Raw genomic sequence first — 119,482 nt, 5'->3', positions numbered from 1 at the left:
GAAGCGAACACATTTCCATCAAGTGAAAGCAGACAGGGGAAAGTCTAACCACTTGTCATAGATAGACAACAATCCAATATATTCAGGTAATCTCAAAAATAGCTCTATTTGCCAAGTGTGCAAATACAGGAATTTGTTGTGGTTTCAGATCAGTGTTCATCTTTTTTTTCCCTCAGAAACGTGACTCATTACAAACGTAAAAATAGGTTGTGAAAGCCGCATCATACTGATTCTTTGGTAACACTTTACAGTAAGGTTGTATTAGTTAACATGAGTAAATGCATTAGCTAATATAAACTAACAATGATCAATATAGTATATCAGCATTTATGAATCCTTGTTAATGTCAATGCAATTGTTCATGTTAGTTTATTGTGCATTATACCACGGGCTTGTTGAATGCTGTATTCTGATTGGTTGAGAAGTGTTCCACGGGTGTGCATTATTTTTCGATAACCGCACACCTTACTTGTCAAATGTCTTAAAAATAGGCACCAGAGCAATGTTTGTGGTAACCGTGGTATAAGCGGAATAATTGACTCCGCTTCGCGTCGTGCCAAATTACCACCTTGGGTGTGCATTATTTTCTTATAATTCAATGGCCGTCGTCAATTATTCCTTACTTAAGTAATGTTACCATTTACAACTTTTGATTTAAAGAAAAAGAATTAATAAAAGCTCAAATTAACATAAATGCTGTACAAGTATTGTTCATTGTTAGTTCATGTTAGCTAATGCATTAACTCATGTTAACTACAACCTTATTGTTAAGCGTTGCAAATTTTTTAATACTAAGCAAGAATTGATTAACAATAAAAAATAGTTTGTCATTCAGTACTTTGAGTCAGGAGGATTGACATGGTGACTAGTCATTAAAAATTATTTGATTAGCTCTTTCCAAGCCATTGACAAGTTTTTTTGTCAATTAAGAGAAAATGTTTCCCCTCTTCCCAGATGAGTTTTTACGATAATCTATATTCCTGCTATTATCCACTAGGTGGCGCTCTTACTCAACTTATAAAACACTAAACTAAAGCATGCATGGGTTCAAAAACAGTGAAAACTGTGTATGTTTTGATCATCGCTCTAAATCTGATCTCGAAAAAAGTCCTTTACAAAAATGCAATTATCTTAGTTTTTTGGTCAAATTTTGATTTTTAAAGAAACCTACCCATATTTAAGAGGTGATAAAAAGAGAACAAATGAAGATGGGATAAAAAATACTTTTTTGTTGTTGTTTGTTTGAAAGCAGAAGGTCTGTTCTTTCATTTGATAGATTGTATGTTTATATATTTATAGAAGAACATTTTCTGAAAGGCAAGGTAAAAATCATAAAAAATTGTGGCACTGGCTAACAAATTTTATTAAATAACACTGGGAGGGAAAGAGTTAGCAGTTTTGCATTAAAGGGGTTAACTAAAAATCTTCCCCTGGTTTCACAGACAAGGCTTAAGTTTAGTCCTAGACTATGACGCATGTTTGAGCTGTCTCAACTAACTTGCACTGACAGATTCTAAGATAAGCCAGTGCGATAGATTTGTTCTTAAGATGCACACCAGTATTGCAGGCATGTTTATTAAAGATGTGACTAAGGCCTAGTCTTGGCTTTAGCTAATCCTTTTTATCTTAAAATTAATATTTAAGCACGTTGAAAGTGTGCTGTGATTTAGCATGCCAAGAGCTTAAACTTTCTTGCATCTCTATACTATTTTCTGCAGCAATTCTGTTTGTAAACTTGCAGACGGATATCTTTGGATGTTGCATCACATCTACAGTATCCACATCCCAAAAGGTTTTTTTTATAGTAGGGCTGTGCAACATTACCATCATAGTGGTTTCAATATTCCCAGTTGAGTAAAGTGTGGCGTGCGTTTCTGTTGCGTTTCCTCTCTGTAAAAATATAAGCTCTTACTGGCAGTCTGGGTTCAGGAGCTGCAGGTCACGAGGCCGCCAGCGAGAGGCTTTCACTGCACAGCACATTAAGGAAGCGGATTGAACATTTATGTTTTGAGGCATTGAGCTCAAGTGAAGCTCAACAGCTCCCGGGATCACAGCAAGAAAGCGCTCTGTTCAACATGAGCCTGACCGTACAGCAGATCCGAGGCTCTTGACCATAAACAACAACAAATATTAACAATGAGGACCCAATGTTTAATTTAACATAAAGCTCCTTTAATGTAATGCACTTCTGACATTCATTATTGACATTGGATTAAAAAATGTAAACATAGCTATTAGGCTATTGGTTTGCATTAGTAGCCCCAGCAGCTAAGATGTACCTCATAGGTACATAATCGGTACCTCGCAGGTGCATAATCGGTACCTTGCAGATGCATAAGCGGTACCTTACTGGTGCATAGTCGGTGCCTCACTGGTACATAGGCGTAACCTCTCAGGTTCATAATCAGTAACTCACAGGTACACAAACGGTAACTCGGTGTTACATGATACATAATCGGTACCTCACGATTACATGACCGGTACCTCGCAGGTACATAATCGGTAAATCCCGATTACATGGTCGCTATCTCTTGGTTACATAATCGGTACCTCACAGGTACATAGGGCGGTACCTCACGGGTACATAGATGGTGTCCCACTTTAAATACTCACAGGTAAATAAAGTGTGCCTCACAGGTCCATAATCGGTACCTCGCAGGTCCATAATCGGTACCTCGCAGGTGCTTAATCAAAATCTCGCAGGGGCATAATCTGTACCTCATGGATGCATAAACGGTACCTTACTGGTGCATAGTCGGTGCCTCACGAGTACCTTACAAGTACATAATCAGTAACTCACAGGAACATAAACGGTAACTCGCTGTTACATAATTGGTACCTCAGGGGTATATAATCGGTAAATCACGGCTACATAATCTGTATCTCACGGTTGCATAATCGGTGCCTCATAGGTACGTAGATTGTGCCTCACATGTACATAAAGTGTTCCTCACGAGTACACAATCGATACCTCGCGGGGGCATAATCTATACCTCATGGCTGTTTAAACAGTACCTTGCTGGTGCATAGTTGGCGCCGCACGGGTACATAAATAGTAACTTGCAGTTACATAATTGGTACCTCACGGTTACATGATTGGTACCTCGCAGGTACATAATCGGTAAATCCCGATTACATGATCGCTATCTATCGGTTACATAATCGGTACCTCACGGATGCATAAACGGTACCTCACGGGTACATAGATTGTGCATAATCGATACCTCGCGGGTACATAGGCGTAACCTCACAGGTACATAATCAGTAACTCACAGGTACACAAATGGTAACTCGGTGTTACATGATACATAATCGGTACCTCACGATTACATGACCGGTACCTCGCAGGTACATAATCGGTAAATCCCGATTACATGATCGCTGTCTCTCGGTTACATAATCGGTACCTCACAGGTACATAGGGTGGTACCTCACGGGTACATAAATGGTGTACCACTTTATTTACTCACAGGTACATAATCAGTAACTCACAGGTACATAAATGGTACCTCACAGGTACATAGATGGTGGCTCACAGGTAAATAAAGTGTGCCTCACGGGTACATAATCAGTACCTCACAGGTACATTATCGGTACCACACAGACACCTGTGCCTAAATAATACAAATTAAGACTTTTAAAAGGTTACTGTCCCTTTTAAAGGGTACTGTGAGAGCAGTGTATGTAATTGGGTTTGTCACACACATACTTTAACTGTGTAATTGCTCAATCGCAGATACAATGTCAAAGTTCCCATCAGGCAGCTGCTAAAACGCTCCCTAGTGTTGCTGCCACGTGTATAAACTCACAAACTTGAGTTTTATATGCCAGGAATGTGTTTCAGCAAACAAAAAAAGCTGTGGCTTATCGCTACTGCACTCCATCAAAACGTCCGGAAGCGATTACTGTTTATTAAAAAATCTAGTGACGTGCACGAGCGCAGTGTTGTGAGCCGCAGCAGAATGGCCGCTAGCTGACGCCCCAGAGAGGTAAACAAAGACAGGAAGATCAAATAATGCATTCATCACATTCCCCAGGGCCGGGGGCCAAGTTCATGTCAAATCCATAATAAGGAAAGTATCCCAGTTTCCCCATACGCACGTCACACTCTGCTGGAAATCTGCGCAGAGGATGTATTGATATTCCTGGTGCTTCCTTTCTCACAAGCTTAATATGGGCCCTGTCACATCGCAAGTAGCAGCATGCATCCCTCTCCACCCTCCCCACTCCATTAAACACACAATTGTAAACCATTAGGCTGCCAAAACAAGGCTTTTGTTTTGTGTTTGGGTTTTTTTCGGAGGGGAGGCAACGCTGGAGAGCATAAGAGGCCGGTAGTTGGTCTTGCCTGGAAAACAACAAGATTTAAGAGGCAATGAGAGTCAACGATGACAACATAGTACAGCTGCCAAAGGTCTGGTGGAAATCACAATCTTTATGGTTTCTCGAGGCTGCTGATGATATATAAATATATATCTGTTCTTAAACTGTTGTTTCAGAGAAATTAAGGACTGTAGTTTCGCTCATTTTCTCTCGATGATAGAATGTTTTATAAAAATGAATGGATATATAAAATACAATATTACAGAAACACTACGTCACACCAGGGAGCTTCAAATCAGAACTCAATGTAATAAGAAAAAGACTTGAAAAGATATAAAAGACTTTGGAACTATAATACAAATATTTCTATTCGATTGTTTTCAAAATCTGAATTTTACAGCAAACACCAATCTAGAATTATTTTATTGTATATTTGCAAAATATTACTATATAAAATCTCTTTTTTTTTGGCGTATTTTATATGAGCACCAGGACTGAGGGAGTCAATCTACTCTAAATTTATTACTGCACGTAAGAGAGAAGCTTCCAGGAGAACATAATGGTTTTGAAGGCGAGTCATACACGGTTTGACTACTTCCCTTGTGAGTAACTATAGTGAGAGCAGATCTGTCATACGGTGAGAAACAATGCTTTTAGTGGACATGGAAACACTACAGCTGCTCTGTACTTACTGACCTTTAAACAGCAATAATGATGGTGAAGGAAATCATTACAAGATGTGCACATTTGCCTGTTTTATTGTGCACCAGGTGAGAATCAAATCGAATAACAGAATCTCCTCAACAGAATCATTCTTATTAAGAATCAATAAAATGATGTGGGATCGTGTGATAAATGTACATCTAATACATTAAAATGAACTATTTACATAGGAATGAAAGGAATTAAATTGATTAAACTTTGTATTTTTATATTGTTGTCTACATTAGGCATGGGCCGGTTATCAGTTTTAAGGTATACCAAGGTTTTAAAGAGTCAAGGTTTCAAAACCACAAACAATTTCTGTGATACCGTTTCCAAGGTATGAGTTGTAATTAATTAAATCATAAAGTCATGTAACTGATTTGATATACATTATATATATATAAAATATATTTTTTGAAAGAACAATTATCACACTACTGATCTACCGACGTTACTTCAATGTGATGTCCAGCCGATATCTGCCCAGCGACTACCGACCGCTTCCCCTTTAATTTACTTACTTACATTTAATTCCCATAAAATTTAATAATATAGTATCTATTATATAGCATATCCCCCTTCAGCTGTCTGGCTATCTCTCAATGAGTGCGTTTACATGCACAGTCTTACGCCGATTATGCTTAATAAACTGATAACACGTGGTGTCATGTAAATGTGTAAAAAGGGGTTTCCTTTATCAGGGAAAGCCCATAAACGGCGTAAGCAAAAACCGATCGGCACAGGTATTTTTTTGCTCATTACGCCGATTTCGCGTGGCATGTAAACACCGGCTTTCTCACGGTTTTGTCCATGTGCGCATGTCTCCGCGTATGAAAGATAAACGTCACACGCGGAAGTAAGCGCAAAGTAACGCATAAAAGTCTCCGCTCAACTAAAGCAGTTGGCAGAGAAACTGCTGTTATATTTACAGGTTCTGGAGACACTAAAAGAGATAAAACAATATAGCTTAAGACAGATATGCCGTCGGCTTTTTGATCGACTATAATGTACTATAGGCGATGACGTCACTACCTGCGAGAAACCTGACAAATCTCCAAGTCCCATGTAAACGCAGTTTTCTGCATTGCCGGTTTATTGATTTGCATGTAAATGCAAGAAAACAGTTTTTTGTAAAAAGCAGATTTTTGATAGTTATCCGCTTATTCTGTGCATGTAAACGTACTCAATGTTTTTTTCAAAGGACTTGTTTTTTTCTCTTTAAGAGTTTTTTCAAGCCCTAGGAAGTCAGCTGACATTGGCTTGACTTTGAACTCTCTTCTATACGTTACATTATTACTACACACGGTTTAATATTAGATGCTGTACTCAGCTACTTTTGTTTCCCCTGATTTTTCTGCGTATTTTCCTGCTTTTATTAATGTAAAGCTGCTTTGAAACAATTATACAATTGTGAAAAGTCCTATATAAATAAAATTGAATTAAAAGGATATTATAATTTAAAGGCTTTATTTTTACCTGACAAACATGTTGTATGTTGCTTAAAAATAAATAAAATGTATTGTGTCCAGTTGAAAAGCTGTTGGTTGTATACGCAGACAATTAAAAATAATAGTGTTGCAATGGCAATACCGCGTGTTTCTGTTTTGTAAACCTTCATAAAATTGCTGGCCAAATTATTAAATTAATTAAGTAAACATTTTACTTAAAATCCTCATCCTCATTAAATGCATGTAAAGCTGTAGGTAAGTCTACAAGTAAAGAATAATGAGTCATTTTTCCAGAAAGAAAAGGGTCGCATTACTGGAGCAGTGTGGAAATAACTGTGTGTGGTGGCTGAAGGCTTGAGACCGGCCAGAGTTAAAGGGAAAACTCTTTTCCCAAATAAAATCAAAGTTTAGGCATAAAATCATAAAAAAGAGAGATTTAGAGAGTGCAAACAGACAGCGAAAGATCTCAGTGGTCTTACCTGAGCTGAATCACTGATTAATTTAACATCAGAGTGTTTAAATCCTGCAGGTTTAGTAGATTGTCTCCTCACTACAATAAAAAGAAAGAAATTAGACAATATTATTTTGTTTAAAAAAATATATATTAGGGAGATTCTCACGAAATTAGACTTATGAGGTGTCATGAAACATTTTGATAAAAAATGTAAATTTAAAAAGTAAATCAGAATAAGAAAATCATCTCTTTATGTACTATTTTGCACATGATTTCAAATGACATCATACAAACCAATTTTGTTGTTTTTTCCACATTTAAGGGGAAAATCTTCCTTACCGCAACGTGTCCGTGACTGGATTTTGGTTCTTTGACATGGAAATATTTATAATTAAAAAAATCTAAAAAATAAAAAGCTTCAGTGCATGTTACACTATAAACATTTACAGTAAAGAAACATGTGGTATTTGGTGATCATTGTTAAATGTAGAGACAATAATAAGGAATATAAATGTGACCAAGACCAATTTTCTCATCCTCCACAACAATTTTCAATCATTGTTTAAGCCCTCAATGAACTAGCATTTAAAAAAAATAGTTGGATGGGACATAATTGACTGTGACACTCAAGATGGCTACCAGGTAAGCAGTTCTTATTTTTTCTCTCCAGACAAAAGTTGAAATGTTGTTTGTCATAGTACCAAGACAACTTTTTAGTTCTCATTGCCGAAACATGAGTTTGTAAATGCATATATTTAATGTAACATGTTGCGGTAATAATTTTTTATAATGATAATCTAAAAAATGTAAATAATTCTATAGGAAATATGTTTTAAATCCGCTAAAATTAATGGTTATAGCAAGATCAGACCTTAAACTTATATGTGCAAAAAAATTGGCTTCAATGGCTTTTAAAAAAAAATCTGATGCTGGACACCTTCTAAGTCTGAATTTCGTGAGAATCACCCTTTAGCATCATTAATGTTTTTAATAAAATTTAAAGTCGCAAACAAAATTGAAATTAAAAAAGTAATTCGTTTTGGAATATTGTCGTATTTTTAACAAATGACTTATCTGTAAGCTTCATTATTTTAAAGGGGCAATAAGTGGGATTTACCCCATCTAGTGGTGAAATTGTATTTTGCATTTAAACGAATAGTGTTCTCTAGCCCCTCGCTTTTCCAAATGCGTGTTGCAACTACGGTAGCCGTTATGTACTCACTGATCTCCTTGTCCGTTTCATCAAGTTCACGTGTTCTGAATGAAAACGCGATGTGGAAACGCGTTGGTAGGCTAGTTCTTTTTGTCCTTCTCTGCTATTATAGTTTATCAGTATGGCGGAACAACACGGAAGCCTCCTTGTACTTACCCGTTCAATGTAAGTAAAGAGAAGAAATTCTAAGCTTACAAAGAAAAGTCGGATCACTGGCAGAGGTCATTTGACACCAACCAGGACATATTTATGAATAAAGACATTGATTTTGACTAATAAAACACTTAAAATCCTACTTACTGTCCATTTAAAAAATGCATGTACCCTCATAATCTTTAATCAAAAATGCAAATTTCGCAAACGATCTCTCTTTACTTCCGTTCCGGTCATATGATATGGCAGGTGGGCAAGGCCCAGAAAAAAATCACAGCAATCAGCAACATAACCCAAGTTCTCGATGGATGAATTCAAGTCCAGCGCTACCTTTTTTCACTCAGATATACGTCAACACTGAGAAAATAAGACAATCGCAACTTCCGTTTCATGGTGACTTTAAAGTAGTAAAAGATTTATTATATTACTTCTTTCTTGACAATTCAGCACATTCAGTTACATCCTAGCAAGCTCCAGTGTTAAGTAATGTGCTGTGCAACATTACACGACAATCAAAAGATTAAATATATATATCTAATATATGGTTTTCCTTTAGTTTGAAATGAGAGCTGTATATGTTTTTGTCACCCTCTGATAATAACCGTCCTCATATGACTAACACAGCTTGTTAAAGAGCGGAGAATAAACAGCATGTGTGTGAACTCTTCTCTTTACTGATAGTAGTGAGTTATTCACACTCTTAATGAGCTGTAATAAAATGCCTGATGTGCAGAACAGAGAGGGTGTCGAATATCAGCTGCCCTTAGCCAGACGCCCATATTCACCACAATCATGGCCCGATTACTTATTGGGAAATTTCCACAGAATGTACATTTGTCTCATTTGTAATGGTTTATGTAATTACTTCATTCATGCATCATCAGCTTTAGGGTGAACAACATTTAGGACATCTGACAGTCACATTTCCGAACCTAAAAGGGCACATATGCCAGAAACATACACATATATAAATGCTTGGCTATAACGCATTGCAAGGGTGCAGTCACGCTGTGAAACATAAAATCCAGCTTTGCTTTCACTGTACTTGCATACAGTTCGTTTCTGGCTAAGAGTCAGCACATTGAGAATATCCCCGGTTAAATTTCCCACACGTCAACCCTTCAAATATTATGTGTGTGTGTTTGTGATTAATAACTCATGACAATTTAATGGAGAAACATATAGCCTGGCACCCAGCAGTTCCTTTCATAAGTAAATAAGCCCCATTAACACCATATGTTAGTAATGCCACACAAGTCGATCAGCTCAACTTGAACTTAATTACACACACATAACTCAAAGCAAAAAACATCCTCAAGAGTCACATGAACACCATATTTCTTTATAGCTTTAAAAAAAATCCCTGGCTTCCCAAATGTTGGAAGAGATTTTATACTGGGAAAGAAACTTAAACACAGAAATAAATGTTCTTGCATTATAAAAATATGTCAATAGATAATAATATATGGCAGTATTGATACACAGTAAAATAAATATGTGCTGCTTTCTGGAAATTCAGGCTAAAGTCTCATAATCTGATAATGGGATTTGGAGCATAAAAGTTTGATTTCACTCACTGATGTCAATCTTTGACATGATCTTAATATTAAATCTCAATATTCATTCAATATTAAAGATAACAAGGTTATACAAAAAAATGACTTACTATAAGCTGGGTTTTTACAGGCAGGGTCACATATATAGAAAAATAATTAATTAGGAATATGTGTCAGTTATGAAATACTGTAATATCAAAAGATTGGGTACACTACAAAACTGGTCACTTTTTCTTCAAATATGTAAACAAAGAGCCGTCACAAACTGCTACTTTCTCTTTTACAAAAGTTACGGGCAATATCCTGTATTAAAAACACACACCGTCGGACACAAATTTGAAAATTCATTGGAAAACTTACTTCAGTCTGGGACACACAGTGCATGATGTATCTGCTTTAACACACTAGTTCTGATTCGTCACATATGATACATTAATGGTAAAACTGTGCAGAAAGTCCCTGTGCTGCCATCAATGAATCAAAATCCAGCTGCTGTGGAAAAAGTAGAAACTGAATCATATACTTGAGTAAAAAGTAAAAATAACTCATGTAAAATTCATTGCAAGATTTGATATGCAGCAGTAAATTGGCAAAAAAATATTAATTCGAGATGAGGGCCTGCTAAATCTATCATTGTGTTTTTCTAAGCGGCACTAAATAATAAAATAAATGGTCGTGAGGCTGAAAAACTGAGGTCTGATTTGTACTGAAATGGTAACAGCTTACACAAAGACACTTAACAGCAGTTTGCATGTTACATTGAATTATAAGTGGGTAACATCAGATCATACTGTATTTATCAAGATTTGCAGTTTACGTTTTAACTGATTATTTTGCTAGTTTTGTAGAGCCGGTAGAAATTTATGGCAAAACTGTCATCTGTGTCCCTGTGTGACTGCTTCACTCCTTGTAGTTGATCCTAGTCACCTATCTGTAATGCATGTCTTTACCACCAGATGGCTCACTTGATCACTAACTAAGTGCTTATGACAGTAGTTATGGTTATCAAACTTTTTCAGCAAGTGTAGGGTGAGGGTCTATGCCTTATGCACCCCCATAGAAAAATCATGACATAAAACACCTCAAACCTAGAAATTTACTTAAACTAAATAATAAAACTAGGGCCCCCTGTCACCATCTGGCGTCCTAGGACCACTGCTTATTAATTAGTAATTTTTAAGCACTCTAAAGAAAATGTAAGTGGGTTTTATGTGCAAAATTATCTAAAACCTTACTAAATAATTCAGGGTGCTTTTTATTTTTTGCTGAGCATTGTAAAATAACAATTTAACAGAGCATACTACGCCATTAAATAGTGTATCGTAAACAACAATCATTTGAAATAAATAAGAGGATCATTTTCGATACCAAAGATTTCAAGCAATTATTTTCTCTGGTGTTTTAACTTTTCATCTTTATCCCTTCCCGAACCAAATTATTATAACCAAATGCAAGAAAAAGGAAAAATAAATACAATAAAAAAGATTCTTTAATTTTACATAGAAGATATGGTCTATAGGGTGCTTTTTGTCAAGTTCATAATTTTTAAGTAGGAGCAATGGCATTAGTAATGTTTTTCCTTAGCATGTCACACATATCCAACCTCAGTTTTATAGCTAATTTCTAGTATGCATTTTAGATTTGTACAAAATGATTTACAATCGAGTTGTTGCAAAAGTGTGCACGTTTTTCAATATACAACAAACATAAACGCAAATCCCACCAGATCCTTGTCTGCATATGTGCAGAAAAACGAGTGTTATGTGATATGTGACTGTCTGTGAATATCACAGACGGTTTACGTCCTACACAACATCTTGATAGCAATGAGTCTGTTCTCAACAATAACACTCGTTTTTCTGTCAGCTGAGAATGTGACTGTGAGTCAAAGCGTATCCAGACCCAAGCCAAAATTTACACTCCGTCTTCAGCAAACTCAATGACACAGAGCTGTTTATTACGATCATTAAACAGCTTTTCTATAATAGGCAATGGAATATTGTTACTGTGTTTCATTAACAGATGGTGTAAATAATTTAGGTAGTAAAGTGTCCTGCTCACAGATCATCTCCTTTAACACTAGATGGCAGTAGAGTCCCAGACATGAGTTACATTGACTGTAATGAAGAGATACCTGAGATTTACTTTTGTGTGATCAACATTCATTTTGTGTCATGTGAGTTTAAAATACTTGGTGTTTTATTCTTTACGTCTTCTTCTCTAGTCCATAGAGATTAAAACATTATAGTTTCTAGTCATTTCCACAGAAATGGGCAAGGTGTTAGTTAAACTTAGAATTATCTCCATTACACACTTTAATTATACTTAACTTAAATAACGAACAGTGTTGGGCAAGTTATTTAAAAAAAGTAAATAACTACTAGTTACTAATTACATCTTCAATGAAAACGGCTCAAATAAATCATATAATAGTACATCAATTATTCTGGTCACACTTTTTAAGTTTCAATTCTTATTTACTAACTATTAACTACTTTTGCCTCAATATACTCCTTATTACTGCTTATTAAAGGAATATGCCACTTTCATAAAAATAAAATCTTGATGATTTGGTTTATGTCTTTATTTTTTTAGTAGAGAAGAAATTACGTTTTTTGAGGAAAACATTCCAGAATTTTTCTTAATTTAATAGATTTTATTTGACCCAACAGTTTACAGTTTCAATGCAGTTTAAAGTCACCATGAAACGGAAGTAGCGATTGCCTTATTTTCCCCGTGGTGACGTATATCCGAATGAAACGGCTTTTGAGATGAAATAAGGCATGGCTGGATTTAAATTTCTATATCGAGATCTGATTGGATCGTTTGCTTATTTTGTTCAAAAGCATGATCAACGTAACTTAAGTCTACATATAATAATAACAAGGAACGATGCGTGAAGAGCTGTCGTTCCAACGACACAAGTTAGCAATGCAGTTTGCGAATGTTCGTTTGAACGATGGTTTCGGGAAACACCAAATCATTGAACGAAGTTAGTAACGATGGAACTTACGATGTTCGTTGGCTAACGATGCTTTTGGAAAACACACCCCTGATGTTGTTGTATGTTGAATTATACTAATTAATGTCTTTGTGTCACTTTATTGTTTAAAATGGTCCGCAAGTGAGATTTTCACATATGTGACGCGTGACCGTTCGACGTGATTACGCAATATGTAAAGTTGTGCTAACACATCACACAGCTAGTGGAAGACTAGAAGTTGTGTGTTTTCCTCAAAAAACGTAATTTGTTCTCGACTAAACAAATAAAAACAAAAACAACTTGGATGACATGGGGGTGAGTAAATTAGGAAAGTGTTGGTAGGAATTAGGTAGGATTGAGGATGTAGAAAAAGGTTTTGCAGAATCAGGCATTAATAAGTATTAATAAACAACCAATATCTCAGTAATTAATCAGTTAATAGTGAGAATTGTAAATTACACAAGAGTGTTACTATTATTCTTATTAACTCACAAAAGTATTCAAAGTGCAAAAGATACATAAAAGCATGCATTTTAACATTTTAAATTTTGATGTTAAATCCACTATTGTATATCTACCCAATCATTGATCTACAGTCCATACACAGGAAAAATAAGAGTAATCCCATACTTTACTTTTTTAAGGAAAAGGTAATTAACTTACAGTAACTAATTACTTTGTAAATAGTTGCTGTAAGTTCATTACTACAGAAACTAATTACTTAGTAAATAGTTGCTGTAAGTTAATTACTTTAGCAATTAGTTACACCCAACAATGGTAACGAAGTAACCCAGCTAGCACAACTAGATAAAAATGATTTCTCATATGTAATAATAGATAATTATTTAGATAGTTGTTCAGATAATAAGTATACCTCTTTCCTCCAGCGACGTCTGCCAAGCAACCTCCATTTTAGTATGTCCCAAACATAAGAAAGAGAAAGGCATATAGATAAATATGAGTGTACATCGTCATCAACAGTTTGCTCTGCTCTGAGTTCAGTCGTAAACAGATTCAGGTACCATATCTACAGACGAATTGTTTTTAATTGTTTTCATATCCGTATGTAACCTACACCAAATTAGTTTGACATCACTTTTACAAAATTATTAATATAGTTTGTGAGGTAAGTTAACTTGCGTGCTGCTGCTCCAGTCAGTTTAACGGTTTTTCGCGCGCAAGAGAAAATTGCGCCTGCGCCAAAGAAAAATCTCTTCCGGTGTTACAATATTCGTTAAAAATTACTTTGAAAATTATATGTTAATTTTTTTTATAAATAATTTCTCAAACCTTATTCATTCCACCTGCTGTCAATGTGAGTATTGTTGTACAGTCCCAAATGAAAAAAGATTTAGAGGTAAAGTTAGATCATAAAACTCATCATAAGTTATTATGTTTATGTTTTGAAGTACGAGTGTCTGATATTTCTGCCTCTTATGATGTTGATTGACAGTTCACTGCTTTACTGAGTATTGTAATGTTGTCATTTGGAGATAACTCACTACCCACAAAACAGCACAGCTATTATAAATAGCTTTTTTATTGTGATGGTTTCATATTTCAAGCTAAAGTTAGATCTGGTACATGTTTCTGGATCTAAACAGGGAAGTGTATTAGCATTACATCTAAATACAGAGCCATTTATTTCAGCTATGCAAGGACAGATTTTCATTCAGACTCCCATTACAGCGGAGAATCTTAACCTCTTCCCTACTGCCATATCGAGCATTGACATTATTGCTTCTGTTTACCCACTGTTTACTGTGAATATAACAACCAGTACACATATATAGACTAAGATTATGTTGCTTGTGAATATTTAATGGATTTGCAACAGACAGCTGCTCATGTTTACTAAAATCATACTAATAGGGATGCACTGTGCTTTGGGGACTACAACCATAGCAGCAGATATAGCTCAAATTCAGTGAAAGGGAATTTAAACGATGACCTACCACATGTCAATGTACGTTTTTGAGCCACGGTTACACAATTGTATTTCACACACTATTTTTTTGTATGGTGACCTAATAGGATTTTGTGTCTTCATCGTTGCAGCTTTTTAAGGCTGTGACATACGGTCTGCTGATTAAACTGCGCAGCTGTTGTCTCAAGAGACGCCCATCGAGGTTTCATATAGACCCTCATCTGAGTGAAAGTATCTCCAGAGCTCATTCCAAAAAGGACAAACATGGCAGGTCAGTTTAAAGTGGGGACATAAAGACACACAGCAACAGTAACTAGAAAATACAGACTTACTGTAAACATAAGGTTAATAAAGGAATGACATTGTTTAAGACAGCGTGTCTTATAAAACTTACAGCCGCAGAACTAAACATCTGTCCGAGCTGTGTTATGAATATTCAGGAATCAGAAAAAGAGATTATTGGAAGTGAAACAGGGGAGCTAGTTTTACCTTCAACATACTAGCATGAGATCACTGTTACTGCCCATAGAGTGCTCGGTTAAAGGGATAGTTCAACCAAAAATTACATTTCTGCCATCATTTATTCACCCTCATGTTGTTTTAAACCTGTATACATTTCTTTGTTTTGCTAAACATGAAGATATAAAAAAATATTTGAAATCAGATCTGGGGCACCATTGACTTCCATAGTGAAAAAAATACAGCAGACGACTTCGGGGCAGATCTGCAGCGGATCCGCGTCAAAGTCGGCAGGTCCGGTGCGGATCCGGCCCGCAGTCGTCTGCTATCTGAGTGGTGCCCCAGATCTGTTTGATTACAAACATTTTCCAAAATATCTTCATTTGTGTTCAGTGGACCAAAGAAATTTGTAACAATATTCATTTTTGGGAGTCAAAACTTTGTTTCTCATTCTTGAGGAGTACAGTACTGTAACATATTTGTATACAAAACTTTTACTAATCAAAAACACAGACATGCACAAAAACAGAAGCGAGACAAACTGTTATCCCATACGCCATACCCCAGACCAGACACAGCTTGTTGCCGTCAAAACAGTCTCAGGTGACACATAAATCTCTCGTTGACAACTTTTCCATCTCCTAAACCTCTTCCAGCAAGACAAAAAGGCACTCAGACCTTCATTTATAAGCAGTAAAATTTAAGAAACCTTTAAACATAAAATAACTCCCTGAATGAAAGTATTGTTTAGGTTATATAGTCATGGCACACTTTTGATATGTCTCGTGGCTGGGACATCCCCGGACAGCTGACTCTGAATCAGACCTCCTCAAGCGTGTCATTTAAGCCACACGCTTAAATTTCTATGACACATGTAAATACAATTATAAATGAAATCTTAAGCAGATATTTATTCGAATTGTATGTCAACAATTGACTCAAAATTAATGAAATTTTATATGAAAACACCCAAAACCTAGTTGACATTTGAATGAAATATAACTCATGAAGTCTTATGGGGTACCCATTCCAAGCCGCTCCATTTAAATCACTGCTCTCTGTTGTCATGCTTTGCTTTGCCTAATACGTCCATATCTGGGATCTCAGGGCTGTGATCGGGGTTATTCCAATGTGACAGGCCGGCAGTAATGATTGGACTATATTATTGGGGTGCTATTTCCATCTGTCCTAATTAGAAACCACACTAAAACTATTTTTAGACTTCATTCCTTTGGTGAGCAATTTACTAAAGCCCTTGTTGACTCCCCGGCCCTCCCTGATCAGACAATCCCAATATACCACAGCGAGGAAAGTTCAGATCACAAAAATAGACCAAGAGGACCAGCAGAGAAGTTTAAGGTTAAGCGACCAACACTTAAAGAAAACACTAGACTGTTTTGGAGCCGGTTATAGTAAGTGCATGAACTCCGGTGTTCATAGTGTTAAGGGTGTTATATTGTATGCGTTCAGCAGGGTGTTTTAAAGATGTTGAATAGGGTCTTCTGGCAATTCCTTATAGCCTTAAGTCCCCCTGTGGTGAAAATTACATTTTTTATTGTTGTTTATATGCTTAAAGAGTATTTTCTCACCATTGCTGAGAGTTTTCCAAAGATGCAGTTTGTAATCATCTTAGTTTCCTACGTCACAAACATGCAACCAAACGCGTAAATCAGTAGTTTGAGCCATAGATGTGTCTGAAACTGCCGAATGTAGCATCTATGTAAATATATATCTATGATATGAGCTGGTGTGATTGAGCAGAGGCGGGGATTATTTTGCATATTCATGGTCAAGTATACTAAATGCGAAAAGGGTGTAGAGCTACATTCAAGCTGTTTTAAAACATGAAAAAATTACTGTAATAGGAAAAACTGTTATTATAATGCTCAAAGATGAGTTTTAAATGATGAAATTATTTACTACAGGGGGACTTTACGCAGCCCACTATAAACAACACTAAAAACTGTATGTTGCTTATACAAAACAGTACTTCTACTCAACAAGTAACATGATTGATCTGATTTATCATTCATTCATCTAAGCAATCTTAAAGGTGCCATAGAATGTAAAACTGTATTTACCTAAGCATAGATGAATAATAAGAGTTCTGTATATGGTAATGACATATCATGAGCCTCAAACATGATTGTTTCCTTCTTCTTATGTAAACCTTGTGCACGCAAAAGACCGCTGGAAAACCGGCCAATCTCAATATTACACCAACTGTGACTTTACTGTCCAGATGTATGCCACCAACATTAAATTACATATTAAATTAATTACAATGTTGTTACAATGCTAAAAACAAAGTTGTGACTGCTGAGTTAGCACTATATGCTAGTTAGGGCTGTAACAATATGCAATATGAAACCGAAATCACGAAACTCAGATCCACTGTAACGTGGTCTGAGAAGGCAGAATCGCGACACACCCCTTTCAACTCCCAGAGTTATCCTTCCCATCCAGATCCAATGCTACCACATCTTTAAATTGCTATTAGTATTATTTGAAGTTAACAATATAAAATAAATATAGAAAATAGAGATATATGCTAGTAAAACATACAGAAACAAAAATATTTAGCGCACCGAGCAAACCAAAGATAAAACCATTAAAGGTTTTTATTTAAAGTGGTTTTAATGTCGCTAAGCAATCCGTTGTATTATGGCGATTTGTATTTGTGTTGATCATTGGATTAAAGTCATTTTAAACTTTAAACTGTACTTAAAGGCAGACGATGCTAATTCTTTAATCTTAGGCCTAGTCCACACGGACACGGGTATTTTTATAACCGTGAGTTTTTCCACGCGGTTCGGCCGTTCGTCCACACGAAACAGGAGTATCAGGGCACTGAAACCGAGCATATTTGAAAACCCCGGCCAGGGTGAGCTTTTTAAGAAACCCCGGTTACACTGGTGTCATGTAGAGAGTAAAACCGGGGGTGCCGTTATCCACTGTGTTTGATGTCAAGATTGTGCGCCGCTGACTGCTTTGTTGATGATTCTGTGCAATGGCGGACATATCTTGCTAAAAATAACTGTGCTAACAGGGCTTCTAACATGTATACAGATAGATGCTCAGTTATCTCACTATATTGCGGAACACGATTTGGGTTATATCCTCGCCTGCTGGTGTGGCATGCTCTTGACAGCGCTTGATAGCGTGCTTTTGCTTTATTGTGTGGATGGATATTTAATTTAAATTGAGCATGTGTGGCTTTCCACACATTCACATATGATTTAACGAAATTACTTAAAAATAACGAAAAACAAATTACTCTCTTAACTCTTGACAATTTATTTAAAGACATTTAATGTAAAACATCATCTCCACAATGGAGTTCTGTTTGTTTTTCAACAGTATTTTGTTAAAGCAACACTATGTAGTTTTTTTACCTTTAAATAATGTCTCTAAAATTATTTCAGTGATAGAACAACTTTTAACTGGACAAATTGTACTGTTGCTGCAACCTGAGCAGCCTCCTAGCTGCTACAAGCACACTCCGAAAGTGGCGGTGGAGGGTAGAGCACACAGTCCCACCCCTCCCTCTGCCTGCAGAAGAGTGTCTGATACCAGGCACTGTTGCGCTTTTCAACCACATGGGGGAGCTGTAAGTCATTTTTACATGGAAACTACATAGTGTTGCTTTAAAAAGAAAACACAAGTGTTATAGCTTTGGCTATTTATTTATTTTATATATGGCTATTTATATTGTTAATAATTTGCATAGTTAATCTTGTTCTTTGGTGTTCAGTTTATAAAGGTTTTTCAAATGTTATTTAATAAAAAATATGGTTTAAATAAAAATCTTTCTTTTTGTCCTCTACTTCTACGAATCGAATCGTGGGTTTGGTGTATCGTTACAGCCCTAATGCTAGTTAATGCTATATGCTAACGTTTAAGCACAAGTTCTACTATTGATGTTACAGTTACGTTCTTAATTATAATTGATTATTTCTCAAAATCTGTATCTTCGTCTGATACAGGCTCAAACACAAGAACTACTGAACTGAACTGCTTTGTGAAAAAGCCAATCAGAGCAGAGCTCAACATTATTATTCATGACCCTTTTAAATTAGGTAATAATAGACCATTTCATTCTAAGGGCAAATCCTAGAGTTGTAAATGGACATGTAAAAACATTTCTGTATAATTTGTGCACTTAATAAAGAAACAAACCTTCTATGTAGATATTAGAGAACAATTTAACAGATTATTTTAATGCATTCTGTGGCACCTTAAAATATGAGCAACAGTAAAAGTGAGATGCGTCTCTCCAAAAAGAACCAGTAATAAATCAGCTCCTCTGGACTCATTTATGCATACATTTTTGCTTCACAAACACTCAATAAGTAATTCAGAATATATTTTTTGTTTGTTTATTTCCAAACCTCACGTTACAAAATAATCTGTGTTTTGAACTCTGACATTTAAAGAGAGCTCTTGGCTTACAGGAAGACACTTTACCAAAGCAGGTCATGCAAAAACATTGCGGAAGGCCTCCAGCATCATAGCACCTTTGTGGGGAAAAATACTAAATAAAAAAGTCAGTGCAAAATATAAACAATGCATAGAGATTTGTTTGCAAATGTCTACAGCTGCAATAATTTTCATATTTTCATGAGTGCACCCGGAGTATTTTTGCCCTTTAAATCCATGAGGCGGATTCAGATGCTCGGGGTTACGCTCATACAAGCACAGTGTGACACAAAAGTGACAGAAAATCAGCATGTAAAAATAAAAAGGCTGCGAGTTGCAATTCGCATCAGCCGAACGTTAATGTAAGAGAATCTTTGCACATCCAACAAACAGCAGTAAATATACAGATATAGCTAAAAAGCAATTTGAATATTAAAAATGTGCTTTGCATTCAGAAATTGTCGTCCAACATTTTAATTGAATGATGTCTGTTTTAGGTTTGTAGGACCCAGAATGAATTAGAAAAGGAAAATGGTAATTGGTTTTGGTTTTCGACACTGAGGGTTTTTGGTTCACTGTGTTGCTCTGGTTTTAACCCTTATGTCATATCATTTGATTAAAAAAAATTAAATTCATGACAGTAGAGATTAACAGGAATATAACTGCAAAACTGTATACATATTCTTTAAAAACATTATACAGTAATTGTAATAGGGATGCACCAATACAAAATTTCTGTGCCGATACCGATATTCGATTACTAAGAATGATATTTACCAATACCGATAGTTAACTGTTTACTACTTCTTTTAAATTGTATTGTGAAATCCTAGAAGTGAAAATTGTAAAACTGCAATTCTGTTGTCATTGTGACCCAATTCAAAACAATCACACAGCCGATACCGATTACAGGCCGATATATCGGTGCATCACTAATTTGTACAGTTAGCCAGGTTATTACTGCAAAAACAAAGACCCGTTTGTCAGGGTCTGGTTTATTTGTGAATGCTGACTGTACGTTATTGTTAACCTGCCCAATTCACATCCATAAATATAAATGACAAACATAGGGATACAATTTGAAACGTTTTAACTACTAAAGGTTACGTCTAGTAGCATTACTTTTTTAAAAAGTAGTATTATGCCAAAGTGAGAAAATTTGTGAAAAGCTAAATAATAAAACTTTATATAGAAAACATTTTAAATGTTGAGAGATTACACAATGAAAAATAATTTCTTTGTATTTCAATATTTAGACAAACCCAGAGTTTGTTAATTCACAGCATTTCAGTTTTTCATGGGAAATAAGAACTTGCTCTTATTTATTTATAACTTCTTCAGTTTATAACTTAGCCCCATTAGAATGACGTATAACCAGCCCCATAATATTGGTATTAAAGTCCATTGTCCTGCAGAGTTTAGCTCCATCCATGATCAAACACACCTGAAACACTACACAGGTGTGATGGAGCTAAAGTTTAGGACACTGATCTAACACATTAAAAAGAAATTCATATCATTGCCCACTCGAAAAAAAAAACGTCACGAGTAGTCAAGAGGTAAGGCACCAATAGAGGGACAATTACTGACGACAAAGTCTGAAGTGTGTAACAGAGAAAAAGTTCAACACAGTGAAAACATACCAACATGAGCAGAATTCCGATAGCAATAGGCTCTGAGGCGGATCCGCAACGGATCCAGACCGGAGCTGCCGCCTTCGGAGCAGACCTGGTACGGATCCGGCCCGGAGCCTATTGCTATTTAATATGTGAAGAGATAAACAGACTGAATGTGTTATGATGTTAAAAGGGTACCCCAACTATAAACACATGTATGGCTTAATAGATTAACACTGGGATTGGCTATATGAATGTGAAATTAAATGGCATAGTTTTTAAAACTTTAATAAAATCTTTTCATTCGGAGGCCGCCATTTTGTTTACATCACAAATCATGAAGTCAAAAGGTTTCAAACAAAACTCATTCTATTAACGCTACAGCGATGTAAACATGGTAAGCAAGTCTTCAATCAGTAAGATTGTAAAATGATGTGAACCAGAAGATGAGAGTTAAAAATGGACATATATACATACATACTGAGGCTAAAGCCGGCAAATTGCGTCAAATTCGTGTGAGAATTTACGCATTAACTCAAAAATTGCGTCAAATTCGTGTGAGAATTTACGCGTTAACTCAAAATGTTCAAGCGTCCAACTACACGCGAATAAAGCAATTCATTTGCTTCATTCGCATCTGGTATGAACAGTTACACGTCATTGACCCAGAATGCACTATGCGCAAAACTTAATAGCGGCCTCTATAGCTTCAAATGAGTATTACATGTTGAGATTTTTTGAAATAATTAAAATGTGACTTTTTTTATTAATAAATTACAGTAGTATAAGGCAAATAAAGTATAACGTTTTATAGTCGAAGTACCCTTTAAAGGAAACAGTATTTACTAACCCTCATGTCATTTACAAATGTTGTTTCTCAGTAAAACAGAAACTTTTCCATACAAACTCCAAAAATGATAAAAATGCTTAACACAATTATAATCCATATGAAGTTATATGCACACATATATTATATTTGCACACTGTAAGCTTTCCATCTTTCAAATTTTTTGTCATTTTTGGAGATATCTTCATTTACTTATATATCATATGGAAAATATCAGGGTAAACATTCAATTGTTCTTTATATCTTCAAGCAAATGGTTATTATAACTATATAATTTAATATTCAATATATATACTTGTACTGGTCCATATTCTTTTTCTTATCATGCAGTTATTTATTTGTAATGGACTTGTTAAAATAAGTAGTTGTGATTGTCAGAGATAATCATGATTATGGTAAAAACCCTTACACAGACTGGCACTCATACGCTGGTTTTAGGTGTTTTATGCTGTGAAGATGAAAGCCACAAATCGTTCAGCACAGAGACGATCGGGTCCACTTTAAACTCGACTCCAATGAAAATGTATGCAACGAGGTCACGTAAAAGTCTTCCTCACAAATGGTTATATACAGTACACATCGCTCCCCCGGATGCTTTCCGCTCAGAAATTATTGCACAGTGAAGCCACCGTAGGCTTGTCGTGGCCGTGCCAGCGGTCGCTCTCCTGTATAAAAATAAAATTAGAATACTGGCATACCAAAAGCCTTAATCTTTTCTCTCCCCTTGGAGCTAAAGCAAGCACCAGCGGCCAAGTGCACATGACCGCAAAACACAGTGTTTATCTTGACACCCAATCCTCATCTCGAAATTCACGAGAGTGAAGGAAAAAAGGCCTTAAATGGCCACTTAAGGATATCCTGAAGCGGAAATCCTCATTTAGCTCAAATAAAAGATCCCTAATGATGGATATCATCTTGCAGACCGCTCAGAAGGAGATGCTATACGACCGTCTCGACGCCTATGAGTTTGGGCGTGAGTATACGTGGAGTGACGCCGTTGTTAAGATCTTCTTCAAACTCTAAAAGCTGACCCATGAAGTTGAGGTTGGGGGAGATGATAGGCCGTCGAGACTTGACAAACTTGTAGGCATCTGTCATGGTCATCCAGCTGTGCTTCATCAGGTAGGCGATGACGATGGTAGCCGAACGAGACACACCGGCCTGGCAGTGAATGAGGAGGCCCTGACCGGCCTGCTGAGCATCTTCTATTAAGAACAAAACAAATCACGTCAGGCCTCAGAAACCCACAAACAACCACACTGGAAGAGAGGAAGTTATTACAAATATTGTATGTACGTCATCATGAAATCAAACACAGGAAATAAGTCATACCTATGTACTCAAACGCCTCCTCAAAATATTGCCGCAGGTTCTGTTTGTTGCTGTCGGTGGCCGGTAAACGTTTGTAGTTGAAGTGCCCGAGGTCGTAGTGGTAGAGCGGCAGATGCGTGGTCACGTTGAGGATGTACCCGATGTTTAACCGCTGCATTAGTTCCAGGTCTTGAGCGTCTCTTTCATTGCCCAGGAACAGAAAAGGGAGGATCGCAGTCACCTCTGCATTCTCTATATCTGGTGTGGAGGGTATAGAATGAGGTAGCGCCCCCGTCAGGCTCATGGCGGTACTGCCGTCCTGCCCTTCCATCGGTTGAAGAGAGTTTTCGCAGAGATCTTCATGGCTCTGTCGAAAACCAGCGAGACCACCTATGACACACGACCACAAGATGTTAACGCATAAAGCACAGCTAGCAGAATTTAGTTAGAAAACAAAAAAATCAAGTCCAATATAACTACATAAATCTTTCTATAGTTATCATTATTGTTTACGGAAACGGATATATGCATCAAGAGTATACATGGAAATATGGCTGTCAAATTATTAAATAATCATCGCATCGTGACTGTTTGACCTCATCGCAGTGATTTCAGATCACCGCAATTATTGCACATCTCTTTAAAAACACAAGGGGGAGCTGCAGCGCCTGTATAAACGAGACCGTATCAGATGGTGCTCCTTAACTGACACTGTAACACGATACATTGCAAAGCCATTAAATACAGTGGAAAAAAACTGCATCTAAAGAAATGCTGCAAAACTTTGATAAGCAGTATGATCTGAAAGGCCTGTTCTGGTATAGTCAGTTTATTTTGATTGCATTTTTATTTTCAGTTATTTTTCAGAGAATATATTGTGTTTATTTCTTATGAAGAATTTTCAGTTTTTGAAAGATATACTCCTTAAATAATTACTTTTAAATATGTGTTATGTGTGTTAATATTTACTGCCAGGTAAACCTTGCAAAAGATTTTATTTAAATAATCACAAAAATGTATAAAAATTATTTCATGAACAAACAAAAAAAATCTATGAGAATTAAACGTCAAAGCCCTAAAACAGGCAATTAATCGTCATAGTCGGCACAATTTATTAGACAATTAACCATCAGCCAATTTCATAACTGTGACAGCAACATGATCAGCAACAAAGTCCCGTGGTATAGCCAAGGAATATTTTGCTCATTTATCCATCTCATTGTCACGGATCTCCGCATTGTTCCGTGTCTGTACCTCAGACTTTCTTTTCCGTGTCAGTTTCACGTATTGGTTACTTAATTGTTTTTCCTATTTTTAAACCATTGTCGCTTGTGTTTAGGGTTAGATTTGGGATTTGGGTAGGGATGTCACTTCAACTATTGGTTTATTTAAAAATCAGGATTTTTAAACAATTGTTTTTAACAACATTTAAACCACGATAATTTGTGTGGCAAAAACCCGACAGCTGCTAGTGTTTTCGAAAAGCGCGCCGCTTCCATTGACAACAATTGAAAACGCTTTGGTAAGCACGCTACCTTAGTCAGTATAAAATAAGAGGTATTTTTGATCTGGTATCAAGAGCTGGGTTTCCATCCAAATATGAAGTGAATCTTTTTAAATTCGTAAAAAAAGAAAAACAAACAAATGCAAATTAGAGGCGATTCCATCAAGAAAACGGAGACAGGACTGCATTTAGATAAGATTTGCCAAGTTATACATTTACTAGCAGTGCAGCTTGTAATTGCCAAACTGAATGCTGCGCACAGAAGAAGAAATGTCGAATTTTCGTGCATTAAGATGACGTCGAGCCCCATACACTGCAAAAAATTATTTTCAAGAAATTTTTTTTTAGTATTTTTGTCTTGTTTTCAGTAAAAATATCTAAGATGCTTTTTCTTTATGAGCAAAACACCCCAAGAAAATAAGTCTAGTTTTTAGACCAAAAATATCAAATGTAAGTGATTTTGTGCATAAAACAAGCAAAAAAATGTAAGCAAAAAAAATCTTGAATTTTTTTCTTAAACACTTAATTTGAAGAAAAATTCAAGAAAAATTTGCTTACCTCATTGGCAGATTTCTTTGCTTTTTTATGCACAAAATCACTTAAATTTTATATTTTTGGTCTAAAAACTAGACTTGTTTTCTTGAGTCATGTTGCTCATCAAGAAAAAGCATCTTAAATTAAGAATTTTTAGATATTTTTACTAAGAACAAGACAAAAATACTAAGAAAATTTTTCTTGAAAATCATTTTTTGCAGTTTATATGGGAAAGACATCATAGTGGATACAGCTAGACAACGTGGGTTTAATGTTTGCTGGGTCAGAATTTATTCGGCAAATGCGTTTCATTTCACATTATTCACTTTTACTCTTTTTCGCATAAGTCAAAAACCACCTCAAGAGAAAGTAAAAACGTTGTTGCAAATTAAGGGATTTTTATACTTCAAAATGTGCATAAAATCTGTGTGATGGAAATCCAGCTAATGAAACATTTAAGCTATAATACATGAGACATAAAAGTAATTTTTCTATAAATTATATTATAATAGTCAAGTTGGCGGCTTTAAGCAAACATCTGTTGTACTCGGCAAACAAGCAAAATAATGAGTGTTTAACTTGTGTTAGACATCTGTGCTTCCTCAAATAAAATTTATCTGATGAACTAAGGGTGGGAAGTTACTGTCTGCTAAATTTCAGTTAACCAAATGTGAAACCTGCAGCAGTTAATCAAACACTTCAGCTCGCACCCTCACAAAGACTAAAATACCTGAAGCGACCATCTGCCCGGCTATGACAACAGTTCACAAAACGCACAATAACACCATAAACTCTGTGAGGGTTTGCTTCCTACTTATTAATCTTTGTTTTCAGTATCTTGATATGGGTTCTTCTGGGTGGTTGTTGACTGGGTTTGTTTAAATCTCTAACCCCAAGTATAAGCAAGACAAACCGTTAGTTAGCATTGATGCCAAGTTAGCATGAATATAGTACGCATGACAACAAAAGCAACATTTGGCTGCTCAGATGTTCGCAAAGTCTGCCACTCAAAAACTGGCAAACGTCGAGCGAGCAGATGTATGAAATGATTAGAAACAGCCATGCGTTTCCAAAAAGACAAGATAAACTCACATTAGAGATCATTCGCTTCTAAAAACCTCTTAAAAGATCGAGGCCATATGCAAATCTCAAACCTCTGCCCAGGTTCACTTGATTGATGGAGAAATTAATAAATACTTGGCCTTTCCATAAAGCCACATGAGATTTAGGACAATAATGACTCAGACCAATCGAAGGATTTAGACGCATGATGCGTTCCAACTCAATCACATGTGGTTCGGTTGAGGTTCCAGCTGTTTATGTAGACAGCAAAACAGCTCATTTGGGTTTAGAAAAGCATCTTAATGGGTGCATATGGTGACATACTGTTTATATACCAACATACTTTACTGCCACATAAAGAATCGAAACCGAATTTATTCTGGTAGAGCTTGACGTTACAGCTACAATCCATAACTTTTTTGGTTAAAAAACAAAAACCACTGTCGAGTTGGATTTTGCAAGAAATATCAGTTGTTGTGCAATACATATATGTACGTAAAGTAAGCTGCAATTTTATGTTTCAGACAGAGATGGCGATAGAGAGACCAGGGTTCCCACACCTTAGTTACCTTCAAATTCAAGGACCTTTTAAGGACTTTCCAGGACCAATACCCTCAAATTCAAGGACTAAATGTGGGGACACATTTGAAGTGAGAGCAAGGTTACATCATGTTACCTTTTAAGATACATTGTTACAGTTCCCTTTCGAGGGAACTCGCGCTGCGTCACTGCGGTGACACTTTGGGGACACCTCCAGGGGTAAGTGCGTCTGAATGTGTATATCAAATTCAATAGTAAGGCTTTACGACAAAGACGTGGTGACGCAGGAGCCAGCAAGTATATCGCTATCTGAAATATTGCCAAAGACGGATTTACAGGGACGCAGCAAGTATGGCAAGGGAGACATAGCGTCTCGTTCCCTTCTCAGGGAACAACAGTTACATACGTAACCCGAGACGTTTTCATGTGTCAAACACAACTATGCAGAAAAGCATTTTGGTATGAATCAACATTTGCATACAGAAGATATAAGCATTTAAAGTGAACAGTTTAGTATGTGTGCTTAAAAAGTCTAGAATTATTATGATATTATCCTACACTACACAAGGAATTATATGGATTTTTTCCAGAAAACTTTTTGCATAAAATAGATTCAAGCACTTTCAATGACCTGCATCTATGTATGTATATTTTTGAAAACTTCCCAGGGCCTTGAATTTTTTCCCCCAGATTCAGAAACTTTCTAGGATTTCAAAGACCCGTGGGAACCCTGAGAGACTTAAGTTACAGATTATATACCGCTTTTTTCTGATTATCTATATTTTAGTATTTTATTTATACCTTTCAGTATCACACAACCCATCACAAAGGCAACTTTCCTAGAATAACAATATTGTCGCCGTCTACATTTTAGATCAGCTGGTAGTGCATCTATGAAGCCTAGAAATGCTGTCCAAGCAGGCAGCTTACTAGGTTTTGGCCCAGAGCCATGGAGCTGTGACACATGGCTGTGTGCTCTCACACAGGATGATGTCGGATGAGACAGGAGCCGGTTGATGAACTCTACCCGCCTCCCCGGACTCTCCACACCAGCCAAACAAGGAAAAGATGGTAACCGACCCGAGCCGCTAGCATACAGCTCGTTCTTCACCCTCAGCTGCTGCCAGAAACCCAGGCATGCGGTGGCACATGGCCCTCACATCGAGGGGTCAGATGAGCAGAGCAATCCCTCTGTGATAGCAGCTGGGTATGCCTGTATGTGCCGGACTGGACGCAAATAGTCAAAAGCTCAGTAAGCACTTGCACCGTGCTCGAATAGAAAGATAACAGATATACTGTCCCACTTATTTGTTTATCTCCAAATGCCACTCCAGTTTGTTTTTGCAAAGCAACTATTTGTTGTACTACAACTACGTTGTAGTTGATCCTATTTGTTTATTATTTTTGTGTTATATACACTTGTTTTAAGAATGAAAGGTGTTTATAACATGTGACGCTCAACTCACATACATATTTACAAAAAAAATTACATTTTAAAGGTGGGGTGCATGATCTCTGAAAGCCAATGTTGACTTTCGAAATCACCTAAACAAACACGCCCCTACCCCAATAGAATCTGGACCTTCTTTTGATAGACCAGCCCCACACATACGCAACCCAGGCCGTGATATTGGTTAATAGACACGCCCCTTACTGCTGATTGGCTACAAGTGTGTTTTGGCACTCGTCCCGACTCCCTTTTCCAAAGCGTTTCTCAAAAAATGTGCACCCCGCCTTTAACGCATATGCTAAATATTGTATAACACCGAAAGCTTGCCAAGTAATAATATTAATAATAACTAGGACTGTCAAAAGATTATTAACGATTAATGGCATACAAAATAAAAGTTTGTGTTTGCATAATATATGTGTGCACTGTCTGAAATTATTTTGTATATTTGAATACACACAAATGCATGTATGTATTTAAGAAATATTTACGTGTGTGTGTGTGTGTGTATATTTTGTTTTATATATTTTGTTTTATATATAATATATAAATGTAAAAAATACACTTAAATAAAAATGTATTGATTACGTTGATACATGTATGTGTGTATTTCTATATAAATAATAACTACACACAATACACACAAATATATTATGCAAACACAAACTTTTATTTTGTATGCGATTAATCGCAATTATACCACGGGTTTGTTGAATGCTGTATTCTGATTGGTTGAGAAATGTTCCGTGGGTATGCATTATTTTTTGATAACCGCACACCTAACTTGTCAAATTAAAAATAGGCACCAGAACAATGTTTGTGGTAACGTGATATAAGAGGAATAATTGACTTCGGTCCTTTGAATAATTAAAGCAATAAACCCCAAGAAGCAGTGCAATCAATTTATTTAAGCTACATTTAAACAAAAAAGATAACGAAGTAACATAAAATAAAATATAAAACTTTTGTTTAAATGTAGCTTAAATAAATTGATAGCAACCACTTACCTTAAAAAAATTGATTACGTTCAATGAATAATTATTTTCAGTGTAGGCGAAAAGTACCCGGATGACCTACTACTTCTGTCAAGATCCTAAAGTGATAATTTAATGGACCCTTTAATATCCCGTGATAGTAGTTATCAAAGATGGAGTTGTAGCTTTCAAAAAATTCCCGGTCTATCTGTAATTATGAGCTCTACGAGAATGTGGACGGTTTTTACACATTAAAATCTTGTAATTAAGATATGGCGTGAATGCGCCTTAAATTCAAAGAAAAGCCCTAAACCGCTGTTATCGTTTTATAGACCATTTAATCGAACGCATGTGCAGTGACGAGATACGTGTCTGGTCCGAACTTTACTTCCGGTTTCTGTTTGTTTAATGGTCTGACTAGTTGCTGAAACTAAACTCTTGAACAAATACCTTGTCAAAAAGAACAAATGTTTTGGTTTCCTAGGTAATCTACGTGTTGTATATTTAACTACTTTAAAAGGACTTTGTTGTTATTTATTCTTAGCGGAGTTTACCGGAGGTTACGTGCGGACCACGAAAGCCGTGTGTTTATATTGTTACTGCTGAAATCGTCTATAAAACATTTAGCGCATCATTTTGATAAAAAAACATGCAAATGTATTAAGTGCATCACTGTGAACAATAGAATGTAGCGCGCAGACAGCTAGTCATAACTAAATTAAATATTTATGTGCTTTGTACAGTCACAAAAACTTACAGATTTGCATTTGCAGCAACTAACGTTACAGGAATTTTTGAAAATAATATCTCAGACCCTGATCTCATCTCGCCCAGACTAAACTACTAATGTAAGGCTATCAAAGGCGTCAAATACAGAACAAGATAACAGTTATGAAAGTATCATGTGAAAGTGAGACTTATTATTCAAAATCATAGGTTAAAAAAATTCCATACCAAGTAATGGATTGAGTAAAATGAATTTGGCATTGTCTTTGAAAGTACAGATTCATGTTTCATATGTTCATGTGCCAGTGAAACTAAAAGTAGGTGTTGGGTAACACATTTCTAAAAATGAATAATTCAGCCGCTTCTATTTCTGAAAGCTGTAGTGGGACTCAATGTTTGTGAAATTTAAAGGGCAGCACACAAGATAAGAGAAGATAACTAAATGTTTAAACTGAAGAAGGACTCCATCTTACAAACGTTAACGCTTTCGGCTCATTACCTCGTGCCAAGATCTTTTAAGGCATGGGTAAACTTGCTAGATACATATAAAAGTCAAAAAATTTTATTCTGAAAGTACCTTTAAGGACGATGGGGTCTTTTCCTTCCCTGCGCAGAGACTCCAAGACCACGTGAAGAGGCTGAGACGGTGTTAGCCGTCCAGGGTCGACTGTGGTTTCGTCATACACCACCAGCTCTTTGGAAAAAATCCCCTTGAAGGAGTCCTTACTCTGACGACAAGAAATCAGGTCCAGAACCGTGATCTTGCCCTGCTGGAGTCGCCTGCGGCTGATCTTGTCCGAACAGTTAATGTGCACCGCGCCCCTGATGTGACTCTTGTTGAAATCCATGAAGGGCCGACAGTCGATGATGACAGGCACGGGGCCGACCGGGTGACCCTCGGGGCAGTGCATCAGCCTCCTCGCCAGCTCGCTAGGGTGGATGACCCGCATGCCGCCCCTGGTCACGGCGGAGGTGAGACTGGGAGCGCTGTACGCCTCGCTGCGGCCCGCCGACGGCACGGGGGGCACGGGGTGAACGCCATAGCTGACTCCAGAGTTCAGATCGGGGCTGCTGGCGCTGACCCGGCTCAGGGACCGCGTCTGCCCGTCTTTCTCGTAGGTCGTCACGGTGCAACAGCTGGCACTGGTGCATCCACACGTCAACGAGCGCGTGGAGCCGCTGGACGAGGGCATATACGAAAGCTTGGTCGCCTGGATCTTCACCACTGTGGTGCTTCTGATGACCGTCGTCTCGCTGACGGTATCCACGGAGCCCACGGTGGCTTCCAGGTAGCTGGTGTCCAGGCGGAGTCGGAGGTCCTGAGGTCTTATAGGCCTTGGCAGCCCCACCACAATTCTGTCGTCGAGTGGAGATGGAGGCATGGAGAGACCTCAGAGGACTGGTGCTCCACAGAGAACTCAAGACGTCCAGTCTTGGGAGGAACCGATGATGATGAGTGAACTAAGAAACACAGAAGCTCAGTTTTAATGGACACATGACTTGTCAAACTTTGTGAAACATTTTAATGCAACTGCACCTACAGTATCTCCGAACGTACAACTGCACACCACTGCATCGTCCAAACACAGAGAACTTAGTACAGCATGTACTCACTGCCGTCTATTGATTTTTTTAACCAGGATATATTTTGAATGCTTATCAAACGTGCATCTTATTACCCCGACGGCCTCTCGGTGTACAAAACCGTATTGCTGACCCCATTAAATTCAAAAGAGCACACAGCCCATTCCCAAACACAGCATGTGGACGTGCTGGGAATAAAATATGGAAAGGTTCTGCATCTAAGGCCAGACATCATCATTATTTCATGTGCTGACAATGCATGCAATTTACAAATCTTTTCATTGCACAACACACCTGTCAAATCTATCAGCTACCCATCACATCTTAACTCAAGCTCTGGATGAGACTGATAACAGTAATGGTGGGGAATTAAGTTTAATCGTTTTAAACACAAAATCCTATAAGCACCTAGTATAAATATTATTTATCCTATAATAAAGAATTTAATATTAATTAATCTGCCTGGTTGGATTATGCAGATCTAAAAAAACCTGCAATGACTACAAAACAACTCAAACAGTGCAATTCTATAATAAACATCTGATTATAATAATAAAAGCATCATTTATATACATTGAGAATACATATATTTCAGTGTGAGCCCCTACTGAGCACACTAAATAGTATAATATGATCATCAGACTCACATTTAACGCGATGATCAATCGTGTGTGGCTTCCGGTGTGTGAAGTCGGTTACTGATCAGCCGGTCCCGGAGCTCGTGACCCGCAACATTTTCCTCCCGTCCTGCTTTGCTCTCTCATCGGCACTGAGTTGGAGTTTCTAGCGGCTCAGCTTGACTCTCACGTGAGACTGACGTGTGGCCGAACCAATGATGATGCGCGCTGCCGCCGCTGAGCGGCCGCGCGCGTCCGGGAGCGCAGGGTGATGTCATTGTGCGCCAATCAGAGGAGAATTCGGTGGAATCGCTTTCTGAACGCGTCACGGAAGTGTGAACGCACAGAATTCAATCGAAATCAATTATATTATTTAAGTTTAACAAGAAGAGAATATTAAAGAGTCTGAATAAAATGTTAAAATAATTATATTGTGATATTTCACAGTGAATATAAAATGAAATTATACATAAACACAAGATTTTTTACACTGTTATGAGTCTTTTTTCATAATTTTTCAATCAGATTTTATAAATATGAATACATATGTTAAACAAACAGACGGTTTCAGTAACAACATAAACAAACGGCTTTCGTGAAACAAACATAACTTACGGTAAACTTTCACAAATAATTAATAACAACAGTCCTAGGGTAGTTTATTTCTGGTAACAAGCTAGCTAAATAAATAACAACAAGATTATCTTAGTTCAAATCAAGCGTATCAAAAACTACACTAAGCGTAACTACACTGTGTGTAAATATAATGTAATGTAACTACAGATTATTTTATTTTTACTGTTGATTAGGTATTTGTTCCAGAGTTCATATCCCTGCTGAAAAAAAACATTAAAACCATTACAGAGAATTCTATTGATTTTATTGGGAATTTTATTGATTCTATTGGAATATGGCCCAAAACACACTACAGTATAGTGGTTTTAATGGTAAAAGCTAATTGTTCCTATTGGTATTTTAATGGAAACCATTAGAATTTTCTGTAATGGTTTTATTGTTTTTTTTTCAGCAGGGATTAGCCACTAGCCAGACCATTAAACAAACAGAGACCGGAAGTTAAGTATATATATATATATATACATATATATACATATTATAAATATTATACAATATATATTAAATAGGTTTTGTCTCATTTTTTAAAGGGGCCATGGCACAAGACTTTTTTAAGATGTCAAATAAATATTATGTTTTCCAAGAGCAAATATGCACATAAGTTTTATCTCAAAATAACATATAAATAATTTATTATAACATTTTAAAATTGACACTATGTAGTTGTGTGCAAAAATTTGCTGTTTTGGGTGTGTCCTTTAAAATGCAAATGAGCTGATGAATTTCAAACACTGATCACAATGATGGTGGGTTGTTGCAATTAAAACTCAATTGTGCTTTTCTCTGCACTAAATGGCAGTGCTGTGATTGGATAGTGCAGATTAAGCGGCGGTATTATTATAATAAGAGCTCCTTATGACATCATAAGGAGAGCCAAATTTTAACTACCTATTTTTTCACATGCTTGTAGAGAATGGTTTACCAAAACTAAGTTACTAGGTTGATCTTTTTCACATTTTATAGGTTGATAGAAGTACTGGGGACCCAACCATAGCACTTAAACATGGAGAAAGTCAGATTTTCATGCCATGGCCCCTTTAACATTTGTAAATGCATTAGCTGACATTTTATTATTGGTAATGTTCATTGTTAGTTTTATTATACATAAGCTAATGTTAACAGATGTATTAGTAAATGTTCAAATTAACACAGATTACGATTAATAAATGCTGTGAAAATATTCTTTACTGTTTGTTTATGCTAACTAATGTAGTTAACTAATTGTGATAGTGTAGTTAAACTAATGATGAGATTAGCACCATCAAAGTTTGATTTCAATCCTTGAAATGATCTTACAGTCAATATTAAAGATATCAAGATCATATTATTACAAAATGTTCTTTGTGATTTTATGTAGAAAACAGTAAATCACAAAACAAGACTTTAGGCAGGGTCATAATTTGTAATGTGTTGGATTTTTTTTTTTAAATCTAAATATTTATAATGGTCTGACAACAGTGTAAAATTAAATGAAACAATACATCTGCATAAAATATAATTATTATATTATAAATAAGTACTGTTATTACATATGTTACAAAGATTATATTACATAACGTTTATGGGTTCAAATAGTTGGAAATGTCATAAAACTTTTAACATTTGAATAATTATAACTTAATGATGAGTTAAACAGTATTAAACAAACACTATTAACTTAATGAAAGTACCAGTTCTTCTAACAACGTGGAACTACATAAAATACCAGTAGCCTATCTGGTGTCACACACACACAACACACACGCACAACACACAAACACACACACACAGATCAGAACACCATAATAAACCCATGACTATAAAGTGTATCACTCCAGAAATGATGTGCTTTTGTTTTCTTAGATGGGCATGACAACATTCACTGTCTCTTATCATCTGATCTCATATTATGCGTCATGTCATAATGCTCTAAAAAAAATAAGTAAAACATATAGGGGCGGTTTCCCAGACAGGGATTCGACTAGTCCTAGACTAAAATGTAGGTAAGAGCTGTCCAAACTGAAAACAACTTGCATTGACATATCTTGAAATACATCAGTGCCCTTAATTTTGCCTCAAAATGCACAAAAGTCATGTTTTTAGTAAGGCATGTTTGTTAAAACTAGTTATATTTCATAATTAAACTAAGGGCTAGTCCTGTTTTAAGATAATCCCTGTCTGGGAAACCACCCCATAAAGGGTTAACTGTAAAAAGTCACTTTCACTTAACAGGTTCTTATAACAGCCGTAATTTATTTGTAAAGAGGGAGTGACTTTAAACAAGCCTTAATAAGTAAAGGACACATATTAATCCACGTGTAAATATACACTATCAGCCTTTAATGTTTGTAATAGAAACTTTGTCAAATAGATTAGAGAAACATTTGGCATAAGTAAATGAAAAGGGTTAATGTGAGATATCTCATTTAATTATAGACACTCCTACAAAAACGATCTTATTTTATTGCAAGCATGAGATTATATTTAGATAAGCGGGTGCGCCTGTCAGTGGAAAAACTGACGTTATGCGGTGTGATATTTAGAAGAGGAAGTTAAGCAGCACTTCCTCTTATGCAGAGGTGTTATGTGCTCACTTATCTGCTGCTTATAACCTTTATAAAATCTAGATCATCTGCAAAATATTTAGAGCGATTTCAACTATTTTATTTAAAAAAAAAAAAGAGAGAGATGTAACCATCCAAATAACCTGATTTGTATGACTTTGTCATTTCATAATTTTAATATCATGAGTTATATCTTATTTCAAAAACACCAGATTACCCAACATGGTAAAAGTGACACGGTTGCATATTTAACCTAAATTCATTGTTTTCTAAAGACTGCTTACAGGATAGTTAGTTAGACCAAATGTTGGTATACAACTAAATGTGCATTGTAACTATACAAGTTTACATTTTTAAATGGTGAGATATAATATGAGATTCAGCCATTAAAAGTGTTGAAATGCAGTTTAGTGCGAGACTGAAAGCAAAGCTCTGCTGATGAATGTATGAAGTCAGTATTTCTCATTATCATCACATATGTGATTCAGTTGTGGGGGAGGCAGTTTGTCTGAGCGTCTGTAAACATTTTGCCCAGTATCAGTGTTCAGATGGTCACAAACAACATGCAAAACTGCCATACGTGCCACTTAGATATTACACCCATCTGTCTGAATCTACATGGGCTACAAACTGATGATTTAAACCATTCAGCACAAAAACAAAATGTTACAAAGTGTACTTAACCCTCAAGCCCCTATTTTCCTGTATACGTTATAGTCCCTTGGAGGTAAAAATGACCCCAGAGATTAAAAGAGTGATTACAAAAAATATATACATTTTTAATGATACAAATAATATATTATTTATTTTTGTTTACTTCCCATCTATACATTAATGCTGTGTTTTCGTAGATATGACGTACTTTTGTACCTGTTTACCACTCAATTCCTCAACTTCAACTTCACCATGTAAAATATAATTTTTTTATTACACATAAATTATGATCTAAATTTGATTTAAATTGTTTTTAGATAATAATCTAGATGTTATGTGTTGAATTCGGCCATTTGGTGTTTAGAAAAAAAAAACATAAAAGAATTACAGTTTAGGAAATAAATCATTTCGACCAGCAGATGCCCATAGAGACCCATTCATTTCATTGGATGTGGCCAACTGCTCACATCACTACTTTAGTCATACATTTTGTGAATTTATGTTTATATAAACATTAGAAAGGACATTAAAAATTAATATTATTTCAAATAGTGGAATTTTTTGTCGTTTTTGACAGACACACAAACACACTTACATTCCGTCAAATTTCTGTGGCATTTTGTAAAAACAGACATTTCAAAATGCCACAGAAATTTGACGGAATGTAAGTGTGTGTGTCCGTGTGTGTGTTTGTGACTTTGTCTTTCTGTGTGTCTGTGTCTTTGTGTGTGTGTGTGTGTGTGTGTGTTTGCGCGCATACACACCTGTGTGAGTATTTTACATCTTTGTTTTGCCTCTGTGGCTGTTTTTTACCAAATTCTGTAAAAAATACTCTCTGTGGCAGTCATACCTTTGTGTGTGTGTGTGATTGAGCATGTCTTTTCTATATTGCATTTTTGCTCTAGTACAAGGCCTAGCTTTCTGTGTTAAAAATTTCAGCTTTATTCTGGATGCATTGATATTTTTTGACAAATAAAAGGGGAAAAAAGGGGAACATTTTTTTTTGCATGTCCCATTCATTTCAATTGGGGTCATTTTTACCCCCAAAGGGCCTCTTTTGGTGAATTTTTTACACCTCTTTAGAACGACCGAATCAAGCCCAGTTGTTTTATATGAATCTTGACAAATAATCTGGAAAAGTCACAAAATCTTATTCCACTGTGATGAAGGTAACCATGTTTTTTAACTAAAGAAAAGTGGCTTGGGGTAAGATTGACCCCAAGGGACTTATTGGGGTTAAAGGGACAGTTCACAAAAAATTCTGTCATCATTTACCAACCCTTATGTTGTTACAAACCTGTATACATTTATTTTCTGCACAAAAAAAAATATTTTGAGCAATGTTTGTAACTAAACCGGTTTTTGAGCACCATCGACTTCCATAGTATTTTTCTTTCCTACTATGGAAGTCAATGGTGCTCCTGTGTCCTGTTTGATTACAAATATTTTCCTTTGTGTTCAGCAAAACAAAGAAATGAAAACAGGTTTGGAAATTGATGTTATGTAAATGACGACAGCATTTTATTTTTGGGGGTGAACTATCCCTTTAACACTGACCTACACCTACTCACATGTCTAGATGATAATTAATAAAACCCTACTGAAGAAAGATACACATTTCAACAAAATTTGATCTTTACATCCTAAATGTGCTGAAATGTACATGTGACCTGGTCAAGTTTTAAAGGGGACATATCATGAAAATCTGACTTTTTCCATGTTTAAGTGCTATAATTGGGTCACCAGTGCTTCTATCAACCTAGAAAACATGAAACAGATCAACCCAGTAAATTAGTTTTGGTAAACCATTCTCTGCAAGGATGTAAAAAATAGCTCACTGAAATCTGGCACCCCTTGTGATGTCAGAAGGGGATAATACCACGCCTTAATTTGCACTATCCAACCACAGCACTGCCATTTAGTGTAGTAGAGATCAGCTCATTTGCATTTTAAAGGGACACACCCAAAATGGCACATTTTGCTCACACCTATAAAGTGTCAATTTATTATAAATGATCTGTGGGGTATTTTGAGCTAAAATTTCACATACGTACGCTGGGGAGTTTTACATCTTAATAAAGTCTTGTGAAATGTCCTATTTAAACAACAATCAGTGGAGATCAACACAATAAATCTGAAATACAGATTTAACCAATATAGTCTTTTAAAAAAGTCCAAACAAAGAAACGATAAAATATACATATCATTTAAACTGAAAAACAAAGGATGATTTTATTGTTTAGGTAAACTGTGTGAACATTAGCATATGAGCTTCTTTTTACAACGGGTTGAAGCACAAAAGCTGCTGTCATTAAAGCAAAAGGAGAACAAACCAAAAACTGTAACATTCTCAATTTAATGTCTAATCTAAATTTTCAATCAAATTGTTCGGAATGAAAAATAAATTGAAGCCATTTAATAAAATAATTTGGTCTCACTTATATTTGTTGTTTTTACATAAAAACATAATATACCTTTGTGTACATGTGTTTTGTTAAGTTGTACTTATGTAACTTTATGTTCTTACTAAAACGACCACCTAAACCATCTTAAGATGGTTGCTTGGTTTAAATGGTTAAGCTGGTGTAGTTTTAAAGGGAGTTTGGCCACTTTTTTAGCCAGTCAAGCTGGAAGATAACCTTTAACCAGCTACTTCCACGTTAAACCAGGTAAGACCAGCTTAGCCAAGCTGTCGGCCTGGTTAAGCTGGTATAAGTTGAAGGGTCAGCTGGTCTTCCTGCCTGAAAAGCAATAAAATGTACAAAACCTCTTTTAAACCAGCTCACTACACCAGGATGGGAGACCAGCTAAAACCAGCCAACTATCTTAGGCTGGTTTGAGGTGTATTTTTCAGTAGGGGTAATAACCTTCTTAACCCTTTCTCTAACCTTAAACCCCTCCATTAAACAACACCACATTGTATTAAATGCTTTTGCTTCTGCAGATACACAGTATTTAAAAACACCCAATATAAAACAGGACCAGGATTGTTCACACAATTTTTTAAAGCCTATTGTAAATATCATTTTGTCACAAACAGAAATAATCTTGTATTAAAAAAAGCATTACAGCAGCCTTTATAAATGCAGCGCCTGCGCCACCTCGTGGACACAATCAAAGTTGTCTGTGAATTTACTGCATTTCTTTTATGTGAGAAATCAATATCAAAGAACCTTAGTAACATGGAGAGATGAAGAGTTTTCATATGAAAATCTTATTATGATTTACATATTCAACATAAGGCAATGTGTGAATGTTTTTATAAATCACAACCATCAAGTTTGTCTTCAGTGTTTGTTGTATTGTCTTCTTTCGGTTCCCTTGATAGTCGAGCACTTTTAAAGTAATCTCTATCTGCAATGAGAAAAAGCACAATTACAGGAACACGGTTATGAAAGTATCAAATAAGCACACAGACAAAACAATCTTAATGAAGTAGAGAATACAAAGATGTTGTCTCTGTAGTGTGACAATAAAGTACAGAAATATAGTTCATGCAACTACACGTGCATCACGTTCAGTTTTGGTTGATGTACACAGGTGTGTCACGAATCGTATCATTCTGTGATCGTATCACTTCCGGAGAAGTCACGCGTACACGTGTGCCAATGAAAATAACCACAAACGCCTCTTCTTCAACATCCAAACACAGGAGGCACATGACCACAAGATCTACACCTCACCTCCCATTTTATACATCATCTACATTTATTTATGCAGCAGATGCTTTTATCCGAAGCGACTTAAAAATAAGGCAGCATTCAACAAATATCAGGTGTAAAGATGTTGTTCTTAACCTGTGTGTGCATGATAATCACACATACTTACTTGATTCACCCGTAAGCCTTAAAACTTTTGCCTTGATTTGCAAAAGTTTCACATCCCTCTCTGACTCTGCCTTGCCGATGTACGGTCTGAAGTGCATGGCTAGCCACAATGATTTTCTGATGGCCCATTCCTTTCTAATAAGATACAAGCAATGTCTGCAAAATGCACAATACACAAGAAACTATAATCACATCTGCATCACATAATAAAACAGAAATAATTCACACACACTCTTTAATCCTGATAATAATCTTTACAAGGAAAAAACAATCTGAATTAAGTAAATACATCGCTTTTAGACAAAACAAAATCTAATCGAAGTGAATTTGTGTTTAAAACAATCAAAAAAATAAATCAATGGGGTAAGAAAATTGTTTTTGAATTAAGTGTTTAAGAAAAAAGTAAACTTATTTTAAGATTATGTTCTTAGCTCATTGGCAATTTTGTTTGTTTTAGGCACAAATTCCCTTAAATTTCTTCTTTTTTTTGTTGTTGCAAAAAACGACTTATTTTCTTAGGTCATTTTGCTCATGATATTTGATATTTTGATATTTTTACTGAACACACGACCAAAAAAGTCATTTGTGCCGTGAAGAACTTACATCGTCTTATGTTTCTGCATGATTTCCAGAAGACATTTCCAAGCCTTCCTGTCAGATTTCCAGCTGGAAAACTCAAGAAGGTCCATACAAACAAGAAATGCCTCTTGTAGATTCTTCGGTTCGTCTGAAAAAGCATCACCAGCATTCAGAGTCAAACATCTGCTCTTACGTTACACATTCAGCTCATAAATATCACAAGTATAACATTTAAGTGTGTGATCTCATCTGCAGACATGAAGGATTTAAAGGGCACCTATTATGCAAAATTTACTTTCACAAGGTGTTTGGACATAATAGCCCTTTTACACAGACATTCCGGAAAATACACAGAAATGCATCCTGGACTTTTCTGGGATTGTTTGATTTTTTGTTCATTCACACTGCCATTGAAAGACCTTCTACACACGTCTGAAGTTTGCATATTATTTATTATTTCTCTCTCCAGAAACCACTCGCGATCATTTTTGTTTATGATAAGACTATAAAGGAGCCGTTCTAATGCTGGTGAATGATCTCAGCTTCAGAGTGCATATTTGACGAGCTCCCTGATCTCTGTTTTAATACAGTTTTCAGACATTTCTCATCATGATTGTAAATATGCATTTAAAACCCCCGTTTTGAGGAGCTGAACGATATATCTTGCTGGCATTTTTGTTTATTATAAGCTCAATTGAGCATGTGACGCGATACTCTTTTATGTTGCTGAATGATCTCCGCTTCAGTGCAGTAAGTGACGAGCTAACTTACCTGATATCTGCTTCAGTCCAGTTTGCTGTCACTTTTTTCGTTGTGAATGTTGTAAATCCCTCATTTTAAAGAGTTGAACCAACTTCGTGTTGCCATGACACACGCGTCCTCACTACGACACGTGCCTCATTGTTTATGAGTCTCATTTATCATTTCCTGATAACTGCTTCAATCTAGTTTGCGACATTTCTTGTCATGAATGTTGATCTGCATGTAAATCTCTCGTTTTAAAGAGCTCGACCAGAACTTTGGTTGTACGACACACCCATTACAGCATTGTTTCAGCTTCTCATTCACACAGAGGGTTTCCGTGTATCTTACTAGGTCCTCTTTCCGGCAACGATCCCAGAAGATTTACAGGACGTGTTTGCGTTCACACAGCGTCTGGCAATTTTACGGGTATTTTCTGGAACCAAAGGTCTGTGTGAATGGGGTTAATGTGTGTTGGCACTGTTTATCCGCTCCTTGCTTTTTTAATGCTCATTAAACCAAATCAGTCTCATTAGACATGCCGTTTTGATTCTCTTATCAATGTGAGGTCACATTGATAAAGCCCCACCCACTTACAGTTCTGCATTACCACAGTATTCACCCTGTTGTCCTCTGCCTACTAGATAGTATTATCTCAGACTGTATTAATCATGCCATTAATCTATTTGAACTGAATGTGCTCACTGTCTGTTTGTAAGGCAGTGAGGAGCTGTAGCTCATGCATTTAAAGGCGGGGTGCATGATTTTTGAAAAAAAGCTTTGGAAAAGGGAGACTGGCCAGAACCAAAACATATCTGTTGGGTATTTTGAGCTAAAACTTCACAGACACATATATTAGACTTATATTACATCTTGTAAAAAGGCCATAATAGGTGCCCTTTAACAATTATGGTGGAAATCATTCGCACTTTTCTCCAAGGATGTATAAAAATGATTTATTTACATTTATGCATTTGGCAGACGCTTTTAATCAAAGCGACTTAGTGCTTTACATTTTTAAACAGTGTGTTTCCTGGGTTTGAACCCATGAACTTTGCACTGTTAATTAAATGTGTTAAATAAATCTTTGGTGTCCTCAGACTACGTATGTGAAGTTCTAGCTCAAAATATATTGTATAATTATAATTTATTCTAACATAGGTGCGAGCAAAAATGTGCTAAATAGCAGTGGCATGGTTGGATAGTGCAGATTAAGGGGCAGTATTATCCCCTTCTGACATCACAAGGGGAGCCAAATTTCAATTAGCTATTTTTCCACATGCTTGCAGAGAATGGTTTAGCAAAACTAAGTTAATGGGTTGATCTTTTTTACATTTTCTAGGTTGATAGAAGCACTGGGGACTCAATTATAGCACTTAAACATGGAAAAACTCAGATTTAATGCATTGCTCTACCATTGAGCTACACAGGAGCATGTACGTACTGGTTTGATGTAGCAGAGAGCAGAACTTCAACATCAGCTGGTGACTCGGCAACAAAGAGTGCAGAATCTGAAAAACACATGAATATATTATGAAATGAGACATTTTTCCATGTGTGTTTATTCAGTGTTAATTATTTTATACCCTTAATGAAGCGATGAGTTTGGATTTTGGGGCTTTGTGTCTCTTGAGGAACTCGTACAGGTAGACATGAGCATTGGGGTTTGATGGGAAGTCCTTGTTGTAAGCGTAATTCTGCAGAACCTTCAGCGCTCCTTCCTCATCGTTGTAAAACTCCAGCATCTAAAAGAGACATTTAACACCATTTATTTACAATAAAATCTTTATTTAAATGATCTTATTATTGTATTTCAGAGATTGTTTTGCCCATATCGGCATCTGAACGCAGCTGGTTATTGCATGGGAAAAGTGCATGTTTACATGTTTTACCTAAAAAGAATGATTTGGAAAAAGACTGAATAAAAGATGACCCATTTCCCCCTCCAAGCAAAGAGCATCCTCAAGAAATCAAAGCTAGGTGATAACTCACAGCAACGTAACTCAACACAAAAGGATCCCAGATTCCCGGCTGTCCTATAATCTCCTGTAGAGTCACTGAAGCTTGTCTGAAGCAGCTGTGCATCCCTTGAGGACTGTTGACATCCTCTGAAAGAACAAGAAACATACAGACAGATGATTGTTAAATGAAATATTAAATGAATATTCCTGTAGCTTAATGCTAAAGCATTTTGTTAGCAGCAGTTGTGGGTTCGATCCCAGGAACGCACATACTGATAAAAATATACATACAAAGAAAGGTAAGAGGACATTCAATGGTACTACTGTACTGTATAATATGACCACTATGGTATCAAATACAATCACATGTAGATAAAGACATTAGCTGCGTTTCCATTACCCTTTAAATTGCGCAAATTGACATTGCAAATTAAAAATACGGCCAATGGAAATACAGCAATTTTGCAAAAAACTGCCATATATCGCAGAAAAGTTTTTACACCTGCATGAGGTGGTTTTTCAGGCAATTCAGAAAAGGTGTTTTTCGCAAAAGTGCAAGGGAAACAGTTTTTTTTTTTGCATATTTATGTCACAAGTAAGTCACAAGTATTATTTGAAGATGTCGCAGTATGTACTAAAACCTCCCAAAAACACCTCAATACGTATCTGCTCCCAAGTATAAGATGTTATTCCTGGCCAATAATGTTTGGATAACACTCCTACATCTCTTTTGATTTAAAATAATCTACTATTACCTCCACGTAACACCTCTAAGTTGCCTCGATCTCCAAAGTTTATGGGGCTTTCCTTGGCATTAATGTTTGGATAATACTCTTATGTCTCCTTCGGTTAAAAATAATGCCTAGTGCGGTGGATGTGATATTAGCAAACCTACTAACATCAGTCGACGTGATGTTTGGAATGACTTATCGCAAGAGTAAAGACTACATTTCAGTCTCATTTATCATACATTAATGACGCTGTCATTTCACAATAGTCTTTTGTCAACATTAAGAAAATAAAGCTAAAGTTTTGTGCAAATCTGCAATGGAAACGCAGCTAGTGTCAGGGTGCAATGTCTCCTACCTGTCCCTGATGTGGTGGACTTCTTATCACACCAGATGAAGTAATCTAGAAAGCCACAGTAGGCACGGATGAGTTTCATTTCCAGAGACTGACTGGTCTCCTGCTTGCCGTACCTCCAGCCATCAGCGACGGACAGTTGACGCTTAGCTTCATCCCACTGTCCATTCAGCATGAGATGAAAACCGTGTTCCAAACAAATCTACAACATTCGTGTAAAAAGACTTATTGTGGGCAGTATCATTTCCCAATCAATCACTGCTGGAATTTGGAAGTCTGGTCCTTATAAAGACTTGCTAGGACAACCACAGAAAACTAGTTATCTAGTTTAAATAGAAAAAAATAGGTTTAATTCATACCTTAGCATAGTTTTTGACCCCAGAGTTTTTCATTTGGTTATATACAGCATTGAAATCTTCATTGTTGGCATTAGGGAGATTATGTAGGATTTCTGTGCCTAGCCTCCAAATGACCTGAATGATAGGACCATGTGTGAAACTAAATCATCACATTAAATATTAAAACTACTGAAACTGACATTTATGAAATACAAATTATTTCATATAAAGTGCAGTTTAAACACATGCCAATTAAAGTGGACTTTAAAAACCAGTAGCAGAATGTTTTCCTTTAAATAATCATAGACAATTAAACCTAAACTTTTTGATGAGGCATAAAAGTTAATGAATAAAGTTAGCATCTATCCATAAACAATTATAGATCCATTTTTTTCATTAAGTACATAAAAACATTTAAAATGCATAGAAGTGCATGAATACCTCACGTGGCAGCGATGTCACAGGTCTACCAACAGTGGTGTCCTCCAGTGTTTGGATGTAAGATGTGAAATATTCTGCAGCCTCCTGCCAGTTATGACGCAGCATCGCATCACGGATGATCTTTAGACACTGTCTGCTGGATTTATGAAAACCAGACTCTCTGGGTGGACCTGAACGACAAACATCTGTTTAAACGAGTTCCTCTGAAATATCAAGATATAAGATGTAAGCAAATAAAATCAGTTCACATCAAAAACCATTACCCTCGTATTGTGACCGTTTGTGGCGTTTAACTCTTTTTCTAATTAACTGCTGATTTGTCGTTTCATCCTCTGGCGAGTCCACTGCCGGGATATTCAATTCAGCCTCTATATCATCCATAGCGCGACAGTTCCGCACGCTTCTTCAGCGAGAGTGAAAAACCGCATGGACTGTAAGTTAAAATAGCAAAATATATCTGACTCAATTAAAAGATTTGCTACAATCGTGTGTGTTGCGCGACAAACAAGTTACCACATGGGTGTATAAACAAATCTCTTCTCCGTTCGTCACATCAGCGTCACTGGCGCACGGCGACACCTGCAGGACGGGAGGTCAACTACACGCGCACTTTACCGGTCAATGGCGCCGATATATTAAAGCGAGCAACGTTGCATTTAAAAAGTAAATTGGATAAAAACGTTATTGTGTTTTTGTTTGTTTATAGAACATGTTTGCCATAGTGGTAAAGTTGCCTCACGATTTTGCGGCCAATCCAGGCGGGTCTATGTATGAAGGTGTATGACGCCATCTGCAGGACGGGAGGCACACCGCATGAGATTCTCTGCCCATGTTTTTGTTTATTAATCTGTTGCCTGCAAAATGCTATAATTGATGTTAAAGGGGTCATATTATGAGACTGTGGTTTCCCCAGAGTATTTTTTCCAAAGTTTTATCTCGAAATACCACACAGATAATTTATTATAACATGTTAAAATTGCCAATTGGGTGTGTCATTTTAAATGCCAATGAGCTGATGAAATGCAAACACTGATCGCCATATGGTGGTTTGTTGAAATTGAAACTCAATTGTCAATTATTTCTCTCTCCCTCTCTCTCTGCACTAAATGGCAGATTAGTTGGATAGTGCAGATTAAGGGGCAGTATTATTATAATAAAATCCCCTTCTGACATCACAAGGGGAGACAAATTACCAATTTTTTCACATGCTTGCAGAGAATGGTTTACCAAAACTACTGGTTTGTTCTTTTACACTGGAGACCCAATTACAGCACTTAAACATAGAATATGATATTCCCCCTTTATAACACACTTGAAGGTAAAATAACCCAGAAAATAATGTTAAAATAGTCTGACCTTAATAGTGCGTGTTTTATAGTTGGTCTTTCAATGGGAATGTTATGAAATGTCTGAACCAGACTAGCATGCAGTTTGATCATCACTCAATAAATGTAAACAGTAAAAAACTAAAGACCTTCTGTGTATTTATTTTAACACTCAAAGCATTACAGAAAGCAATTTAAAAAGAATTTACAAATCCTTTATTGTCTCCACTGCATAGGGATGTGAATGTTCACATTTTCTTCATTCTTTACATCATAAAAGTTCAACATATTTCTCATGTCTCTCGTTTTCTTGAAAGATAGAGGTGTTAAAGCAGTGTTGTACAGCGTGTCTACATGTTGTACAAGCCTGTAGCTATCTCTTTAAGTGTCCTGTAACATGACTCCAGTCTTTTTCTCCTCCTCGTTTGAAGCAGCTCAGCTCTCCCAACCAGATCTGCTGACGTGTCGGCTGCGCGCGCCGTGGGACTGCAGCCCTACAATCAAACACCGTCAGCATGGCTTCACTAAATTCATATTTTTATATTTTAACTCTTTTTCTTTATACATGCTTCAGTATATCCAGCGCGGACCGGCGCTTCTCCGACCTGAAACGATGCGCAGATGATGAATGTAGCAGTGAGTATCAACGCGCAACTTTTGTAGCCGGATGCTGCTCTTTAAACTTCTGTGTCTTGCGTCATAGAGGCCGTTAGAGTGCGATCGTGTAACTTTGTAACATTCTGTAACAATAAATGAAGGCATGTTAACACATTAATGAGGTTAAATAAGAGGATTTGTGTCATTGAAGCTCCTCTTTGTTGTTGTTATTAAGCTCACAGTTTAGCCTGGGAAGCTAACAGCATATACGGCACATTAAGTAAATGTTTACTAGCAAACAGACACCATAGCACTTTGTATTATTTAATATATGATGTCAAGATCACATGTTGCGTTAATTAATCTAAAATATAAGGCCTGTATTTCCTTGTTTTTCTTTCGCCAGCTGAGAAACAGACAACCAAGGCTTTGGTTAGTTGGTTTTAGTCGTTGTTTACTAACAACCAGCTGAACATTATTTGGATGAAATCATTTTGAAATAAATGACGAAAGTCTGTTCAAGTTGATGTGTCTTACAATCGTGCCATGGAGGAGGTTTAAGAAAACAGCTTCTCCTGAAATATAAAGGAGGATTCATTGGTGTTTAATACATACTGTTGTTTCTAATGTCATTGACATAAAGGATAAAATGATTGTTTTCACATTATTTTAACACGCGATGATAAACGCCTATAATTTCTCAATATAGTTACAGACACCAAAAACAATGAACAGGATCAAATCTCCCCCCCAAACCAAAAGAGAAAATCATGTTTGTATTTGTTTCAAAAAATAAAGATTCGGAGATTTAAATAATAGATACATTACAGTAGTGAGAATTGGGGAGGGTATTAGATAAACTTAAATGTTTTTAATCTATTCATTGATTATAATTAGGAGGTCATAGAGGTGTGCCATTGTTAAAGGGCTGCTGTTATGTATTCCTAAAGCAATATTGTTTGAGTTTATAATCAAAGTACGTAATGAAACTTACCTTGTACGTGATATGAGATGTATTCATCTTCACATGTTTTTCTGTCTTTAGTGCTTCTCGGCAGAGGAAAGGCCGCGAAGGATTTCACGGGGCCAGACTGTCGTTTTCTCTCTTTTAAGAAAGGAGAGACAATATATATGTATTATAAACTCTCAGGACAGAGGTCGGATTTGTGGGCCGGCAGTGTAAGTACGCAGTTAATGTTTGATTGTTAGTTATTATGGGTGTGGTTGTTGATGATTTGCGGTGTATTGGATCTTGGTCATTTGCTCGGCTGTAATCCAAAACCAGACTGTCTGTAGCTCGTCTAGATTTTATAAGAGACACATCCATGCAGAAAACTTGACATTTATAGTATCTATATAGCAACCTTGATTTTTCTATATTGAGCCCAAAATAAATGTTTGATTGTTTTAATGCAGTGCTTTCTGTGTTTTTTATATAGGTTGGAAACCACTTTGGTTATTTTCCAAAAGACTATCTTAATATAAATCATATTTACACTGATAAAGAGATTGAGGTTCCAGCAGAGGTAAGTTAGTTATGGGCATATGACTGATCTCTAGTCATTTTTTTGTGACATTTATCATATTATGTGAATCTTTCTTTCTGTTCCAGGAAACAGATTTTGTTTGCTTTGATACTGGGCTTGATAAGTTTGAAAGCTACGATGTAGATGTGCTATTAGGAAACTCGTTGTTCATAGAAAATGAGGATTTGAAAGAGGACTCGCCTCATAATAAAGCTGATGCATCTGAAACAGAGACAGAAAGTTCAGAGTCGACAGCACATCTTAAAACATTAGACTCAGAATCACTTGAGACGGTAAGGTCAGAATCTCCAGCGTCTCCTGAAAAAGATGCATTACTCTTAAAAACTATAGATGAGGAATCTGATAGCTTACAAGCGAAGATAGAAGAAATCTTATCAGAACCAGCATTTGAATCTGAAGATGTGGTACAGGAAGAACCAGAAACAGCAGCGGTTCCACTTCTAGATGAGCAAGCTGATATTTCACTAAACAATGACGCAGTTGCCTTGGAGGATCTCAAAACAGAGCCATCAGAATCTGATGTTCAGTATGATTCTTCTAAGCTGAGCAACCAAAGTGTCTCTGAGAAACGATCTGATTCGGAGGACGTCACTGATTTTGAACCTCAGGAGTCACTGGAACCTGAAGCTCAAAAAGAGGAGCCAGAGGTAGAACTTGTCAAAACAGATCAGGAAAAAACACTACAAACAGCAGAGAAAACACTTGAAACGTTTGAGGAGGTCACTGAGGATAAGAATGTGGGGTCAACATTAAAGGATGGTTTTGAAGGAGAGCACAAAGATGAAAAGCAAGACACTGGATCTCCTGAAGAAGTCACCAAAGACCAACACGAGGAGGCATTACCTGAGGAACCCCAAGAATCACATTTCAAAGATCTCACCAGTCCTGAGAAACTGCATAAAGAAAATGACTCTGAAGAACAAGAAATCGCTGATGATAAACTTCCAGAACTTTCTCAGCTGCAACACGACACTAATACTCCAGATGCAACTGGAGACTCCAATGACACTCAGCCAAAGAGTCACAACATCCCATCTGAACAACCTGTAGAAAGCCATGAGTCTGAGAGCACATCCACATCATTAAATGCAGACAGGGTGCTCACAGATGATGACATTGTAAAAGACGATACACCGAAGGTAGAGACAAACAAGACCGAAACAACAAATGAAAACACTGAAGATCTCCAGAAGGTCAGCACGAACACACGAAACCAGGATGATAAAGCAGATGACCACATTAAAGAAGACGATCCAGAGAAAGTAGACATAAACAAGACAACAGAGAATGAAAACACTGAAGATCTTCAGAAGGTCAGCACGAACACAAATGAAAATGCAGAACCTCAGAACTCGGTTACAAACCAGGATGACCACATTAAAGAAGATGATCCAGAGAAAGTAGACGCAAACAAGACAACAGCGAATGAAAACAGTGAAGATCTCCAGAAAGCTAGCACGAACACAAATAAAAAAGAAAACATTAAAGACGACGTACCTCAGAACTTTGTTACAAACCAGGATGATAAACCAGATGACCACATTAAAGAAGATGATCCAGAAAAAGTAGACGCAAACAAGACAACAATAAATGAAAACACTGAAGACCTCCAGAAGGTCAGCACGGACACGAATATAAATGCTAACGAAACCATTAAAGACAGCGAACCTCAGAAATCTTTTACAAACAAGGATGAAACAGCAGATGACCACATTAAAGAAGAGGATCTGGAGAAAGTAGACGTAAACAAGACCAAAACAACAAATGAAAACACTGAAGATCTCCAGAAGGCTAGCACAAGTACAAATGTAAATGCTAACAAAAACATTAAAGACAGCGAACCTCAGATCTCTGTTACAAACCAAGATGAAAAAGCAGATGACCACATTAAAGAAGATGATCCAGAGAAACTAGACGCAAACAAGGCAACAACAAATGAAAACACTGAAGATCTCCAGAAGGTCAGCACGAACACAAATGTAAATGCAGAACCTCAAAACTCAGTTACAAACGAGGATGAAACGGCAGATGACCACATTAAAGAAGATGATCCAGAGATGTCCATCATAAACGAAAATATTAATTTGCACGAGTCAGAAGAAGCAGAAGTGTTGGAAAATCCAGAAACAGTGGACAACACAGATGATCAGATAAATAAAGTAAGGAACGAGCTCACAGATCTGCTAAGAAACACCTTAGAATCAGAGAAACAGAGTCCTGAAGATGAACCTCAAGATCAAGATGAGAAGGAAGACCCTGAAGAGCTTCTGGAGGATGAGAATGCTCTGTTCTCTTTGAAACCTGAAGAAGACACGCATGACGCTGAAGAGAACCAACAACCTGAAATTCAGTATGAATCTGATCAATCTGATAACAACACAGAACCAGAAGAGGTGCCGTCCTCTTCTTTCACAAACGTGACTCAGACCGAAGATGAAGATGGGTCAGAAGATAATCAGAAGGTTTCTAGTGAGGAGCCTGAATACAGTGACAGCATATTAAGACTCACAATTTTAAGAGATCACGTAAATGATGAAGACATGGAGCGAATTCAAAAGTTTCTCGGCTTGAAAAACCTTTTCAAACTGGAGGCCATGTTTTCTGACCTGGATCAGGAGTTGATGTCCGTCAAGATGTCGGAGACGAGAACTGAAAATATTGAGAACACGCTGGACCAGATCATGGAGGCTTCAGAGAACTCAATTCTCGATGTGACGGAGGAAATGCTAAACGAAAGAGAGCGAATAGCTCAGGAACACGGACTGGAAAAAGAAACGGACGTGTTTGATCTAGATGCTACAATCCTCGATGCGTTTCAGGAGATTGTGTTCTCTTTACGGCAGAAATATTCAACAGCCAGCGAGAGCGTCCCACTGCTCGAGGAAGAGCAGTTTGTGTCTCAAACAGGTGAGTAAAATTTTCTTCAGCCTTAAAGGTGAAAGTGTTTCTGATCATATGATCATACAGCACATGAATGCATGTTACTTTATAGATCTTTGTGCATTTTTTTTTTTACAGAGGAACAATATGATGCTGAAGAAGAAAAGGATGCGGTCAGTGATGCTGAATCTATTAAACCACTTGAAAGTCTTGAGATCCAAGAGGAGCAGAATGAATCTGAGATCATTCTGAATTCTGAATTAAATGTAAACACACAAGATGTGTCTCCTGCTCAAGACCTGGATCTTGAGGAGGACGGCGGTCATTTCAACAAAAATAAAGATGCTCAGATAGGTTTCGAAGAAGCTGAGGAGATCCAAATAGGGCCTCATGCTATTTTAGAGAAACCAGGATTTCACTTTGAAGTGGAACCATCTTCAGGTTTGTAAATGTCCACTGAAATGAGAAATGAGAATTCCAGTTATATCTAAGTTTTTTTTTTTTTGTGGTCACAATGGTTGACCATCATGTTGAGAACATTGATTGATCACAAAAATTGGCTGTATTTCCTGCAGATTCACTGGAGACTCCGAGCGTATCTGACTTCCATGACGCTGAAACCAACACTGACATCTCCAGCTCAACCACTTCAGATGAACTTTGGAGCCTCCTGCTTCCTGTCAAAGAATATCTTGGGGTGTATGCAGAAATTGTGAGTAAAACACAATATTTCATGACAAAAGTGCTGAAGATTTTTTTTCATTGAATTGTGTAGCAATGCTAATAACTCTTGTGGTCACACAATTCCAGCTTTCTTATTGCATGTCTTTTTAGATGACAATCTTCTATATTTGTATAGGCATTCATATTCACAGCCTTTAATACAAATATTGATATTATAAACTGCAGGCACAATAGACCCCTTCACGGTTCACGTCACAGGCTGTTCCCACTGCGCATGTCGGGGTCAGAAAAGTCATTACAGCAGATTGAGTTGCGTATTATTCGGTATCGTCAAAAATGCCTACTTACGTCGTGGGCTGTGAAAATCGCACCAGGTCTCATGATAAACATGAAGGAAGCTATTTTGAGGAATGTTTGTTAGCAAAGCGTTCATAAAAACCCCATTCACTTCCACAGTATTCTTTTTCCTACTATGGAAGTGAATGGGCCTCATGATCGGTTTGGTTACAAACATTCCTCAAAATAGCTTCCTTCATGTTTATCATAACAAAGACATTTAGATTTAGGTTTGTTACAACATAAGAGTATGAAAATTTGACATTTTTTGCTGAACTGATGCATGCATGAAAATTAGTATGCATCAAATAAAACTTTACAAAAGAAAGTGTTGAGTTACTTAAGAAATGTTTCTGTGCTTTTTGTGTTGTGTAGGGTTTTATTTCTGTTGGTTGTGTGTTTTGTGTTGTTTGGGTTTCTTGTGCATATAACTTTTATTTATAACGTCTGGTTTGATCTTGTGTACGTTGTCTTAAAGAAGTTGTAATGTTAAAGGGACAGTTCACCTAAAAATGAAAATTCTGTCATAATTTTTTCATCCTCATGTTGTTCTATACTTGTATGAACAAAAAAGAAGAGATTTTAATAAATGATGGTAAACACACAGCTAATTGTATCCATTGACTTCCATAGTAGGATAAACAAATAATACGATGGAATTCAATGGGTTTTATCAACTTTGTGATTACCATCATTTATCAAAATATCTTCATCATCATTAATCACAATACTTCCATAATATTTGTTTTCCTACTATGGAAGTCAATGGTTACCATCAGCTGTGTACTTATCATCATTTATCAAAATATCTTCTTTTTTGTTCATCAGAAAAGAAAAATTCATACAGGTTTACAACAACAACATAAGGATGAGAAAATGATATAATTTTCAGTTTTGGGTGAACTATCCCTTTAATTTTATTAGCTACACTAAATCAGAAACGGCGGATGGGGGCGACAGACCCTACTCAATACGTCTACATCATGAAATGCAGCAGGACTCGGCGGTGCATCACGAATAAATAAATCATATTTGACACCCATATATGCATGAAAACATAACGTTATTGTTTTACGAATGAAATATGTGTGCATATTAATTGTATTATTTTCTTAATCGCCGTCTAATCGTTTTCACAATACCGCTAGCATCACAGCTAAATCTCCCAGCGCTTACCCAACGTGACCCGAGTAGCCAATCAGAAGCCGCCATCAGCATCACATGACCGCTCAGAGTGGCAGCGCTTCTCCTCAGTAGAGATTCTTAGCTCAGCGCTTTCAAATGTTGACGTGTTGTAAGAGATCACCGCTGATCTTACCAACGACATCTTAAACCGCTATCTAGGAACTACTAACACCACACTTGTATTATTAATTCGCTTACAAACCCATTTGGCTGCTTAAAAAGAAAAGCCTGTCAGAGTGTTTTTATCTCTCACGGGCTTCTCGACATGAAGCAACGGTCCGCCATTTAGTGCGCGTTTATCGGTTTAGCCTCGGTATTTACCCCGGTAAACAGAGTAAAAGCCATAAAGAGAATGGATTCAGAATCGAGTCTTACCTCTCCACCTTCTGAGATTGTTTCGGCTTGTGTCGTCTTCATGCTATCTAGACTTCAGGAAGTAAGTGCTTCCACTTTATAGGTTTCATATTTTCAGCAGTAGTTTCGTTGTCAAACAGTTCGTTTAGATAGTCATAGAGGTTTCCATTCTCTGAGAATTAGTTGTGTACAGGTTTGTATTTTGACCATTCACTTGCTGCTCTTTGGATGCGTAGAGTAATCCCAGTGACTTCAGTTCAAATCCATGGCAAGTGAATCATTTTAACTCCGTTTGTAGTGATCATGATGTGACTGGGTTTGTCCAGTGAAAGGTTAAAGTCCAGTAAACCCTTTGAGTTTGGTTTGGCTGATAGTTGTAGAGTAAGGGTCACTGCTTGCATTACTCACTTGGTTACTTGAGTTTAAGAGTGCTCACTTTAGTTCAATATGAACTGAAAGATGCCATGGTGAGATTTAAACCTCATAGTAACCAAACTGGAATCTCCATCTGTCAGTCAAAGTTAATGAATTCAAGACTAAAGTGCACATATTATTTCTTCATCTGTTTCATCCAGCTGATCGCTGCTCTTCCGGAGGAATGGAGACCGGGTCCCACTTTTCACGGCGTTCCCTGGGAGCCGGTGATGGTCACGGCTGCCGTCGGTTTCCTTACGGTCCTGATGTTTTTCTGGAGGACGCTGCTCGCTGTAAGACACTTGATGGTTTATATGATGAATATTATTGTTTTTGTTGAATTGTTCTGATTTTTACTATTTACTTCCTGCAGATCAAAGGCAGAACTTATCAATGTAAGTTATCTTTCAGTTTTTCTGTGATGATGACTGCTAAATCTTATTGATTTTGTCCACTATGTATGCGTTTACATGCAACCAAATGATCCGTTTGTAATTGGATTGAGAAGCCTTCATGTAAACACCATAATCAATACTTGAGGTCGATCGGATGCAAATTTCGATCGTATTGATCTGTGATCTGATCTTCAGGAGAAATGCTTGTAAACACATCGGATGCAAAAATACCTTGTGCACATGCGCTGAACATTTGTGCTTAGGTTCACGTCTTATATTTACTTTTTATTTACGTCTCACGTGATGCTCGTCACAGAAACATGCAATAACAAGGCAATGGCATCACGCATTATTAAGGTAATGGGGTCACACGCTGTACATTGTCTTTCATAACATTACATAAAGCAATAAAATAGCATCGTCATCGTGCCTTTCGAAGAAAAAAAAATTGTCTAGATCTGAAAACTTTTTAACAACTTTCTCTAACTCATCTTTGACTTTTTGTACATTTATCCAGAAATAAAGTGTGAACTCAATAAGGGATGTTGTGCGCTGCGTTGCCAAGTCCTCTGCTTTTTGTGGACTTCAGATTTGCGTTACTTTAAAACTGTTTCAGCGAGTTGAAATTATTCTGTGGGTTAAAGATTAAAGGGTTTCATTCATTATTTATTGGTATTTGGCTGTGAAGTCATTGGGATTCTTTTGGGCTAGTTTTGATATGCAAATCTGGCAACCCTGACTGTGCGCTTGTGCAGACGTTTGGATCAAATTATATAGAATGAATACATGTAAACCAACATTTAGGGATGGGACGGTATGAAAATTTCATATCATGATTATAGTGACCAAAGTTATCATGGTTATCAATATTAACATGGTTTTGTTCAAATGAGATGGAAATGTTAAAAGAAAAACTGATACACACACTGATTTTTTTTTTTTTTTAGTTTTCTTTTTGAAAATCACAATTTAATATTTCATGTCCCTGAAATTATTTCTGTGGTAAAAAAATAAATAAATCTGTCTTGCATGTGCGCACCTGCATCAAACTGATTCTGGCTGGACAGGATTTACGGCGAGTTTTCAAAATCATGGTAATCAAACACGGTTGTAATAATAATTAATTTTTAAATGATAATACTAACCGTCAGGACATTTTATCGTGGTTAATCGTAAAACCGGTAATCGTCCCATCCCTACCAACTTTTTAATCAAATTGCAAGGTTTAGGGTGCATGTAAACTGTATTGTCATAACCTGCAATCGGATTTAATTCAGTGAAATGTTTGTGCATGTAAACATAGTCTATGTTATGTCGTTCTTTTATTTATTTTGCTTTTTCGCTATCAGTAACTGAAAAGCAGCTTAAAGAGAAGATCCAGCAACTTCTCAGTGAGAAATCTGATGCTGCTGAAAAGATATCAAAACTAAATGAAGTGGTAAGTTTGGTTTATCCTCTCATTAACATTTGTTATTTGTTAAGTCTTTTCGCTAATTATTTATTTGTGTCCTTGCAGATTAAAGAACGTGAAGAACAATTCAAAAACTCAGAGAAGAACCTTGGTTCAAGCCAGCAAGAAATGAAACAGCTAAAGGTGAATGACAATTACAAAATTTGGATGTAATGCATCTTTACATTATAATTTATTAAATAATCGCCATTTTGTTTTTAACAATTAGACGCACCACCAGAAACTCCAAAGCCAGTGTGAGGAAATGTCTAAAAGTGTTTCTCAACTTAACCAGAAAATCATTGACACACAGGAAGAGAATTCAAATCTGAACGAGAAGGTGAATTTATGTGATGTTATTGTTGAAGATGAATCTCTGTTCTCTCAGATTCTTCAAAATACTCAAATTTTGTTTTGTTTTTCTACCATCAAAGATTTTAAAGATGCACCAAAGGATTGAGCAATACCAGAAAACTCTGAAGAACTTCGATGAGGAGCGTGCAAAGGTAACACACATACTCTGTCTTGTTTTAGGGGCTGGTGATGATGTGTCAGGTGACTGTAAAGTTTTGTTTTTGCAGTGGTTATGCAAAACTCACCCATATGGGAATGAGGGCTATGAACGGTTTAGTTTTAACCACCCCCTTACTTGATGTCGAGTTTCACTATTTAGTAGATGTATTTAGAAGAATGCTTGTAACAAAGCAGATTTGGGACACCATTTACTTCCATAGAAGAAGAAAAATCATACTATGGAACTGAATGGTGCCCCAATCTCTTCCTTTGAGATTAGCAGCACAAAATGAGGATGAGTAAATGATGACATGATTTTCTTCTTTGGGAAAACTATCCCTTTAACTTCATTTCTTGGGCTGATTTGGTAACAGGTTCATGTCCTGGTGGATGAAGCTAAATTGAGAGAAGATGCCCTGAAGGCTCAGATGAACTGCTTTGAGAAAGAAAATGGTGCTTTGAAAGAACAGAAGAAGTCTGTAAGTTTCTGAGCAGATGTTGGATATGATTTATTTGTCTGTGTGATGTCAGTATGAATCTCACAATGTATGACGTTCCTCCAGCTGCTGCGTGATGTTAAAGACTGGCAGGAAAAACACGAGAAGCTCGGCGAGAAGATCAGAGTTTTCCACAAATCCCAGAAGGAGCTGGAGGACTCACTGATGCACAAGGAAAATGAGATTGAAGTTAGTAAATTTGCTAAGTTAGTGTTGCTAACGCTGTTTTCTGTTCATAATATGATGATGTGATAAGATCTGTGACGGCTGCTACAGTGTTAGATATGTTGTATTTATATTTCTCATGTAGGTTCTGTCCAGCTGTATTGCGGAGCTCAATCGTTTAGGAGCCTGTGATGCAGCAGAACTTCAGAAAGATGATGCTAAAATGTCTCATGGAGAGGACGGTGGTAAGTACTCAAACACTTTTTTACAAAAGCAATAACCAACGAGAGTGGCAATAAAAATGTTCTTCTGTGCTGAACGCCAAGCATCTGTTTTCTTTCAGAAAAGAAGATCGACACCATGAGAATGCGTATTAAACAGATGATGGACGTCTCAAGGGTTTGTATATGATGTGCTTTAGCTGGAGTAGTAATATTATGATTTTGCATTAGATTTATTCCTCACGCTATTATTTCTCATGTAACAGATTAAAGCCACTCTGAGCGTTATTGAAGACGAGAGAAACCGCTACATGGAAAGTCTTCTCAATGAACAGAGGAGCAGACAAGAGCTTGAGGGTATGTAGATGTAGCTTCAGTAGATGGTCAAACATCTCTCCGGTTACTCATCTGCCTTTGTCCTGTTCTTCTTCTAGAGCAATATCAGAAGGTCATGCACGACCAGATGCATCTGAATAATGAGAAGACTCATCTAGAGAACCAGTTCAAGATCCTGCAGCAGAGGCTGGAGATCACAACTGAGCTTTATCAGCAGAAAGAGAACGCCTTACAGCAGTAAGATCTCAAATACATTATAAAACTGAAGTTGTGAGGATTTTCTGGAACATTCTTCAAAAATTACATTTCATACTGGCAACATATCCGAAATATTTGAAATATGGTGATTTACCTTCCCCTACAGAAAGTTGACTAAAGAGGAGCTGGAGAGGCATGAGAAGGAGACGAAGCTGTCGGAGGTGGACGGTAAAGCTGTGAGATCAGAGGAGGAGCTGAGAGTCCTCAAACAGAAGATCAGAGAAATTGAGGAGGAGATGCAGCAGAATGAACAAACATTGAAGAATGAGGTGAGACCCTTTGTCATGGTATTAAGATGTGTTTTGGTCAATCGGATCACAAGTAGACGAGAGCAACACATTCACATATACTCTTTTGTCTACTTTCAACCGCTTCTGTCCAGATTACTGAGGGTTGTGAGTTCCTCTAGTTTCTTTTAAACGTGAGCGGGAGAAATGACGGGTTTAAATTTACGCAAACTAATATTAGGTCACAGTCCGCTGCTTGTGTTATAAGTAAACATGCTGCACAGAGTTTTGTATATGTAACCATTTTCTCTGATATTTCGGGGCAATTGATGAAATAAGCCTGCACAACTTTCTCAAGCTTGCAAAATTAAACAATGAAAAAGGTGGAGAGCAGACGCTTTAGTTTTTTTTTTTTTACTTAAAGATCACGCTCAACACGGTGGGTTTGCACCAGGGATGCACCGATACCACTTCTCCGATTCCGATAACAGAATTCTGAGTATCGGCCAATCCGATACTCTTGTATTTTTCTTGAACAATTTTAAATTACACACACAAAATGTTAAATGTGTATAATGCTTTCTGCAACATCTAGTATAATTTTTAGATGTAATTTTTTTTTTTATTATTTACATGTTACAAGAACATTAGTAATTATTAATCATGGCAGTGTTTAGGAGAACATATAATAGGTACGTTTGATCAAATAAGTATGCTAAATATATTTTCCTTAATTGCGTAAAACTGTCACAGTATAACAGCTTTAGTGTGCAGATGGTAATTTCGGGAATTATGCGCTTGACCGGACAATTTAGGCAGAATTGATGCGCCTAAATCATCCTTTATGCTATGCTTATGGGCTTTCTGAGTGCAGAATTGATGCACTTGAATCATCCTCTCATGGGAATCCTCCCTTCACAATGGAAAGTTCATAACTGTTAAAACGGAGAGAATAGATGCGTCAGGTGCTCAGCACATAGCGAATTGCATCCATCCAATGGCTTACTGAAACTATAAAATCAGATCTTTAAAATAGCCTACAGTTATCGCATGTGCGTGTGTGAATGACACATTTTATTCGTCTGCTTCACCAGTGCATTAACCCAGTTTGGGAGTACAAAGGTTTTCATGAACTTGGTTTTCTTTAAATGTGCGTTTGTTCCTTCACATGAAACTATCGAGTGTATTAAGAACACTTTTATTATAGTGCATAAAATCATTTATGGTGCTTTTATAATACTTCGTCCTTTTAATCGCTAGTCAGTAACAATCACAGCTAACGCACAGTATCGGAATTGGATTTGTCCTGTTAGTCCAATATCCGATCCAGCAAAAAAGGCCCGGATCGTCCCAGATACCGATCCAGATATCGGATCGGTGCATCCCTAGTTTGCGCCAGAAGTCAGGACCAATGTAAAAACATCACATTAGATCAATAGGTGGATTCGACATGAGTGTCTACACCACAAAAACAAATCCGTTTTCAACTACCTCTGAATGTGGTCGAAAATTGATTGAGCTCAAAACTATTTACCCCTCGTTTACACCTGTATTTAGTGTTGTCCACTTGTGATCTGATCAACCAACACGCATCTTAAAGGGGACTTTTCACAAGACTTTTTTAAGATGTACATAAAACTTTGGTGTCCTCAGAGTACATATGTTAAGTTTTAGCTCAAAATACCATATAGATAGTTTATTATATCATGTTAAAATTGGCACTTTGTAGGTGCGAGCAAATATGTGCCATTTTGGGTGTGTCCCTTTAAATGCAAATGAGTTGATTTCTGCACTAAATGTCAGTGTTGTGGTTGGATAGTGCAGATTAAGGGGTGATACTATTATTATAATAATTAAAAATAATATTCATAATAAGATGATCCCCTTTCTGACATCACAAGGGGAGCCAAATTTCAATTAGCTATTTTTCACTTGCTTGCAGAGAATGGTACCAAAACTAAGTTACTGGGTTGATCTTTTTCACATTTTCTATGTTGATAGAAGTACTGGGGACACAATTATAGCACTTAAACATGGAAAAGTCTGATTTTCGTGATATGTCCCCTTTAATGCCAGGTTTAAACAGGGTTTGCATCACTATGATAATGTCATTTTGATTATTTGTTGTAATCTTTTGTAACAGGTCGCAGTCCAGGAAAAGAAAGCTCATGAGAACTGGGTAAGTTATTGACGTGTTTCTGTGGCGTGTAATGTTGTGGTAGATATCAGTAGCCAGAATGCATTTTTATTACATGACCAACATTATATATTTGTATTGATTTACCTATTTGTGTTATTCCATAAAGATTCAATCTAATGCATTGAGTGCACAAGTATTGCTACAAAAATATCTAAAAGATGGATCAGTGCTTGGATAATATAATTCTTTTTATAACCTGACATACTCTCAATACATCATTTCTCTGAAGGCACATTATAAGCGGACAGTCCTGTTTGTCACACTTCGTATCTGCTATAAACATTTCAGCTTTCTAATAATCTTTAACTTGCTCTGCAAGATTCTTTTTAAATCATGGCTTTGCCGTGCCAGTTGGCAATCAGATGATGCTTTACGTCAACATCCGCTGTAGCACGCTTGTGTGTCATGATGAAGCATTTCAGATTATTGACGTATGAAATCAAACTTGTGATGTCAGAATCATTTGTGATCGTGTACTTGAATAGTGTGTTGCTTTTATTGGCATGGTCACAGTTAAATCACACATGCTTTTGTGTTTTTAATAGCTGAAAGCTCGCGCCTCAGAACGAGCGCTGGTGGAGGAGAGGCGAGAGGCCGCCACGCTCCGGCAAAAGTGAGTCTCCGTCACTCATCATTTCGTTTCAATTACGGCTCTTATTCGTCAGGTATTGTTTTTAATCTGATCTTTCTGCATCGATTCTTTAGGCTGGTGGAGTGCAGCGATAAAATATCAGATTTGGAGCAAACTCTCTTTAAACTCAACTCTGCACCTCCGGATCGCCACGCACGTCCCATGCGGAGAGGTGAGAGTTCTTGTTCTTCGTCTTTACTAAGCTGCATCTTAACATATCAGACCTACAGAACATCTGCTGTATTGTCTTGTTTTGATGCAAGTTTGTATTTGTTTGTGAGAATTGGGTAGCACAAGAGTTTCTTTAAAGGATTAGTCAATTTTCTTAAAAAAAAAAAGACCATGTCATCCAAAATGTTGATGTCTTTTTTTGTTCAGTAGAGAAAAATATTCATTTTTTTGAGGAAAACATTCCAGGATTTTTCTAACTTTAATGGACCCCAACACTTTGCAGTTTTAAGGCAGTTTAAAATTGCAGTTTCAAAGGGCTCTAAACGATCCCTAATGAGGTATGGGGGTCTTATCTAGCGAAACGATTGTCATTTTTGGCAAGAAATAAAAAAATATGCAGTTTTAAACCACAACTTCTCTTCTTCTTCCGTTCGTGTGACCCACCAGCGTGACCTCGCGTAATTGTGTAATGACGTGGAAAGGTTACATGCATGAAACCATTTTAAACAATAAACTGATACAATGACATTATTTAGTATCATTCGACATACAACAACGTTGGAATGGTCCTCTTTCTCCACACTTGTAAACACTGAAGCGTGGTTTTGCATACGTCATCTGTGACCTCTTGACGTGATGACGTATTATATGAGGTCGCGCTGACGTGTCACACGAACGGAGGAAGACAAGAAGTTGTGGTTTAAAAGTGCATATTTTTTAATTGTTTCGCTAGATAAGACCCCTATATTAGAACCTGCAATTTTAAACTGCATTTAACCTGTTACGTGTTGGGGTCCATTAAAATGAGAAAAATCCTGGAATGTTTTCCTCGTAAAACATAATTTCTTCTCGACTGACTAAAGAAAGACATCAACATTTTGGATGACATGGTGGTGAGTGGATTGTCTGGATTTTTTTGAGGAAGATTTACTAATCCTTTAACAACTTTTTATAAGCACATTTTATCAAAAATCTCAAATTTTGTCCTGACGGACTTTCTGTAAGCCTAGCAACGGTTACAAAGGATGCAGAGCTTATAAAAATAGCTAATTCCAATTTTGAAAGTTGATGTCGGGTCGTGACTTTGGACGTCTTGATTTTCATTGTCCTGGTTTGGTCTGAACAGGTGATTCATACGGGCCATCCCCCGTCAGTGGGGGCGCTCCGTCTCCTCCTCTAATGATAGAGGGTCCCGGTCGACCCCCTTCTGCTCCTGTAGGCCGGCGAAATGACTCGTTTGGTGAGTTTCGTCATCTTCCCTTCAATCCTTCCCGTCTCCGACCTCCTCCTCGACCCGTATCAGTCTTCCTCATTCCTCCTTTTGTTTTTCCAGCTTTTCGGTTACATCCTTAAATTTTTTTCCCTTCTGAAAGCATCTACTGGTTTCATTCTTGCCAGATTTGACCGTGTTCCTGATTTTCCCCTCCACCTGTTGTTTCACAGATATGAGGTGTTATTTCTAATCTGTTTTGATCTGTTTCAGGTCCACGTCCTCCCTCGGACCCTCACGGACGCTTCTCTGACCTCGGACACCCATTGCCTTCTCGACCAGGTACATAACACATAAATGATGCTATGTTGGCTATAACGGAGACTTCAGTTCAATGTAATGGTAACCATTATGTACAATTAGTAATCAACATTCTTCCTCTTATTCTCCATTTCAGAAATTTTCCCTCCCATGACATCATCTCCATGTGCACATGATGGACCAATGGTAAAGCTCATGAGATTTTCCTCTAATGTAATGTAGTTTTAATAAATGTGAACGGGGGGATTTAGTGTTTGTGAGCAGCAGTACATGTAAAGATTTCCTTTCCTCTGAACGATGTCGGATTTGTTTGCTTTAAAGCAGACAGCACCGGTCCCTGAGGCGACCGAGGTCTCAGAGCAGATCACATCTGAGCCGGTTGAGTCTGTGAGTACTGTGAGATTTGGTGCTGGGATGGTTTGTTCACTATGGCAGGTTGCTGATCACACACTTCTGACACGCTCGTGGCTTTAAATCGCAGATACTTTGATGTTTAAAACGATAATATGTGTAACAGAAACAGTGTTTTTCACTTTCTCATCACTGTGTGGTTGGTTCTTAAGGTTGTGGTATGTTTAACAAAACTCAGGCCTGTGAACGGTTTAGGTGTTTTATTTTTAAGTGTGCATGGGTTATGATTTTGTATGAGGTGTTTTAAACATGCGAAGTGTCTCTACAGTGGTGTACTGACTTCTGCTTGGCTTGGTTAACAGGATTCTTGAGTGAAACCGCATTTAGGATTAGGGTTGCAAAATTCCAGGAAAACTTTCCATGGAAATTAACGGGAATATATGGGAATAACTAGGAATTTGAAAAATTGCAGCATCATTTTGTTTAAAACAAGATGATTTAATGCAATTTCTATCTTGCACATTTTTCAGTCACAGCACACTGCTTACTGAAGGGTCGTTTAGGCCACACCCCCTACATGTACTTTCATTCATCCATAACATGAACAGATCATTTCTTAAGGAACATGCACACATTTTGGGAGTTGCGCTTGTTCGCCGTGTCCCCCAGAGTTGGATAGGTCCATACATACCTTTCTCGTCTCCGTGCGTGCTGTGGCTCTGTCTGGCGCGGCCCCCGCTGGCTTGGCTTGGCACGGGGACTGGAGGTGAATGGCTTCTGCTAGCATACTGGTCCCAATAAGTGACAAAATAACGTGAACATTTTCCTATTTATATGTTTTGATTTGTGCAGTCACACCGTGTACAAATAACAAGGTGATATGAGACACAGCCATCTTTTAACAGTATACATACTGGAAACTATATTCTCAGAAGACGAAGCACTGCTACTTGGACAGAGTGATTTGCTCGCAGCACCTGAGAAGCCCCTGATGAGGAGCAGAGAGTTCGGTCAAAGTTGTGCAAATCACTCCGCCCAAGTTTGGGCAGTTTGCTAGCTGGAGCCATTCACTTCTAGTCTTTGTGCTGGGCTGGGCTGGCGGGGGCTGCGTCGGACAGAGTTGCAGCGCGCACGGAGATGGGAGAGGTATGTGTGGACTTGTCTGGCTCTGGGGGATACGGTGAATAAGCTAAATTCCCAAAATGTGGGCATGTTCCTTTAAATCCTGCACACAAAATAATCAAAATCTTTGCATGTATTCACGCAAATTACATAAATTCGTTTACAACTTGCTGCGTGTAAGCTAGTCTGCAACAACATTACATTATTGTACAGACAAATACACTGACAGAGAAAACATTTAGGCAAGATAACAAAAAAGTACCCAAAACCACCCAAAAGTTTCAACACATTACTATATTTAATGTTTTTGAAAGACGCCTCTTTAGCTCTTGAAGTCTGCATTAATAATAAATAAATTCAGGCTTGATTTGCATAAGTATCAGGATTCTTCATAATTTTATGCATGTCTGCTTATGATCAAACAAAATATTTTTTTTTGTTGTTGTTTGTATGTTTGTATATGATATAGTTTATGTAAATCTCCAAATAATTCCCATAAATTCCCATTAAGTTTCCAATTTGGAATATTTCCAAAATTCCCCAGATTAAGTTCCCATTGAAATTTACCTGAAACTTCCCCACCCCTACTTTCCACCCCTTTGCAACCCTATTCAGGACTGCAATCTGGATTCGTTGTGACTTGTTGTTTTGTCTTCTGTTGCAGCTCTCAAAGTCTCAGGGTCAGGGATCTTTCCTACCTTCTCCCATTCGGGATTCTCCCGTGCCACCACTGAATGCCCCACTAAAGTCTTATGGACCCCCAATCATGGGTGGACCGGTTCCACCCAATGGACCTCCTCATTTAATGATCAGACCACCCAATGGCCATCCACCCATGATGCCCCCTGGACCCTCACTTGGTCCTGATCCACGCTTCAGACCACCACCGCTAGATTCTTATGGGCCTCCACCTCCGATCGGCCCATTTGGTCCAGTACCACCACCTTTTGGTAAGACCCTGTCATCATTGCACAAGACAGATGTTATTGCATTATTCCTGGTGATTGTGAGGTTTATGGGAATGATATGGGACATGTAAGGGGTCTAGTTTCTTATTCTCACATCAGTGACGCTTTGTGTTCTGTTTCTCCAGCACGAGGCCCAATGATGCGAGACCTCCCGCCCATGGGACCGCTTCCCCCTCCACGTGACATCCCCCCTGAATTTTTCGGACCCCGCGGGCTTCCTCCACGGGGCTTCTCCTCCGGACCTCTTCCACCTTTTGGAGCAATGGTTCCTCCCCCGTACGCCAGCCGGGGCTTCCCCGGACCCGTTCCCCGGACGAGCTCTAGAGACAATGAGGAGAACGTCACATCAGCCAACAATCCCCCCACAGACGGCTCCTCGCAGCGGGACACGGGTGACTCCTCACTGGCAGAGCCATAAACAAACTTGAAGTTTCATCGGCTTTGATTTACTTCACGTTTCATTCTGTCCCAGTTCTTTTCAATATTTAAACACCAGCCGCATTTGGTCTGGTTGGGAAAAAACCAAATGGTTTGATTTATTTGCCATTTTTGCTGAAGCATATTTCAATGACACAATGTGAGAGAAATTTTGAGGGTTTTAATTTGCAAACCTTTCCTATGGAAATAGTTTGATTTAAAAATACATTCGATTTTTTTTGTAAGGCTGCTTAACAGTTTAATTGAAATCTCTACCACTCATCCAGTGCTAATGCACCGTGTGATCATCTAACCAGTCTAACATTCATATTTAGGCACGTGAGTTAAACCATCACAAAGCCTTTAATATAAGAGAGAATTTCAATATTTTTATGCCTTTTTCAACAAATATTTCCTGCTGCTTTTAGTCTGATAATTGCTCGCTTACGTTTGTTTCTTTTAATATTTGATTTTCTTTCCGTCTGTGCTTATGATTTCTTTTCCTAGCGGAAAGGCACATATGATGTCATATTGACAGAGTATTTGTACATTTCTCTCGGCTGCGTATACAATAAATACATTTTCATAAATCTGTCCCTAACATCACTAGATTTAATCTCACTTATACAGGTTTCATATTTACAAAGTCAGCAGGGGATTTCTAGCACATAATAATGTTTTATTGTAATAATGGAGGATGTGAGAACTTTTTGGCATGAATTGTTGAATTGAATGCATCCAAAGGACTCAGACATTACGTATAACTCACAAAATTGTGTTGAGTTTCCATGCAAATGGTTTTATGAATGATTAACACACATTGAGTTGAATTTTAATGCGGTAATTTACATAAGAATGCTAATTGAATGATTTTTTTGATGCAATGCTCGGAAACAAATGTCCTTTAAGTCTGTAGACCCTTTTTATTTCTTTGCCCAAATGTTTTGTTTGATATTAGAGTAAATTATTTCAGAAGTGTGTTGAGAGGATGTGTGAATATCAAATCTGTTTTAACAAACAGTGATGTTGATGTTATAAGAATGAATGAGTTGAATAAAGCAGTTGTTTTTCCTGTAGAGAATGGTTTGTGTTTTAAGCAGGTTACGGTGAATAATGTGTTTATTAAAGGTCACCTAATGTGATAAATTCACTTTGTTCTTTTACTATTTTACTGTGTACACAACCAGCCTGTGATGACAAAAAGCTTGTCCAACCCTTTTTTTATGCATGGAAAACCTCACCATCTCATGGGACACGCCATTGGCATTTTCTGAGCAAGCTGATGTCACTTTGCGTAAGCCCCACCCACAACCATTATGGTTATGTGAAAATTTCCATTTTAAAGAGGGCGTCCCATGAAAATCAACAAAGAATGATACATTTATAAATGTTACATACATGATAGAAATGTTGTTTTGTAGATTAACTAGGCTTTTAAGTTTTGGTTAAAAAATTGTTTTTGTTAAGTTTTATTACATTTTTGTTTCTGTAATGCACTCGTTCCATACGGGCAAAAAATATATTTCAAAATATACAAAAATGGCCAAAAAATATTTGCTGAAAGGAATATGTTTACAAAAATATAAATTTCATCATTGAATTTTTTGGCACACATAAAAAAAAATATTTAACCCTTCGTATATTTCAATCCAAGGAAATATATTCATGTCGCATTGAAAGAAAAACTTTGTTACAAACCTGTAAACATAAGTTTTAAAAAGCTTAAAATTAAGTATAGTTTCTACTTTATAAAATTAACTTGTATTAACATGTATTTAAAATATATTTAGGCAAAATAATTATTTTTTGCCATATGGGATAAAATTTGAAATGTATTTGCTTGCCCATGAAATGCATTTTATTTTGATATATAAAGTTTAAAACTAAATATATTTACAAATTAAAATATATATTCTATTAAGCATTACTTTTTACAAAATGTATTTAGCATATATTTTAAATATATTTTTGGCCAGAGAAATGTATTTTTTTGCTGTATGGGTTCTGCTGGGATCAGAATAATTCTACTTTTTGGGATCCAATCCAGATTCAGAATCCTTTTTTGTTTTGAACAACCCATTTAGAAATTTTGATCTAATCCAATAGCTGAAATACAAATAGATTACTTTTAAACAACTGACCCCTGAGAGAAATATTATGTGAGTATCTTCATAAATTGCCATATTGACAGTGTATGCCACATTTGGCAGTAGATCAAAGTCTGTTTTTGCATTTAGTAATTATTCCTTACAGTATTTACATTTTTATGGTTTTACATCAAGTCAGATTTTTTATCTTCCTCTGAAGACCTTTCAGTGTCAGCACGACTGTAAATGATGTTAAACACGGTAAGAATCATTAAAGATGACTGATATTACAAACACACATACTCATGATTCAAGCAGCATTGTCATTTATTAGAAATGAGACATGAAAAAGCTGTGTAACAATCCACTCGTGACAGACATCTTATATTTGACAACACATACAAAATCATCATAGAAATGCAACACTTTGGACAGGGCATCCCGGACAGGGCTTGTTATCCTAGTCCCGGACTAAAATGCATGTTTGAGCTTCTTTAATTTCAAAACACCTTATACTGACATATTTTAATATATATCAGTGACGTTGTTTTGTCTCAAGATGCACACCAGTATAGTTTATTGTAAGGTTTGTTTGTAAAAACTTCTCAAATGTCCTAAAATAACTAAGTCCTAGTCCTGGATTAATCTAAACCCTGTCTGGGAAACCACCCCTTTGAATTTGATGTTTACAAACATGAGACACATTAAAACAGTCTGGGTGAACATATTATCATTAGTTGTTTCAATATTAATAACTTGCATCTTGATTTTAAAGATAATGTGACAAGAAACACGAGTTTGGACTAGAGTCCCGAGCTGAAAAGTTTGTATTATTGGTGGTTTGTAAGCACTTGCCAACATTGAGGAAATTTTTGAGGAAAAGCTTTTGCTGGTTTTAACTGGTCTCTCACGGCATCATTGGCTGGTTTAACTTTAATGTAGTGTTAGCAAGCTGCAGTAAACAGATATTCAGTATAATGTGATTCAGTCAGCTCATCTTTCATATAATGTTTAAGTATAAATACCCAAAACAATTTTCATCATACAGAGCATTTGTGCAAAACTTGACCAATGAGCATGTCAATAGCCACCTCTCTCTCTTTAAAGTAAAGCATGTTGGTGATATGTCGATCGTCCCAAACCCTAACACTGAAGATGTGAGAGGATAAAGACAACTCTGATATTGCAGGGAACGCGTGATGACGCACCAAAATGAATTTGATCAGTCGAGAAACACTTTGTTTTTGGTCCATTTGTGCCAGGCCTTTTTCTGTTTAGTCTTTATGTAGCGTCTGATGAAGATGCAGGTACAGCGGTTTCTTAGTCAGGAGGTTGAGTTTTTTTCTCTTGAAATCAGTTGGTTTCTTGTACCTACAAACAAACAATTACATTCATATACTGATGTAACAAATGTGGAAAAACATCTAATGTTACTCACAGCTCTATGACAATGGGACCTGGTTTGATTTCATCCATTTCCATAAAAGCAAAACACTTTGTGCTGGTGAATCTTTTCTTGGGTTTGTAGTGTTTGAATTCAAAGAAAATAGCTGCTCCTACAGAAAAGAGAAACACAATATTGACATAACGTACTGTGATATTTGCATGAATCTGTTATGTGTATAATTTGCAAGACTGTAAGACGTTGCATTAATGATATTGATTAATGTCACATGACCTCACAACGTTTATCAACATGCAAGGTTTATATATATCTGTCAGGTCACATTGGTTTGCTCTGGCCTAGGTTGCATCAGGTGTATTTTTAACAGACATGAGCAACAAGAGACCTTTGGGTAGTTTTTCTATATGCTTCTGGATTTCCACATCCACACTAAAATGAATGTATGTGTCTTCTTTCTGTGTGGCCACTGGGGTGTCCTGAACAGGGTTCAAATCAATACCATTGACATCTGCGGAGGGAAAGATGTTACATGACATTAAATTATGATTAAATGTTATTTACATGATACAGCATTAGCAGACGCTGAGGATTTTTACCTTTAACACTGACAGTGATGTAAGGGTCGATACATTGTCCTGCATCCTTCAGACCAATCTTCTCTATTGTTAGCGTAAGCAACGTCATCCCAGGCTCCGATGGTAACCTTGGTAACAAGGTACCTGTCAAAAATAAAAAGCCTCACATATAAAGATTATATAACAGCAGACAATCTCTGTGTGAGTCCTAATGACATTAACATAGCAGCTATACAAGACTGATGAATGTCATTGGTGTTCATGCTCTGTCTGTAGGGTTTGTAAAAGAGTTAAGCACCTGGAACCCTAGAGGTGAATGATGGTATTGAACCGGCTCCAGTACCAGCATCCAACTCCTCCTCAACCTCCAGGTTTTCCTCTTCTCCGGGTGCAAGGATTTTCCTCAAGGTAACAAGAACACAGAATTAACAGTGTCTGCATTTTTAAACCAAATTTCTGGTTCAATCAAATGTTGTTAAATGAATTGGACATAGTTCAGAAAAATCGGGGGGGAAAACAACAACGTATCAACAAGATGAATGAAATATGACATTCAGCAATGAACACAGATTTTCCTCAAAGGCACTGGTTGAACATCAAATGGAAAATCTTTGTTGTACGTCAGAATATTCTTAATGACTGTTGGAAAACAGACGAATAACAACAGAGCCATGTAATCGTTTCTTTAGATGTACATATTAGTATAATGGATATTAAAAATAGCTTGTGTATACATACTGGGTTCCAGTTTCTTTAGGTCTTCTAACTTAAACTCATCTTGGGATTGTGTGCACTGATAAAGGCAAACAGAATCACAGTTTATAACAGATATTCCTACTAAACCAAAGAAAGTTAGTAAGAGCACTAAAAAACTCCAGATGGGTTGTTATAAAGTGTTATTATGCTGATGGGCTGTTTTGAAATGTCATGATCCTGATGGGATGTTATTAAATGTTATGATCCTGATGGGATGATATTAAATCTCGTGATCCTGATGGGCTGTTTTGAAATGTCATGATCCTGATGGGATGTTATGAAATGTCATTTTCCTGATATGATGTTATGACATGTCATTATTCTGATGGACTGTTATGAAAAGTTGTTATCATGATGGGATGTTATGAAATGTCATGATCCTGCTGGGATGTGATTAAATCTCGTAATACTGATGAGATGTTTTGAAATGTTATTATCTGAATGGGATAACATTAAATCTCATAATCCCAATGGGATGTTATAAAAATGTTATTATCCGGATGGGTTGGAATGAAATCTTGTGATCCTGATGGGATGTTATGAAATGTCATGACCCTGTCGGGATGTGATTAAATCTTGTGATCCTGATCGGATGTTATGAAATGTTATGATCCGGATGGGATGGGATTAAATCTTGTGATCCTGATGGGATGTTATGAAATGTCATGATCCTGACGGGATGTGATTAAATCTTGTGATCCTGATCGGATGTTATGAAATGTTATTATCCGGATGGGATGGTATGAAATGTAATGATCCTGATGGAAAGTTATGAAATGTAATGATCCTGATGGGATGTTATTAAATGTTATGGTCCTGATGGAATGTAATTAAATCTCGTAATCCTGATGGGATGTTATGAAATGTCATGATCCTGTTGGGATGTTATGAAATGTCATGATCCTGATGGGATATTATGAAATGTCATGATCCTGATGGGATGTAATTAAATCTCGTAATCCTGATGGGATGTTATGAAATGTCATGATCCTGATGGGATGTAATTAAATCTCGTAATCCTGATGGGATGTTATGAAATGTCATGATCCTGATAGGATGTGATTAAATCTTGTGATCCTGATGGGATGTTATGAAATGTTATAATCCTGATGGGACGTTATGAAATGGTATTATCCGGATGGGATTAAATCTCTTGATCCTGATGGGATGTTATGAAATGTTATGATCCTGATGGGATGTTATGCAATTTTATGATATTGATGGGATGTTATAAATGTAATTTTCCTGATGTGATGTTATGACATGTCATGTCATTATCCTGATGGGCTGTTATGAAATGTTGTTATCATGATGGGATGTTATGAAATGTCATGATCCTGACGGGCTGTTATGAAATGTCATGATCCTGTTGGGCTGTTATGAAATGTCATGATCCTGACGGGATGTGATTAAATCTCGTGATCCTGATGGGATGTTATGAAATGTTAAGATCCTGATGGGACGTTATTAAATGTTATGATCCTGATGATGGGATGTTATGAAATGTCATGATCCTAATGGGATGTGATTAAATCTTGTGACCCTGATGGGATTTTATTAAATGTTATTATCCGGATAGGATGCAATGTTCTGAAATGTCATTTTCCTGATGGGATGTTATAAAATGTAATGATCCTGACAGGATGTATTTTATCCACCTGTAGTGCCGCACTTCTCATTTCAAGGCATGTTGCAAACTTTCCCAGGGTTTTCTGGAAAATCAAAATCAAATGTTGAGTAAATACTTAAAAAACGCTTACTGATTCAAGGTTGGTAATAATATTATTTACTGTCATGCTGAGTTTGACAAGCTGTCATTTACCTTCTGTTCTTCTGTAAAATCATGCGAGTTTGATGACTGCACCTCTTTCTGAAGTTGTCTTGCCAGTCTGATGAAACATCACAGTAATAAAGTGAGTACATGACAGAATGTTGTTTTTTCATTAATGTTTCCATCATCTCATTCAACTGCAAATGAACGGCAGCCTCCGACTGCAGAGGGAACATTGTGTTCCATAGACATTAATGCACAAAAACGTCAAAACAAAACTACAGCTCGATGAACAGAAGGTCAAACTCTCACATGCTGGCTATCAGCTTTGACCTAAATGGCTTTAATTCAGATGAGGCGAGACTCCACCCAGCGCGCGAGGGTGTGGCGCATAATGCAAACAGGCTGTCAGACAGTCCGATAGAGTTACTTACACAGAGCATCTCATGCACATCAATCATGCATTTCATGCAATCAGGATAACGACACATCATCATGCACAATACAGTACAAAATGATATTTAATGAACCACTTTTACGAAACGAAAATTGAAACTTTTTATCATTGCAGTCATCACTTGTCATTCAAAGACTGTCTGCGGTAAGTTCTGTTTGTAAGGCATACAAAAAATATCATTCACTTTCTGTTCTGTGTAAGATTTTTTATTGTGAGGCGCAACTTACATTTGATATTCATCGATGGCTTCCACCAGCTGCCCCCACGAATCAAAGTCCGTGCCCTTTTTAAAACTCGCGTGCCATTTCTGCACGGTCTTGGTGACATCAGACATCTTCTCGAGTTAAAGTCGCGCGGACGATTCGTGTTCTGTCATCGCGGGGAAGTTTGCTCTCCAGCCCTGCGCTACGCTCACACTGGGCTCCAGATGCACCGGTGGCACCACCGCACACCGACACAGGCCTGACGGGGGTGAAACCGAACTACCTGCGACAAAACCGGAAACCGCGCCCACCGGTAGAGATGCCCTTCAAAATAAAAGCTCGTGAGTGTATAATAAAATATATTTTCAAAATAAAGGTCTTTGAAGTCATAGATGTAAAAAATAATTAAATAACAATTTTAATCGTCAAAGCTAGTAAAGTATGCTTTAAATTAGAACAATAATACAAACCCAGATGTAAGCCTGTGTCCACTGTTTATTTGTTGGTTTTAGTTTGAATAACTAGTTTGTCAGTATATTCAAACACATGAAATCCATGTTTAAAAACGTAAAGCTTTATCTACTTACATATACAAATGACTGATTTATTGAATTTCTAAAAAAGTAAAAAAAGACAACGTGCATCAATGTAATTACGTAAATGTTTTGCAAAATAGGCATGTCCGTGACGTCGCCGGGTGACGTCATACCGGAAGAGCGCCCATTGTTTTGGCGTTTCCTCGTCTACATCTTTAAAGAGTCGCTGAAATAAAAACAACAAACATCTGACAGGTGATATATTTTTGCTATAAAGTGGCGTCTGATTGGTTTAAAACGATCGGTTAAGAGTTTGTCTTTCAGATTTTGTATTTGGTGTGTTTGTTTTGTGCTGTTGTTGAGCGATGTTCTTGTCTAGTTGTTTTAATCGTATATTGAATATTAAGATCATAGATCAGTGTTTTTCTTATGTAGAATCTGACATATCACTGTACATGGGTCTTAACATGTGTTTGGATGGATATTAGTTTTTTTTTTAAGTCAGCTGATGATAAACAAGGCCGAGCTGTAATCAATGGAGCTCTTTTATTAAATCATATTTGGAGCATGTACATACATTTAAAATATCAGCTGTGAGAACATCTACTGAAGTGGAAAAAGGTCCTACAGAGTATAAAAAATTAGACACCTTTGACTATATTGGGGGACAAAAATGGTTAGGTCATTTTATGTCATCACTGTTGAAAAACCCGTGTTAACCCTTTTACTCTTAAAGGTGCGATATGTATATTTTTATCTATTGACAAAAATGCAAAATAATGTACAAAACTATATTATCAGTGGTGTATAAAGACCATATAATGAACAGTTATGTTTTTATTACCTTGGAATGAGCCACTTTTTATTTACATACACCCCAGGTCCCCTTACAAGGAAATCCCTATTTTGCACCGCCATGTTTCTACAGTAGCCCTAAACAGACAAACTGCTCTATAGAGCGTGTTTCATTACTGTGTTGTCTCAGACGATGACATGTTTGTCCTGTGGCGGCTCCTGTAGCTTCTCTATGTAGTGATGGGAGAAACAAAGGTCCTGTTTCAAATGGTGCACTTCATGTGGACTTTTGGTCTTGTGGCCTTAAATTGCGCGTGCTCGCTTAGTCTACGATTCTCTAGGGTGTCCCATCTGTCATTTTACGCCCCGAAGTGTGCTCATCAGCACCCCCTTTGCTCCCCTTTGATGCAGTCTTCGACGAAGCTCGCACTGCTGTAGGCTCCACACGCTTTACCAAAAATTTTGCAAAAGAGCAATCGGACAACAGGTGGGATGAGTTCACCACTTCTCTTTCTATTTCCGGCGTGACGCTCGAGTCTGTCCCAAAATACGACGCTGGTGTGCCCTCGCTTCAAAGGTCACTAAGGTCTGCACTACATGATGTCATCAAAGTGTGGATTCTGAGAAAGTCCACAAGTCCGGAGTGTGCCATGTTACTGTTTCGAAGAGCAAAAAAAGCGCAAATATGGCGCTATCTGCTGGTGAAAATGTTGTAAAAGCAAGATCTCAGTACAAACATTTTACATTTTTTTCGAGAAATATGTTTTCAAGAAAGATACATTATTTAACTTAAAGTCGCCATGAAACGGAAGTAGCGATTGCCTTATTTTCCCCGTGATGACGTATATCCGAATGAAACGGCTTTTGAGATGAAATAAGGCAGGGCTGGATTTGAATTTGTCCATCGAGATCTGATTGGATCGTTTGAAGTTGGGTCGTGTTGCTAATTGCTAATCTCTGCAATCTTCTCCCGGACCCCGCCCACCTGCCATACTTTTGACCGGAAGTGAAGAGAGATCGTTTTGAGGAGGGGAGGAGATTTGCATTTTTGATTAAAGATTATGAGCACACACAAATTAAAAAAAAAATAATGAAGCTGACAGATAAGTCATTTGTTAATAATACCACAATATTAAAAATATATATATAGTTTTTCATTTCAATTTCATTGCGACTTTAAGCCATGACGTAAAAGTGTATTCTGTGTTTTTAGTTTTATTTAAGGCAAACCGGTCATTAATACTCCAACTCCCATTTTATTATGCACATGTTTGACATTAAATCTGTCTATAAACAAAAAGTAGGCAAAATGCTATCAGGATGAATGTTTTATGAACTTGCATAATTAAACTGACCTGAGTTCACCCAACCATATTAGACACTGTCATTTGTGATCAACTCCCTCTAGGGGTGAACCATCGGATTTTTGAAACGTTTCTAAACAATTATGACGAAATGAAGCCTCATTTGCTAAAATCACATGACTTGGCAAGTTTAAAACACACTCTGAACAACTGATTCGAAACAAAAGATTCGTAAATGTTTCAAAGCTTCATAAAGCAGTACTTCAAAATTGCCCATCACTATCTCTATGCTCTTTAACCGTGGGTTCACACCTGATTCTTTAACGCGGCACGTTTTTCCTTTTTTCCGTTTTTCAAACTTGCGCGTTTGCCGCTGCAACCCTCAATTCGCGCAATTTGCTCAAATTTGACGTGCGAATGAGGCGGAATCGTGTCTATCGTGCCGCGCTAAACACCTCATTTGCGCTGCAAGACCTCGGGAGGGCTGAACTGTGGACTGAGCCATTGTTTGCAATTTGCAACCTCACCTCTAGATGTCACTAAAATTAAAATCTTCACGGTGCACCTTTAACTCTTTCCAAGTCATTGAAGAGTTAACTCGTCAATTAAGAGAAAACGCTTCCCTGCCAATGATGAGTTTTTACAGCAATCCATTTACCTGCTATTATCCACTAGATGCCATGCCGCTCTTACCCAACTTACAAAACCCGGAAGCAATCCCTCATGTCAAACAGTTTAAACTCTGTGTATGTTTTCATCATCGCTCTGAATCTGATTTGTATCAGAAGTTTTTCGCAAAAATGAAATTATCTCAGCTTTTTGCTCAAAATTTGGTTTTTTTGAAGAAACCTACCCAAATTTAAAAGGGTGATGATAAAACAAATGAAGGTAGGATGAAATGTTTTTTTGTTTGAAATCAGAAGGTTTGCTCTTTCATTTCATATATTGTGTATATATTTAAATATTAGAAGATTTTCTTAATGGCATTATACTTTTGTGAAAATCATAAAAAATGCTGGTGCTGGCTGGTAACTTGTTTTAAAAACACTATTAAGAGTGTCTGTAGATGAACTTCTCTGTTTAAGAAGATGATTTTAATAATTATTCTTCTTGTTTAGGTGTCTCATCATGACTCACTGGTTCCATAGAAACCCTTTAAAAGCCACAGCGCCCGTGTCCTTTAATCTGTACGGGGTGGCGTCCAGCCCCTCTGCCAATAAGATCTGCAAGTGAGTTTACATCTGAATAGCATCACTGTTTTGTTGAGAGATGGGATTTAAAGTATGTCAGACATCAAATAATAAAGTGTTGCTTTAATGTTTTTTAGAAATGTATTATATTGAATAATAAGTGATCAAATGAATGAGTTGATTGCGTTGGCAGTGCAAGAGGTCATTGGTTTGAACCCAGGGAACACACATACTGATATAAGATGTACTGTAAGTGGCTTTGGATAGCACGAATGTAAATGAAAGTGTTTAGTAACTCAAAGTAAGATTAACTAAAGAGTCATGAATATATTTCCTGGTGTCACAAAAGTAACATTAAACCTGTATATAAATGTGCTTGATTGTGTTTAATTCAGATCCATGTCTGTTTCAGTGATCTGAGAACAACACGGGCGAGATTGCTGGACATGTTTACAGACGCCACATGCACCCCAGAGATTATGAAGAAAGCCAGCGATGAATATTTCAGTTTGTTACAGGGTTTGTATTGCTGCTGCTTTGTCATTACTGAGTAAATCAGATCAGCGTGTGGTTGTTGTGTTGTTTGTATAAAGTCTTTGCTGTTTGTAGGGTTTATTTTGCCGCTGGATGGTACAACACAGGAAAACAAGCTTCGCTTCATCCAGAACTTTAAATGGACGGACACTTTACAGGGAAATATCCCAAGGTAATTCTCATGTAGAGACATTTTCATCTGAAATTATGATGTATTTAGTTATGCACATTTATTGTACTATAATGTTTTATGTTGTGTTTAAATTAGTTGTGAGTCTATTAAAGCTATTTTCTCTCTCAGTGCCCAACAGGACGCAGTGTTTGAGTTTGTGTCAGTGGCGTTTAATGTGGCCATCTGGTACACAAAGTTTGCCTCACGGCTGGCTGGAAAAGAGAAGTAAGATACACCTTCAGTAAATGTTGTGTATATAATGACTGACTGTACATTATCGATCAGATGTGTGATGTATTATTTGTATTTGTGTAATAGATTCTGTCTTACAGATTTATTAAATCCATACCACAGCTTTCTGTTTTTTTGATTTGTAGCGTCACAGAGGATGAGGCTAAAGATGTTCACAGAAGTTTGAAGATCGCTGCCGGGATCTTTAAAACCCTTAAGGTATGATGTCGTCTTTTCAAAGTATCAGACTATAAGCAGACAAATTTGACAGCAAGGATGCTGAAAAGTAAATGAGACTAGTTGCAGGGGTTTTGAATATTAGCAAAGGTCATGCGTAGGCATGGGGTGGTATAAGATTTTGGCGGTATGATAATCGTAAGAAAAATTACAACGGTTTCAAGGTATTGCGGTTTTGACATTGCACCACTAAAATGTATTATTTTTAGACACCTACGTATACAAACAACAACTTTTTAACTGACACAATACATTTTATTTTTAAGCAACATACAATATGTATGCTGGGTAAAAATAAAGCCTTTTAAACATTTGATTTTGAAACCTTGACTCTTTAAAAACTCGGTATACCTTGAAACCGGTAATCGGCCCATGCCTATGGGTCTGCAGTAACTAATCGATAAAATTGGTTATCAACAAATCAATCATTGTCAACCAATTTCATTATCGATGATTATCGATTTTATTGATTTTAAGATCCTCGATTTTAAGGTTTTAAAGATCCTCAATTAGTTATTTATTGATTCGTTGGTCTGTGACATCACATAAACAAGACATTGACGGAAGCAAAAGTTAATAATTTGGTCCTTTAATATAAGTGAGTTTGTATTTGTTTAATTTTTGTTGGGTTTTCATTAAAATAGTACGAACTACAAACTAATCATCTGTTTTAAAGTAAGGGGGAAATCCAGGTTTTTATTTTTGTAACATTGCATTTATGTTACTTTCATATCATAATGGCTTACTTATTTAATTAATAACGAACGATGTTTATTCTCTTCAGGGTAAAGTTGAAGATTAAAATGAGTTTATTAATCTAACTCAATTTGTTTTGTTTATGTTTTGACATTTAAAGATGTTTTACTATTTAAAAGCTGCACAAACTTTTTTATTTAAAGCATAAAATATCAAAATCAAAAAGATTGCATTAGTAAAACTCTGTAGTAAAACTTTTAAAAATACACTTCTACACATGTATACCATAATTTTGTGCCTTATTTTGCTATAATAAGTGAAAAATCGAATTAAGTAAATATTAATGTTTTTATCCGATTAGTCGATTAATTGAAAAATAATCGGCTGATTAATCGATTATGAAAATAATTATTAGTTGTAGCCCTAGGGATGCACAGATGTATCGGCTTGTAATCAGCAAATAAAAGCAATTATTTCCTCTATCAGACATTTCATGATCAGGGCAGATATTTTCTAGCAATCAAAAGTGGTGGAAAATGCAACTAAAGGTATTGGGAGATGTCTTTCTAAGTAATTAAGAAATTCCAAGAAATGTTGTATCGTGCATCCCTAATACATAAACTAATAAAAAATAAATGCATGGCTTAATGTCTTGTAAGTCACGGAAAGCTGTGATTTGTGGTCATACTCTGGATTAAAGCCTGTGTTGTGTTTTCCTTCAGGAGACTCATATTCCTCGTCTGATCACTCCAGCAGAGAAGGGCAGAGATCTGGAGCCTCGAGTCATTGACACCTACATCATTCAGAGTCAAGCTGAAGCCCAGGAGGGTAAATAATCACCACACAATCCATCTCTCACAAACACACACACACACACACACACACACACGTGTGGACTGTATGGATGTTCATGTGTCTCTGTTTTCAGTGACCATCGCCAGAGCCATCGAGCTGAAGCACAACGTCTCTCTTATAGCAGCGCTGGCGTACGAGACGGCAAACTTTTATCAAAAGGCGGGTGAGTTTGTATCCACACGTTTTCTGTTAATAGTCACGTTGTTTTTTGTTGGTACTGAATGAAGTTGTGCTGTTTGTCAGATCACACTTTAAACACACTGGATCCTGAATGCAGCACTAAATGGAAGAAATACCTGCAGCTCAAACAACATTTCTACATGGCTTATGTGAGTCAGTCTGAATGTGTGAATTTGTGCCTGTTTTGCATTAAATGTGTTTGAGTATCTTTTGTTGATGTTCTTCACAGGCACACTGTTATCATGGACAAACTCTTCTGGCTGCGGATAAATGTGGAGAGGCCATCCGATCCCTGCAGGAGGCTGAGAAATGTACAACCTCAGATTTTTAAGATTCATGAGAAAGATTTCAGCCAAGCTTTTGATATGACAGTGACAGTAACAGTGTTGATGCTCAGCCTTTGTGAAATAATGCTTTGAGAGGAGATTATAAAAGCTTTGTTTGTCTTTGTGATGACTTTTGCTGTCAGATTATTCCCGAGCGGAAGCGCTGTGTAAGGAATACCGTCAAACGAAAGGTCCGGGCAGCACGGCCAAACCCTCGGAGCAGCTGTTCTTTCGGAAACTGGGAACATTCATCAAAAACACCCTGGAAAAATGCCAGAGAGAAAATGGTTTCATGTGAGTCAACAAACACCTGCCAAAATGACAAACCACAAAAAGAGATTCACAACTAAAACATCATAACAAGTGCACGTGTGTTTATTTGTTCACATCATTGATGACTTACAGAGTGGTATTAAAATCAGACTCGGGTCTTTTGATCGCAAGCATTCAACCGAGACATTATTTACCCTCTTTACACAGATAAAACCAGCTGTTTACATGCATCTGACTTTTTTTACTGGATTACAACTGTGACATGTTTATTCTCTGACTAAATCATAAAGTACAGATGTCGCCTAAACAGGACAAAAATGATTAGCTGTCTCCTGTGAGAATTAATCCTGAAATATACACTCCTGCTATTCAGTAAGCGTTTGTTCTTATTTCTTGGATGTTTTGTTGTCATTTACTTTCATAAGGTCCCCGCAGAAGCACCAAGTCTGGAGTTGAAGGCCAGTTATGGTTTGGCTGAACCCACTCCATTTGAACTCCCGCCGCTGAACCCTCAGTGCACACCTGAAGTCTATGCCACCTTTGACCTCACCAAAGGACCTAAAGATGATAAGGTCTTACTTCCAATAAGCACAAACATGCGCAATAAATATATTCATATGGTGGTTTATTGCAAATTTAAAATTAAAATCTATTGCATAATGAAGAATCTAAACGTTCATTGTTGCATCTTTACACTGCTAATGCAATGCTCGGCCAACTGAGCCTTAGATTTTTCATAAAAAAATCCTGATAACTTACTCACCCACATGTCATCCAAGATGTTTATGTCTTTCGGTCTTCAGTCGAGTTTTTGGGGAAGGCATTCCAGGATTTTTCTCCATATAGTTGATTTTATTGAACCTCAGCAGTTTTCAGCTTCGGTGGAGCTTCGGGGGACTCTTGATGATCCTAACCGAGACTTATTCCCTGTGTCATTTCACTTTATTTATTATGACTCAACTTGTATACTTAAATGTTCTGATTTCTTTGTATGAACTCATTATTTGGCTTGATGGCTGCATCTGGTGGAACTTTTGTGTCAGTAGCCCACTTAGAAATTCCCTTACTGATAAAAATGCTGATGTTTCAATTACTTTTTCTCCACAGTAAGGGTCTTAACTAGCGAAAACATTATTTTCAACAAGAATAAAAAGTACTATTAAACCACAACTTCTAGTCTTACGTCCGCCATGTGACGCACCAGTGGGACCTTATCTATTACGTAATCGCATGGAAAGGTCACATGTTACATATTTTAAACGTACACTTGTGGACCATTTTAACTCATTCACCGCCAGCCTTTTTGAGAAAAGTTGCCCAGCTGCATTTTTGTGATTTTAACAAAAGTTTCACAAAATTCCTTGCAGGAAAAATTATCTTCTATAAATATATAAACATACAAATATATCAAATGAAAGAACACACATCTGCTTTCAAACAAACAATAAACAAACAAATAAACAAACAAAATGGGGAAAAACGTTTCATTTAAAAAATTGCGTTTTTGTGAAGGAATTTATGTTAGAGATCAGACTCAGAATGACTATCAAACACAAAGGCAGTTAAAATAAATCATTAAATCTTTTTAACTTCCGTTTTTGATAAATTCGGTTTGGCGCCATCTGGACCAGAAAGGTATATTTATCAGGTAAATTTTAACTCATAATTGAAGAGATAACTCGTCAATGGCGGGGAAAGAGTTAAACAAAAAACTGACACATAGACATTAATTATTATCATTCTACATACCACAACGTCTAAACGTCATGTGTGACATTTCAACGTGATTACGCATTATGTAAGGTCACGCTGGCACATCACACGGCTAGTGCAAGATGAGAAGTTGTGGTTTCATATTTTTTATTATATATGTTTTTGGCGAAATTAAAGATCATGTAAATAGATAAAACCCTTATGTCTCGGTTGGGATCGTTTGGAGTCCTTTGGGGCTGCATTGAGGCTGTGAACTGTTGAGGTCCACTAAAGAATGGAGAAAAATCCTGGAATGTTTCCTTTAAAAAACGTAATTTCTTCTTGACTGAACAAAGAAAGACATCAACATCTTGGATAACATGGGGATGATTGAATTATGGGGATTTCTTTTATGAAAGTGGAGTAATCCTTTAAGACTTTGAGTGTCTTATGCAGTTTATTGTTTATAAAATAGAAAATGACATTTATTTAGAAGATACTTTGGTAATATGCGTTCTGCAGTACAAAATTTCAGATCAATAAACTATTAATAAGAGTTAGTAAACCACTGATATATTCATTTATACCAAATATAAAAATTATTTCAAATATTTAGAGATGTAAATTGAATTTCTTTTTGCTCCTCCAGGCCAAAGCCAAGCGCGATGAGGAGATCAAGCCGATGAAAGAGCCCGATCTCAAACCACAGACAGATACGGGCTGTGTTCTCTCTTAAACTCGTACAGAAACACACAAAGTCACGCATGTCGAGGATAGTTCCCTCGCATTTACCGTAATCCTCAATACAGTAACTCTGTCTTAGTGTTATTATATTCCCCAGCTCAAATACATAACAATATACTCTTCAATTAATACGATCACTAATTAGATTTTATTCATCTTCATAATTGAATTTGATTTGCACTTGATTATTTTTTTGGTGGCATAATACAGATGCTGTTTGGGGTTCATTAAGAGTAATTGTACTGAGTCATCTCTGTAGGATTGTTGATATATCAGCACTTTATGCCCGTGAATACAAATATTGGACAAACATGGTTTCATACAAAGAAGGAATCTCACAATAAACCTTGTGATACAGTCATGAAACACAGTAATATATATTTATTTTGGTGTGAAATGTTACCCTGTGATGTTTAAAAGCAATTATTATCAAATGACAATAGCAAACAATGCATTAGTGTCATTCCCATTGAAGATATACAGATTATAATCCATAACTCTTGAGATTGAAAATATCTGCTGAGTGATTTAAAGGAAAAGAAAAGCATGTTTATTTGCTATCATGGGCTGTTTTTCATTAAAATCATTCATGTAAAATGAATCCCAAATTGGGTTTAATAAGACAAAACTTGTCTGGCGTCAAGTAATGTTTTGTGAAATGCCATCCTGTAAAATCTGATTATAAAATCTCTTCATAAACTTTCAGTTTCCATGTAAATATTTCAAACATGTCATAAGGATTGTTATGATGGATGTTTTGCAAATACTTCAAATGCTTTATGTCATATGGATTTCATGTCCTGGTTCATTTATTTGATAGGTTAGTTATCACTTCTTTATTTGACACTGGACTTTATCCAAACATCTTTATTTTAGAAATCGTTGTTTAATTTTAAATATCAGTGTGTAACATCATGGATGGCAGATGACAGGTACATAAAATTAATTTGAATTTTATTTACATTATGATAAATAGCTTACTCTTTTATATGGTAGTTCTGGCTCCTACTTTAATTCAGACACTACATCGGTTAGTTTTGAAAAGAACACAGCCAGACAAACATTGTGTTATTCTGTATGTGTACTAGAATCAGACTTCAGCACAGATACTTACAGTACGGTAAATAATTGTAGGTTATGCTGTATTTTTATTTAACACAATTCTTTATTTAGTTGTTTGAGTTACACTCCAGAATAAAGTTTTGTTATTATAATCCATTTATGTTGTCAGTCTTTGCAGTTGTATGGATGTGTATTCAGTATCAAATTATTTAAATGTTATGACCTCAATCTGTACTTCACTGCCACACATGAACGGTTTTCTCATTAAAATCTGTGTCGACTATGTTTGCATTCTGTGTTTTCTAAATATGAATACCTAACTGTTTATAGTATCATCATTTGTTACTTTTGGTCTTAGCCTATATGATGATGATCATATTAAAATGTGTCGTATATCTAGCTCTGCTTTGACACACTGCAAAAAACCAACAACAACTTATTTAGGTTTTTTTCTTGTTTTCAGTACAAATATCAATTCTTTATAAAATCAAGATGTATTTTCTTGATGAGCAAAATGACCTAAGAAAATAAATTCATTTCACTTTATTTATTATGACTCAACTTGTATACTTAAATGTTCTGATTTCTTTGTACGAACTAAATATTTGGCTTGATGGCTACATCTGGTGGAAATTAGCCCACTTAGAAAGCCCCTTACTGATAAAAATGCTGATGTGTCAAATACTTATTTTCCCCACTGTAAGGGTCTTCTTAACTAGCCAAACCATCATCATTTTCAGTACAAATATCAATTATTTATAAATCAAGATGTATTTTCTTGATGAGCAAAATTACCTAAGAAAATAAATCTAGATTTTAGACAAAAAATATCAAAATTAAGTGAATTTGTGCCTAAAACAAGTAAAAATTCTGCCAGTGGGGTAGAAAAAATATAGAAAATATTGAAATAAGTTTAGTTTATTTCTTAAACACTTTATTCAAGAAAACAATCAAGAAACGTTTTCTTACCCCTGTTGGCAGGTGTTTTAGGCTGAAATTCACTTATTTTATTATTTTATTTTTCTTATTTTCTTATTATTCCTATTTTTGCTCATCTTGGTTTAAGAGTTTTGAGATATTTGTACTGAAAACAAGACACAAATACTAAGTAAGAAAGTCATTTTTTTGCAGTGCAGACATGACTTACACTGACAATGTCTTATACAGTAAGTGATAAGACTTGCAAGTTATACCTGGTGATGGTGATAAAATTAATATAAATGACTTGTTTTGTGTTCTAATGCAATAGTATTCATGCATTATTATGAAGCTGTTGGATGTATTATGATACCATTTATTCTTTATTTACCTTCTGTAGACGTGTGTGTTTTTAAGCACCTGCCCTTTGTAAACATACATTCACACTGAAAGATTACACGACTGTACTTTAATGTATTTACTTGTGGATAAACTTTTTACATTTTCTACAAAAGTAAAGAAAAACAACACCGCTCTCTGCCACTTCTTTATGTTTATTAGTTAATACGAGTGTTGAGATTATCTTCATGAATCAAACATCTGGTGTTGAGGAACTGTCAGTCAGAGACGTCACGGTCAAACCTCGGCAGAAGACGATGCTTCATTTCTCTAGTGGAGAGATTCTGACAGATTCTGAGAGTGAGGAAGAGGAACATGAGCTTCATCAAGAGTCCTGTGTTTCTCAGCAGGTCAGTTGGGATGAAGAGAACACAATGTAGTCAACTTTTTGCTTAAATCAATCCTATGTTGGTTATACATTCATGATTTGTAATATGTTTTAAATACTTTTAAGGGAAACTGGACATTGAAGGAACGTTCTTGCTTTTGGGGGACACAAGTTTTTAAAGTATCTTTAAGAAGTAAGAACAAATTCTCTCATGGAAAAGTTAAGGCCATGTTTTTGAAATATTTTATTAATGAGAACTATTCATTTCTCTGTAGTTTGTGATTTCCTTGGAGAGAAAATGGCTGGTTTACTGGGGCTGACCGCTGCTAAATACCAGTATGCCATCGACCGGTATAACAGAGATCACCTGGTGAGAGTTCATCAAAACTCAAACTTAATCCAAGTTATTCTGCACATTTTTACATTAAAAATGAAATTAACATTGATACATTAATAGTTTTTTGTTTAAACTAAATATCTTTATCCAGAATGGATCAGGAAAGATTGACTCCCAAGAAAAACCAGAGAGCATTCATCTGTCTCAGATTGTGAATAAACAGTATGGATCCAACTTCAAAACCCCAAAAACCCTGAAAGAGATGCCATGATAGAAATCTGAGAAATAAAACTTTAATGAAAAATGAAAACTGTGTGAGCTGTGCTTCAAGAAAATATTATGTTCAGTTTATGAGTCATGAGATATTTGTTTTGTAGGTTATCAACAAGTATGCTTACAAAATAAATAGCCACAAAATACTGATTTGAGTTGCAGACATTAGTCTGATTGGTTAATTGTCTCCCTTACTAATTTTAACCATGGTTTTACTACAGCTAAAACAACATAGTTACTCCATTGTAATCAATACACCAAAAAAACATGGTTACTACACTTTTACGACAAAAAACATGTTTCATTTTTGTAAGGGTTGTTATGATACTAACCGAATGTTAATGAACTGGGCCCTATTGCACAAAACTGATTAAGCCGGGATACACCTGTTATGGCTTCATTGATCTCAGCTCAGTCATTTATCGTGGATGTCTTAATTCTACTTTTGTGCCACAGGCCCCTGGTCTCCACACCAGACAAAATAAAAAACAATCCAGCCCCAGACGCAGATCACGTCAGAAAATATAAATGTACTTGTTTAACAGGCTTCTGACAGTTAAGAGGTTGATCAATCGTTGTGAGGGAAGAACACAAGCAGGACATAAGAAAAGGTTTAGATGATAAAATAGAACTGTAACGACTCGTAAAAGAGGAGGAAGCAAGTGCAGGCAATCAGAAATAATTTATTGAAAATGATGGTAAACACAATGAGTAACTGAAACAATAACTGAGTCCAGAATTATGGCAATGGTGATCGAAGGTCTACGGTGGCGTAGGAAGGTGATGGATGGTGAAGTCGGTGGTGAGTGTGATGATGGTCAATGGATGAAACCAGGAACAGACCAGAACACTCACACGAAGACGACAACACGAAACACTAATCCAAACACACGAACACGGGAGATGGTAATCCAAACTGAGTGGCAGTAACATGAATGAGGATCTGACAACAGGGAGAGAGATGAGTGAGTATTTGTAGCAAATGGGTAATGAGGACCAGCTGGAGCGAGGCAATCATACACAGGTGACAACACTTAATCAAACGAGCACATGGCAGAGGTGAGTGAACAAACAAACACACACACACACACACACACACACGACACGGAGGAAACAGAGGATTTCCTACCGTGACAAGAACAGTGTTTTATTGATGGACAGTTTCAGTTGCATGTGTCTCAATGTTCAAACCTCGTCCCCCAAGCATGAATTCAACATGCACTGTTATACCAAAACTGCTTAATAGCAACATCCCACAAACCATGAGCTTCCATAATAATTCTCTTTGAAAACTTTCTTATCGTTTAGTGACCTTGAGAGAGTAAATGTGTTTGTTTTCTTTCTATTGAACTAGTGTAACTCATTATATGTTGGATTACCTCAATCCTCCATGTTACGGCTTCAGATGGTTCAAAATGCTACAGCTATAACTGGGGTTTGTAAACGAGAACATATTACTCCAATCTTAGTGTCTCTTAATTGGTTGCCAGTGTTAGAGTTGATTTTAAGATTTTGCTGTTTGTTTTTAAGTCTTTAAATAGTCTGGCACCCTCCTATTTGTTAGACCTTTTAAAAGTAAACGCATCAGATCGAAGCTTGCGTTCCTCAGACAGTAGGCTACTCTGTCCTACCCTAAACACGGTTGAAGTTGAGAGGTGACCGTGCGTTTGCAGTGGCCGGTCCTAAGTTATGGAACAGTTTTCCTTTATCTGTAAGATCTGCTTCATCTGTTTATGATTTTAAATCAAAGTTACAGTCTTATCCTTTATAGTCTTGCATTTTTTTAATTTTGGTGATGTCTCTTTTATTATTACTGTTTTGATTTCTATTTTATTTTAGTTTATTTAAATGTTTGCTCTGTACAGCACAGTGGTCAACTTTTGTTGTGTTTATTTGTGCTTTATAAATAAATGAAATGAAATGTGAGACAACTATAAGACTGAACAACAATGACATCAATAAGACATTTGAAACACAGAAATATAATGAATAAATGAAATGATAATATAAATGAATAATGAATAATATAATGAAAAAATTAATTAATAAATTAATAGAATATAGAATAAACCATTATATAATGCTAAAATGATGATAATGAAAGTGATAATAATAATAAAAATAATGTTGAATAATCAAATAAACAATCATATGGATAACTAATGATTATAAAATTATTATAATGATTATGTAAATAAATGATAAAAAAATAAACAAACATTCAGGGTCAGGGGTGAAAAAGGTGAGAAGGGTGCTCGAGGGGTGACGTGGCCTCTGAGGGGGGGCCCCCTCCAGAATAAATATTACAGCCTCATTAGGGAACATGCTGTAACTTAATTTATTTATTCTTCAGGCATATGATTGGCCAAGGGCAAAAAAGAAAGAAGGAACTCAACATCCCCACAGAAACAAAATGCACACCATAAAATAAGCAAAAAATACATTATGACCATTATTTCAATTATTTAATTCTGAAAGATCATTTAGATTGTAAATTTCAAAGGTAAACCTCTGACTTGTAACAGAAACCATGTTTAATTAAATGGGTTGATAAATGTCGAAAGCTGTAACAAGTAGCATTCCCTTACTATTTTACATTTGCAATAATTTTATTTTGTCATAATCTGACCATCAGTCGCAAGGCCATACAATTTTAAGTTGGCCTTGGAATAGGGTGGACCTGAAGGCCTACATAGCCTATAATTTAAAATGACTTAATTTTACAATATAGTACTGGTTAAATGAATTACATTATGGTTTTTGACTCATGGGTTGAATAATTTTCAGATTTAAAAAAAAGTAATGTGGGAAAATAAAAAAAGAACAAATCAAGACATTACAAGCATATAAAACAGAAAAGAACAAAGTTACAAATACAGTATTGATTAGGTAGAGAAACAGTATCAAATTAATATAACTGTTTTCAATCTATAAATTAAATATAATTGATCTTTTTAAAGCTATAACAGTGATTTTCCTTTTGTCTTTTGTCCTTTTGTCTTTTGTTAACATAATGAGCATTTCTGATTCTTATAAGAGGAACTGTCCCTTTAACACCGAAGAAGCGCTGATCACTGACACATGATCAACTGTTCACTTATAATAAACGACTGTTCTTAGGAGAATATTGCAGAGACTATGGTATTACAGGATAATTTGTGCGTATATCTCCTGTCAAGCCCAAATAAATTATGTGTTTGCATGATTTTTGAAACGTGAGTTTCAGTGCGTGGGCTTTTGAGTTTGTGCGCTTATGCGTGCCGAAAACAGTTCACTTTGGCATTTTTTTTCACTCAAATAGTCTAAAATCGCTTAAATGTTACTGTAAGCAATAAACTTTCTTATTAACAGCATTTCATGCAATATCTAGCAGTTTTATCATATTTACATTTAAAGGCGGAGTCCACGATGTTTGAAAAACGCTTTGGAAAATTAGACGGGCCGTCTACCAAAACACACTTATAGCCAATCAAATCAAATCAAATGCCGGGTTGCGTATGTGTGGGGCGGGTCTATCAACAGAAGGTCCAGATTCTATTGGGGTAGGGGCGTGTTAGTTTAGGTGATTTCAAATATCAACATTGGCTTTCAAACATCATGGACTCCGCCTTTAAGTACTTACAGCAGTAGGCTAGTAACATTAGATCAATGTGACTTAAGCAAGGAGTATGTCCATCATTCGTTCCAATCCATTACAATAAAAAATATTTCAGGTCACTTTGCAATGTCAGTCTATTGTATACTGTATGTTGTTTTAATTGATATCATTGACAACTTAGAAATCTACAGTTATAGTTTTACAGCGTTTTGTGTGTTAAACTTGCCTTTACGTCCCGAAGCCAGTCGCTCCCCGCATCTTCAACAAGCATGTGAAGTACACAGAAAAGGCGGATGACATCACAGTAGCGCGAGAGCGGTTCGAAAGCAGAGTCCAAATCTAATGTCTGGGATATATGTTGGATACCATATGACGGCGAAGGGCGCGTCAACCAACAACGCGCGCATACCCCCCCCAAAAAAAAAATTCTTAACGAATCTACATGATTCACATTGGCACCTGTTTTTGGCTTCAAAAAGGCAAATTTCGACGAAAGCACACGTTTCAGCATCTGAGCTATCCCTTATCAACACCAAATATTTAAACTAACCTGCAGCTGGCGGCAGAGTGAATGAACCACGTTCACGGATTAGAAAGTTAAGATTGTTCTGGATATTTAAAAAGTAACTCTTTAAACCTTTGATCGGTTCATAAGTTGAGTAAAAAATATCCATTAAAACCGCCATAACTTCTTTTTTATGACCACACGGGTTAGGATAATCTTCACCAGTACACGGGGAAGGAGCATATACACGTCCCAGATTTCTTCTACATCCTTCAATTTCCCTATTATACATATAACATGGGTCATAGCCCATCGGCGTTTCAACCAAATACCACGGATGTTCCCATACAAACACATCTGAATTGATCTTGAAGGTCTTGTATTTCTCCAGCAAAGAATCCAGGAAACCTAAATACAAACTGATTGCAACTTTGATTTTTTCAACACAGTGTGTTTCAGGTTTACAAGCCTGAAGTCGAGCGCCATGGATCAGCATCTGGATGTGGAAGGCGGCTCCGTTGACCCAGATCTTGAACCCACGGCTGCTCATCTGTCCGTCATGCAGCAGGGAGTTTCTGAGGATGGTGAGATGGTTGCTTAGCTGCTGGTCCAGTCTCCTTATTTCCTTTTGTAATTGTGGTGTATCGTTAATGAACACTTCATGGCGTTTCAAATACTCTGACATTGTGTCTCGGACAAGCAAAGCTTTCTCTTCCCCAAACACACGTCGTATCAGGCTATATGTGTTATCACTTGTCTGACTAGTTCTGGCCTTGATGGCGATCTCTATGATCATGGAAATCACCAAAGCTCCAAGTCCAACAGCATTCGGGACTGAATTCAGTGCAGCAATGGCAGATCCAAGACTGCCAACGTAACCCGGCACTGTGTTGAGCATCTCATTAGAGTAAGCCTGCAGCACAGCGTTAGAGTCAGAACCAGAATATTTCAGCAGAGACTCATCTATGCCTACATCTGGTAAGAGGCATGATTGATTTAAAATGTCTTCATAAATACAACGAGCAGACTTAGCAAAGTCCTCTTTTGAGTATGACTTGCCCATGATTTTTCCTCTTTATCTGTGATCGCTCACACAAAGTTCAGATGTCTCCCGACCAGCAGACTACTCGACTGAACACTAGTCTCAGCCTCAGACGTCACGCCCACAAACGTCTGATGCGTATCGTAAGATGCTGAATCCAGCTGCAGATTCGCCGATTTGGAGCTCACTGCAGTGTTTTGCTGAGAGGCTTCTCACTGCAGAGCAAATGGGTGGAGCTTACGTGAGCTAGACGTCCAGCGAGGAGCAGCTAGAAACGCAGGGCTTGACATTAACTTTTTGAGGAACTTGTCCTTCGGACAAGTAAATTTGTGTTTCACTTGTCCATGCACAAAAGTCACTTGTCCGGGTAAAATTTATAATATAATGTATTTTTGTGTTTTGTTAATCAGTGGCGGAGCAAGAGATTTTTCATAGGGGTGGCCAGGCAGGGACCAGCAGTTACTCTGGTGGCACATAAAATCTCTATCATCCAACCTTAAAATACTATTGAGTATTATAGGTGTGTTAATCAGAATAATGTATAACATACAATTACTACAATACTTGAATTTTAATTAAAATGAATTGAGATTAACATACAATGTATAGTCATAATTCAACCTCATGTTTTTTTTAAAACTATTTAATCAAATAAAACTTTTGAAATTTACTTTGAAACCAGGATTTATATCTCCTGAAAAAAACTAGACCAGAAAATTATGTGGATTTTGTAGGCCCCTGAAATGTATTTTACTAAGATTAATTTGGCTGCTTCTTGCTCCTCTTTCTGAAGAAGGATTCTATATGCTGCCTTTCTCTTCATTTTACCCACAAAACATTAAAACATTACCATGTTTTTAAAAAACTTAGTAGGATAAATGATGGAGTAAATAGCAGTTTATGAACAACATTTATTCACATCACACATTTAAACGAACGTTATATAATCTCACAGTGTACACTGCAGTTTCCAGGCTTAGGGAATCACTGACATCAATACTGACATCAACCGTCAATCAAACCACGATATCCCAAAAGAACAAATAGGAAACAAAAGTATGTAGAATGATGAGTGGAAATGCGTTGTCTTGACGTACCGTGCTTTAAAATTAACTCAAGAGATGTAATTTACTTTACTTTTTCAGTTGCAATGTCACTGTGATTCACTCAGAAGGAGAAAATACTGGTCTGACAGTTTCCTTTGACAGTGCTTCACTCAGAGAGAAGGGCACAAAGGGATCTTTCCAGAAAACTTTATTATTGAAGGTTGAGTACAAGCATTGATGTAGGAATAGGTACGTATGTGGTTGTGTTGTAGGTGTGTGGGTGGTCTATAAAAGAAACAAAGAATAAAATATTATCAATCACAATCTACAAACTAAGTATAATAAAATGTACAAAAGTATATACAGTAATATCCAGTACAATAGTAAACTTTGAATCAGAATACTGAAATATAATTATTTAGTCAAATAACCTGGAAAAAGTCTAAACAATTAATATACAGGCATACAAAGGGTAATAAAGCAAACATACACAACATACGGAAACAACAGTTGGAGTTGGCCCCCGGCAGTCGTAATGAAGTTTTAGTTTAATCATATATGGGAGAGAAGCTCATTCCAGCGCAAGAGGCTTCATTCTAATATATTTACCATGGTGGAATAAATACATGCATGCAAATGAACGAAACAATAAACAGCTATGCAGACAAAGATTGCAAATATTTTTTGGAGAGAACATATGAAGACAAGATTAAAATAATAACATACACAAATTAAATTAGTAATGTATTTATTATCAGTAATCAAAAGTTTTTAAGGATTCAAGTGTTACTAATAAAGTTAAACAAAAAGGATTAATCATTTTCACCTCACACAGAGTTTGTGATTTGAATACAAAGAAATACATCACTTCCGGTCGGCATATTGCATGCGGTTTAGTCGCACAAGTTCAAATTTTTAAACGGATCCAACGCTCAAAATTACGGAAGCCGAGAGAGGCCATGCACTATTATTATTTTTGCTTGCTGGTTTTCTCGTGATCACGACTTAATTTCTCGTTATATCGAGATAACAAAAGTTGTTTTCTCGTGAGCTCGACATAACAAAAGTCATATTCTTGAGATGTTATTAAAGCTTGCGTGTACTTGATATAACGTGTTGTTTTGTTTGTGAAGAGCAAAAGCATATTTTGCTTAATTAGCATGGATGAACAAATGAGATTTTACTTGGATTAGAGATTCGCTCAAGCTGTTATAGATTTGTTAATATTTACAATTTTACAGTGGTGACTTTAGGGACCATCTTTAAGTTACTCAATAATATACACGCTTCTACTTTAACAACATTTAAATGGAATGACTTAGTCAACAAACAGTCATAAAACCAACATGTTTATGTGGTTGTCAACTATAATGCACACTTTTAAGATTTTTGATATTTATTTAAATAAACTGTTTAATACTATTGAAGATAGAAACCTGTACAGTATAACTTTAGAGATGGTCCCTAAATTCACGAACGCGAACGTCCAACTTTATTTATTTATACATTGTCTATTAGCTACACATGTGGGCGAATTAGACCCCAAATCATATGCATTAGCAGTCCACTTCAAAATACACTAAATATTATGGACAGGAAATTACATTATGACATTTGGATTATCATGTCAGGATGACGAGAAAACAACTTTTGTCATCTCGAGATCACGAGAAATTAAGTTGTGATCACGAGAAAACAAGCAAGCAAAAATAATAAAAGTGCATGTCCTCTCTTGGCTTCCGTACAAAACGGATCCGATATAGAGGTATGCACATGACGTCACTGTCGGCGAGAGGGACTGCGGTTGCGCCAACTGAGTGGCAAAATACAGTGCGGCAGCATTTGAGTACAGCGTGACATAGGCGAAAACACAGTGAAAACGCGTCGAAATCGGAAACTGCTGTTGTGCGATAGACTGTACTAACAGATTAACAAGAATTCGGAGTGATCGTTTACAGACTGCCAAAAAACACTGAAAGGAGAAATAAATAGACCGATCATGCCCACGTTAAGAGACCACAGGTGGGTTGATAAGTTGCTAGGGTCACTATCAAGCAGAGTTTTTACTTTTTACTTTAAAGTATTTTTTCAAGTATTTGTATTTTATCCCTGTTTTTCTTTGGACAACATACATTCCAAAGCATATTATCATAATTTTCATTCTATTACATTTCGTAAATACACGGTTACATTTAATATTTAAGTACATTAACATATTTAGTTTTACTCAAGTAAAAGTACACAATTTAAATGTAATTATGTATTAAATAAATTTTAATATGCAATATTAAAGAATACAAAGTATGATTATATGCTTTAGAATGTAGTGAAGTAAAAATTTTCCCAATACAAACATCCTAATAAACACAGATGCTTTGAAAATGTAACTAAGTATTGTCCATCTCTGCTATCAAGTCCAACTAAATTAAATTAAAGCTGATAATAGTCAGTTTTACTAGCATTTGCGCCGCAGCCGCTATGAAAGCCAGCCATTTTGTTGAAGGTTTGCCACTCGACGGGGGTGAGTTCCGCCGTGGTCACGTGGAAAAGTGACGCCAATGCATACAGTGGATAGGGAGCGGTTTCAGACTATTTATTGCACCTTGCTAGCGCAGTGGGAGTTCGTCGCTTATCGATGGCAAACGGCCAATCCCATTGAAAATGAATGGTAACCTGTCGCTCTTAACCAACTGCAGAAGCTCAGAACCGTACGTCATGACAGTCTGACCCCTTGTTCAGACAGCCAGCGATGTTATCGCTGTGTGTCGCTCGTCTCTTTCAATGAGGCATTTCTAAATCTGGTTGTCATAAACAAATGAGTACGATCCACTCCAGTAACGGACGAGAGAAGGATGATGTGAACTCCATTGCTTCGTTCTCATTGGTATTCGCTCCCAAAATTTGCTCAACATTTGCATAAAGTTAAACTTTTCTTAACTTTCTCGCATCGCTGGACACGCCCATACTGTCGCCAACGGTCACTTTCGCTTGTGTCGCCGAAAGTCGCCCGGTTTCCATTGAAATGAAATGACCAGCAGTAGCAGAGCGACGCGATCTCATTCATTTCAATGGAAACCGGGCGACATTCGGCGACACGAGCGAAAGTGACCGTTGGCGACCGTATGGGCGTGTCCAGCGACGCGAGAAAGTTAAGAAAAGTTTAACTTTATGCAAATGTCGAGCGAATTTTGGGAGCGACTACCAATGAGAACAAAGCAGTGGAGTTTACGTCATTCTTCTCTCGTCAGTTACTCTCGTCAGATGGTACTCATTTGTTTATGACAAGCAGATTTAGAAATGCCTCATTGAAAGAGACAAGCGACACTCAGCGATAACGTCGCTGGCTGTCTGAACGAGGGGTGAATGGGGCGTGACAGCACCAGCCTGACAGTCTAAGGGCGGAAGTGGGCCTTATAAGGCATTCCGCTACTACTAAGGTGGGGCCAAAATACGGACTACCGGCACATCCGGGAACTTGACTGTAAATTTCGTCACCGCCCCTTTTTGGGGGAAATGGACCGGACCTTCCGTTGACTTCCATTCAAAATAGCGGAACAAAGCAACATTTTTACACAGCCGGCAGGCGTAAATAACTTATGAAATCACTAAGATTGAACATGTTGGGTGTTTGTCTGTCCATCCTGCCTGCCATAGAGCGCGAAAGATACATTAACACATTTGATTTGGTGAATGTGGAAGCATGTCCCTTTCATTCTCACAGCGTCAAATTTGTGTAACAACGCCATCCAGTGATTGCTGGAAATATCGCTAAGCCAGTTAGTTGTATGACTCGACGGAAAAGTGCACTCAGTACTCTAAATATAAAGACATAATAAATAAATACGAAGTAACTTTCAAATACGAAGTAAAATCATTCACTTGCTTCCCTGTTGACTCGATGAGGTACGAGTAAATGTCCGGGTTAGACACCTCTGGCCAATAGGGAGCGTTGTTACACAAATTTGACGCTCTGAGAATGAAAAGGACATGTTTTTATATTGACCAAATTAAATATGTTAATTTATCTTTCGCGCTCTATGGCCTGCAGGGTGGACAGATAATTACTCAACATGTTTAATCTGAGTGATTTCATAAGTTAATTACGCCTGCCGGCTGTGTACGAGCGTTGCTTTGTTCCGCTATTTTGAATGGAAGTCAATGGAAGGTCTAGTCTGATTTCCCCAAAAGTGGGCGTGAACCTGTTCAGAGACATTCTATGACGTTGCGCCGGTTGTGCATATAGACAAGAAGGCTATTTGCAAAAAAAGAGCTTTTTATGTGGGAGCTAAAGCAATAATCGATGAAAAAGAAGTTCGAGTGTAGTGAACACTAGCTGCTTACTACGACGTACGTGATTGTTAATCACCATATCTGTTTGAGATATTCAGATTTATGCTCTTTTTTATGAGAGCGTTGGACGTTTGAGGTAAATGACCCTTATGTCTCATATTTTTTTGATAGATTTCTTTAATGCACACGGAACTAATGATTGACTTTTATTTATTTTTTTTAGTTACGTTGTTCTACTGCGTTTGGTTTTCTCATTGCCTGTTTTTTGTGCAATGTCACTATGTTTTTATTCGTTTAATGTGAGGGGTATTAGTGATATGTTAAAAAGAAAAGCTATTTTTTTATATCTTAAAAGATTCAAGTCCGATTTTTACTTTTTGCAAGAGACTCACGCTTTAGCAGCTGACTACAAATTTTGGAGGAATCAATGGGGTGATGACCTTTGGTTGTCCTATGGAAGCAATAATTCTGCAGGTGTTGCGATTTTAAGAGGAAATTTTAAAGGGAAAATACTGAGGAGTAATGTACACTCATCTGGAAGATGGATAATTCTGATTGTTGAGATACATGATGATAATATTATTGTTTTGGGAAACATTTATGGTTATAATAACAAAGCTGAGAATCAGACTTTGTTACACAGTTTTGAAGAGGAGATTTCAGGAATATTGTTGACATTTTCTAATGCTAATTTGGTTTTGGGTGGAGACTGGAACACCATCAGTGATCCCTTATTGGACTGTCTGCCTTCACGACAGATTAGACCATATTCCTTTTCTTATATTAATGATTTATGTTTGCATCTTAATTGTCTTGATGAATGGAGAGTTAGGAATCCTGGTAAAGTTGAATTTACATGGAGTAATAAGGATGGCTCCAGACAATCTAGAATTGACTTTTGGCTACTGTCTAAAGAAATGGCACAAAAAGTTAAGGAAATTGATATACTACCTTCTATTCTTGCTGACCATAAAATGATCCATGTCATGTTTGAGTTTGATAGTTTGGCTGAAAAAAGATCTGGGTTTAATTACTGGAAGCTAAATAACTCTCTCCTTGGAAATGAAAAATTTCAGGAAGTTGTTAAAGATATTATAAAGGATTCTTATAGTAAAGCAAATGCTTCTAAAATGTATGGGAAACATTGGGAATTTATGAAGTATTCAATAAGAAAGTTTGCTATCAGTTTTGGAAAAGAATTGGCTAAAGCTAGAAGGGTTAAGGAGGATTCCATTATTAAATATATTACTCTTATATATGAAAAACATAGTTTATCTCAGATAGACAAAGACATGTTAGCTAACTTACAATTAGAATTGGATCAAATATTTGAGAATAAAGCAAAAGGAGCATTTGTGAGGACAAGGCGCAAATGGTTGGAAGAAGGAGAAAAGAATTCAAAATATTTTTTTAATCTTGAAAGAAGAAATACTGAATTGTCCTCTTTAAAAAGACTTACGATTGATACCAAAATTTCAACGGACTTAAATGAGATCTCTCTGTTTGTAACAAATTTTTATAAAAAATTATACACAAAAGATGAAGGTATTAGTGATGCAGAGACTTTTTTGGAAAATATTAAAAGTAATTCTAGGGTGATAGATGAAGACTCAAAACATTTTTGTGATAAGGAAATATCATTGGAGGAAATTCATAAAAATATTGCCAAATTGAAGAATAATAAATCACCAGGTAATGATGGTTTAACGGCCAAATTTTATTAAACTTTTCAGGAAGATCTCTCTGTGTTCCTTTTACATGTTTTTCAGGAAATATTGGAAAATGAGAAAATGCTGCCTACAATGAATCAGAGTTTAATAACCCTTATTCCAAAGTCAGGAAAGAACCCACTTACGGCGCTTTTCCATTGCATAGCACCCCACGGTTTGGTTTGGTTTGGGTCGGGTCAGCTCACCTCACTTTGGCGTGGTTAGCTTTTCCATTGAGTTTAGTATCACTTCGCAGTGGGAGGAATTATAGGCGTGTCGTTATATTTGCGCTGCATACGGCTGTGACATCATACAAGAGAGAGCGTCCTTGTACATTCCCAAACATTTATTTATTTATCAGTCCGCCACAAAATTAAAATTGGCCACCACAAATACGTAGATGTTTACTTTGAACATTGCGTTTATAACTACCTCTGTCTCACATGACAGTTTCTGTTCAAACACCCGTGGCGTCAGTCAACAGCTCCGCTGAGCCTCAATGAAGTTGCATTAAAGCATAAATAATACTGACGTGCACGTCGCGAATGTGCCGCCACAAAATTAAAATTGGCCACCACAAATACGTAGATGTTTACTTTGAACATTGCGTTTATAACTACCTCTGTCTCACATGACAGTTTCTGTTCAAACACCCGTGGCGTCTGTCGACGGCGCTCCGCTGAGCCTCAATGAAGTTGCATTAAAGCATAAATAATACTGACGTGCACGTCGCGAATGTGCCGCCACAAACTGCAAGTTTGGAAAAAACTTTTATGTGTTCCTGATTCACAACCTGTGGATGTTTTTAATCGCTAAAAGGGTGTTTGGAAACTTAAAACAGAGCACAGATGACAACATGTTTGCTCGAGACAGCGCAAGCTAGCAGCAAGCCTTAAGCTAAAGCTAATATTTTACATAATAGGATGACGGCGCCGATGACGATTCTCTCAGACCAATCAGTGAACTACAGTGTTTACGCGTCACGTTTGGTATCAGCTCGGGCCGCTTGGAACCCCAACCGAGGTGGTACGAAAAAAAGTATCGGGTACTACGAAGTGATCCCAATGGAAAAGCTCCCAAAAGTAAGCTGACCCGACCCAAACCAAACCAAACCGTGGGGCACCACGCAATGGAAAAGCGCCAATAGTATTGACAATTGGAGGCCCATTTCATTAATTAATAATGATGCTAAATTATTGTCAACTGTATTTGCAGAGAGGCTAAAACTTTGTCTGGATAAAATAATTGATGACTGCCAATCTGGATTTATGCGTGGCAGATATATTGGAAATAATATTCGTTTAGTTTTGGACCTAATTGATTATAATTTCTTAATTCAAGATGAAAGTTATATATTATTCATTGATTATTATAAATGTAACGTCCTGATAAATATCAGTGGAGAATAGTGTTATTCAATGTGTTCCTATTACAAAACCTGTTTTATTGTTATTCCTTTTCTTTTGAATGTTCAAATAAGATGTATGAATACTGACTATTGAATTGCATTAAGTTTTATAATTTAATTAATTTTCTCTATATCTGTTTAATGATTCACAGATATAAATTAATTAAAATTAACAATAAGGGACAGTTTAACAATGCATCGGTTCAAGATGTGGATTTTGTTTAAATAAAGTTGAAAAACGGATCTGACGTCAGAGCGGGAGGAAAAAAGGGGAGCTCTCGAAAAATGGCGCTGCAACGAAGAGAAAACGTTTGTTTGTTGTTTTCCTTTGCGTTGTTTTGCGAACTCGATAAGCAAACTGCGTTCAACTTGTAAGCCAGTACGGTTTTCAGTGTGGGACTGTGGACTGAGAACAGTCGGTGTGTGTTTAAACTGTGGAGTGAGTTGAACCACGAGAGTTTGCGGGGTTTCTTATCGTGCAAGGGGACCGTGACACGCCAGCCTGCTTGTCAGAGGAAAAGATACCGTTCGGGAGAGAAACGCAGAAGTGTCGCCAGATGCTTATCAACGCTGCAGAGGGTTCAACGTTGAAGGAGAGTTAAACGACGCAGTTTGGATTGCCTACGGATGCGGTAGGAATTTGTTTCATATCTTCAAAAGGGAGAACCGATTCCCAGAGCTCCTACGATAAGCGCGCCAACGAACCAATATGCAAGCTTGCTTATAGAACGGTAAAAGTGCACTAATAGGTTTCTACAAACATTGTTTACCCGGGGTCTTTTATTATTGTTTACTTTCTCTTTCTTATTTTCCATACTAAATGTTTTATATCAGGTGTTCTATAATACAAGGTTAAAGTGAAACTAAATTACTGTGTGTACGTGGTTTATTTCTACATGCACATTGCATATGTTTATTACTGTTTATACTAAGTTTAAAGGTATTGGTGGTACCACTACACTGTGATCAACTGTGCACTTCTCTGCGCCCTCATTCGAGTGAACAACCCACCGCAAGTGAGAACCACAACATCACCCTAGACTGTCCAATGTACAATATGTCTCTTTCACCACATGTAGACTGAAACTAATTCTATTGGGCTAATATTTAATTACATCTTGTATCAGATACTCATTTAATACGAGCGGGTGGTGACAAGGGTTACATTTTTGGGGGCTCGTCCTTGGATTGCTGTATGTGTGTAAATATTCTCCAGTGTTAAGTGTAGACTTACTGCTGTACATTTTTTTTGTTATTGCTTATTGCAGACATTGAGGTGTTTTCTATTGTTCTCCTTTTCGCCTTGTTGTGAATATACAAAATGGATACTAATGAGATTGAGGCTTGGTGCAAAAAGAAGCAAATAGCTTATAATAATGCAGTAGTGTTAAGCAATGTTGACCCAAATGTCACAGATGATGTTTTGCTGCAAGCTGTGAATTTAGTCAAAGTTTTTGGAAATGCTAAGATAATAGATCGCTGTCTAGATGCGACCTTAAAAACCCAGTGTGTACTTTTTAGGTCGTCCACTGACCTTTCCAAACTAACCATTCCTGAATGTGTAAGGTCCCCGGAAGGGGTTAGCTCTTGGCCTGCTCATGTGCTCAACGTTGCTGCAGAGGGTGAAGAATTCGAAGCCAAGCTGTTGTCATTCCTAAGGCATGAGGGAAAGACTCTCGCTGATGTCAAAGGCTTAGTTAACCCCTCGCCTCTGGATATGAACACTGCCCTGATAAATGCCATTAGTTCCTTAGTGGATAAATGTACTGCTGCACCTGCTGACATTCAGAGCTACAGAAAGCTGCGCATGTTCTCTGGCGAGAAACCCACTCCCAGCGGAGAAGAAGAGTATGATGCCTGGGCGGAGCAAACAATGCATTTATTGGAAGAGTGGCAATGCAGTGACAATGTGAAGAAACAAAGAATTGTGGAAAGCTTAAAAGGCCCAGCTGCTGACATAGTGAGGTTTCTTAAAGCACAGAACCCTACTGCTACTGCATTTGACTACATGCATGCGCTGGAAACCGCTTTTGGCACCACTGAAAGTTCAGCTGACCTTCTCATGAGATTTCGACACACCTTTCAATATGAAGGCGAGAAGCTGTCCACTTATTTGCTAAGGTTGGACAAACTGCTGCACTGTGTATTCAGGAAAGGAGGGGTGCAGCTGGTTGAGATGAATAAACTTCGCATCGAGCAGGTTGTGAGAGGTGCCTTGCCGCATGACATGGTTGCTCTTCGTATACGCATGACACATAAGTTGCGTGATCCACCTACTTTCAATGACTTATTAAAAGAGGTTAGGGAGGAAGAAGATATGCTCCAAAGTCGTAATGATGTCAAAAGCACGGTGATGTCTAAGACTGTTCATCCCGTTTTCAAGCCTGCTCCTGAGACCAGCAACAATTCTGAGGTGGAACAGCTGAAAAAGGACATCAGCGTAATGAAAGCTGAGATGATCAACCTTAGAGCAGCAACTGTACCTCCACAGCTGGATGCTCAAAGTCCACAGTCTGAATTCTATGGCAAAGCTAGATACAGAAGGAACGACACCCCACAGACAGCTGCCAATTTGGAAGATAGACCTGTACTCTTCTGCTATAGATGTGGGGAAGATGGACATTTTAAAAGAGAGTGTGAGGGTGAAGAAAATCTAAAGAAAGTCAACAAGCGCCTCATCAAATTGACAAAGAAGTCGGGAAACTACCGCGGGAACCAGTAAAGGAACGGCCTGGCATCCCGGTAGTGAAAACACGTTCCACCGAGTGCATCAAACCAGACGAAAAAGGAGAAAACTCTATACCTGAAGGCTTAGTGGGCCCAAGCTCTGCTGTCCCAGTACAGATTGAAGGCATCTACACTAATGCTGTACTCGATACTGGTTCTCAAGTGACTTTGCTGTACAGATCCTTCTACGACCGATATTTGAAGCACCTGCCATTGACATCTATTGATGCCTTGCAGATTTGGGGCCTCAGTTCTGCTGATTACCCTTATGATGGCTATTTGTCGCTCAAGCTCGAGTTTTTGGAAGCTGACATAGGAGTCACTGAGACCATTGATGCACTTGTGTTGGTCTGTCCCGACCCTGTTGTGAGATGCGGCACCTCCTTACTTGTTGGCACCAACACACCGACTGTGATGAGACTACTTAGCAGCTGTAAAGAGAAGGGTGGAGAGAGTTTTGTCAGTACCATGCACATTCATCCTGCTTTCAAAAAGGCTTTTGAACACTTGTCTGAACACCCAATTGAGGATAATGATCTCAAAAGAGGCACCGTGTGGTTCCTTCAGCCTAAACCCATTACTTTACAACCTGGGGTGGTAGCAAGAGTGACTGGTGTACCGAAGTGTCCGCAAATGCCAAGTGCAAAAGCTATCCTGGTGGACTCCCCCAGTGAGGCAGCAGAGGAGTTGAGGTTTCCAGAAGGACTTTTAGTTAGGCCAGAACTGCAAACACCTAGCAATGTGATGTCCAAACGAGTTACCGTGTTGATCAGGAATGTGTCGGCACATGAAATCAGGTTAACCAGAGGGATGCCGATCGCCCATCTGTTTCCAGTCGATGTAATGTCTTCGCCTGCTGGGGGGAGGGGGCCTAACAGTGAGCCTGCCGAAAGAGTGACTCCATCTTCTTTCAACTTTGGAGATTCACCAGTCCCTAAGAGCTGGAAGGAAAGACTAGTGGGTAAACTGATGGAACGTAGCGAGGTTTTCTCGACACATGAGTTTGATGTAGGTTGCTGTAAAAGTACACACCACACTATCAAAACCACAGAGGACAAACCTTTCAGAGAGCGATCTCGTCGACTTGCGCCTGCTGATGTAGATGCACTGAGACAGCATTTGACACAGCTCAAAGAAGCCGGGATCATCACAGAGTCAAGAAGCCCATATGCCTCACCGATCGTGTTAGTGAGAAAGAGGAATGGGAAAATACGAATGTGTGTGGATTACAGGACTTTAAATCGGCGCACTGTTCCCGATCAGTATACAGTACCGAGGGTCGAAGACGCACTCGCCTGTTTAAATGGAAGCAAGTGGTTCAGTGTGCTAGATCTTCGAAGTGGGTATTATCAGGTGCCCATGAGTGAGAACGACAAGGAGAAAACTGCTTTCATCTGCCCGATCGGGTTCTTCCAATTCGAACGGATGCCACAGGGGGTGTCGGGGGCTCCAGCAACTTTCCAGCGGCTCATGGAGCAAACTGTCGGAGACATGAACTTGCTGGAAGTTTTAGTATACCTTGATGACCTGATTGTTTTTGGAGCAACACTTGAAGAGCATGAAGCAAGATTGCTAAGGGTGCTCGATCGTTTAAAGGATGAAGGTCTCAAGCTGTCACTAGATAAATGCCAGTTTTGCCAACCATCAGTAACTTATGTTGGACACATCATATCTCAAGCTGGAGTATCCACAGACCCAAAGAAGACAGAGGCTGTAACTACGTGGCCCAGACCAACTACAGTGACTGCCCTACGATCCTTCCTCGGTTTCTGCGGCTACTACAGGCGTTTCGTCAGGAACTATTCTAGGGTGGCCTATCCATTGAATCAACTCTTGTCGGGTTACCCACCAGCTGGAAAAAAGTCAAAGGTGAAGCGGGACCACACCTACATAAACCCGTCAGAGCCATTTGGACAGAGATGGGATGGCCAGTGTGAAGCAGCTTTTGAAGAGCTGAAGCAGAGACTTACTCAAGCTCCTGTACTGGCATTTGCCAACTCACAGCTCCCATATGTGCTTCATGTCGATGCCAGCCAAGAAGGTCTAGGAGGTGTGCTTTACCAGGACCAGGGTGAAGGGTTGAGACCAGTCGCTTTCATTAGCCGGAGCCTGACTCCCTCTGAACGACATTACCCTGCTCATAAATTGGAATTTTTGGCTCTGAAGTGGGCTGTCGTTGAAAAGCTGCATGACTACTTGTACGGAGTAAGGTTCGAAGTGAGAACAGACAACAACCCATTAACTTATGTGTTAACCTCTGCCAAGTTAGATGCCACAGGTCATCGCTGGCTTGCTGCTTTGTCCACTTACGACTTCAGTCTCAAGTATCGTTCAGGGGTTCAGAACATTGATGCAGATGCTCTTTCCCGTCGACCACACCCCCCACTCATCCAAGAACAGGAGTGGAAGGCTATTCCTGCTGAAGGTGTAAGAGTCATGTTTCAGATGTCCGCAGTGGCCAAAGGAAAAAAACAAACTCCTGATAGAGCAGTTGATCAATTAGGAGCTTCTATGCATGCAGTTCCACAAGCTTATTGCAATCTGTCTATGTTAAGAGATAAAGAGATGCCTGTTTTGAGCCTTTCGGAGTTGTCTAATGCTCAGCAAGAAGATCCGGGCATCAGAGAAATCTGGTTAGCACTTAAACATGGACACATATCCAGAGTTGACAGGACAAAGCACCCAAACTGTTCCTTGCTTTTGAGAGAGTGGGATCGGTTAAAGATACAGCATGGTGTTATGTACCGAATCACGATTCCCCCTGGCAAAGTCCGCCGTTTTCAGTTGGTCTTACCTGAAAGGTACCAGAAGATGGTGATAAAATCACTGCACGACGACGCAGGACATTTGGGCCTTGACAAGACCTATGGCTTAGTTAAAGATCGTTTCTACTGGCCACGAATGAAGTCTGATGTTGAAGAGTACTGCAAGTTGTGTGCAAGGTGCATTCAGAGGAAAACTTTGCCCAAGAAAGTCGCCCCACTGACTCATTTGACAAGTAATGGACCAATGGACCTCGTGTGTATGGACTTTTTGTCCATTGAACCTGACTCAAGCAATACCGAAAATGTCTTAGTCATTACCGATCACTATACACGCTACGCCCAGGCTTTTCCAACAAGAGATCAGAAGGCCTCCACTGTGGCGAAGGTGCTTCTGGAGAAATACTTCGTCCACTATGGATTGCCAAGGAGAATGCACAGTGATCAGGGTAGAGACTTTGAGAGCCGCCTTGTCAAAGAGGTACTGGGTGCACTTGGGGTCAAGAAGTCCAGAACAACGCCCTATCATCCTCAGGGTGATCCCCAACCCGAGAGGTTTAATAGAACATTGTTGAACATGCTTGGCACACTGGACGTAAAGAGAAAGAAAAAGTGGAGTCAGCACATTGGACACCTTGTCCATGCGTATAATTGTACGTCCAACGAAGCCACTGGGTTTTCACCTTACTACCTCATGTTTGGCCGAGAGGCCAGACTACCTGTGGATTTGTGTTTTGGCACATCTGCCGATGGAAGCCATCCTAAGACTTACTTGAAGTATGTGACAGATATGAGAAGAGAGTTACAAGCTGCATACGAACTAGCCGAATCTCTTGCTGCAAGGCAGAATGAAGGAAACAAACGGCGGTATGACCAGAAGATACGCTTCTCACAGTTGTCACCTGGAGACAGAGTCTTGATACGAAACTTGGGCATGAAAGGAAAACACAAATTAGCAGATCGTTGGGCGTCTCAACCTTATGTTGTGGACAGTCAGATACCAAATTTGCCAGTGTTCCGATTGAGACCACAAGATGGGAACGGGCCTCACAAAACCCTCCACCGGAATCACATTCTGCCTCTTGGAAGAGGTGTATGCCTGGAACAGGGGCCTGATATTAACACTACATCAAATCCAGAAGTCTTGCGGAACAGACGACGAAGACTTCGGAATGTTCATGAACATACTACAGGAAGGAGTAATGGAGTGCCAGAAGAGGTCAAAGACAAAAGAGAGGAAAAACTAGGAGATTATGATGAGAGAAGGGACTATTCAGACTCTGAAGATGAGGAAAATGGAATGTTATATGATCTATCTGTCAGAACTCACTGTGCTGGATTGGACAACGATATCTCTGAACCCTTTGGCCTGGATTTGGATGTTATAAGAGATGACATGAATGGACAGCCAGAATTGATTGAGTCTGAAGTAATGCATGATGTCATGGAGGAAACAGGAACAGAGCTAAGAGGAAATAAGTCAAGGTTTATTGGGACGACTAAAGAAACTGATGAAATCGGTGAGAGTCGAGACAAGTCACCAACAGATGCGACACTTGAGGTCGAGAATAACCAATTACAGGATGTAAATAGTGAAGCAAACACCAGCCGACCTCAGAGAGTCAGAAGAGCTCCATCCAGACTAACCTATGATATCCCAGGGCACCCAAGTATCATATCATCTCCAATAGTGAGATATATCTCTTGCTTTTACAAGTGGAATAGTTCCACTTGAGCACATGGGCTACCAAGAGCTATACCTACTTCTTTCATATACTTAGCTTTAAAAGCACCAAGCCATGAGGGCATGTCTTATATTGGTGGAGGGAGAGTGTAACGTCCTGATAAATATCAGTGGAGAATAGTGTTATTCAATGTGTTCCTATTACAAAACCTGTTTTATTGTTATTCCTTTTCTTTTGAATGTTCAAATAAGATGTATGAATACTGACTATTGAATTGCATTAAGTTTTATAATTTAATTAATTTTCTCTATATCTGTTTAATGATTCACAGATATAAATTAATTAAAATTAACAATAAGGGACAGTTTAACAATGCATCGGTTCAAGATGTGGATTTTGTTTAAATAAAGTTGAAAAACGGATCTGACGTCAGAGCGGGAGGAAAAAAGGGGAGCTCTCGAAAAATGGCGCTGCAACGAAGAGAAAACGTTTGTTTGTTGTTTTCCTTTGCGTTGTTTTGCGAACTCGATAAGCAAACTGCGTTCAACTTGTAAGCCAGTACGGTTTTCAGTGTGGGACTGTGGACTGAGAACAGTCGGTGTGTGTTTAAACTGTGGAGTGAGTTGAACCACGAGAGTTTGCGGCAGGGACGGACTGGGACTAAAAAACAGCCCTGGACTTTGACTAGGCCCGGCCCAAAGCAATCGGAGTGCGGAAACTCGACAACAACAATAACGCCTGGCATTAGTGTCACAAGACTTTAATTGTGGCTCATGATACTATCCCATCCAAATTATAGCAATAGCACTGATGTTGACTAGATGTTGTGTTAAAAGCATATTATTCTAGATTAACTTGAATACTCACATGTAAATGGAGGTCTCAACACACTGCAGTCCCTCTGGCTGAACCAATACAAAACAGGTATCTGAAACACACAACATAGTACTGTATGAGTCATATGATAAATCACAAAGTATAGATGTTTTAATATACAGTTTAACTTGAATACTCACATATAAATGGAGGTCTCAACACACTGCAGTCCCTCTGGCTGAACCAATACAAAACAGGTATCTGAAACACACAACACAGTACTGTATAAGTTATATGATAAATCACAAAGTAAAGAGGTTTTAATATACAGTTTAACTTGAATACTCACATATAAATGGAGGTTGAATACTCACCTAAAAAAACAATCCAGCAATGGAATTTTACTCAATGTTGGGGGATAAGGATTTTCTTCAACAGGTCGCTTTGTTCTGCAACTAAATAGTTCAGTTATTTTGTGACATTTAGCTGCTTCACTATCTAAATTCCGCAATTTTTTTTCTCTCACCTTCTCAGCCCCACCCTTTTCTTTCCGCTTTTTACCCGCGGCCGCGTTATGCATATTGTTTGTTTGTTTCTATGCTTCTATGTTCTACTTCTATCTAACGTCTTTGCTGTTGGTTTTTCTCGGTTTTTCTTCCTCCTCATACCACTTCTTCTCCTTACTTGGCGGCCACGGCCAGTGCAGCTGGCATCCAACTTAAAGGTGCATTACTGCCACCTACCGTACTGGTGTGTGAAACAGAGTAGGGGGGGGGGGAAAACAGGTAATGCCGGCGTGCGTGGCGGGTGGTGGGCCGGCCCACCGGCCGTCCTGAGTACCGGCCACTCTGTGATTTTCCAGATCACACAGATGGCCAGTCCGCCCCTGGTTTGCGGGGTTTCTTATCGTGCAAGGGGACCGTGACACGCCAGCCTGCTTGTCAGAGGAAAAGATACCGTTCGGGAGAGAAACGCAGAAGTGTCGCCAGATGCTTATCAACGCTGCAGAGGGTTCAACGTTGAAGGAGAGTTAAACGACGCAGTTTGGATTGCCTACGGATGCGGTAGGAATTTGTTTCATATCTTCAAAAGGGAGAACCGACTCCCAGAGCCCCCACGACAAGCGCGCCAACGAACCAATATGCAAGCTTGCTTATAGAACGGTAAAAGTGCACTAATAGGTTTCTACAAACATTGTTTACCCGGGGTCTTTTATTAGGGCCCGAGCACACCAGTGTGAGGACCCTATTGTTTTTGCTCCGTTTATTATTATTCTTATTAGGGCCCGAGCACCGAGGAGCAGGCCAGAATGGCCTGCACCGAAAGGTGCGAAGCCCTATTGTTTTTGCTCGGATTATTATTTTTATTATTTTTTTTTTTTTCTTTTTTTTTTTTTTATTTTTTTTTTCAACACTTTTGGGAATTTTGAGTGCCTTAACATACTCGAAAACTCTTGAAATTTGGCACAGATGTCAGAGTCGTCCGTGATCGCAGAAAACCAAAGGCTGGAACACGGGCGTGGCAGGGGGGCTCTGTAGCGCCCCCTGTAATGGAAAAAAAAACATTGGTGCATAGATCGGACAAACATGCACGCACATGTACGAAAGTTGGTACGCATATAGATCTCATCGACCCGAACAACTTTCGTACTCTAACATATTAGCTCCGCCCAACAGGAAGTCGGCCATTTTGGATTGTTTAAAAAATGCATGCGGTGAACTTTTAAATACTCCTCCTAGTGGATTAATGGGATTGACACCAAACGTGGTGAACATGATGTCAAGACATTGTACTTGCTAAATTGCGAAGGGATTTTTGATATCTCGAACGGTTCTGCCATGGCGAGGCGACAAATTCATGGCGAAATCAGAGAAACAGGAAGTGTCTAATATCTAAGGCAAAAAATGTCTTATTGTGATGACACGCGGGGTGTTTGTTCGTCTGAAGATTCCGATCGCATTGATGTGCCTATTGTGACTCCCGGGTATAGCGCCACCACCAGGCGCCAGGAAGTGTTGCAGTCATAAAGGTTGATTTTTTTGACTGTTCCATCCAATGTTCTTTTAAATACTCCTTCTAGGATATTCATGCGATTGACACCAAAAGTGGTCAACATGATACTGAGACATTGTAGATGATAAATTGCGAAGGAATTTTTGACATCTCGAACGCTGTTCCCATGCCAACGCCCCAAACTTTACTTTTATTTCAGGCATATTTAGGGCCCTTGGCGTGCTTAGATTAACCTAAAAGTTAACACACATCAGAGTTGTCGGCTGTTAAGTGTGGTCAAAAAGGTCAGACATAGGCGTGTCTCTTAAGTGGCTCACTAGCGCCCCCTTTGTCTAAAATGTGGGGTTTCTTTTACCTACAGTCCACAAATGGGTCAGTAACAACATAAAATAATCCACTGATATTTACCCACTTGATGCACTTGCCCACCGTGCATCGTTTTCTCTAAGGCACCGTATAGCGGTAAATAAACGTGCGAGGGCCCGCCATCGCTGCTTGCAGCTATATTTCTTATTAGGGCCCGAGCACCGAGGAGCAGGCCAGAATGGCCTGCACCGTGGGTGCAAAGCCCTATTGTTTTTGCTTCGTTTATTATTATTATTATTATTATTATTATTATTATTATTATTTTCCGAAATGAATCGCATTTTTGAAGGCCTAAACATGCTCAAAAACTCATGAAAATTTGCACACGCGTCAGAAGTAGCGAAAATTTATATGTAGTATAGGCGTCAGAAGTGGGCGTGTAGAAATGGCTCGATAGCGCCACCTGCAAAATTTCAAGAGAACAGCCCCCCCACTACGAAAAACGTACAGATACGAAATTTGGTAGGATCATCTAGCACCCCAAGACCTACAAAAAAGTCTCTTGGAGCTAAGCTCTAAACCCCACAGGAAGTCGGCCATTTTGAATTTTCTCTGTCATTTTTTGACATTTCCAAGCGTCGTACTTTAACGAACTCCTCCTGGCGATTTAATCTGATCATTATCATATTTGGTCAGTCTCATCTAAAGGCCTTTGCGATGCTAAATTGCGGAGATCTTGACTTTTCGTTGGAGGGCGTGTCCGTGGCGGCCTGACAAAGTTCTGCATTTTCGCCATGAAACAGGAAGTTGTTATAACTCAGGCATACAATGTCCAATCTGCCCCACGCTTCACATGTTTGATAAGGGTCTTGACCTGAACACATTTTAATGCCAATATTCAACTTCAGTCATAGCGCCACCTAGAGGTAGCAGGAAATGCCATGTTTTACGCTGTGATTTACTGCTCTTAGAGATTTAATAAAATCATCATCATATTTGGTCAGACTGATCTTAAGACCTTTGCTGTGATAAATTCCAAAGATCTTGACTTTTTGTTGAAGGGCGTGTCCGTGGCAGCCTGGCAAAGTGATATTTTGCCATGAAACAGGAAGCTGTTGTAATTCAGGCATACATTATCCGATCTGCCCCCGACTTCACAAGTTTGATAAGGGTCCCGGCCTGAACACGTCAATATAACAATAATCAGGTACAGTTATAGCGCCACCTGCTGCACACAGGCGGTGTGGCATATTTTTTGTCCTTTGAATATCCACCTATATTTACCCACTTTAATTCATATCCCCCTGGTTCACTGCTTAACTAATGCCATAGGGTGGCGGTGCACATCCGTGCGAGGGCCCTTCCATCGCTGCTTGCAGCTTTAATTAGGGCCCGAGCACACCAGGGTGCGAGGACCCTATTGTTTTTGCTCGGTTTATTATTATTATTATTATTATTATTATTATTATTATTATTATTATTAGGGCCCGAGCACACAAGTGTGAGGACCCTATTGTTTTTGCTCCGTTTATTATTATTATTATTATTATTATTATTTATTCTTCTTCTTCTCCAAAGTGAATCGCATTTTTGAGGGGCAAAACATGCTCGAAAACTCATGAAATTTTGCACACATGTCAGGAGTGGCGAAAATTTACATGTGGCATAGGCGCCAGAAGTGGGCGTGTAGAAATGGCTCGATAGCGCCACCTGCAAAATTTCAAGAGAACAGCCCCCCCACTGCGAAAAACGTACAGATACGAAATTTGGTAGGATCATCTATCACCCCAAGACCTACAAAAAGGTCTCTTGGAGCGAAGCTCTAAACCCAACAGGAAGTCCGCCATTTTGAAATTTTGCCTTGATTTTTGTGCAAATTTGGTCATTTCCAGCCTTCATACTTTAACGAACTCCTCCTACAGATTTAATCCGATCATCGTCATATTTGGTCAATCTCATCTAAAGGCCTTTGCGATGTTAAATTGCGGAGATCTTGACTTTTCGTCAGAGGGTGTGTCCGTGGCGGCCTGACAAATTTCGGCATTTTCGCCATGAAACAGGAAGTGGCTCTAACTCAGGCATACAATGTCCAATCTGCCCCACGCTTCACATGTTTGATAAGGGTCTTGACCTGAACACATTTCAATGCCAATATTCAACTTCACTCATAGCGCCACCTAGAGGTAGGAGGAAATACCATGTTTTATGCTCTGATTTACTGCTCTTAGAGATTTAATCAAATCATCATCATATTTGGTCTGACTGATGTTAAGCCCTTTTCCTTGATAAATTGCGAAGATCTTGACTTTTCGTTGAAGGGCGTGTCCATGGCGGCCTGGCAAAGTGTGATGTTTCGCCATGAAACAGGAAGTTGTTATAACTCAGGCATACAATGTCCGATCTGCCCCTGACTTCACACGTTTGATAAGGGTCCAGGCCTGAACACATCAACATGGCATAATTCAGTAACACTCATAGCGCCACCTAGAGGCAGCAGGAAATACCATGTTTTACGCTGTGATTTACTGCTCTTAGATATTTAACCATATCAACATCATATTTCACCAGTGTAATCTCAAGACCTTGTGTGATGATAAAAAGCAACGACCTTAACTTTTCATTAAAGGGCGTGTCCGTGGCGGCCTCGCAAAGTATCGGTAAATGAATCGCATTTTTGACAGGCTAAACAAGCCCAAAAAGTCATAAAACGTTGCACACATGTCAGAAGTGGCGAAAATTTACATGTGGCATAGGCGCCAGAAGTGGGCGTGTAGAAATGGCTCGATAGCGCCACCTGCAAAATTTCAAGCGAACAGCCCCCCCGCTACGAAAAATGTACAGATATGAAATTTGGTAGGATCATCTATCACCCCAAGACCTACAAAAAAGTATCTTGGAGCGAAGCTCTAAACCCCACAGGAAGTCGGCCATTTTGAATTTTTGCCTTGATTTTTGTGCAAATTTGGTCATTTCCAGGCTTCATACTGCAACAAACTCCTCCTACAGATTTAATCCTATCATCGTCATATTTGGTCGGTCTTATCTAAACGCCTTTGCGATGCTAAATTGCAGAGATCTTGACTTTTCGTTGGAGGGTGTGTCCGTGGCGGGCTGCCAAATTTCTGCGTTTTCGCCATGAAACAGGAAGTGGCTCTAACTCAGGTATACAATGTCCAATCTGCCCCACGCTTCACATGTTTGATTAGGGTCTTGGCCTGAACACATTTCAATGCCAATATTCAGCTTCAGTCATAGCGCCACCTAGATGTAGCAGGAAATACCATGTTTTACGCTATGATTTACTGCTCTTAGAGATTTAATCAAATCATCATCATATTTGGTTAGATTGATGTTAAGCCCTCTGCGGTGATAAATTGTGAATATCTTGACTTTTCGTTGAAGGGCGTGTCCGTGGCGGCCTGGCAAAGTGTGATGTTTTGCCATGAAACAGGAAGCTGTTGTAATTCAGACATACATTGTTCGATCTGCCTGAACACATTTCAATGCCAATATTCAGCTTCAGTCATAGCACCACCTGCTGCACACAGGCGGTGTGGCACATCAGTTTCCCTTTGAATATCCACCTGTATTTACCCACTTTAATTCATATCCCCCTGGTTCACTGCTTTACTAATGCCATAGGGTAGCGGTGCACATGCGTGCGAGGGCCCTTCCATCGCTGCTTGCAGCTTTAATTAGGGCCCGAGCACCGAGGAGCAGGCCAGAATGGCCTGCCCCGTAGGTGCAAAGCCCTATTGTTTTTGCTCAGATTCTTCTGCTTTTTCTTCTCCGAAATGAATCGCATTTTTGAGGGCCTAAACATAATCGAAAACTCATCAAAATTTTCACACGTGTCAGAAGTGACGAAAATTTACATGTGGTATAGGTGTCAGAAGTGGGCGTGTAGAAAAGGCTCGATAGCGCCACCAGCAAAATATCAAAAGAACAACCCTCCCGCTACGAAAAACGTACAGATACGAAATTTGGTAGGATCATCTATCACCCCAAGACCTACAAAAAAGTCCCTTGGAACCAGGCTCTAAAACCCACAGGAAGTCGGCCATTGTGAATTTTCGCTGTGATTTCTGTGCAAATTTTGGCATTTCCAGGCTTTGTACTTTAACGAACTCCTCCTAGAGATTTAATCCGATCATCACCATATTTGGTCATTATCATCTCAAGGCCTTTGCGATGTTAAATTGCGAAGCTTTTGTCTTTTCGTTGGAGGGTGTGTCCGTGGCGGCCTGACAAATTTCAGCGTTTTGGCCATGAAACAGGAAGTTGTTATAACTAAGGCAAACAATGTTCAATCTGCCACACACTTGACATGTTTGATAAGGGTCTTGGCCTGAATACATTTTCTTGCCAAAATTCAGCTTCAGTCATAGCGCCACCTAGAGGTAGGATGAAATACCATGTTTTACGCTGTGATTTACTGCTCTTAGAGATTTAATCAAATCATCATCATATCTGGTCAGACTGATCTTAAGCCCTTTGCGATGATAAATTGCGAAGATCTTGACTTTTCGTTGGAGGGCGTGTCCGTGGCAGCCTGGCAAAGTGTGATGTTTCGCAACGAAACATGAAGTTGTTGTAATTCCGGCATACATTGTCCGATCTGCCCCCCACTTCACACATTTGATAAGGGTCCTGGCCTGAACACATAAACATGGCATAATTCAGTAACAGTCATAGCGCCACCTAGAGGCAGCAGGAAATACCATGTTTTACACTGTGACTTACTGCTCTTAGATATTTAAACATATCAACATCATATTTCACCAGTGTAATCTCAAGAGCTTGTGTGATGATAAAAAGCAACGACCTTGACTTTTCATTAAAGGGCGTGTCCGTGGCGGCCTCGCAAAGTATCGCTAAATGAATCGCATTTTGACAGGCTAAACAAGCTCAAAAAGTCATAAAACGTTGCACACACGTCAGATGTGGCGAAAATTTACATGTGGCATAGGCGCCAGAAGAGTGCGTATAGAAATGGCTCAATAGCGCCACCTGCAAAATTTCAAGAGAACAGCCCCGCCGCTATGAAAAACCTACAGATACGAAATTTGGTAGGGCCATATATCACTCCAAGACCTACAAAAAAGTATCTTGGAGCCAAGCTCTAAACCCCACAGGAAGTCGGCCATTTTGATTTTTCGCTGTGATTTCTGTGCAAATTTTGTCATTTCCAAGCGTCGTACTTTAACGAACTCCTCCTAGAGATTTAATCCGATCATCATCCTATTTGGTCAGTATCATCTTAAGCCCTTTGCAATGTTAAATTGCGGAGCTTTTGACTTTTCATTGGAAGGCGTGTCCGTGGCGGCCTGACAAATTTCAACGTTTTCGTCAAGAAACAGGAAGTTGTTATGACTAAGGCATACAATGTCCAGTCTGCCACACACTTCACACGTTTGATAAGAGTCTTGGCCTGAACACATTTCAATGCCAATATTCAGCTTCACTCATAGCGCCACCTAGAGGTAGCAGGAAATGCCATGTTTTACGCTGTGATTTACTGCTCTTAGAGATTTAATAAAATCATCATCATATTTGGTCAGACTGATCTTAAGCCCTTTGCGATGATAAATTGCGAAGATCTTGACTTTTCGTTGAAGGGCGTGTCCATGGCAGCCTGGCAAAGTGTGATGTTTCACCATGAAACAGGAAGCTGTTGTAATTCAGGCATACATTGTTTGATCTGCTCCAGACTTCACACGTTTGATAAGGGTCCCGGCCTGAACAGGTTAATATAACAATAATCAGGTGCCGTCATAGCGCCACCTGCTGCACACAGGTGGTGTGGCACATCAATTTTTCTTTGAATAGCCACCTATATGTACCCACTTTAATTCATATCCCCCTGGTTCCCTGCTTTACTAATGCCATAGGGTGGCGGTGCACATGTGTGCGAGGGCCCTTCCATCGCTGCTTGCAGCTTTAATTATTATTTATTCTTCTTCTTCTCCAAAGTGAATCGCATTTTTGAGGGGCGAAACATGCTCGAAAACTCATGAAATTTTGCACACATGTCAGAAGTGGTGAAAATTTACATGTGGTATAGGCGCTAAAAGTGGGCGTGTAGAAATGGCTCGATAGCGCCACCTGCAAAATTTCAAGAGAACAGCCCCCCCGCTACGAAGAACGTACAGATACGAAATTTGGTAGGATCATCTATCACCCCAAGACCTACAAAAAAGTCTCTTGGAGCGAAGCTCTAAACCCAACAGGAAGTCCGCCATTTTGAATTTTTGCCTTGATTTTTGTGCAAATTTGGTCATTTCCAGGCTTCATACTTTAACGAACTCCTCCTACAGATTTAATCCGATCATCGTCATATTTGGTCAATCTCATCTAAAGTCCTTTGCGATGTTAAATTGCGGAGATCTTGACTTTTCGTCAGAGGGTGTGTCCGTGGCGGCCTGACAAATTTCTGCATTTTCGCCATGAAACAGGAAGTGGCTCTAACTCAGGCATACAATGTCCAATCTGCCCCATGCTTCATACGTTTGATAAGTGTCTTGGCCTGAACACATTTCAATGCCAATATTCAACTTCACTCATAGCGCCACCTAGAGGTAGGAGGAAATACCATGTTTTACGCTGTGATTTACTGCTCTTAGAGATTTAATCAAATCATCATCATATTTGGTCAGACTGATGTTAAGCCCTTTGCCGTGATAAATTGCGAAGATCTTGACTTTTCGTTGAAGGGCGTGTCCGTGGCAGCCTGGCAAAGTGTGATATTTCGCCATGAAACAGGAAGCTGTTGTAATTCAGACATACATAGTCCGATCTGCCCCCAACTTCACACGTTTGATTAGGGTCCCGGCCTGAACACATCAACATGGCATAATTGAGTATCAGTCATAGCGCCACCTAGAGGCAGCAGGAAATACCACCTTTTATGCTGTGACTTACTGCTCTTAGAGATTTAACCATATCAACATCATATTTCATCAGTCTAATCTCAAGACCTTGTGTGATGATAAATAGCAACGACCTTGACTTTTCGTTAAAGGGCGTGTCCGTTGCGGCCTCGCAAAGTATCGCTAAATGAATCCCATTTTTGACAGCCTAAAGGAGCTCAAAAAGTCATGAAACATTGCACACGTGTCAAAAGTTGCGAATATTTTCATGTGATATAGGCTTCAGAACTTGGGGTGTTAAAATGGCTCTATAGCGCCACCTACAAAAATTCAATAGAGCAGCCCCCCCGCTACGTTAATCGCACAGATACAAAATGCGGTAGGATCATGTATCACCCCAAGACCTACAAAAAAGTCTCTTGGAGCAAAGCTCTAAACCCCACAGGAAGTCAGCCATTTTGAATTTTCTCTGTAATTTGAGTGCAAATTTTGCCATTTCTGGCCTTCGTATTTTAACAAACTCCTCCTATAAATTTAATCAGATAATCATCATATTTGGTGAGTGTCATCTAAAGGGCTTTGCAATGCTAAATTGCGGAGATCTTGACATTTCAATGGAGGGTGTGTATGTGGCGGCTTGCCAAATTTCTGTGTTTCTCAATGAAACAGGAAGTTGTTCTAACTCAGGTTTAAAAATTTCCAATCTGACCTACGCTTCACAAGTTTGATAATTGTCCTGTCCTGAACACATCAACATGGCAATATTCAGTAAAAGTTATAGCGCCACCTGCTGGAAGCAGGAAATAACATGTTTTACACTGTGATTTACTGCTCATTGAAATGTATTCAGATCATCATCATATTTGGTCAGTCTGAACTTAGGGACTTCACAATGATAAATTGTGAAGATCTTGACATTTCGTTAAAGGGGCGTGTCCGTTGTGGCCTGTCAAAGTTTGATTTTTCGCCATGAGAAAGCTGTTGTAACTCAGACATGCAATGTCCGACCTGTCACAGACATCATACGTTTGACAAGGGTCCTGGCCTCAACACATTAATGTTACAACAATCAATTACAATCTTAGCGCCACCTGCTGCACAAAGGAGGTATGGCACTTCAAAGTTCCTTTGAATATCCACCTATATTTACCCACTGAAATTTAAATCCCTCTGTTTCATTGCTTTACTAAGGCCATAAAGTGGCGGTGCACATGCGTGCGAGGGCCCTTCCATCACTGCTTGCAGTTTTAATTAGGGCCCGAGCACACCGGGGTGCGAGGACCCTATTGTTTTTGCTCGGTTTATTATTATTATTATTATTATTATTATTATTATTATTATTATTATTAGGGCCCGAGCACACCGGGGTGCGAGGACCCTATTGTTTTTGCTCGGTTTATTATTATTATTATTATTATTATTATTATTATTAGGGCCCGAGCACCGAGGAGCAGGCCAGAATGGCCTGCACCGTGGGTGCAAAGCCCTATTGTTTTTGCTTCGTTTATTATTATTATTATTATTATTTTCCGAAATGAATCGCATTTTTGAAGGCCTAATCATACACGAAAACTCATGAAAATTTGCACACGCGTCAGAAGTGGCGAAAATTTACATGTAGTATAGGCGTCAGAAGTGGGCGTGTAGAAATGGCTCGATAGCGCCACCTGCAAAATTTCAATAGAACAGCCCCCCCACTACGAAAAACTTACAGATTAGAAATTTGGTAGGATCATCTATCACCCCAAGACCTACAAAAAAGTCTCTTGGAGCTAAGCTCTAAACCCCACAGGAAGTCAGCCATTTTGAATTTTCTCTGTCATTTTTTGACATTTCCAAGCATCGTACTTTAACGAACTCCTCCTAGCGATTTAATCCGATCATTATCATATTTGGTCAGTATCATCTAAAGGCTTTTGCGATGTTAAATTGCGGAGCTTTTGACTTTTCGTTGGAGGGTGTGTCCGTGGCGGCCTGACAAAGTTCAGCGTTTTCGCCATGAAACAGGAAGTGGTTCTAACTCAGGCATACAATGTCCAATCTGACCCACACTTCACACGTTTGATAAGGGTCTTGGCCTGAACACATTTCAATGCCAATATTCAGCTTCAGTCATAGCGCCACCTAGAGGCAGCAGGAAATGCCATGTTTCACGCTGTGATTTACTGCTCTTAGAGATTTAATCACATCATCATCATATTTGGTCAGACTGATCTTAAGCCCTTTGTGATAATAAATTGCGAAGATCTTGACTTTTCGTTGAAGGGCGTGTCCGTGGCAGCCTGGCAAAGTGTGATGTTTCACCATGAAAGAGGAAGATGTTGTAATTCAGGCATACATTATTTGATCTGCTCTAGACTTCACACGTTTCATAAGGGTCCCGGCCTGAA

The 119,482-nt window shown here is 37.9% G+C and overlaps 6 protein-coding genes and 2 long non-coding RNA genes across 16 annotated transcripts; 3 read left to right on the top strand and 5 right to left on the bottom strand.

The window, feature by feature from the left end:
* Positions 1-3,192: 3,192 nt before the first annotated feature.
* LOC141350634 (uncharacterized) lies at positions 3,193-13,822 on the bottom strand. The gene is made up of 4 exons (XR_012358770.1): positions 13,710-13,822; positions 10,213-10,344; positions 6,956-7,026; positions 3,193-4,348 (listed from the first exon to the last, which is right to left on the bottom strand). It is a non-coding gene; the product is annotated as an uncharacterized lncRNA (long non-coding RNA).
* A 5,943-nt stretch (positions 13,823-19,765) lies between these two features.
* dusp10 (dual specificity phosphatase 10) lies at positions 19,766-32,614 on the bottom strand. The gene is made up of 4 exons (XM_055185654.2): positions 32,436-32,614; positions 30,782-31,665; positions 23,436-23,804; positions 19,766-23,308 (listed from the first exon to the last, which is right to left on the bottom strand). Exons 2-4 carry the CDS (start codon positions 31,584-31,586, stop codon positions 23,043-23,045), a joined length of 1,440 nt encoding a protein of 479 aa, XP_055041629.2. The 5' UTR covers positions 31,587-31,665; positions 32,436-32,614; the 3' UTR covers positions 19,766-23,042.
* Positions 32,615-38,441: 5,827 nt separating this feature from the next.
* On the bottom strand, positions 38,442-54,437 carry taf1a (TATA box binding protein (TBP)-associated factor, RNA polymerase I, A). 2 transcript variants are annotated; one of them, XM_073856455.1, is made up of 11 exons: positions 54,135-54,437; positions 45,469-45,636; positions 45,206-45,375; positions 44,786-44,899; positions 44,430-44,628; positions 43,375-43,490; positions 42,969-43,127; positions 42,827-42,893; positions 40,666-40,789; positions 40,064-40,218; positions 38,442-39,589 (listed from the first exon to the last, which is right to left on the bottom strand). In XM_073856455.1, exons 2-11 carry the CDS (start codon positions 45,584-45,586, stop codon positions 39,495-39,497), a joined length of 1,317 nt encoding a protein of 438 aa, XP_073712556.1. In that variant the 5' UTR covers positions 45,587-45,636; positions 54,135-54,437; the 3' UTR covers positions 38,442-39,494. The 2 variants fall into 2 exon arrangements, with proteins under 2 accessions (XP_073712556.1, XP_073712557.1); XM_073856456.1 differs by lacking the exon at positions 54,135-54,437 and adding an exon at positions 45,719-45,743.
* mia3 (MIA SH3 domain ER export factor 3) lies at positions 46,883-67,130 on the top strand. 8 transcript variants are annotated; one of them, XM_073856454.1, is made up of 29 exons: positions 46,883-47,166; positions 48,173-48,306; positions 48,567-48,653; positions 48,740-49,867; positions 50,636-51,581; positions 51,693-51,995; positions 52,130-52,266; positions 54,689-54,820; positions 54,901-54,922; positions 56,272-56,360; positions 56,439-56,516; positions 56,602-56,712; positions 56,807-56,878; positions 57,260-57,364; positions 57,449-57,571; positions 57,693-57,792; positions 57,891-57,946; positions 58,035-58,125; positions 58,203-58,341; positions 58,469-58,631; positions 60,733-60,768; positions 61,335-61,402; positions 61,495-61,592; positions 62,718-62,831; positions 63,075-63,143; positions 63,259-63,308; positions 63,444-63,509; positions 65,260-65,545; positions 65,689-67,130. In XM_073856454.1, exons 1-29 carry the CDS (start codon positions 47,046-47,048, stop codon positions 65,979-65,981), a joined length of 5,217 nt encoding a protein of 1,738 aa, XP_073712555.1. In that variant the 5' UTR covers positions 46,883-47,045; the 3' UTR covers positions 65,982-67,130. The 8 variants fall into 8 exon arrangements, with proteins under 8 accessions (XP_073712555.1, XP_073712554.1, XP_055041631.2 ...); XM_073856453.1 differs by having other exon boundaries at positions 49,988-51,581; XM_055185656.2 differs by having other exon boundaries at positions 48,740-51,581; positions 63,447-63,509.
* Positions 67,131-68,370: 1,240 nt separating this feature from the next.
* On the bottom strand, positions 68,371-73,553 carry aida (axin interactor, dorsalization associated). Its single transcript, XM_073856451.1, has 10 exons — positions 73,259-73,553; positions 72,626-72,692; positions 72,462-72,515; positions 70,786-70,840; positions 70,628-70,686; positions 70,346-70,454; positions 70,069-70,191; positions 69,858-69,980; positions 69,506-69,623; positions 68,371-69,438 (listed from the first exon to the last, which is right to left on the bottom strand). The coding sequence occupies exons 1-10, from the start codon at positions 73,363-73,365 to the stop codon at positions 69,342-69,344; spliced, it is 912 nt and encodes a 303-aa protein (XP_073712552.1). The 5' UTR covers positions 73,366-73,553; the 3' UTR covers positions 68,371-69,341.
* Positions 73,554-73,910: 357 nt separating this feature from the next.
* On the top strand, positions 73,911-84,344 carry brox (BRO1 domain and CAAX motif containing). The gene is made up of 13 exons (XM_055186189.2): positions 73,911-74,025; positions 76,988-77,098; positions 77,472-77,578; positions 77,669-77,765; positions 77,895-77,990; positions 78,143-78,215; positions 79,652-79,757; positions 79,858-79,947; positions 80,028-80,113; positions 80,194-80,275; positions 80,434-80,584; positions 80,976-81,135; positions 82,905-84,344. Exons 2-13 carry the CDS (start codon positions 76,998-77,000, stop codon positions 82,989-82,991), a joined length of 1,236 nt encoding a protein of 411 aa, XP_055042164.1. The 5' UTR covers positions 73,911-74,025; positions 76,988-76,997; the 3' UTR covers positions 82,992-84,344.
* Positions 84,345-85,270: 926 nt separating this feature from the next.
* LOC129429780 (protein FAM177A1) lies at positions 85,271-86,477 on the top strand. The gene is made up of 4 exons (XM_055186711.2): positions 85,271-85,728; positions 85,833-85,899; positions 85,982-86,076; positions 86,195-86,477. The coding sequence occupies exons 1-4, from the start codon at positions 85,567-85,569 to the stop codon at positions 86,312-86,314; spliced, it is 444 nt and encodes a 147-aa protein (XP_055042686.2). The 5' UTR covers positions 85,271-85,566; the 3' UTR covers positions 86,315-86,477.
* A 21,250-nt stretch (positions 86,478-107,727) lies between these two features.
* LOC141350633 (uncharacterized) lies at positions 107,728-108,640 on the bottom strand. Its single transcript, XR_012358769.1, has 3 exons — positions 108,279-108,640; positions 108,105-108,165; positions 107,728-108,016 (listed from the first exon to the last, which is right to left on the bottom strand). It is a non-coding gene; the product is annotated as an uncharacterized lncRNA (long non-coding RNA).
* Between the last annotated feature and the right edge of the window lie 10,842 nt (positions 108,641-119,482).

The sequence above is a fragment of the Misgurnus anguillicaudatus genome, chromosome 18 (genome assembly GCF_027580225.2).
Source record: "Misgurnus anguillicaudatus chromosome 18, ASM2758022v2, whole genome shotgun sequence".
NCBI lineage: Eukaryota > Metazoa > Chordata > Actinopteri > Cypriniformes > Cobitidae > Misgurnus > Misgurnus anguillicaudatus.
Note: the sequence above shows the minus strand (reverse complement) of the source record. Positions and strands in the feature narration are given on the sequence as shown.

Excerpts from the sequence above, each read along its gene's own strand:
- dusp10 (XM_055185654.2), bottom strand. The coding sequence starts at position 31,586 with ATGCCTCCATCTCCACTCGACGACAGAATTGTGGTGGGGCTGCCAAGG. Across the intron at positions 23,805-30,781 it reads AGACCCCATCGTCCTTAAAG|GTGGTCTCGCTGGTTTTCGA; the intron begins GTACTTTCAGAA and ends CGTGTGTCATAG. Across the intron at positions 23,309-23,435 it reads GGAGGCGTTTGAGTACATAG|AAGATGCTCAGCAGGCCGGT; the intron begins GTATGACTTATT and ends TGTTCTTAATAG.
- aida (XM_073856451.1), bottom strand. The coding sequence starts at position 73,365 with ATGTCTGATGTCACCAAGACCGTGCAGAAATGGCACGCGAGTTTTAAA. Across the intron at positions 72,516-72,625 it reads ATTTTACAGAAGAACAGAAG|AAAACCCTGGGAAAGTTTGC; the intron begins GTAAATGACAGC and ends TTGATTTTCCAG. Across the intron at positions 70,687-70,785 it reads CCTAAAGAAACTGGAACCCA|TCATTAAGAATATTCTGACG; the intron begins GTATGTATACAC and ends GTTTTCCAACAG.
- mia3 (XM_055185655.2), top strand. The coding sequence starts at position 47,046 with ATGGCTTCACTAAATTCATATTTTTATATTTTAACTCTTTTTCTTTAT. Across the intron at positions 61,403-61,494 it reads GCCGCCACGCTCCGGCAAAA|GCTGGTGGAGTGCAGCGATA; the intron begins GTGAGTCTCCGT and ends TCGATTCTTTAG. Across the intron at positions 61,593-62,717 it reads CGCACGTCCCATGCGGAGAG|GTGATTCATACGGGCCATCC; the intron begins GTGAGAGTTCTT and ends TGGTCTGAACAG.
- brox (XM_055186189.2), top strand. The coding sequence starts at position 76,998 with ATGACTCACTGGTTCCATAGAAACCCTTTAAAAGCCACAGCGCCCGTG. Across the intron at positions 77,579-77,668 it reads ATATTTCAGTTTGTTACAGG|GGTTTATTTTGCCGCTGGAT; the intron begins GTTTGTATTGCT and ends TGCTGTTTGTAG. Across the intron at positions 80,276-80,433 it reads CCTGCAGGAGGCTGAGAAAT|ATTATTCCCGAGCGGAAGCG; the intron begins GTACAACCTCAG and ends TTTTGCTGTCAG.
- taf1a (XM_073856455.1), bottom strand. The coding sequence starts at position 45,586 with ATGGATGATATAGAGGCTGAATTGAATATCCCGGCAGTGGACTCGCCA. Across the intron at positions 43,491-44,429 it reads GTCCACCACATCAGGGACAG|AGGATGTCAACAGTCCTCAA; the intron begins GTAGGAGACATT and ends TTGTTCTTTCAG. Across the intron at positions 40,219-40,665 it reads ATGCAGAAACATAAGACGAT|ACATTGCTTGTATCTTATTA; the intron begins GTAAGTTCTTCA and ends TGCATTTTGCAG.
- LOC129429780 (XM_055186711.2), top strand. The coding sequence starts at position 85,567 with ATGAATCAAACATCTGGTGTTGAGGAACTGTCAGTCAGAGACGTCACG. Across the intron at positions 85,729-85,832 it reads AGTCCTGTGTTTCTCAGCAG|GGAAACTGGACATTGAAGGA; the intron begins GTCAGTTGGGAT and ends AATACTTTTAAG. Across the intron at positions 86,077-86,194 it reads GGTATAACAGAGATCACCTG|AATGGATCAGGAAAGATTGA; the intron begins GTGAGAGTTCAT and ends ATCTTTATCCAG.